Source organism: Vanessa cardui, chromosome 3 (genome assembly GCF_905220365.1).
Source record: "Vanessa cardui chromosome 3, ilVanCard2.1, whole genome shotgun sequence".
NCBI classification, from domain to species: domain Eukaryota; kingdom Metazoa; phylum Arthropoda; class Insecta; order Lepidoptera; family Nymphalidae; genus Vanessa; species Vanessa cardui.
Window position 1 is genome coordinate 185,001 of NC_061125.1, and position 104,275 is coordinate 289,275.

At 41.9% G+C, this 104,275-nt stretch overlaps 9 protein-coding genes and 1 long non-coding RNA gene across 17 annotated transcripts; 6 read left to right on the plus strand and 4 right to left on the minus strand.

Annotated features, from left to right (window-relative positions):
- Nucleotides 1-4,531: 4,531 nt before the first annotated feature.
- LOC124543927 (glutamate receptor ionotropic, kainate 2-like) lies at nt 4,532-13,527 on the plus strand. Its single transcript, XM_047122255.1, has 17 exons — nt 4,532-4,731; nt 4,899-5,047; nt 5,140-5,295; nt 5,470-5,624; nt 5,794-5,990; nt 6,072-6,184; nt 6,290-6,451; nt 6,586-6,804; nt 6,884-7,093; nt 7,387-7,548; nt 7,710-7,909; nt 11,415-11,616; nt 11,911-11,996; nt 12,076-12,157; nt 12,242-12,290; nt 12,443-12,558; nt 12,671-13,527. The coding sequence occupies exons 1-17, from the start codon at nt 4,650-4,652 to the stop codon at nt 13,112-13,114; spliced, it is 2,784 nt and encodes a 927-aa protein (XP_046978211.1). The 5' UTR covers nt 4,532-4,649; the 3' UTR covers nt 13,115-13,527.
- Nucleotides 13,528-14,296: 769 nt separating this feature from the next.
- Nucleotides 14,297-21,637, plus strand: LOC124543919 (major facilitator superfamily domain-containing protein 6-A). Its single transcript, XM_047122246.1, has 9 exons — nt 14,297-14,411; nt 15,524-16,216; nt 16,519-16,711; nt 16,932-17,099; nt 17,752-17,901; nt 18,079-18,192; nt 18,292-18,484; nt 19,412-19,728; nt 19,840-21,637. Exons 1-9 carry the CDS (start codon nt 14,329-14,331, stop codon nt 19,927-19,929), a joined length of 2,001 nt encoding a protein of 666 aa, XP_046978202.1. The 5' UTR covers nt 14,297-14,328; the 3' UTR covers nt 19,930-21,637.
- Nucleotides 21,638-30,820: 9,183 nt separating this feature from the next.
- On the plus strand, nt 30,821-36,457 carry LOC124543338. Of its 2 annotated transcripts, none has more exons than XM_047121548.1 (5): nt 30,821-31,256; nt 31,736-31,945; nt 35,244-35,444; nt 35,534-35,722; nt 36,189-36,457. In XM_047121548.1, exons 1-5 carry the CDS (start codon nt 31,197-31,199, stop codon nt 36,192-36,194), a joined length of 666 nt encoding a protein of 221 aa, XP_046977504.1. In that variant the 5' UTR covers nt 30,821-31,196; the 3' UTR covers nt 36,195-36,457. The 2 variants fall into 2 exon arrangements, with proteins under 2 accessions (XP_046977504.1, XP_046977497.1); XM_047121541.1 differs by having other exon boundaries at nt 35,534-35,709.
- Nucleotides 34,165-35,203, minus strand: LOC124543355. The gene is made up of 2 exons (XR_006967453.1): nt 34,669-35,203; nt 34,165-34,328 (listed from the first exon to the last, which is right to left on the minus strand). It is a non-coding gene; the product is annotated as an uncharacterized LOC124543355 (long non-coding RNA).
- A 2,504-nt stretch (nt 36,458-38,961) lies between the features above and the next one.
- On the minus strand, nt 38,962-60,721 carry LOC124543318 (translation initiation factor IF-2-like). Of its 4 annotated transcripts, none has more exons than XM_047121504.1 (6): nt 60,495-60,721; nt 40,630-40,827; nt 39,999-40,202; nt 39,562-39,633; nt 39,090-39,296; nt 38,962-39,019 (listed from the first exon to the last, which is right to left on the minus strand). In XM_047121504.1, the coding sequence occupies exons 1-5, from the start codon at nt 60,558-60,560 to the stop codon at nt 39,093-39,095; spliced, it is 744 nt and encodes a 247-aa protein (XP_046977460.1). In that variant the 5' UTR covers nt 60,561-60,721; the 3' UTR covers nt 38,962-39,019; nt 39,090-39,092. The 4 variants fall into 4 exon arrangements, with proteins under 4 accessions (XP_046977460.1, XP_046977468.1, XP_046977476.1 ...); XM_047121512.1 differs by lacking the exon at nt 60,495-60,721 and adding an exon at nt 54,687-54,836; XM_047121520.1 differs by lacking the exons at nt 38,962-39,019; nt 60,495-60,721 and adding an exon at nt 54,687-54,836 and having other exon boundaries at nt 39,026-39,296.
- A 7,883-nt stretch (nt 60,722-68,604) lies between these two features.
- On the minus strand, nt 68,605-72,353 carry LOC124543527 (tetraspanin-11-like). The gene is made up of 5 exons (XM_047121752.1): nt 72,107-72,353; nt 70,556-70,700; nt 70,358-70,476; nt 70,164-70,253; nt 68,605-70,100 (listed from the first exon to the last, which is right to left on the minus strand). The coding sequence occupies exons 1-5, from the start codon at nt 72,170-72,172 to the stop codon at nt 69,744-69,746; spliced, it is 777 nt and encodes a 258-aa protein (XP_046977708.1). The 5' UTR covers nt 72,173-72,353; the 3' UTR covers nt 68,605-69,743.
- A 194-nt stretch (nt 72,354-72,547) lies between these two features.
- Nucleotides 72,548-83,439, plus strand: LOC124543526 (condensin-2 complex subunit H2-like). Its single transcript, XM_047121751.1, has 10 exons — nt 72,548-72,759; nt 72,944-73,064; nt 73,514-73,710; nt 74,558-74,837; nt 75,134-75,437; nt 75,865-75,996; nt 76,087-76,128; nt 76,244-76,419; nt 76,543-76,761; nt 81,768-83,439. Exons 1-10 carry the CDS (start codon nt 72,677-72,679, stop codon nt 81,897-81,899), a joined length of 1,686 nt encoding a protein of 561 aa, XP_046977707.1. The 5' UTR covers nt 72,548-72,676; the 3' UTR covers nt 81,900-83,439.
- A 2,520-nt stretch (nt 83,440-85,959) lies between these two features.
- LOC124543734 (lysosomal aspartic protease) lies at nt 85,960-89,541 on the plus strand. Its single transcript, XM_047122013.1, has 10 exons — nt 85,960-86,195; nt 86,266-86,351; nt 86,420-86,546; nt 87,326-87,449; nt 87,745-87,863; nt 88,016-88,125; nt 88,207-88,293; nt 88,364-88,520; nt 88,601-88,807; nt 89,013-89,541. The coding sequence occupies exons 2-10, from the start codon at nt 86,290-86,292 to the stop codon at nt 89,172-89,174; spliced, it is 1,155 nt and encodes a 384-aa protein (XP_046977969.1). The 5' UTR covers nt 85,960-86,195; nt 86,266-86,289; the 3' UTR covers nt 89,175-89,541.
- LOC124543733 (PHD and RING finger domain-containing protein 1) lies at nt 89,376-97,342 on the minus strand. Of its 4 annotated transcripts, none has more exons than XM_047122011.1 (10): nt 97,223-97,342; nt 96,902-97,137; nt 96,346-96,819; nt 96,113-96,208; nt 95,536-95,982; nt 95,170-95,466; nt 90,826-95,095; nt 90,484-90,578; nt 89,887-90,033; nt 89,376-89,811 (listed from the first exon to the last, which is right to left on the minus strand). In XM_047122011.1, the coding sequence occupies exons 2-10, from the start codon at nt 97,034-97,036 to the stop codon at nt 89,707-89,709; spliced, it is 6,066 nt and encodes a 2,021-aa protein (XP_046977967.1). In that variant the 5' UTR covers nt 97,037-97,137; nt 97,223-97,342; the 3' UTR covers nt 89,376-89,706. The 4 variants fall into 4 exon arrangements, with proteins under 4 accessions (XP_046977967.1, XP_046977965.1, XP_046977968.1 ...); XM_047122009.1 differs by having other exon boundaries at nt 97,210-97,320; XM_047122012.1 differs by having other exon boundaries at nt 89,887-90,015; nt 96,902-97,302.
- A 734-nt stretch (nt 97,343-98,076) lies between these two features.
- On the plus strand, nt 98,077-101,323 carry LOC124543784 (zinc finger C4H2 domain-containing protein). The gene is made up of 5 exons (XM_047122090.1): nt 98,077-98,255; nt 98,646-98,817; nt 99,767-99,945; nt 100,023-100,163; nt 100,424-101,323. Exons 1-5 carry the CDS (start codon nt 98,197-98,199, stop codon nt 100,548-100,550), a joined length of 678 nt encoding a protein of 225 aa, XP_046978046.1. The 5' UTR covers nt 98,077-98,196; the 3' UTR covers nt 100,551-101,323.
- Nucleotides 101,324-104,275: the final 2,952 nt, after the last annotated feature.

A 104,275-nucleotide genomic window follows, 5' to 3' on the forward strand; every position in this document is an offset into this window, starting at 1 on the left:
CCTGCCTGCCTGCCTGCCTGCCTGCCTGCCTGCCTGCCTGCCTGCCTGCCTGCCTGCCTGCCTGCCTGCCTGCCTGCCTGCCTGCCTGCCTGCCTGCCTGCCTGCCTGCCTGCCTGCCTGCCTGCCTGCCTGCCTGCCTGCCTGCCTGCCTGCCTGCCTGCCTGCCTGCCTGCCTGCCTGCCTGCCTGCCTGCCTGCCTGCCTGCCTGCCTGCCTGCCTGCCTGCCTGCCTGCCTGCCTGCCTGCCTGCCTGCCTGCCTGCCTGCCTGCCTGCCTGCCTGCCTGCCTGCCTGCCTGCCTTTTAAGTTGGTAATTCTATTTCAAAAGGCTTATTTAAAATTAAATTACGTGTAATTATCACACTAAACCACTCTTTATTGGATATTTCTTAAGTTAAAAATTTAAATGGGTTTAATTTTATGATTAATTCTTTTTCTTTATTTTATTTGAATGAATATTGTGAATGAGATATATTTTTTTTTATATTTATCGTGATCGTGGTACCCGATTGTATATTAATATTTCACATTCACACATCTCAAGTTCAAGTACAGAACCGACTACGAAAACAATTAGAGTACGGTTATCAATCGAGTACTATTACAAGCGGAACACGAATATTTAAAAAAAACATAAATCTCTTCTTATAAAAGTAGCAAAGCCAAACGATAGTGCGATTTATCTTTCCTAAAGCGCCATCTATCGGCGAAAAGTATAAACTAATAAAAACAAATAAAATTAACATTCGTACTAATTATTTTATTTGAATGAATATTGTGAATGAGATATATTTTTTTTTATATTTATCGGTTTACTGCGGTTTACTGAATGACTTTTCTTAGATATTATATATTAATGTAACTATTTCAGAGATTCGTCTTAGCTCACTCATTACTCGATTTTCGACTCGTAGCCGGATTAGGACTATAAGAAAGGGTGAGTTTTATTATCGTTCCTTATTAGCATCTTAAATCCCATTCATATAAATCATTCAAAATTGTCTAAGCAAGGCTTATGATATTAATTTAAACGTAAATGAACTATTTCTGACTATAATACAGCGTCGCAACGAGCAGTTGCAGTTGAAAAGTACCAAGGTCGGAGCGTCTGCTGGCAGTGGGGGAAGGGGAGTCCCCGGGCCAAGATCGACTAATATCGGCTTGCTGCAAGTCCTTAAGAGATTTTTTTTTTTTAATCATATTACATTATATTTGTATTTGTGCTCTCACTTTAATTGAATCTGTTATATTTTATAATAATTTACATATGTTATATGTTCCCTTCTTTGATATGAAAACCGGTGTACTCGTACACATTACTCGACCACGGAGGTCGTCGTACTTTGCTTTAGTAGATATATATTCTGATTATTAAAGTATATATTCTGTGTAAGATATTTCAGAAAAATATGATTTCTTAATTTAACACTATGAGTGTTAGAATTTAATTCTGTTTGTCTGTTGGTTTGCTGCCGCTAATTTTGAAAATGACTTTACCACCGTTGATGCGATTTAACTACTGTAGATTACTGATATTGACTTTCAAAAACAATATTGAATTGATTACTTTAATAAATAACTCATGATTACCCAATACAAGATGATATTAAAAATAAAGTAGTTGAATTAATATTTATTGATTTTTACTATGGATATATAAAAATAACAATAATTGTGCTCTCTTGACATATTTTGTAATTAAACTGGTTTGAAATAGTGTCTACTGTGTTTCTTTTCTTTTAATAAAGTTATAATGGAATAGGCATTTGTCTTCCATCTAACCTGATGGAAAGTGTAGATAAAGACGAAGATGGTACACGCCCATCCAAAAGAAACCTGTTCACTCTTTAACTTAAAGGCTCCAGAGTTAAGAATCGGAAAAAATAGACGCAGACAGGTCGTTCTAAATCTTGGCGACACTTACCAAAAACGACCTGTCTGAACGATCCACTAGTCTGGAATAACACTCACTCACTCTGGCGTCGAAATAAAACAACCAATGATATGGATCGTGGTACCCGATTGTATATTAATATTTCACATTCACATTTCACACATCTCAAGTACAGAACCGACTACGAAAACAATTAGAGTACGGATATCAATCGAGTACTATTACAAGCGGAACACGAATATTTATAAAAAACATAAATCTCTTCTTATAAAAGTAGCAAAGCCAAACGATAGTGCGATTTATCTTTCCTAAAGCGCCATCTATCGGCGAAAAGTATAAACTAATAAAAACAAATAAAATTAACATTCGTACTAATTATTTACGATATCAAACAATAGCGTGATTCGGTATATACTCAGCGCCATCTATCGGAGAATAGTACAAATCAACAATTATAAAATAAATCAAAGTTTATATCTACTAGCCATACCAACCAAACCATAGTGCGATCTAAATGACACACAGCGCCATCTAGCGACAAACAGTGTAACAATTATACACTGTCAAACCGTTTAGTTCGACTTTTGGGTATGTCAGCAATGTATGGGTGAAACATTTGGTCGTGTATGGGTGAAATGTTTTCTCATGTAAGCGACTTTTTGTCCTTTTTAAGAATATAATGTATAACCTAAACCTATATATTATTGTTTGGTGGCCCTAGTATATTCACGATTTTATATAAGTTTTCTATTTGTTAACAAGCGTAATTTAAAAAAAAATAATCTACGTACATATTTGCATATCATTTTATATTTCCATTATTTATTATTAATTCCTAGCGGAATCACAGGGTAAAAAATAAATAAATAAACAAACATTGTGCACTTTAGTACGCCAAATGTACAAAATGTAAATGCTAATGTACTGATCAATGGGCAATCGATGGATCTAATTGATTCAGATGAGTTTCTTGGTTACTGTTGATGTCAATGCATGCAATGGGTCCGTATAAACGGTTTGACGAGTAGACTGAGTTCTGCAGCATTTGCGGTAAAAAAATAGCTTATTTACCGATGCTGATACGGCGAATAAGTCTTTCTAAGTAAAGTCATTCAATAATAGCGAAGACTCCTACTCCCCAGTCTTCTTCGGCGAAGCGAGTCAGCAGCACTGTTCTCTCGTTGCCGTTACGCAGCATTTCTTTGACACAACGTTTTCACAGAACGAGACCATTTGCTTCCAGCAACTCTCGCCGTCGGTTATAGCATTTATCAGGCTAAAGGTTGGAGTACGTTAGACATCTAAATTCTGCGATTTTTATAGAACATTTACCAAAAATGTAATCTAATGTCAGGATAAAGAACTATTCGAGGATATCCATCATGTACGCAGAAATTTTTGGTACGCATAAATCCAAGCGGCCAATATGATAAAGTTTTAATGCTTTGGGATTCGAGAAGAGCGTTGCAACATTTGTTCGATGCGATGAAACGAGCTCATAGCGACAGAATACGGACTGTATACATCTCATGGATGACGCATGCCACATCTCATGGATGGAGATTATAATCGTACTCGACGTACTCCCCTCGCTGCCCCGCTTGCCACGTGACGTGAGGACACGTGAACCACACAGTAACCATGGCAACCCGCTTCGGAGACACCTGCGTGCGCCGGACACGACGCCGACGTCGGGACTTGAACGCAGCAGGAATACGGATGTATAAGATGGGGCGTTATAATATTAATCGCAATTAATTCGTTTTATGTTAGTCATACTATTATACAAGGTAGCCTTATGAGGACTAAGTAGTCATCCTATAAACTCGGTCGGTAGGTCATTAAAACGAAAATAAAATTATAAAATAAACAATAGTTATTTATAATTAATGTCTACATTTTCGTTTGTTTAAGTTATTATATGTGCGCAGAAATCAGTATTGATTATGATGATAGGTGAAACATATTACATTCAATTAACTAAACTAAAAAGTATTATTAAGACATTAAGTTTAACAACATTAAAAGGCAGACGTTAACCTTTAAGACAATGTTTGAGAGGGATCAACTGCAACCTTTCGAAGTCGTGGTCATGATCGAATTATTTAGCTACAAACGACTTACACGAAAAATTCTATCAATAAGCCTCTTTTCTATTCTAACATTTGTGTATTCGCTTATTGTTCTGGAATGAATTTTACATAATTTGATTGTCTCGTTGGTTGTCGGGCGAAACGCGTTACAAGTTACCGCCAGCTCGCCCATTTGTTGCTTTGTATTTCTAAAATAACAGCACGCGGAGCATTGGAGCTGTGACCGCGCCCGCCGGTGACCATGACGCGACCCGCTTCCAGAATAGCTCGCGTCGCGCGGGCGGCGGGGCGGGCGGCGTGTCGCCGGTCGCCGCTCGCCAGGGATGCGCTAAAAATTTAGATTCGAAATTCCGATTCAGATTTAATGTCTGTATACTATAACTATGTTTCGTAAAAAGTATTTAGATAAATCTTTAATACCCGATACAGGTTATGTTCTTTCATAACAGCATTATCGGAAACAGATTGTCCGTTGCCCACCATAAGTTCTATAAGGACACTTTAGGTCTATTTCCTTCTGTTTCTTTTATCGATATAATAATTGATTGTCAAAACAATACTCTCACCTCTCTACCGAGGCAGTCTCGCGGCGACCACGCGCGCCCGACGCGACGCGCCGCTCGTCAGTCTGGCCCTGCGCGTGCGCCGTGCGTCGTGCGCAGTTATGTGTTCGAGCGACCACTACGTTTGCGTCGTGTTGTTATTGTTATTTTTACGGACTTACGATGCGCAGACACTTCAAATAGGCAAGAATGCTTCCAATTTTATTCCCAAAAACTTGTGTCGTCTCCTCAATAAAAATACTAAATAAAATAACATTTATTTCATAAAGGTTATTTTAGATATGTATTATGTGTGCGCCACTTCGGTCACATTTAGAAAATTATTATATTTGCATAATGGACGTGGTCAGGCGTGGTGGAGTCTCGGCCCGAAATCGCAGTGAAGCTGGTAGCGGCCGTCAACGCTGTGCTGCGCGACCACGACGGCACGCTGCTCGAGGTGCCCGCACCCGTCGAGCCGCAGGAGCCCCTCGCTGAGCCCGGACAAATATGTTTACAAGTAAGAGAACGACTCCCTAACAAGCCTGATAACTGCCGTTTCGTATGAGTTGTTGTTGTTGTAGTTTGCCAACCACATGAGTTGACTTGTAGGCCGGTCAAGGCGCAACCGCTGTCGTCGGCGGCAGCGCGGGCGCAGACGCGGCGGCGCGCGCCGGGCTCGGCCTGCTCCTCGCTGAACCAGCCCCCGAGAACCGACACTTGTCGTCTGCTCTCGAACTATACCCGCACTTCGATGTTCTCGCCCGGGTAATATTAAATTGATATTGTTTCCATTTATTGAAAACAAAAATATGCCTAAATGGAACTGAAGTAATTACGACCTTCCGTCGACGAAATAATATGCCAAGATACGAGTAAGACTCCCCCGGGGTTCGATTGTTAAATATTTTTGTTTTGCACATGTGGTGTTGGGATAGCTAGGCGTGTGCGGCACTATGCGAGGCCAAGGACTGGCAAAATGCCGTGGTGCTGCACGAGGGGAGCGCACGCGTGGCGCCGCGCCTGGCGCCCGACACGGACGCGCTGGCGCTGCGGGCGCGCCAGCTGCCGCCGCCGCATGATGACAATGCGCTCAGGTTACACGATGTGTTTTATTTTATTTCAGTTTCCGAAAGTAAACAGTACATAATAATGCTAGGTAAAGAAAAAAGTAGTGGTAATTACAAATAGTAATTATTAAAAAGAAAAGTGTCGTCCAGAGAATTATCGATAGCGCAATAATGACACTGCAACTGTCGTTCGCAGAAATCTCCTGCTGGTTCTCAAGAAGTTGGGCGCCATTAACTTCATAGTGTGGTGTGACGCAGAGTGCAGCGTGCGCGTGCTGGACGCGGCGCAGCGCGTGGGGCTGCTGGCCGACCGGCACTCCTACGTCCTGGCCGCGCTCGACCTGCACACGCTGCCGCTCGCCGACTACAGCTACGGGGGCGCCAACATTACTGGTCCTCTACTGGGAAACGCCCCGCGTGCGCTGCTGTGTCGACACGTCTCAATCACTACATAAGCATATCTGGCGCTTACAGGTCTGCGTATCTTTAACGCGGAATCCAGTAAAGTTTTGAAAGCGATGGGCGCCTGGCGGGAAGAGTACGCTAAGCAACTTGGCGAAACCGGGAACGAGGAAGAAATTGCCAACGTATGTATTATTTTATAAGTAGCCTTTTGTCTTCTATACCTTTGAACTTGTTTCACTACATTTTTATCGAAGGCACATCAGCTATAATATTCAAACGTCTCGCAGATCGCGGACAACCCCCCGACCGCAGTCCTCCTGACGTACGATGCGGCGACAATCGTAGCCAAGGCGATGAAGTACCTCGACCTGCCGACGGACGAGCCCGGCTCCTGCGACCGCGGGGCGGCCTCCTTTCACGCCGACACGCTTCTAAATTATTTGCGTTCGGTAAGGAGCCGCCGAGCTCGCGCGGTCTTATCGGTCGATGAGCTCATAACTCTCGAAACGTTAAACCACGAGGACCACTCGCGTCGAATAACAAAAAGACATACATACATCCTATTAATCGAATGTTCATGCAGGAAAAGTGGGAGGGTGCGAGTGGGCCGCTGGTGTGGGAGGCGGGCGGCGAGCGGCACGAGGTGCTGCTGCAAGTGACAGAGCTGGAGCGCGGCGGGCGGCTGGCGCCCGTGGCGTCGTGGGCGCCGCACGCCGGCCTGGCGTGGCTGCCGCGCGCGCTGGCGCCCGCGCCGCCCGGCGGCCTCATGACCAACCGCACCTTCGCCATTCTCATCGCCGTGGTATAGAGCTATTCTAACAATAAGGTCGCTGTTTTAATATTTTTTAGAAACTATCATTTTTGTAATGTCGATATTTCAGAATAAGCCCTACATAATGAAGAAGCAGTCATCAGATCGTCTCTTCGGTAACGATCGATACGAGGGTTTCTGCATCGAACTCATCGACCGACTGTCGAAGCTGCTGCACTTCAACTACACGTTCGTGGAGCAGATGAACGGCGCGTACGGCGTCCGCAACAAGACCACGAACCAGTGGAACGGCATGATGCGGCGTCTAATGGATGATCCCGTACAGTAGTTTTGTATTTAGTGCAAAAAACTTTGCCATCAGCATCAAGTACTATAAGAATTACATTCTGTAGGCACTTACAAAATTACTTAAATGTTTATTTATTTATTTAATATGTGGGAAACAAACAGATATAAAATATAATCAAATTACATATCTAAAGATATCACATTATCCAGCGAAGTTTCCACCGATTGAAATTTATAAAAAGTAATCGTTTAGATCGATCAGCTCTAAGCTAAAGAATCCTGTGATTACTTTAAGTTAACTTGTATATCCTCAATACGTTACAGGATATACAGTTTGCGGTGACGGACCTCACAATAACGGCAGAGCGCGAAGAGGCGGTGGACTTCACCACGCCCTTTATGAACCTCGGGATCAGCATCCTGTTTCGAAAGCCGACGCAGCCAGAACCCGCGCTGCTGGCCTTTCTTTTGCCTTTCTCAAACGGGGTAGGTATATTATAATATAAAATCTGTATCCTTTATTAAACTTCGCAGAACGAAACTATATTAAAATCAAACAACATGAGAAATGAATATGATTAACAAACGAAATAAATATATATATATGACTGTTAAAATTATAAGCTTGAGTTTGACCGCAACCGTAGGTGTGGTTGTGTCTGGGGTTGGCGTACCTGGGCACGTCACTGGTGCTGTACGTGGTGGGGCGGCTGTGCCCCGACGAGTGGCAGAACCCCTACCCCTGCGTGGAGGAACCGCCGGCTCTCGAGAACCAGTTCACGCTCGCTAACGCACTCTGGTTCAATCTCGGCGCCGTGCTGCAACAGGGCTCGGAAATTGCACCAGTGTAAGTTTTGTATTTTATATCGCCTAAAAGCTTCACCAAAACCTACCTACTGCTCTTATATAATTATTGTTTACAGTTATTAATTTCGGGGTATTTAATATGTTTTTTATTTTTATTTTTTTATTTTGTATTCGTACATTTAGAATCTTCTATATATATAAAAATGAATTGCTGTGCGTTAGTCTCGCTAAAACTCGAGAACGGCTGAACCGATTTGGCTAATTTTGGTCTTGAATTATTTGTGGAAGTCCAGGGAAGGTTTAGAAGGTGAGTAAGTATGATAAAAATGCTAAGAATATAATAAAAACAACAAAATTGTTTTTCCTTAGAAATAGATTTATTAGAGGATTTTTTATGATTATCGATGTTAGACAATGAAACATAAATGTTTTAAAATTTATTTTGCATTATTTACATCATCGTTACATCAATTTTTCGAATTTATATATATAAAAATAAGTGGCATTTTCGATGTCACTTTATAACTCAAGAACGGGCTCACCTATCCAAACCAAATTTTCAGGGGTTGTTCGGACTATTTAGTAGATGGTTTATGTGAAGTTTGCACAAAATCGGTCGAGTGGTTCTCCATTTATCACATTTTTTGTAACAAATGAATTCAATAAATGACGGGTCATTTTGTTAATGGAGATTTTTTAGACGGGGAATTGTACTGTCAAAATAAAAATAAGTATTAATTAAAAATGAGTACACTGATCCACCAGTTTCAATAGGTAATACGAATAATTTCAATTTATTATTATAAAAAAAATACATTTAAACGTACAGTATGTGCATTTATTTTCATGTCTAAATATGCAGAAAAAGGTTAGTGCCATGAATTTTTATTTGTATCGATTGATGGTTCGTCCACTAGCACAAAATTATATCTCGAGATATGGTAAACTATATCATCAGTGCATCGTTGACATGCATGCCAAAATAGAAACTGACCGTCTTAATTTTAATTGTTAACAAAGCAAAATTAAGATCCGAAGAATATATTAACTGGCAAAATGCGATAGCGAATGATGCTAATGTAAATGACATCGGGCGATTGACTATATTGCCATCTTCGTTCATTAGTTGCCCACGGCATATGAACGAATATGCACAAGACGCAATTATTCTGTGGTCGACATAATCGTATAATGGTCGACTTGATCTGTTCATTACATTTACATGTAATCCGCAGTGGGATGATGTTAAAAACAATTTATTTGAAGAACAGTCGACTACTGATCGTCATGAAATAACAGAACGTGTTTTTCGGCAAAAATTGAAAGCACTTATAGATTTAACTGTAAAATTATGTATATTTGGAGAGGTGCCATATGTACTCCACTGAATAGCAAAAGAGGGGATTCCCTAATGCAAATGTATTAATTTGCCAGTTCCTTAAAATAACTCCGGATCAAATTGATAATGTTATTTCAGCTGAAACTCCAGATCAAACTCTTGATCCAGAGTTATTTCACGTTGTCCTTAAAAATATGAAACATGGTTCATGCGGTGAGCTACATATGAGTTCGTTACATCTATTTCTCGAATTTACTAATTTCTTCCAGTGGCAAAAAAAACGCAGATGTTAAACCATTACACGCAGTGAAAATGTGGTCCCATGTGGTCCTATTTTAATTTTATCCAATTCTGATGATGAATGAATATGGATACCATATGAAAACCACATAAGTCTTAAATTTGCATTATGCATGTGCGCGATAAATAGGTAAATAACTCAAAATCACGCAAGCAATTTTGATGATTCTTTTTTTATTAGAAAAGATATACTTCAAGGGTACTGTTATCTGTTAAGAGGTGAAAGTTTGGTTAGATTCTGAGCATGGGATCCAAAGTAACGAAACTCTTCAATTCTGAGGAACACGTTAGCGATACTCGGCAGAATCTTATATGGGTTACTTGGTCATATGAGTTAGTCATAGTGAGTTTTCGTAACGTGTTCAAGTAATACAAGTCAACAACAACAAGTCATAGTCGAATGTGATAATCAATGCAACTCCTAAACAGCTTACAGCGAGGGTGCGGTAGGTGGGTTATTGTCCTTAGTAAAATTTTAATGTGCTTACGTTCGTTGCTGAATTTCAACATGATTTGTGACCTTATGATGTACGACATACATTAGCTCTTTTGCAAAGTTTTTTTACTAAGGTCAATTAAATAAATAAATATGAGACAACATCACATGCATTAATCTGATCCCAATGTAAGTAGCTAAAGCACTGTGTTATGGAAAGTCAGAAGTAAATACGGTACCACAAACACCCAGATCCAAGACAACGTAGAAAACGAATGATAATCTACATCGACTCGGCCGGGAATCGAACCCGGGAAAGCGGAATGGCGTACCCATGAAAACCGGTGTAGACAGCACCCGACCACGGAGGTCGTCATATTTGGAGTCGGTGTCAGCTCTTGGCTGGCTTGGTTTTATACGATAATATACTGACTCGATAACAACAACAACAATAACAATAATTGTAATTACGTTAATATAATCGTAAATCGACTTTTGAGTACTCTAATGCTTTTCATTTTATTTTACTTAGGAGGACTCTGATAAATATTTTGAATACGCAATTATTTTTATTACTTTTTAGTGCATATTAGTTTGTTTTAAAATATTGTTTTATTTGAAGTCGGTTTTTCTTTTTGTTAAAATTTTAATTTATGTAAGTATCTAATCGTTGTAACGTGACTATTTATGAGCAATATAAATCAGACAATATTTTCAAAATATTATAAGCAACATCACCATAATAAAACTTGACCACCTATATTATTTATCTGTGTTGTATTTAGTAAAATTATATTGATTTGTATTGCAAATGAGTTTCAAATTAAAACTTATGGTATGGCCAGTTTACAATAAATGGTTTTGCAAACTTTATGTAAGGACTTAATTATAGCGACCTGGTAATTTATCACACAACCACATGATTCCTGTCGCTTTTAATGTAAGTATCAGTTATTTATTGTTACTGTTAGATCACCAGTGTCGCTGCGTGCAATGGTTTCTATGCTCATCACATTTGGACTATTTAAGTATTTCGATTGTGGCAGTACGAAGTTTGCCGGGTCAGCTAGTCCAGTAATAAAATTATGCAAACCCTGCGAAGATTTGCATAATTCATGAAATAAAAATAAAATAAATAATTCTCGAATCGATACGGTGAGTTTCGTCTGCAAAACACTGAATCGAGTGTCGAGTGTACATAAATTAAATATAACTAGTGACAATGGTAGGGGTTAAAGTGACAATAGTAGTGGTGACCGATGTTTACGCAGCAAATGTACGAGAAAGGAGATAGTCTGATATGGACACTTCTAAGGCCAACAGCTGCCCGCAAATCTCTGTCTCGTGAACAAGACATTCGTAGATACTGTAGAAATATCGAGCTCCACCGAACAAAAATAAAAATAACCATGTTAATTTAAAATCTTATATTTGTTTAGATTTTTAATGTTTATTATTAATGTTACTCAGCGCGTACGGTACACGTGCGGTGGCCAGTTGCTGGTGGATATTCGCACTCGTGATCACCAGCTCCTACACGGCCAACCTGGCCACGCTGCTGGCAACCAAGTCGTCCACGGAGCTGATCAAAAACGTGCGCGACCTCGCCGACAACGATCAGGGCATCACCTACGGGGCGAAGGCCGGCGGGTCAACTTATACGTTTTTCGAGGTTTTTGTACTATGATTGCAATCATGTGGTGTACCCACGTACACAGAGGGCAATAACTGTAAAAGTACTAAATTTGTATAAAATTTCTCAGCGGTGAAGGAAAACATCGTGAGGAAATCTGCATGTGACAAATTTCATAGAAATTCTGCCACATGTGTATCCCACCAACCAACAGCGTGGTGGAATATGTTCCAAAACCCTCTCCTCAAAAGGGAGAGGAGGCCTTTAACCCAGCACTGGAAATTTACAGGCTGTTGTTGTTGTTGTATAAAAAAACGTGACCACTTTTTTCAGCTTTCTGAAAACGAGCTCTACCAAAAAATGTTCCAGAAAATGAAGGAACAGGAAATGCCCAAGAGTAACGAGGCCGGCATTCAGAAGTAATACATGATTCATTAATACATTCTCGTTCAGCGTTTTGTACATAAATTGTTTATATTCGCTTTTTCTTATTTTCAGAGTTATGACCGAAAAATATGCATTCTTCGCCGAGTCTACCACAATCGAGTATACAGTGGAGCGCAACTGTGAAGTCACAAGCGTGAGTCACACTGTGTCTGAGCCGAGTGCGATTGCTAAGAATGATGTGTACGTTTAATATAAATACTTCTATCACAATGTCCAGGTGGGGGATCTTTTAGACAGTAAAGGTTACGGAATCGCCATGAAAAAAAGTAAGTACTTTTCGATAAACTATTGCTCGACAAATTGTTATAATATTACTAATGGGTGAGGAACGATAAAAATATTTTATAACAACTAACGTTGCGATCGTTATCAGCTTAGCACCCACCCGTCCCCGAATCACGTGAATATTGCATTATAGACTCAGAATACCGGCAGTCTCTGAACTTGGCGCTGCTGAACCTGCAAGAGGCGGGCGTCCTGCGCGAGATGAAGTATCGCTGGTGGAAGGAGATGCACGGCGGTGGCGCCTGCCAGGTACCGGCTCCGATAGATACGAGGATTCGAGTGCTTCGTTTCACTTCAGATTTTGTGAAGTACTTCACGTTGAGCTCCAATGATATATTAACGGAGCTGGTTTTTCGTGCAGCCGTCAAACGATTACGAAAGCGAGGAACTCTCCCTGGACAACTTCATGGGACTATTCCTCGTGCTGGTGGTGGGGTGCGCGCTGGGCGTGCTGGTGTCCTGCTGCGACCTGGCGTGCTCGGCGTGGCGGCACCCGCGCGACCCCGAGCGCTCGTTCCTCGGCAGCTTCTGGTCCGAGCTGCGCTTCGTGTTCCGCTTCGAGCAGTCGGTGAAGCCCGTGCGCGGCCCGCTCACGCCCGCGCCCAGCGCGCCCGCCTCGCCCGCCGCGCCCGCCTCGCCCGCCGCCTCCACGCCGTCGGCGCGCTCCGAGCGCACGGACGGCGCCGGCCCGGCGCGGCCGCGCACGGCGTCGCTGCGCTCGGGCCGCGCCAGCGCGCGCCGCTCGTCCATGCACGCGGCCAGCCTGCGCCTGGCGCGCCACGCCACCTCGCCCACGCCGCGCTGACGCGAACCTTACCGGACGTTTCGTTGACGTTCTGGAAATGTTATCATATGGCACTCGCTTCACGTACAGATAATATTTGAGGCGAGCTGTTTTAATTTGAAGCAGGAGTTCGACAGTACAGTAATGGCTTAGCGGTTAGCGTAGTAAATAAGTGTTATTGCTAAATTAAGTTTGTCATTGTTGTTTTATCGACTTTTATGTACTTTACTTTTTAAAAATAAAATAAATCAATTGTCTATGTTACCGCAACAGTCTCGTGAGTGTTTAAACCATCGTATAAATCGACGTTATCAACTTAATTTAGTTTAATAGTTCACAATTTCTATGTTAATGTTATATAATGTTAAAACCTTTTCGTAATAATAATTTATGTAAGTTCAAAGTCTGTGTGTGTATCATGTAATGCTAATACTATAAAGTAATGTTTAAAATATAGCTGTTTTTCTAATAATGATTCTGATATAAAAAAAATATTTTTACTACAACTGAGTTCTCCAGATACTGCATTACTATATGAATGTTAAGAACCTGTCCCATATCCGCGCTGGTGAAATATTTATATTAAGCTGCAAAAACGCAAAGTCAAGCCTGTACTCTGCAAATGCGGCTTACCTTACGGCCAGCGTCTTTTTTCGTTCGAATTAATTAAACATAATCTTATTTATAACGTACAACTTCGACGACTACTCTGTAGACATTCTGGAGATCTACAAACTCGGACTTAACGTCCTGTGCATCTATTAGAGTTTTGGCAGCTCTAGTGTTCATATGGACCGCCTGGAAACTACCAACTTAAATAATATGCGAGTTACATATTCAACGGAATTCTATAAAAAAGTTAGATGAATAATATAAATACGATTTATTTGATTTTATCACCAGCTCTGTTTGTTCAAATTGCATGTTACTATTATTGAATATTTATCAAGAAGGACCAAATCCCGCAAGTCCTGTCACTTTCGAGACTTGTAAGGCGATATAAGGTCTGAGGGTGCGAGTGATGGCTAGATCTATGTCACCGCTATGAAAAGGTCGATCGCAAAGAATGTTTCGAGTGTAGCCGAGGAGTCGGCGGTGACGTCATGGGCGGGGGAGGCTGCGCGCGGCGGCGCGGGCGGCAGGGCGCGTAGGCGCGGCCGTATCGACTCGGCGCGCGGCGGGCGGCGGCGAGCCAGCGGGCACGGCAGTCGGGCGCCCGCCGCCGCTCGCTCAGAATGGAGGCGCACCAACAGACCGCGCCGCCCGTCGCGCGCCCTCTCGTCAACCCCGATGAGTATGGTGAAGTCGACACCTCCAGGTGCGCGCACTCTTTCCGCACGTTCAGTTTTTAGTCCTCGAGCGTGTAAACCCTTTTCCCTTCGCCCTGTAATATCCTCTTCGCGTCACTCGTCCCGTTCCAATCGCAAGCCAAAACAATATTGCTTCAAGAAAATCTCTACATAACGGGCCACTACGCTTTGGAGCTATCGTTAATTATTCGTATTCTTAGACTTTTCAATGTTTTTCGCTGTTTTTTGACATTCGACCCCGAATAAATGTCTTTAATTTCCGTATACATTCCGAGTACCTACGTTGAGATACAAGCGATAGCTATACTACGTACTTACATATCTTATCGACATAATGTTTTATAATGGCGTTCATAAGGAACGTGACAAGGCCCACTCATTCACCCCATTTTATCTGAAACTTTTGAAGTTGTTAAATAGAATCATCTAACGGGAAGTACATGCCTACAGTTACACGTTAGTTTGGTATTTATTGATCTTAGCGTTACCGCGCTCGTCGCTAGAATATTGTTACAGGTGTGGCCTTGATAAAAAGTTTCGCCTTACCAAAATCTGACAAATCATTTAAAGTCCACACAGAGCCTAAATTATTAAAGGCATTCTTGTAATAATCCGAAATGGTAATTATTTTATATATGTCAAGGTCGATGACAAATTACAGTTAAATCTTTAGTAAAATTAAAATATTAGATTAGATTGTTCCCGTTCATTTGTTTCACTATGGTATTAGTTGCAGAGCTAGTTGTTTCTGAAACACATTGTACTGCTAGAGGTCAGATCGGTTACTTGAATGATAAGTATTTTGTGTAAAATTTAGTCATAAATGCCATTACTACATAAACAAATCTTAATATGTGTTTTTCTAACATTCTCTTCAATTAATTGCAAACAATAAGACGAAAAAGCGTTTTTACTGCATTTTAGAATTAATATTAAATACAAAAAGCGTACCCGTTAGAGTTTTCCCCAGCTGTAGGCAAATTATTGAAATAAGTCATATGGGATGCTATTGAAGCAGAAATAGCAGTCTGCAGCAGTGTCACTTGATCGCTTGTCAGCGTCTACCGCTGCGATCAAATAATGCACTCATGGCGTACTAAATAATCACACACCCTTTCAGGTACCCCGCGCCTAAAGAGGCAACCCACAAGGTCCGCGGCCGCAGCGACCTGCTCGAACTAATCTGCGGCGCGGGGACGGTCGACCCCGAGCTGCTGACGGTCAAGACGTTCTACTTCTTTTTCTACTCGGCCTTCGGCTCCCTCTTCCCACTGATGGGCGTCTACTTTAAGCAAATGGGCATGAACGCAGGGCAATGTGGCCTGCTGATCGGCACGAGACCTTTTGTAGAGTTTCTGTCGGCGCCGTTCTGGGGTGGCCTGGCGGATAGATGGCAGAAGGGAAGGACACTGTTGCTGGCGTCCCTCAGTGCATGGATAGTGTTCACGCTGCCCCTGAGTTGGGTGCAGCCGACGGCGGTGTCGTGCGTGCAGCCGGTTAACGACAGCGTGTATCGACTGGTGTCGCCGCGCTATGACGAAGACTGGCCTACATCCACGCGCCACTTCCGCTTGCCCTCAGCCGGCCGCGAGGGTTCGCCGCTATCGGTTTCTGATGCTGAAAACTATAACCCCGACACTAACTCCAACTGGGTCACACCGTTACATTCTTATATTGTATACAGCACGCCTGACATTCAGAAAACGTTTTTCCTGCTATTACTGCTCGTCGTCATTGGAGAATTCTTCAGCGCTCCGGCGATCACTTTGGCAGACTCTGCTGTTATAACGTTACTGGGAGAAGACGCCGACAGGTGAGATCCAATATCCAAACCTAACTGACGTGTCAATGTCACCTGATGAAGATGTAATTCTAGGATTTGATAATCTGAACTTTAAATTTTTAATAGGCCAAGCGACAATAACTGTAGAATCTTATTTAGAAACGAACAAGGGGTTGTTCGTTTCTAAAGGGGAGGATTTATAAACTTTTTTAAGTCGGGAAATAGGCGCTACTAGTTTTCATTTACTTCTCTATATATTGAAAACATACTAGGCTGGCTGTAAACATAAAAGTGTATTTTCATTAGACTGATAGACATCGCGCTCTGCACAGGTACGGACACCAACGGATGTTCGGCTCGCTGGGATGGGGCCTGGCGATGTTCTTTGTGGGTATCGCGTTGGACCACAGTACAGCTTTCAGCACGCATCCCTGTGGAGGTCCGCAGCGCTATGAGAAAAATTACACTATCTGCTTTGCTACGTTCTCGGTGCTGATGGGTGCTGCACTAATAACTGCTACCCAGGTTTACTATCTAACGTATACACTAACTAATGCTAACTCTAGCGCATTTGCTAACACAATATTAACTTTTATCATAACTTGTTTAGAAAGTATATTTTAACATTAACCTTATCATAACATTACAAAATCCGGCTACAACTGAAAAAGTTTAATTAGAGTTTTTGTAAAATACATGAATTAACCCCTCATACATGAATACAACATGAAGTTACGTGCACTAGATCAAGTTCAAGTACGAGACGATAAGCGTAGAGACTCCGCCGGCGCCCGCGCCCGCAGAGCCGACCCACGAAGAGCGCTTGCAAGAGCAACTGGCGGAACAGCTGCAGCTCCCCGGGCTCGACACGAGCGCTCCCCCGCCTCGACAACCGGCTCTGGAACATGCTAAGGTGAGCAGAGAGATACATTCCCGACTGACGCTTGTGAGAAAAGCCAACAACTTATTTCAACATTTGCTCTCAGGCTTTTGAGCTAATTAGTGGCGAAACACTTCTCGTTTTTACATTTGAATTAAAATTGCAATTGGAAAAAACTGTAACTAGGTCAAAAATTTAAATACATTTTATCGTCGGTCAACACAGATTGAGATTAGATTATCCATATTAAAAATGAAACTGGAACTGCGACTTCGACTACATTGCTACGACGAAGCAATCAATGACCAAATTGACCAGCGACACTACTCGATGAAATTGCAATCTCTAACAATACGTATATTTAATTTAATTTTGTATAAATTGTGACCTCGGCATCGTTTATTAACCAAATTAACCTGCCTTGACCATCAATAAATAAAACTTTTGCTATATACTTTTATAGAATCGATACAGAAAACACTCGAAATAAGCTTTTTGTTACCACCCAAAACCGGCGAGAGGCATGTCAATTAATTAGATACTTACAATAGCAGCAAATTATAATATTTTCTGCATGAAAATCAACGACTACTAACTCTGTAACGAATTGTTTTTCGAGTGTTTTCAATGATTTGCCTTTGCGATCGGAAACAGACTAGATATTGCACACTACGTATTGCCGCAGGTGTTCGCGCAGACCACTCGCGAGATGCCCGAGTGGGTGACGGTGCTGAAGCAGTTCCAGAACGTGAAGGCGGCCTCCTTCCTCCTCGTCGCCTGGTTCATGGGTTTCGGGATAGGCCTCATTTTTACTTTTCTTTTCTGGCATTTGCAGGTATTTACGCTAGCAATATAGTCTCACCACTTTAAAATGAAAATAGTCTTATATTATTGTGTACGTTCTATGAATATAGAATTTTTGAGTTTATTTATATTCAAAGAGATTTTAATTATAAAATGCAGTTCGTAGTTGTGTAATGGATGGCTCTCGTGACCGGCGCATTTTCCGCAGGACATTGGCGGCTCTCCCACGCTCTTCGGCGTCGCCTCCGTCATCAACCACATCTCCGAAATCTTTGCTTATTTCTTTAGCTTCAAACTCATTACGCAAATGGGACACGTTAAAGTAATTATATACAATTTGTAAAAGCGTAATTATTTCAATAGTAAGATCAATTTCTGTCGATATATTTTCTACTCGCGAATTGTTCAAACGTGCGTGTAGGTGCTGTGCCTGGGTCTGGCGGGCAACGTGGTCCGGTTCCTGTACATCTCGTGGCTCACGCTGCCGTGGTGGGTGCTGCCCTTCGAGTTCGTGCAGGGCGTGACGCACGCCGCCGTGTGGGCCGCGTGCTGCTCGTACATCGCCCACGGCGCCCCCCCCAACCTGCGCTCCTCCGCTCAAGGCGTATTGCAAGGTTGTGTCGTTAACGCAGACTTATCAGTGCGAATACATATTGCGATAAAACACACTGAATACCGAAACAGAGCATCATGTAACGCGATTAAAGCCTTCGATGAAGACTTCCTAAGACTAATCGTTAGTCTTTTTTCTCAAATGAAATAACTTTGTAATATATATATTTAAGTATATAAAAATGTACGTATCTTTAATCTACATATTACCGAAAACAATCCCTATCTATATTTATAAGACAATTTTTCAACTCAAAAGATACACTCTGACCATCGAAATGGGTCGTAAGCTAACTTTCACATCTCGCGTTTAGCAAGACGCACAATTATCACTTATTCTTGTTTAGTTACTATTCTCAATATACATAGGTATACTGATCAGAATTACAGTGCGCCCCGGACATTACATGCATCCTGCACTGACACAGCGTTCTGGCGCACTGTCAAATCTACTCGGAGACAATGAGATTTATGCAGAGACATATTCTTACTACTGAGTACTTTTTACTCATATGTTAACATACGAGTGCGCTGCTTGCACGTCGAGCATTATATACATTAACACTTACAATACATTTTGTTTGAGATGTATTTTTTTACTATTTTGAATAAACAAACATCAAACAGATCCGTTAGACCAACGGTCTTACGATACTTACTCATTAAAAAAAATACAGACGAATTGATAACCTCCTCCTTTTTGAAGTCGGTTGAAAATGACTTATTCTGCTCTGCCAATATGATACAATCTGAATAAGGTATTTTTAAACTACTTTTGTAAGTAGGACAAATGAAGTTTCAAATCTACGTTATTTTCAGAAATAGATTAAAATAATTTTCCTAGATACGCTTACATGTTGAATTCGGAAGTGAAGTCGATAGAGGCGCATTAAACACAAACGAATACCGAGCTAACCCCGGTCGCGCAGGGCTGCACCACGGGCTGGGGCGCGGCTGCGGCGCCGTGCTGGGCGGCATCGCGGTGGCCAAGTGGGGCACGACGCGCACGTTCGCGGGCTACGGCATCCTGTGCGGCGTCGCCCTGGCCGCCTTCGCCTTCGTGAACTTCCGCGGCGGCGACGCCGAGGCGCCGGGGGCCGGGGCCGCCATCGACGAGGAGGCGCGCGCGGTGGCCGAGGCGGGCGTGCTGGCGCCGCACGGCGTGCCCTCCAACCCGCTGCCCCGCGCGCTGTCCTCCACGCGCCTCGCCGACCTCGCGCATCACGACAACTACGGCGCTACACAGGTGCGGCTGGGACACATTCAAACGTCAATCTTATGTTGGAGAAGCATTCCCCGGATGTAACCGATGACTTGAGTTGTATCCTGTCCTCAATGTACGCCGCTTGTGTTGCAGAGCTACAGCGGCGCGGACAGCCTGAGCGTGCCGGGAGCGGCGCCCGCGCGGCCCGCCAACCCGTTCCTGTCGGAGCCCGCCTACAGATAGACACCTCGGCCCGACGCCCAGCTGTCGCCGCCTTCGGGCTCCACACAACAGTATTACTTTTCGCTACACGTGCTACCCTAGCGCACGCGCCGCCTACACCAGAGCAATCACTCGATCATATTCTGCCGGGTCACCCCGTGGCGCGGCGCCAGCCGACCGCTGCGTTGATGAATTTATCGTATAAGGCAGATATTAAGTAAAAACTGCACCGAATGGGACGCTTCCACGTCCCTGACATGCGTTGCGTTTGAGATACTTTAAAATTTAAATAGATTAAAATGACGTCTTATTTTAGAATTCGGAACTTCTACTGAAGCGAGAATATAAATTCTCTTTTTCTTTTAGGTAGGACCGATGTATCTTTTAAAATAAGTATGCACACATAGGCAGCTATATTTTAAAAACAAATTTATTTTGTTTAAATATTGAAATGCGTCTCTAAGCCGCCTGAGTGTGAGAATATTTCACATGTAGAGTGCATCGATGAAATTAAATCACAACGGAACAATGCCGTGTAGCTCTGCACACAGCGCGACCGTACGGTAGCAGCAATGCGCCGGTTATATGCAGCCGAGAGAGGCAAGCACACGTTTGTATGGATGCGACCTAATTATTAGTAGCACTAGTTTCCTACAGCACTCAGTTCTTAAATTTTGAGGGCTCTCGACGTATGGTGGCTTCAGTTTACAACGAATTATTTAGTGAACATGTCGCACGTAAACTCCGAGCTTCAGCTCAATGACAAACCGCGATTAAGACTTTATCACCACGATGACACTATCGGCTCCCCGCGAGGGTCGTAATGCGCCGAGGCATCCCCATGGGTGGCCCTTAGGACGTGTCGCCGCCAAACGTCGCGTCAGTCACGCTCCTGTAGATAGGTGTAAGATTTCGTGTTAGATATTAACGATTACCACCTATATGTCGATGTGATGTCTGTATTCTGACCGTAGTAGAAGTTAAACTTTATTTACAAAGTGGAATAACTCGCTTACTAAATGTATTTCTTGCTTCTTAGTGCGGCATTCGTTATTCAATGTTCACGCAGACCGCAGTCCCTCGGCGCGCCGACGCGATTACTATCTAATAGCTCAAACTCGCTGTTGTAACGTATAGTGCGTGCTATCGTTGTATCGTAAACTAGGTAATATATTTAAGATTATATAAAGAATACTCTATATTAATACGTTATAATATCAATTATTAAACCTACTGTTGACAACAAAGGGTTCCATCATTATGCAGCTATATCCTGGCCCAACCCTGCCCGTGTTGCGGGTCGCTCGCCGCAGCGCTGTAGCGCGAGGCCCTAGGCAGTCGGTTCATGTCGTTGTGTAAATGTACAAGTTTTGTAATCGAGTTCATATCATGGTGTGATGAGTTAGATGTACGCGTACGCTGCGTACGCTCGTAGCGGAGCCGGCGCCGCTCCGGCCCCGCCGCCGCCGCCGACGTCGACGGGCCGGCAGCGCCGCGCCGTTTCCTCTATATTTTTGTTGATAATGTAGACATTTAAATCGATAGACATATGACTATATGTATACATTTGTTGTAAAATTACTCTTAGCGACGTGAGCGCGGCACAGTTATATATTTTTGCACTGCGCGGGCGGCGCGGCGCGCTCGCCGCCGGCCGACAGGCGGCGCGGCGCTGCGCGGCTGCGACGATCTTCAATTTCAAATATATGATAATAAATGTTGAAATATTCATCTCGTATTTTATTGAAGCGCCATTCATACTCCTCTGTCTATCCCCACCCCGCTTCAACGTAAGCTAGTGCAAATAACATAAAACAGTTATGTTTTTCAATTTGCCATGTTTCAATGGCAACCTTTAGCTGTTTCCAGTGCTTCCCAGAACTCGATTCTTATAGCAACACTATCGAAGGTTCTGTTTCTTTTTATTTATAAAAAATTAGCGGGTCCGAATCCTGGGTCTAGGGAAAGTAGTAAGTAAAGGATTTTGAATCGTCAATGTTTAAACACTACCACCATTTTGAAAACCGGCATCCAGTGACAAGACATTTCTTGTAAATTTTTGTTCAATAAACTCGCAGATTTTAAAAGAAAAGGATTGCATCATCTGTAATCAGTACAATATATGTCGCAAGTCCTATTTAGAGAGTAACGTTAACCATATTAAGTAACAGTTTCGATGAATTTTATACATCAAAAATATGAGGAAATTCATATACAAATAGGAATGAAATTTGCAATCGTGAAAATTGCAAGCGGAGAATAAGAAGTTACAAAGTACTATTGCAGATCTTACTGGAAGACTAAGCCAAATGGAACAGCATTCAAGAGCTAACAACGTTGAAATACATAATATACCGGAACATAAATCGAAAAATCTAGTGACTATTGTGAAACAAATATCAAATACTACTGGCTGCAAATTGGATGAATCTGATATTCATCTCTGCACTAGAGTATCTAAACTAAATAAAACTAGCTCACGTCCACGCTCTGTTCTTGTTAAGTTTAGTTGCCCACGGGTTCGCGATGGTTTCCTCGCCTCTGCGCTTTCTTTTAATAGGAAATTTAAGGAAATAACTCAGAAATTAAACACGGGACATATTGGGATTGCTGGAGACAAAATACCGATTTATATAATGGAACATCTCTCACCGGCTTTGAAAGCCCTTCATGCAGCAACTCGTATAAAAGCCAAAGAAAAAAAATACAAATACGTATGGATAAAGAGCGGGCGTATCTTTGTGCGCAAGGATGATATATCTGAACATATATTTATAAAAAACGTGGAAACACTTGATCGTTTAAATTGATCTGTTCGCAATTAGATAGTCCGTCTTATTGCCTCGTCAAGTTTTGTGCTTTTTTTTTGTTCTATTTGTTACCTGCAATGTTCGTTCCTCTAAGTTTCTATTATCAAAATGTAAGAGGCCTTAGGTCATGCATTAAGGATATATATTTAAGGCTAAAGAATGTTTCATATGATGTAATAATTCTCACAGAAACGTGGTTAAACTCTACTATCAGCGATTCAGAGATATTCGATGCAGAATACATGGTATACCGAAGAGATCGTATAGGCTCTAAACTAGGTGGAGGAGTTTTGATAGCAGTCTCCAGGCCCGCCGCTAGCTGTTTTGTCGCCCGCGTGCAATACCTATTATGCCGCCCTTTTTTTCGCTGCAAAAACGCATACCACTATTCCTCCACATGAGGTCCCCACCTGGCGGGGTGTATACCTGCTAAAAAACCAACGTTAGCGACCCACTCTGTCTTTTTGGAGGATGTTACGAAATCTTTTGTGCATACTACCGTGACGTCCTAACGGTAGGCTCACCTCTGCGGAGTTCCACTTCCTAGGGAGTTCTCAGGGTACAGAAACCCTTAACCCCGGGACACTTATGGCGGGAGGAGAAGACATCCATAGCGAAGACCCCTTCTACTGGTCTTCTTCGGCGAAGCGGGTCAGCAGCACTGTTCCCACGGTCCCGTAAGATAAGAGCCTTGTTACAAGCATTAAGGGAGTCCTACCTACTTGGACGGAAAATACACCTATTTAGGTGTATTTTTTATTACTTGGACGGAAAATACACCTATTTAGGTGTATTTTCCGTTCAAGTACCAAGTCAGCAAACAAATCCCATACCATTGCATCAAGGTGTGAGACGAGGGGACGTTATTTCCCCCAAATTGTTTACTAATTCAATGGAGGATATGTTCAAGACGCTGAACTAGAAAGGACATGGCATCAACGCTTAAGATTTGCAGACGCTTGCTGATTCTTCTATGCGTATCGGCCTACGGATGAACTTGGATAAAACCAAGGTCATATTCAATGAACATGTTCTACCGGAACCGATTGCGATACACGGTACCGTCCTCGAAGTTGTTCAAAAATATATCTACCATGGGCAGACTTCGCGATTAGGTAGAAACAACCTTGAGGACGAGGTGAATAGAAGAATTCAGCTGGGTTGGGCAGCGTTTGGAAAATTACGTCGAATCTTTACATCGTCGATCCCACAGTGCCTTAAGACGAAAGTCTTCAATCAGTGCGTCCTACCCGGCATGACATACGGAGCAGAAACCTGGACACTCACGGCAAGGCTGGTCCACCAGTTTAAAGTCGCTCAGCGTGCTATGGCAAGGGCTATGCTCGGCGTTTCTCTGCGGGATCGCATCAGAAGAAATGAGGCGACCCGCCAGAGAACCAAAGTCATCGACATAGCCCACCGGATTAATAAGCTGAAGTGGCAGTGGGCGGGCCATATTTGTCGCAGAACCGATAACCGTTGGGGGAAACCTGTTCTAGAGTGGAGACCGCGCCTCGGCAAACGTAGTGTAGGACGTCCTCGGGCACGGTGGAGTGACGACTTACGCAAGACGGCTGGCAGGAGCTGGATGCGAGTAGCCCAAGAACGATCTCAGTGGCGTGCAATTGGAGAGGACTGGACATATCCAGCAGTGACCGGAAATGGGCTGGATTAGATTAGATTTATTTGTTTACAATAAATAAAAAATACAATGCCATAGAGCGCACGCAGGCAAGGTGTTTGGTTTAGGAGGTCCTCCTACGTTGGCATTGATGAGCTTTAAGCTGATTTGGACAAAACGTTGCACGAAGCTCCATCCAGGATGAGGCCCTGATCCTTCATACGTGTCTGCGCCTAAATTGCCGTCTCTTGGAGGGCGGTAGACGCTCCTCGAGGAGACCTCAGCAAGGACCGTGGATTAGGAGGCCCTCCGTTTAAGTTAGAGAAACCATCAAGACCAGCATCTCGATTCGATCCACCGTGAGACACTCGACTTTAGGGCCGCCATCTGAAAGGTTCGCCCCGTCACCGTGACAGAACACACCCATCCCGGGTGAGGTCGGTGCCCGCAGGAGCCAGTCAAACCAACTTCAAACGCCGGACAAGTCATCCATCGCCCCCTCCCAGAGGATCACCTGATCCTGGAGGTATGCCCCAACGGCCTTTTGAGATAGGAAGGCAACTCGTGATATCGAAATGGTCCTATGGTCTCGAAAGGAAGACGGCGAGCTTGAAGTCTAGCAAATATCTGCTGATGTTAAGTAAAAATATAAAGTATAAAACGCCAAAGTGTATAAATGTAAAATATAAAAAAGGCATGGGCCTATGAGCCCGTGGATGCCGTAAATTAAATTAAGAAAAAAAGAAAGGAAGACAATTGAAGTCGTTCGCCACGTCCAGTGATACCGTTAGGACTACGTTCCCTTGGACCACCGCCTCCATTGTCTGGGTCTTCAGGGTGTTTTAGGGCATCGATGGTTGAATGACCCACCCTTTTTCCCGGAAATAGCTTCCCGATCAGTCGCAGGAGATCTGGCGGTAGTTATTCCGTAACAGGAGCGCCGTATGTTCGGAGCTTCCCTCGCAAACCACGATAGAGGCGCCCCTTTGCTCTCTATTTACTTAACGCCTTTTCTAACTCTTTTTTCAACTGACGATGTGCAGCCCACAGGTGTACCTCTAAGTTTGCGTTGAGCACGTTGCGCCTGCGACAGCGAACGTATGCCCTCCGCGCCCGGTTTAACGGTGCCCGTAGCTCTGCTATTTCGAGCGACCACCAATATAACTTACGGCGTGATACGCTTCAAGCCACCCTACGACAACGCTCTACTACAAGTAACGGATACCTAATCTACCAATTGATAAGGAAGCTAAAGGGGATTCTCCTAACTTCGACAGTATTGTTTTTCATAGGATAACAGACGTCGGACTTTTAACTTTACTGAGTGCGATATTTTTCGATGCTTTGAATAATTTATTTTACTTAAGGATTTGTGTGAATTATAATTATGACTTGAATTAGGTACGTGATGTATTGCTCAATTTGCCGCCCCCTGGACGTGCCGCCCGCGTGCAGTGCACGCGTCGCACCCCCGCTTACGGCGGCCCTGGCAGTCTCTAAAAAAATTATTTCTTACAGACTGACTGACTGTAACAGTGAATGCGAGGATATTTGGGTTAAGATACAACTGAATGAATGTAAGCAAACTATAAAAAATTGTGGGGTTTACTTGCCGCCTCCATTATCACAAAATACATTAAAAAAAATTCTTGACAACAGTAATCGAGTAATAGATGAGCATGTCACGACATATACTTTAATCTGTGGTGATTTTAACTTGCCTTCTTTGACGTGGAGCACGGATTTAACCTGCATGTGTCTAGTTTCATTGAAATTCTGACACATGTGCATTCCACCAACCCGCACTGGAACAGCGTGGTGGAATATGTTCCAAGCCCTCTCCTTAATGAGAGAGGAGGCCATTAGCCCAGCAGTGGGAAATTTACAGGCTGTTACTTTACTAACGACAATAATAGAATTTTGGATTTGGTTTTATGTAATGCTAAAATAAGTGACTTAACTGAATCACAATCTGCTATTAGGAATGTGGACACCCATCATCCTCCTCTTGAATTTTACGTAAATGTCATATGTAAACAAAATCATGATGCATATGTCGACAAGTTGAATTACTACAAAGCGGATTACAATAAAATTATAAAAGAATTAGAAATGGTTTCATGGGCAGACGAGCTTTTAAAATATGATTGCGTAAATGATATGGTGGATAAATTTTATGCCATAGTAAATAAAATAATTCATACCCATGTACCCAAATGTAAAAAGTCTGGTACTAAGTATCCTGTATGGTACAACTCTCATTTAATACGTCTACTAGGAAAAAAATATAAATATCATATTAGATTTAAAAAATATAACAATCCACTTGATAGATTGGAATTCCAATATCTCCGTGATGACAGCGATAAACTTATAAAGTATTGTTACTCTAATTATATAACTACAATTGAATCGGCAATAGGTGAAAACCCTAAGTATTTTTGGACGCATTTCAAAAATAAGCGGAATAAAATGTCTAACTATACAGCACTTATGAAACTAGGAAATAAGCAATCAAGTGATAAAAAAGAAATATCTAATCTATTTGCAACCCACTTTGCCACAGTATTTGAGAAAAGATTATAATTATGATACAAGTCCTATTAATCCGTTAGGTGACATGCCAAACATTTGCATCTCACAAAAAAGTATCATCGCTAAAATAAAAAGACATGACAAAAAACAGGGAGCTGGGCCAGATAATATCCCACCCATCTTTTTGATTGCCTGTATGGATCCCATTTCTATCCCGCTGTATATTATTTTCAACACCTCGATAAAGAAGGGCAAATTTCCTGAAAAATGGAAAGAGGCAAGAATTGTACCTATATTCAAGGATGGTCAGAGGGAGGATGTTCGTAATTATCGTCCTATTTCAATTTTTTTCAACTATGTCTAAACTATTTGAATCACTTATTTATCCTTTCATCTTTGACCATATCAGGCACCTCTTGTCTGAACGACAACATGGATTTATTGCCAAAAGGTCCACAAATACTAATCTACTGTCATATGTAACAAATCTCATAAAGGCAGTGGATGATAACAAACAAGTAGATGTAATATATAGTGATTTTTCTAAAGCTTTTGACAAGGTTGATCATGATATACTTTTGGAAAAACTTAAAAGCTTTGGTATTACAGGTTTGTTTTTATCGTGTGGGTCTTATCTTCATGACAGGAAAGGATGTGTAGTGATTGACGGAAGCCACTCAGAATCTTTTAGTGCTACATCCGGGGTCCCTCAAGGATCAAACCTGGGTCCACTATTTTTTATTCTATTTGTAAATGACCTGGCTGACTTATTTACTTCATCAAACGCGTACATGTTCGCTGACGATCTTAAAATAGTAAAGGTTATTAAGAATGAATCGGATATGATTTTACTACAAGAGGACATCAATAGATTAATTAATTGGTGCAAATGTAATCGAATGTATTTGAATTCTTCCAAATGTATCCACGTTACTTTTACTAGAAAGAAACAACCAATGTTAACTTCTTACTATATTTCAGACCAAGTGATAAAAAGTTGTAATACAGTTCGTGATTTGGGAATATTTTTTGACAGCCAATTAAGATTTGATAAACATATAGATTCAGTCGTAACTATGGCATTTAAATCACTCGGTTTTGTCCTCCGTCAGTCCAGGGAATTTAAAAATTACACCTTAATAAAATTATTTAACTGTTTTGTAAGAAGTAGATTGGAATACTGTTGCCAGGTATGGAATCCCTCATATAAAGTGCATAGAGACAGGGTTGGAAGAGTTCAAAAGCGGTTTATTAAACACCTAGCATTCCGTTACAAGATCCCACAGGAATTTGAAACATACCACAAAAAACTTAAATATTTTGGAATGCAATCGCTCTATGCTCGTAGATCTATACTAGACCAAAAATTTTTATATAAATTATTTAACAATGATATTGACAGTCCACATTTATTACATGAACTATGTATAAATGTACCTCACGCGCCACCTAGGCACCAACGTGCATATTTTACATATTTTACAAGCATGTAAAACTAAATTAGGTAAGAACGCGCCGCTAGTTCGCATGTCGATTGCATATAATTTAAGTGCGACCCGTGAATCGGACTTAGACATAGGTCAAGATAGCCTGTCAGTGTTTGCCAAAAAATGTGAGAATTGTTACAGTACGTTATAATATTTGTAGTAAATTGTGTGTTTATCCTTAAGTTTTATTTTTATAATTATTACTATTAAAAATTTTATGTAAAGTCTTCAATATCTGTAATATAATGTCTGTCTAGTCTTAAGATATTTTTATAAAATACGAAGCATGTTAAAGCACGAATCTCCTATAATTGTGAGTGCATAGGTATAGGTTAAGTTTTGTGAATGTATTAGTGTAACTTTTTTGTGTACTAACGTTGGAGATCCTTATAAAATAAAATAAAAATAAAATAAAAATAAAATAAAAAATAAAATATATTTATATATATTAAACACAACAGAGGCTTTAAAACCGATCCTGTGGTTTGCGCCTTTTGATTTGCACTGTTAATAACAACTTTCAAAACTCCCATTAAGGTAGGAACAGTGGCGTAAATAGGGCGGTGCCACCGGTGCCCAGGCACAGGGCGTAGACTCTCGGGGGCGCATGAATAGACCGACTGGGCAGGACTATTGTTTTTTTCATTTTGCTCTTGTTAAGATTCCGCTGAGCCCCTTGAACTCGATTCCAACACAAAACGGACTTCTATGCTAGTATCAATTAAAACATACATCGCTCTCATTTTTTTGGCAGCGCCCGAGCGTTTATCGTTAATGGGCAACACATTTGCAGCAGTGAACCTACTGTTAAGTTTTAGTGAGTGTGACAGTAAAATAGGCAAAGGGTCTGCTTAAATAGGGCGCAGCTATAGAAGCTCGCACAGGGCGCAGAAAAGGCTATTTACGGCACTGGATAGATTGATTCCATAATATGAGTTTTTCTAGAAGTATGTCATGCCTAATGAAATTGAAATTTTTGATAAGTTATAATTCGCACGCGATGTAATAATTACACACGTATTGACGTAGTAGTTAACACCGAGCTCTTTTTAACGAGTACAGTTAATCTCGTTCTTTATGATGATGATGAGCGAACCTACTGTTAAGTTTTAGTGAGTGTGACAGTAAAATAGGCAAAGGGTCTGCTTAAATAGGGCGCAGCTATAGAAGCTCGCACAGGGCGCAGAAAAGGCTATTTACGGCACTGGGTAGATTGATTCCATAATATGAGTTTTTCTAGAAGTATGTCATGCCTAATGCAATTGAAATTTTTGATAAGTTATAATTCAGTCCAATAGCTCTTTGTGACTTCTCCCACGCATCATAAATGTGTTCAATAAATTCTACACCCGCATCAGTAGTCCAGCGACCTTCGCCTAGGCTGTTCGAGGACCAATAACTGTTACAGTTTGATTGGTTGTATGTGCGAGTAGTACACGCTTTGATCAGACTTGAAATAGTGGCGAGAGAAAGCCACAAAGAACTATTACTATAGTTGTATATTGCGGTTATTTTATTAGTATTACTGTCTTGTGGTATACATATAAGCAAAGGGTGACAATATTGAAAGAAATCTCAGATTTCGAGACTTTCTTCGAAATAGAATAACTGAAATTTTTAACATGGACAGTTTATAAATTAAATTCTGTTGTTGAGAAAATGTAACAGATTTTCTTCGTTTATTTACCTTAGGTACCTTTCGATCTAACCCGATCTTTATCAAATCGAATCAGATCAGATCTTTACCTGATCGGTTAGCGAGCATACGATGAGTTTTAAAACCACTTCTAGCGGATCGACTGGATGACCTCAAGAATCGGATCGCGAGGTTTGACCCTCGAACTGTAAACAACATAATTATTATATGACTGTGATCGGGTCATGCAACGTGAACTCTGATTAGTTACTCTCTATTATGTAAACACGTACAATATGCACGCGTACCATCGCCACACTTGCTAGTTTGCTTGAATCAGACGGTTCCTACAAATACGTTAAAAATAATATGTGGGTGAGTATCCCAATGGTCATCGACACACTCCTTTTGTCTATTTATATGGCTTTACATAAACGATTGAATCCAAATGAAAACGATCGACTGTCCCAACGATATGGGTGTGCGAAACATTATTTCAGTTTTGTTACAAAGCCGAGCATAAAAAGGAACAATTACGATATCACTAAGTAGAAAACTTCGTTTTCCTGCAGTAGTTCGTCGGTAGCGTCAAAACAAATATTTTCGTCAGCTAATGCGACTTCCACGTCTGTTAACCTTATGACAGCACGAGTTAATATTATAATTAATGTTTCTATTATCTCAATACCTACATGTCCTCCTGCAATAAAGATCACTTCGAGAGGGGACGGGGAGCGCTGCAGACATTACGATAAGCACAAAAACAAACAATGTTTATAGAGACGGAACTGTAATTGAGTTTCACCAACACACGTATCGTATGTACATGTATTGATTTATTGAGTTATAAAGTGATTTCCACAAAACGGGAATTAGTCATTGTGAGTAAATTTAATACGAAACAGAGACTCGTATCTCTGCGATAAGCGTAGATAGCCGCGAGCAGCTGATTTATTTTTTACGTTCACTGATAACCGTGATAAGGAGCTTACTCTTTCGAATTTACAGCAAATGTTTTAGCTGCCTCAGCTAGTTTTGAGCGAGTGGCGCGAAGTGACTCATATTTGTAGTGTGGACCAATTCTCTAATATTTTACTTTAAACTATTGCCCGACGGATGTGGTATTGTGTGTGAAGGAGCTGCCGGTCATGTCCCTCTAGTGCTCCCCTCGTGTGGTGCTGTACTGGCGTGGTGCCAACATGGGGTGTGTCGCGCGCGCCGTGCCCACCGCACTCCTACACATCAATCTCTTACTGATGGTGCGTTACATATAAATAATAGTCATAACATATTCCAAATTCAATTTGCTTTTGCAAAAACCTATCTAACCTTTCAATTATTTTTATCCTAGAAATCCAATAACTTTTCCAAGTCTTAATTCCAATTTTTGATTCAATATACTGTTTACAACAGAAATAAAAATAGTTCTTAAACTATAAGTAATTTCATATGTCGAGTCAATATAATATTTGTATGTTTTCATTGCAATAATTGATTGAGAACGCGACGAGTTTGGTCACGTGGTCACCGTAACGCACGCACGCCCGCTAACAGATAAGGCGATATGTTTGTTACTGCCAGCAGCAGGTAGTTCGCTGTAAACAACAATAGAGTCAAACTAAATATTTTAAATATCTGCGCTTTTATAATACTATTATACATTTGCATATGAACCTGAAAATGTTCAAATATGAGTTCGACGCTATAGTCATCAAACATCACAACTCCTACTCCACAGCTGTTCGCTGGTGCGATTCTATCAGCTGCAGCGCGCCTCAAGTGGGACCCCAGCGCTTACATCGCGGCGCGGGAGCTGTTCTCGCTGGAGTACCGCACGGCTGCCGTCATGCTGCCTCTCAGCGGATTTAGCATCATGCTGCTAGCGCATCTCGCGCTCACCGCATTGCGTTGCCGCCGACTGAGCCTGCGACGCGCGCTTCTTGTATTGGTCTCTATCCACTATGTTACATACACACAATTTACATAATACGTTTATAGTTCTGTACCCCTAGTACGAGTTTCAATACTTCTTGCGTTAATAACGTATCGTCTATTCGAAAACGTTTACGAAGTATTTGAATTCGATAGTATAAGTTTGACATTACTCGTTTGCGTTAAAACCATGATAGCCATCGAGCTACTCGAAAAAGACTACCACACAATTCATATTTCCGTCTCACTTACACGCGCTAAAAAGAGTGAAAGAAAATATTTTGTCATTTTTATTGTATTTGACATTTCTCGCAAAGTATTGTCTAATGTCTTTAAAAATTTAAAGGTTATATTATCGTATTTTACAATGTTTACATTACTGTAAGAAATAGAACGGTGAATGCTTTAATTTTTAAGTGTTATAATAGCAGTGAAAAGAGAAGAAATGACACTGAAACATTGTTTGAAAGATTAATTATATTATAAAATTCATCAAGAGGTACGTAAACATAAATTTGTTATTACATTAAATAAATAAAACGATACGTAATAATTGTAAGGACCGTAAGTTTATAATAAAGATTCTAAACGTTTAAAAAATATATAAACAGTGAATATTGTTATTAATATAGAGGAATTTGTGTTAAACTATAACTAACCTACAAATATTGTTAATTGAATTCTCCTTACAATTTTACGTTGATATACTTATACATATTTAGAGCATCTATTAATAAGTAAAATTAGTTTGCGAACACTTTTATTCTATACTTAAATTATTGTTTTTATTTCCAGTTTATAAAGTTTAATTTAAAATGAAGTGACTTTCATCTCAATTCAAAGTTATGCTTAAATTATTTTGTTATTTCGATATTATCCTAATTAAATACAAACTATTTCAATATACTACAATAATATGCATGTTTAATTGCTATTATGTATTATGGACCTTATTAATTATATTTCAATTAGGGTTCACTTAGATTTAAATAATTCTATGATCATGACTATCTTATATGTTTGTGAATGTATTAATAAAAAATATTGTTTGTGATTACAGTTATAAAGAAGAAATACAAGCCTAGATAATACAAATACATCTGTGCTGCATTTTCCAGTGTGATGCTACATCTATCACTCTTAACTCCAAGAATCATTGTTAAAATAAAGTTTAATATATAGAAAACAAATACCTAATAATTACTACTATAATTTGTGTTTTATTTTTCCTAAAATATAATTATGTATAAAACATATATAAAGGTTTTTATTTACATTAAACAACAAAGAGTTCATAGTTTTAATTGACTGTTTTAATATACCCCATAATTGAAAAAGTATAAGTAACAACATTTTATTTTATTAAGCAATGAGTGTTTTTGAAGTTGATTATTTATGAGAAAATCAAAACAATAGTTATTGATTTTCCAGTGTGATGCTACATCTATCACTCTTAACTCCAAGAATCATTGTGAAAATAAAGTTTAATATATAGAAAACAAATACCGTATAATTACTATCATAATTTGTTTTTATTTTTCCTAAAATATAATTGTATATATACTACATATATAAAGCTTTTTATTTACATTTAACAATAAAGAGTTCATAGTTTTAATATACCCCATAATTGAGAAAGTATAAATAACAACATTCTATTTTATTAAGCTATGAGTGTTTTTGAAGTTGATTATTTGAGAGAAATCAAAACAATAGTTATTGATTTTCCAGTGTGACATTACGTCTATCACTCTTAACTCCAAGAATCATTGTGAAAATAAAGTTTAATATATTGAAAACAAATACCTAACAATTACTTTCTCTTAATTTGTTTTATTTTTCCTAAAATATAATTATATGCACTACATATATAAAGTTTCTGATTTACATTAAACAATAAAGAGTTAATAGTTTTAATTATCTGTTTTATACTACTATTGTTATTTATATTTTTACTTTTTGAAAAAGGATTAATAACATTCTATGTTTTTAAGCAATGAGTGTTTTTGACGTTGATTATTTATGAGAATTCAAAACAATAGTTATAAGCATTTATTGAGTATAATAATAATGTATATATAATTTAATATAAACATATAAAATACAAACATAATAGTATTATAATGTACCTATAGATGTTTCTAATATAATAATGCATATTTTTAAATCATTCTCAATTCAATTTCATTTTACAACATCGTAGAAAATAATAGATATTCAATAAAGAGACAAATCCACTTTGCAGTATATTTATTGTTTGAATTAAATGAAAAGGAAATTATATAGAGATGTAGATAACTGTTCAATGCATGGTCACTTGTTTCTTGGATATTGTCTGCACCAAATCATCATTAATAATAGTATAGCTGCTCCAAATAAAGGATTGATTCACTCATAGCCTGAAAAATATATATATTTTTATTAATAATGATTACACTAAAGAATGACAGTTAATTATACTTTGCATGATCCCCATCATACCTTCAAAGCATTCTCAACTGCTACCAATATTGTTAGGAATAATAACAAAAATAAGTTAAGTATTTTTGATGTTTTTGAAATACTCATTTTAACAATATACATATTTCAATTATAACTTGTTTTACTATTTTGTTTAAGCGATTTTATGATATTATGATAATTGAACTATATTCTTTTACATTATTATCATTTATTTTCGATGTAATTAAATAATACATTAGCATGCCATTCAAAAATATATGTTATATTTAGACTCACCTTGCGTTTGTATCATATTTGTAAATAAGTTAATATTTATTACTCATTTCTTCTTCACATGTTAACGCAAAAAAATATTAACATTTTCTAAGGCAATTCTCAAGAAAATATGTTAGTTTAAAATACGGCTAATTAAAGATAAATTTCACCGCAGAATTCAGTTTTGTTGCTTTTTAATGTTCTAAAAGACTACCGTAACAGTTGTAGCTAGTTTTCAAGCATTATATTGCCTCACATGTTTAGTAATTAATTTTCAAAAATAGGTATCACTGACGCTCACCGAAATAAATTCAGTGAGTTCAAACTCGATAAGAAAGTAACGAAAACGTCAATTTACATGCGTAAATCTGTCAAAAGTGTTACTCGTACTACCAAAATGTCGAAAACCGCGCGTTATTTCGACTTCGAAGTCGATAACGTTAGTAATAAAAACTCGTACTGCCGATTTTAGTTCCTCTGCGTTTACGCTTGGGGCGCTGATAGGATTTGTATGAAAAGAAAACCGAAAGTAAATTACATGAAGTAAACTGTCAAACTCGTACTAAGGGTACTGTAATCATTTGTAATTCGTTCAGTACGCGACCGCAACGTTCTTGGTCGTCTGGTGCGAGGCGGTGTGGGGCAGCTGGGTGACGTACCGCGTCCTGCGCTGGTTGCGCGGCAAGCAGGCGGCCGAGCTGCGGCACGCGCTGCAGCTGAGCGACCACCTGCACCCGCTGTTGCAGCACCTGGCACACTATCACCCCCTGCCCGAGAAGGTCAACCAACTCATGGAGGTGGGTAGTCTTTCCCAGAGTTATAGTATCGATTACAAACACTATACGAAGTGAACTCAAGGAAAGTAATAACGAATCGACACGCGCAGGAGGCGGAGAGAGACCTGCCGAGCAACGTGTACGTGCTCGCGTGCGCCAGCGGCGTCATGGTGGCGCTGCAGGCCGTGTCCGCCGCGCTGGCGCTGCTGTCCGCCCGCGGCGCGCGGCGGCCCCGCGCTCGCGCTGCCGACGCGCACAGCACCGCCACTACCACCACCCCGCTGAGGTCCGCACGCGATGTAATAATTACACACGTATTGACGTAGTAGTTAACACCGAGCTCTTTTTCACGCCTAAAGTTAATATCGTTCTTTATGTTTTTCAAATATTCGAGTCAGTTCCTAACGAAAAAGTCGTAAAGATAGACCTTAGTAGCTCTGCTTTGTTGTGTAGTAAGGGTCGTCCATAAATAAAATATATTAATGAATTAAAAAAATCCCGTGATAATATATATATCAGTATAACACTATTCCACCTAAATACTCATTTAATCTCCTTCGGCTCTCCAAGAACGATAACTCCGCCGGCACCCAAAACGCCGGCCAGTTCACAAATGCTGCAGTGCACATTTACAGCTAGCGTTTTCCTACCTCGTTTAATTGCAACGAAAATCGTGATAGAACTTGGTCGTGCATGAGTCGGTGAAGCGCTTTCCTAAGTTCTTATTGCGAATTATTCGCATGAAACTAGAAGTGTATGTTGTAGTTGTAGGAGAAGCGACGGCGAGAAGGCTCCCCTGAGGGCGGTGTACAGGAACGGTCGCCTGGTGATGGTGTGAGAGTTCCCGGTGACGGGCGCGGTGCGGTGTTGGTGAACACTTCGGGTGGCGGGCGCTCCGCTAGCGACAGCAGCGCGGGCTCGATCTTTGAAGACTGAACATGACTGCGTGCAGTGTGAATTATAATATATTTCTTATAAGTTCTAAATTTATATTTATTGATAGTGAATTAAACTCATTTGAATACTTTTATGAACATGTGATCTTTTATTCAGAGCATTACTTATATTCGACTCCTATTTCCAATTGGATTCTGCGATTACTCGCGAAACAGGCTATTGGAGTATTAATTTCCTATAACTAACTACCTCTGACAGAGATGTATAGTAGATATATGACTCCAATATGTGGCCCTACCAACTAGATCTGTTGTATTTATTTTAACCAAGATAAATCATCAAAACCTTCAGCCAATGTTAAACACAGACACCTCAGTACAAAAAGCATACCGAATAACACAGCATACTTATGAATTACTCTAGAATCGAAGCTGCCATACAATTCTCTCTGTGCCTTGACAAGCAGCAAACACTGATTGCTGCTTACGAGAAGTCGAGAGGAATTATAGTAAAACTTCTTCCTTATTGTAGCGTGTGGAATTGTGGAATATTTTGTTGTAAAAAATTGCAGGGTTATATACGGCAATTTTAGTAATGTCAGCTGTTTTAACCACTGTCCCTGTGAGGAATATTGGAGGATACATACGGCTCGTTCAGTATTAAAATTACCATTAAATATTTTAACTTTTGACTCAAAATGTTTTGGAGGCGCAATTATTTTACTCTGGCGATTTACACAGTAAACACTGCCAGAAATTCCAAGATCAATTTTGTATCAACAAAATTCCCAAAAATCATTACTAAACACAAAAATAATGAATGGTTGAGTGAGCGATGTTTTCAATTTTGGAAGTTAAGAAAAAATTATTAGATGACTTAAACTACATAATTCATCATTCATCTGGTGGGCCATATTCACTCAAGCCTCGTTCGTTTCCTCCCTTAAGGCAGCGCACCGGCAAGCTCCCCGGTATTGCAGATGCCCATGGGCGGTGGTAATCGCTTTCCATCAGGTGAGCCTCCAGCTCGTTTGTCCCCTATAAATTAAAATAAAAAATAAAAAAAATCTCAAACCTATTGACCGTGTAACAAGTGGAGATGAAGCCACAAACTATCCAATCGAGTTTTTAAACTCCTTCGATGTGCCTGCCAGTTAAAGCTGCGCAACGGAACGCGTTTGGTGGTGAGGCAATCGATGAACAATGTGATTTATGCGACGACTGAAAGGAAAATTAGAAGGCGAGGAAGTTCTCATTACGAGGGTTCCGGTCCCTCTTGCATCGCCAAGATCAGTAACAAATCACAGAGCCAATCTTTGTGTGTGTTCTAAGTCTAGAAATTGCATATTCTTCCCATCATCCATTATATGTGACATGTTCATGGGTCAGCAGTCCTTCTGCGTTATTTGTTCTTGTGTCTGACAACAAAACAAAAATGTCGTCTATCACAAAGTGATTAGCATTCCGTCTAATAGTACACGTTTTACATGATAATACTTTTGGGATTAAGATAAGCAAAAACTATAAACTATTCTCTAAAATCGAAATGTTTGAGCTGATTGATTTCGCAGCTGTTTAGTCCCCCATAAAATGACCTAAGAAAGGAAAATAATAACAGCGGATTGTATAAAAATATCACTTTATTGCTTGATAGTCTTAAGGCTTAACGAGAAGGTGACGTCACGGCCTTCCCCCTTATTGTCTAGCAGCGGCGGCGCTCCCGCGGCGCGGCCGCTCTTAACCTATTTGGCACGTCGGGCGCCCGTAGCGTGGCGTGCCTGCTGCCGGCATCACAGAAACAATGGAATTGACGTGTTTGTGCTGAGGCCGACCCGCCCGCATCACGTCTCTCGATAATATCGCTACGAGGTAAGAAAACTAATCGAAGTATAAAAATAAATTAAAGTATACGTATAGTAAGATACGCCCGTATCGTCGGCATCGTTGAACACTGAGCTCGGCAAGCGCGGCTCCCGCGCTGTGATATGGTACGACTTACTCTAATCGATACAACCTACATATATATCTTATCTCGAATAACAATTATCTAAACATTAAACAATATGGCAGTCTGTTAGTCTAGTAATACAATGTACGTCGCGAGTGCCGCTCGCCATCGGTACACTCGATGTATAACATTGTCTTAAGTATTAACGTATGATTACAGCTCCGTCTGCGGCACCGAAACTCGCAGACGCTACCCAAAACATTTTTATAATGTCTAATAAAAGTGCACTTCGAATGAACAACAGAATTTGACGACATATTTTATAAATCGCTCTGGTATAAAGTATTTTACAAATAGTAACTCTAAAAAATAACAAGAGATTAGCGTCACCTCGCACTAATAAGATTCTCATGATTCAGTAATATGACAGACCGCACACCATTACTTCGCAACATCGACCCATCGCCGACGGTGCGGACCAACGCACCTCGTCGGCCGATCGGATGCTAGCAAGTAATACAACTCTATTAAATATCTCAATGTTCATAAATTCGTTTCGTTCGCGGCTACAGCTCAGCGCGCAGGATGAGCAGGGCGGAGGGCGCGGAGGGCGCGGGGGGCGCGGGGCGCGCGCGGCGCGACGCCGCGAACTGCGCGTGCACGGCGGCCCAGCGCGCGTCGCGCGACGCGGGCGCGGGCGCGGGGCGGGGCGGGGCGCGCGGCGCGGGGCGGGGCGCCGCCGGCGTCTCGTCCTGCGGGGGTCGGGGTGAGCGTTACGGGCACGCGACTCGCGCTGACTTCGCGCTGCGGGGCGAGGCGTACCTGCTAGAAAATCTTATCGAGTATGGTGTACATGCGGAGGTTGGCCTTCTTGCGCCAGCCGGGCGGCGCGTCGCGCGCGTCGCTGTCGCTGTCGTCGTCGCAGGCGCGCTTGTCGCAGTCGCAGTCGCAGGCGCAGGGCTCCGGCGCCGCGCGGGGCTCCGCCTCGGGCCGCCGCGCCAGCCGCCGCGCCATCACGAACGCTGCTATCTGGGGAGTCGTGTAAGTCGACATTAAAATGAATTTCTCTGATCCATGCAGTTGCGTGAACATACGCAGCCGGTCGGACCGCAAGCCAGTAAAGAAGTAGCAAATTACTTGTAGATCGAGTTTTGGGAAGAAAAATTCTTCAAAAAAAGAAAGAAAGGAAAGATTCGGAGAAGATGAGTTGATTACTTATATAGATCGATCGCTACCAGGAATTGGAATCAAAATCTTATCGAGTACGTTACTCATCATTAAGTGTCGATAATACCTGCAGTATGATGCCGATGACAGCGAACACGGCGATCACGAAGGCGTTGTTGGGCGCTTCCCGCTCCACCTCCTGCGCGTACAAAGTGATTGTTTACCAGTCGATGAGACCGCGGTAAGCTGTGGCAGGTCGTCGTATCCAATTACATTTTATTATCTATGGGCGCACATTCCAACAGATGTCGATAAAGAAGCCCGTCTCGCATTGTTCGGGCCAATTTAGTCAATTGTGGCATTCAGGAGATGTCACGAGATCGAACCGTTCAATAAGAAGTAATAAAGAGCCGCCTACGTCGTCATCGACGCGTGATTATTGATTAAGACTAACCCATATATATCTGTACGTACGTAACTCGTATGTATACGAGTGAGAACAACAACAGTTGAATTGAATGATCTTTTGAAGGGGAAACAAACACAAAAATAGGACAGGCAGACCTCGATCATGTCGTAGAGCGGGCGCGCCACGTCGCGGTAGCGCTCGACGGCGAGCAGCGCGGGCTTGAGGTCGTGCAGCAGGTCCACGCCGTGGCGCGCCAGCTCGGCCTCGGGCGCGCTGCGCCACCACGCCGCCAGCGACGTGGCCATCCACGCGCCGTACGCCACCTCGCTCACGGCCAGGCACGCCACGCCCACCGCGTACTGCAAGCGTCAAGCGACACTGACTCACTACCGCCGTTCACGGAACTACGCTAATGTTCCTCTTTACATTTCAATATAAATATACTTTATTCATCAGGTATAACCACTTTCGAATCGTCATTTTACAGAACCACCTTAATAATTAATTACCGCCTTCATGCTTTTCTGATTGACCTAAAGGTTGACTGGCAGAGAATGCCTTCAGGCAGTCCGCCTTTTGTACCATATACTCTGTGAATAAAGTATTTAAAAAAGAATCCAACCAGAACTAGATAAAGCAACTACCGGTTCGGAATATATATCGTACCGAGGAAAACCAGCAAAGAAATTCATTAGATACTCCTATTCAACATTTGAAGTACATAATGTCGTTAAATATAAGTAAATGATATACATTCGGCCGCTGTCAGAAGCGGGGTGCACTTACGACGTGCAGGCAGGTGCGCGCGGAGCGGTGCGCGGCGGCGGCGGCGACGTAGACGAGCGCGGCGAGCCACAGGCCGGCCGCCAGCACGTAGGCCGCCGACACGCGGTACTGCGTCGCGCACAGGAAGCGGAACCACGTGTAGGTGCTGGGGTCCCACGCCAGCCGCGCCGCCGTCGCCAGCAGCGCGCCGCTGTACATCTGCAACACCAGCCACACTCCGTAAACATATGTATACAAACATATGCGTCAAATAAATCAATAATTAATGTCATCGAAATGTTAAATAAAATAACCAATTAACATTTCATAAATATTTGTTTTGTAATAAAACCAGTGGTAATCAAATTCATTCTGATCAACTTTCCCTAAAATCATGCTCACTTTTTTTATGAAAACGTGATTCAAGTACACAAACGTTATAAGAATGTCCTCAAGCGAGGCCAACGATGACGCTGGCCTCTCTTTTTGCTCTAAAATCATGATTACGCTTTAAAAATCACAATGACAAATCACTTCAAGTGTTTACCGAAACAGATCAGTAGCAAGCAGGAGGCATTCGCGATAAATGGCGAGCTGCCCGCGACCTCGGCTGCCGTGACCGCAGCGCGGCGGGCGCGTCGAGCTAAGCCGACAGCCCAAGAATGCCTAAATGCAAGTCATCGAGAGAACACGTCATTCCCTAACCTGAGGTTAGCGGCCGTGAACGGCGCCGGCTCATTACTCCACCTACAACACATCGGTTGTTCTATTCCGTCGAGTTCTATTGAATGTATTATACTACACAATATCTGCTCTCTTCGTGTCGCAAAAAGTGTCTCTCAGATGATTAGGTATATGAGCAATTTATGTGATGCGGTATTGGCCGATAAGCATGTCTGTAGACTCGTTCATTGAGCAACAAAGATCTTCTGGTTGACACGTATTAACCGCAGGAAACAGCTGAGTCAGATGAGGTCATTCGTCGAAGGCGCGGTTGCATGTGTGCCGGGGCGTCGGGGGCGAGGCGCTCGCTTGCAACACATGCCGGTGCTGATTATAAATAATTACCTAATACGCTTCTATTGTAATCAATATTACCACTGATTGCTGTGTCAATGGGTCATTGTTTACGTTTTTTGTGCAGTTCGGGCCCATTAGGAGTCGTTTCCCATCGCGGCCGGCAGACGGACCGACTGCTCGACATTCAACTTTTGTAGCGACGTTGATCCATTCAGTTATTTTTTTCATCAAGGCAGTCAAGAATTCCGCTACATAATGATTTTCTTTTCACTACAAACTTTTTATTTACCACTAAGGTGCTTTATCATACTATCGTGTGTTATAAAATAAAGTCAGGCGTTCATTTCTACAGTATCTGATCGACTTGGCGCGCTACATAGCAATGGCAAGCATATAAGCAGTTGCTCCTTAAACTGAGATGTCATTTCTACTTATAGCTTCTTTGGACCTGTCCTTCTGCCTGTGACGCTTACACACCTGCACCACTCAAACGCATGTAATGAAATATCATATTCAGCAAGTTTGAACTATTTTTTTACAAATAAATAAGGCGAGCCGCGGGCAAAAACTAAAATATAAATTAATACGAGTATATTAATTAGTGACGGTATTTACAAAACCAGATGTGGCGCTCCCGTATCGTTAACACCGCTGAGCCTCAGCAACGGTGTTATCGACAGAAGAGATGTTATTAGCATTGCATACTGGCTAATCTTGTCCGCCACGGCTATTCTAATTATACAAAAACAGTACCACCCCGAATAACGTCGTCTCATTGGAACCAGGTGATCGCTAATGACCGGACGTCAGGAACACAGCATTAGTATATTCAGAGTATTGTCGTTGCGCGGTTTACAGTTGAAACATTTAAAGTCGAAAGAATCCTATGCTGTTTAAGACCCCTTGTTAATGCTCCCAACGCTCTCAGATGGACTGATCATTGATATGCTACAAACATTCTTACTACCGTTCCTTGTAGTAATCACCATCATCATAATCCGTGCCGATGTCATAATATCCATCGCCCATTGAGTTCGATTGAGTTATAATTGCATTTTATTTACACAATACGTAACAGATAGTATGCTAAATTGATTTAAGATACTTCTATCTACGCAAAAATATAAATAGTAGTCATTTAAGAAACCATTAAACTATGGTGAGCATATTATGTCATATGCATTTTTAGAAATAACTTGTTGAGGATTTTTTTTTATAATTAATTTATTCAGAATTTTAAACGGACCTCCTGATTATAAATGGACAGCACCGCCTCAGAAACAACAGGTTCTTTGTCAACGCTCCACCAACCTTGCGGACTGAAGGGATACAAGGGTCGAACCCTTGTGCTCGTATTTACGTTCATTCCCCTTCAAACTGGAACACAGCACAACGCTGCTAAAGTATTGCTATTCGGCAGTAGAATGTATGCTGAGTGTGACGCGAAACGGATGCACGAAGCCCTACCACCATGTATTACAAGTACCAGCGAGGCTTTTGCTATAATATTCGTTCGAGCCCGCCCAAGGCCGCCGCTGAATAGCACGTCACTGGGTATATCAATGATTTAAATAATAATAGAAACCAAAACAAAACTTATGTTAATGAAGACTATTATCTGCAGTATTTTTCTGTTACTTTCAATGTCAATATATAATTGTATTTGTATTATACACATATATACATTTGTAATATCTCTTGGCGCGACACAGGTATCCTTTAGCAGGCGGTCCTTCTTTCGACTTCTTGCAGCACAAATGATAAAGTGCATAATCATGTACTGTATCAATTTTGATATCAATACAAAAACAACCAACCAATCAAGAATGGTTAAACATTGTTTAGTAAACTATTCCTGGCAGTTAAGTCATATATTTATACTGCAACCAAGATCATCTCATCAATTATACTGCAATGAAGAGTCCAAGTGATGCTTTATTTTCAAGATTCATAATTTTGTTTCAAAAGTCCACCAAAAGTACGGCTCCCGCCATTGTGCGGTCCCGATGTTTCACCTAAGATGACATAATCGCGATATCGAAGTATTTCTTTATTACACGCACATTACATTAATGTAAATATGTCCAGCGTGCCGACACTCTGTATAATTATGTTCCGTTTACTGAATGCTATTGACGTTAGTTCTTGCGCTTAAAACGCGATGACCGGTTTCTGGATCTCGTTTCGTCTATCGACGGCGGAAAGCGGCTTCGGATATAAGAACGGCTGATTTTTTATGTCTTAGTAATCACTCTCTAGAGAATGAAACACTTTGAAGTAAATTATACCTCGTAAATAGATATACTACAGGCTAAAGTCATACATAATCAACCACTAGACTAAAACTGCGAGATTATTATATACATATATTGAGTTTAATATCACGGTTAAGTAAGTGTCGGCGCCGTGGTATCCAACAGCTTTGAATAGACATACTCTCGTTTAAAGGTGCTGGCTCTAGAATTGTAATAGCATATTGCCAAGAAATAAACGAAGGACCAAGTTTGTTAGAGCAACATTAATCTTACAAAATCTGACTTATATGTACAGTGGGTGGCCTGACGTATAGTATAATCGCAGGCGAATAAGACCCAATCGTCACAAATTAGTTAAGTAGCCCCGCGGCCGGCAGGGCACAGGACGTCGGCGGACGAGCGCAGATGCTGCAGCTTAAGGAGCGCCGGTCGCTGACCCGCGCCGCGACACACGCGCTACGTGTTTACTACGAGCACAATAAAATTACTGTTTATTTGCTGAACGTACATCATAATACAACGTCACAAGTATTTATAGCATAACAAATTATGTTACTACATAAAAGCACGTCTTAATAAAATGTGATAATTTACTTAAGCTTATTTCTACAACATTAATGTTTAATTAAACGTTAATAAGAAATGATAAGACAATCCACCACCGGGTGGCTTCAGTCGGTGGTGACTCGGAATTTACATAACAATAAAAATATGTAAAAATAATAAATAAATTATTATTTTTATATAAAATAATAAATAAATTATTATTTTTACATATTTTTAATGTCATCGTTGTTGCTTATTACTTTACTGAATGACAAATCTGTGGTACGTTTTATAGAATGCGATGCATTGATTTTGCAACGGAACCATAACGACTGCTGTGTGTATTGGAATAGAGTACATTCCAACTTGTTTGCAGTCATACAGACATCGCTAGCGCTAGCGGTAGGTATTAGTCGCCTTCTTTTCGCGAGGCGATATATAATGAATCACGGCAACGTGTCGGCTGTGATGACGGCCGCGTAATAAAATTAGTTGTAAATGATATCGTGATTTAGTTGTAAACGTTTTCCTATTAGCTGATTGTCGAAGCCGCCCAAGTGAAGAATCCCCAAAAGATTACACCGTATCACTGTTTGTGTAGAAATAGAGCGATTAATTAAATATTTCGTTACGAGTTAAACGGATTCGAGGAGCGTTTCAATTTGTCAACTGACCGTTTTAATGGCTTAAGTATCGAGCTAGCTTCGCCGCCCGTATTTACGTATTTTTTTTACAAAAGCCGATCTCTAAGGGAAATATTTAATCGATCGAATTGGAGATGGCACGTCTCTCAGCGCGAGGCGGGCGCGGCGCCAGGGCACAGTGAGCTCTGGGCCCGGGCCGCAAGGTGCAAGAGAGATCGCAGCCGATGCTGCGGAGACGTCGGCGCGCCATTGCCCCACTTCGCTCATTGTTGACACTGCACGGCCAAGGATAGGCGACGGCAACAGTGCAGCCCGCTAACAGAAACAAGAAGAAAGGGCTTCGGCAAAAAAATATCTCACAATTTCGATTCACTCCTTGTGATTACCGTGTAATAGTGAAATATCATTCTTATTTGTCAAGTTCAAAGTTAACTAAAATGATATTATTTTCGAACAAGTATACAACATTATAAAAAAAATAATGAATTGCTTTGAAAGTAGTCACATGCACAGCTGTTTACATTCCTTCACTTCATGTATTAGTATTACAGTCTAGAATCCGAATTCGTAACTAAGCCGTGCACGTCACGAAACCTCCTAAGATGACGATTACACGATACACAAGCCGCTCGTAGTCGCTCGGGTCTAACACAACAAACCGTTTACCGTGCCCACATTCCAGTCGCGGCGAGCAGCTGGCTACAGTCGCCTTATAATATCTTCGTTCGTTATTTGTATGTCCGTATCACTTTGTACATAACATATGAATTGTTTTTCTTAATTACAAAACTAGATGTACCCTACACAAACATATGCATAATAAAAACTATTGTATGTACACTACTGGAATTCCTAGAATCATTAAAAAAACATTGTAATATGCGTGATGCGCGGAGTTGACAAGAAACTAAAAAGAAACAAAAAATAAAACTCGTTTCATGTTTTCAATTAGCGACTTCCTCTCATTGAACAGTTGGGCTAATATTTGTTATTCAAATACACTCGCCCGAGGCCCGAGGACGGTGAGCGGCGAGTGTCGAGATCCGAGAAACTAACTTTACGTGATGTCTTAGGGCTACGAATTACACGAGCGATGAGCTTTTTTAATTTTGCACAATTTATTATAATTTATGCTCGGATATTTTTTATATATAGCTACTATGCGGTTCGGTTTCTGTTCGTCATTCATGAGACGCGTGAAGGCTTCCAAGGAGCACATTGCTTGCATGCCGGGCATCAGGTTAACTCGATAAAATATACAGTTCTGTTTTATAAATTCCGTAACGAAACCGAGCGTGATGTTTGCAAAAGTAGACCATTTTCCAAATCAATAACCTTTCCCACTTGTTGCACCGCTGCTGCTGAGGCGTACCTACTTTGAGGTATGAACATTCCGCCCACGTACGTACCCGCGGCCTGCAAACCCTTGCTTGTATTGTACAGTTTAGGTGTCTTGCTCAGGGTTAGGAGGTACATCACCGCCGCTCACCCGTTTAGTGACAGGCCCGTGGGCGACACATTACCGAAATAAGGAATGCTTAATAAATTTACTCATTAAGCAATGTTTACATTAGTGCATATAAAAACATATATTCCTATTACGACTGAATACATACAAACATTATTATAATGCTTAGCACCCAATCTACAAAGCAAAGTTTATCGGCACGTAATTGTTTGTGTTATTATCACGTTAACACTCAGACGCAGCACACTTTCATTATCGTTGATACCTCATCACCAAGTGTCGTGCATTGTTTACGCACATATTATATAAACATGGTTTGTGTTTGTATTTCTGTTCGTACAGCAATGTCCCGAATAAACAAAACAGTCACAAGATCACAAACTTGTCCCTCTTTAGCTCTTTGAATAGTCACTTTACACTTCTTAGTCCTTATTTCCTGCGCCATGTTTTTAACAGGTAAGAATACTCACTGTTGCGTCACAATATATTTACCACAATATTATGTAGGTACCTATACTTATATGTATATTTACAATAATACCGATCACTTTAATAGCATCAGTGATCATTATTGTAGGTATATACAATTTGTACACAATAATAAATCAATAACTATAACAGTGTTATTTTTAATTTGTCCAATTCATCAATTTCAATCATTTGTAAAAATATTCATTAACAAAAAAGTATATTATTCACAAGAATAAATCTATAATAAAAAAAACTTGAAGCTATACTTGTTGACTTTCAGGCAGGCTTTTCACAACTTACTTTGTATTTTAAATGTTGGAAAAGAATAACTACTGAGTTTAATGCGAGTACTTCTCGGTAGAATCTATATTCCAAACCGGTGGTAGCTTCACTTAATATAGTTTCGTAAAGTGTGACTCGAAAGAGCTTGTAAAACTTGAATGTATATTTTGATTTTGTGTATTTTGGAATGTCGATTCTCCCAAGACGCGACAAGGAATTCCAGGAGCGACTCATTTCCGACAATCAATGTCTCAATGACACGAGTTAATTAAATTAATTATTATTTATCCTGCATGGACGTCAATCGATGTTTTGTTCTGCGGCTATTTATATCGAGTCATACGCGCTATTTATCGTCATTATTTTATTTGAGCAAAAGTTGCACAAAGTAAGTTGACTTATGTATATGTCGGATCGACAGCGACATCAGTACGATCGTCAGACATCATAGGGGCGTATTACTAGGGTGATCGAGCAAAGAGGAAACCACGAATACAGGAATACGTTTACTCTACGTTTAAAGTACTTATACACTTAGTAGGAATTCAGTATCACACTGTATCACACTTGGCAACGAAGCGAATGACAGTTCCTAGGATGGAGGTACTGATCTTCACGAGAGCGGAATCGTAAGTGAGTCGTCTCTGAGCGCCTCCACCGGGTAGGCTCCGTCGTAGCACGAAGTTAGTCGCGTCGTGACGTCACGATAGTGCTGCCGCCTCGCGGGATTCGTGCCGCGCTTCGTTACGCTAAGGAATTCATGACCGTCTCCGACACGGCCATCCTGCTTTACACACGTCCCCGTGTGTTATTCTGAAATAATGAAATCGTAGCACAGTATACACCGTTCGGCCACCTCTGACACTAAACATTACAACTAACTTAGCATTGTAATGAAACTAAAATAAACTTCCTGGCTTATGTAACAATTTTGATTTATTATCATTTAAGTTTCAAAAGAAAACAGAAAAAAACAAATCATCTAATGAAATTACAATTAAGACAACTAGAAATGCTAGAGCAGCTAAGTACCGCTTGTGTCACTATCCACAATCATTAAATCATTAAAATTTACTAGACTTAATCTGAATTCACTATACATGAATCTCGAACAATGAATCTTATTCGTGGCCTGTGGCTTTTCCATAAGCCCCTCTAACACATCCTGTGTTCTTTCTCTTGCATTCTACCAATGCCGACTCTCCCAGAGTCTATGGTCTCTACAAGACCCGACCTCCGCCAGAGCCACCCGCGCACCGCGTATCCACGGACTACTTAAAGCAGATACCGATTTCTAACGGACTACGGCTACGAAATGGCTACTGGTACGGTCCGACCAGCCGAACTAAGATGCACCATCATTACCGTCATCACTCAATTCAATTTCTTCAACTTCCAGTGGTACTTGGCCCTCGGGCATTCGACCTAATCTATCATGCGCGTACTTGTAAGTACGTTTACAGTTTAGTGCTCATAATTTATGGCGTATCCCATCTAACACGTCAACAACTTTAAGTGGCCCTTCAAATTTTGGGTCTTATTTATTTTGGTTGAATTCTTTGTTTTGAAGTAACACAAAGCCATCAACAGAAAACTTATTCAACCTCGCCTTGTACTGTCAAACCGTTTTTTGTCATACTGAGCCGCACTTGAAATCGATAGAGCTGCGTTTTCTCTGACTCGTTCGATATCTACGTCCTTATTTCCGTCATAAATCTTTAAATTAAGAGGGCGTGCGACTTTACCGATAAGTAATTCGAGTGGACTAGCTTTTCGTCACCCTATTGACTGTACCATTTAACGCAAGCTTTACGTCGCTTAATGCATCCTGCCACGACTTATCGCTCGATTCAACCGCGATAAGCTTCGGTTTTTTTTTTACATGCGAATTTCAATTGCCTTTACTTCAAAACCTAGGAACTGTACACGCGTCTTTAAAAATGAACATTATTTTGAAGTTAAGTGAGAAACCTGCTTTAGATAAAACCTCCAATACCGTTTTTAATCTCTCTAAGCCCTATTCTCCAGTTTCCGAAATAATCAAAGTGTCATTAACATACACTACAATGTAGCTTTAGCTTAAATCATCCAACGCAATCATCAAAGCACACTGAAAAACTGAAATAGCGTTACAAAGATCAAAAGGCATAGCTAAGAATTCATACTGCCCATTAGGCGTTACAAACGTGGTTCGTGCAATTGATTCTTTATTTACCGGTATTAAATGGAAACCACTAGCGCAATTTAATTTTGTGAAGATATTTGCACCGGTAAGTCGCGAAATCTGATCAGAAATTAACGGTAACGGGTACCTATCCGGGACGGTATTTTTGATCAGCTCACGGTTAGCTCTATTAGCGGGGCTTGCAAAGGGTGAATTACTCGGTCGTATAATTTTGGCATCTAAAAACTTATTTACTCGTTCTTGCATTACTTTTCGTTTCTCCGGTAAACAGCGATACGGTCGTCTTTGAACAGTTTTATTCGGATCTATTAAGCAAATTTCTAGCTCATAAGTGTTAACGCATGTAGTAGGAAAATGTCGACAAGTTATTATTTACGTTCGTTTGAAATGTCAGTATTTATCTCGTCAAAGTTATTTGTACAGGTCGGGGCATGTTTTGTAGCACACGAATTAATAACGTTACTTTGTGCCAGAGTAAGCTCAATCGTTCTTATGTTAACCACAAAACCCGAAAACAAAATCTCGCGACCTATCATAAAAATATACGCTACGCAAATACTCATTAGACAAGGCATGAAATAAGATTTCTGTCGGATACTCGTTAATCACTATACTACACAACATTCGTACAGTGCTCTTAACAACGTAACAACATTGTTTAAACGTTTATTTCACAAATTCTTAGCACAACTTTCTTGTACTAACGAGCACTCGGCTCCTGAATCAAAGTGAAAAATGATTGACTGACCGTTATGCGTTAGTAATCCTGAAGGAGTCTTGACCATGCACATGTCGACTCAGCGTTCAGCTCGGGGCACGGCGCTTGACGTGGCGGAGGCAGCAGTAGGGGCGACGCTCCCGCAGCGCGTAGCGATGTGTCCCGGTTGTCCGCACTTGAAGCAGATGAGGACTCCTTTCGGTGTTGACTGCTGCATCGAACGGGCCTGTGTATTCACTGGCTGAGGGTGCTTCTTAACTTCCTTCCCTCTGTAGCGACAATCGACTTGCTTGTGTCCGAGTTTCCCGCATTCGTAGCATTTGAGCGGTAACGTTGACATACGGGCTCGCTTCGCAGTGTCCGCCGCGTTGTTTACGTCTTGTGACACTTTGCGTTTCAAATATGAGTACGCTTGTAATTCTTTCTGTAGGTTATGGCGTGTAGAAATCTCGGTAGTGAACGCAAGTCGCTGTAATCTAGTATCGATTTGAGCCAAATGAGCTAGCACAACCGATACCGCAATTTGTTCAGTACTTGCATTCTTCCAACGATTCATCAATGACGACAGTACTCGGCTAGCATAGGCGGCGTAGCTTTCTCCCTCGTTAGGCTTGCTGGTGTTCAACTGCATGAGGATAGCTGGGATGGTCTCCGTCGGAACAAACCTCGCTGAAAAAAGCTCTTTGAGTTGAGGCCATGTGATTCCGGAGTAGGTAACTTGTGACAGCCAAGTCGACGCAGTTCCTTTTAAAGCTTTGCTGAGCGCGACTATTAATTGAGATCCTTCGAGTGGGTTGTCCGAAAGGCACAGGTCTGCGGTTGCACACCACGATTGAGGGTCCGCTTCTGGCTTGTCAGGATTGAACTCGGGCAGAGTCACGTTATTGCTGGATCGCGGCGTATTCAGTGCTTGTATTAGCGCGTGCATTTGCTCATTTTGCATGTCGAGCATCTTCTGCCATTGACTTGTTTGAATATTATTTTCACTTGGTTTCTCATTTACTCGATTGAATCCCACTTCTGATGTCGGATCGACAGCGACATCAGTACGATCGTCAGACATCATAGGGGCGTATTACTAGGGTGATCGAGCAAAGAGGAAACCACGAATACAGGAATACGTTTACTCTACGTTTAAAGTACTTATACACTTAGTAGGAATTCAGTATCACACTGTATCACACTTGGCAACGAAGCGAATGACAGTTCCTAGGATGGAGGTACTGATCTTCACGAGAGCGGAATCGTAAGTGAGTCGTCTCTGAGCGCCTCCACCGGGTAGGCTCCGTCGTAGCACGAAGTTAGTCGCGTCGTGACGTCACGATAGTGCTGCCGCCTCGCGGGATTCGTGCCGCGCTTCGTTACGCTAAGGAATTCATGACCGTCTCCGACATATATATAAATATTGGACAACATCACATACAAATCTCTAGATCCCAATGTAAGTAGTTAAAGCTAGTGTTATGGAAAATCTGAAATAATGTCGGTACCACAAACACCCAAATCCAAAACAACAAAAGAAAACTAGTAAATTTTCAACAACGACTCGGCCGGGAATCGAACGCGGAGTGGCGCGTGGCGTACCCATGAAAACCGGTGTACAGACTACTCGACCACGGAGGTCGTCAAACTTTGCGGAGGCGGAGACTTGGTGTTAGAAGTGTTTCCTACTCTGAGCCCGCACATAATGTTTGTTGAGAAGTTTGAGTTTTTCTTGAAAAAAGTCTATGAAAAAATCAGTATAATCTGGCAATGTAATAACGATTACAGAAATCGATGTTCTAATGAAGGAGAGCCGCGTGAGGAAACCGGCATGTGTCAGGTGATATGTTTCCCAACTTTAACAGACGCTAACGTTGAATGAAAACAGTTTCTTCACTTCACGCCAAATTGATACAGCATTAGAGTAAGACTGTTATGGGACATCAGTAGTCGCCCGTGGCTTCGCTCGCGTTTTAGCTGATGCTCATTAGGTGTCAGCTATAGAAAAGCCTGTGTGCTTTCCGTGATCCAGATTGCTGCATACCAAACATCAAAGTCCAATCATTGGTCAGTTTCACATTTATAATATTAGAATACATTTCAACAATGAAATATCCCACCACTATACGATCGGAATCAATATCAGTAGTATCATTTGTTAAAACGAAACGATTGCTAATCTTTACATAAGCAAGTGATAAATAGCATTTTTTGTAGCCCCACATTGACCCAACGGGTTAAACCGGACTGACGTCCGTGTATAGATTTGAAGGGCGGCGGGGCGGGGGGTAAAGGGGGGCAACGAGAGATTGTCTCGAGATTTTCAACCATCGTTCAATTTGGTCGATTGACGGCCCGTATTTACATCTGTTGTGTGTATACATAGCAACTTGAAAGCATTCCACTGCCGGACAAAGGCTCCTGTACTCTGGAGAAGTAGTTTTAGAGTTTATTCCGCCACGCTAAACCGGCGCGTGTCGGTGTTGTGAGATACTCTTTAGGTAGACATGTGAAATGCAGATGTGTCCCGAGCCCGCCGACTGCGAGATGAGTGTTACGATACACATCAAGAGGATGAAAACCAAATACAGCTCCTTATTTTCCATTGACAGCCATACTCCACGTTTACATTGTAGTTCACAGCAGTAATTTCTTTAAATAAGGTTTAATTATAACGATTTCGTCGTATTTTCCTGTCTTACGAGAACTGTCATAACAAAAGCATTATTTACAATATACATTGTTTTATCGCGAATGACGCCAGACTGCAATATTAATAGAAAAACCTTCGGCCAATAACACGAATTACGGAACATTTGCGCTGTGGTATTCCCCGCTTGTTTCTCAAACTTGCTCATTTTTGGTATAAATGAAAGCTTTATAGGTTTCATTTCATAGTGAATTGCATTATATTCTAGGAATACTTAATGTAAAAAAATTATATTATTATGTCGGAATGTAAAACCAGATACGGACAATGCACGCTCGTAACAAAGACCGGAGCGGTGCGAACCCGTCGCCGCGTTATTACACATTACTCATAATATTTATCTGCATTACGTTATCTTTGAACAGGTATTTATTGGAATTTCTATTATTTTACGATCACTGCAAAGTACAAGGCGATGCCACGTGAGGCGTGGGAGGATCAAACTAATAATTTCGCTTAATGAAGGAACAAAGCCATGTATCCTAAACCGTATTTTTTAAAGTTTATAAAGTACATTGTATGTACAAACTAACTTTGCCACGCGGTTTCTGCCACGTTCAATTTGCCCTTCACATGTTGTATGCTATATCGGAATAGCCGCGATAGTTCAGTAGTTAGAGCACATACATTTGATCCGTTGATTGCGGTTCGAAGTTCAGACTGTAATTTTCAATATGTTTCATTCAATTCAGCATGCTACATTCAATGTCGTATGCGGTCTGCGTTTAGTTCCCAAGTGTTCTCAAACTAAAATATTTTATAAATCGGACGTGAAGTTTTTAATGAACAGCGCGATTAATCATACATTTCTTTTATAACATAAATATAGGTAAAGAGATTACTTTTAGTTTTAAACATTTTCATAACGAAATAAAAATAAATTTGTGAAGTTTGCCAGCAACGTTTAATTATGAACGACGAGAAGGTTAATGCGAATATAAATCCAGCTAAAATCTGCAAGCACCCTCCACTCTCGCAATGCTCTTTCGCTACCACTCGTTACCTTCCGACCGCATACCATTTGATATCGTACACTAAGACTTTGCAATTGTGCTTAATTACGCGCTCCATTCGCTTGGCTGATGTTATTACAGCTAATTATATTATCATGATTAATATATTGAAATCATATCCCAGACGTGGCTCCGGTCTCCGTTACAGTTTCCTTGCATGTGTGCACGGATTCCTACGCACACCTTGACACACTTGCGTGTAGACACGCAGCCTAGAGGGTCGCAGGTACTCCGTGCACGGGGTAGGCGCGACTCTCGTGTCTCCCCCTCAGGGTTCCTCAGTAGGAGTAGTAGTCTCGGTAACCCGGGAGCTGCGTCCACTTCAGCCGCACAAAGTGGGTCAGCCGTTGACACGCGATGTTACGGCATTGAAATATTAATGACTTCATGTTTTACGTGCTACATATTTTTCTTTTAATTGTTCTGCTAACAAATTGTATTGAATATGAATGAATCATCATTCATTTTCTGTTCATGATTTTCGTTTCGTTTTAAAATAAAGAGCGCATTCGGCGGAAGTTTAATCGGAGCTAATGAGCGCGGTTGGAACACTCGTCGCGTTAACTTTCCTGATCAACGCGCTCCGAACTCTTAACACTTGCGAGTAACGAGCACGTTCCACAACGTTTTGTTTTAAAACAAAATCTATGGGCGAGCATGTAACACGCCCTGTGATTGTAATCATCACATGCAGTAACAATATAACTAACAACAATATTAACGACAAAACAAACATAGCGATGCGATGAATAATATAAATGACTTACAAACCACGTGTCCTCACCTAGATAATCAGGCATTCGCTCGGTTTAGCTAACTAAGCATAACAAGGATACAATATAATAGATATTGTTCGCGAAGTTACCCGATCGCGCTATCAAGTAACGCGATATCCTCGCCGCGCGCCGTATACTCAAATATCTGCACGAACAGAAATATATCGAGAGCTCGCCGAGTCGATTGACGTGTAAATCAATCGCTGATATAACGTTGGAACGTTCCTGGCTCTCAGAACTGTATTCGTGTCCGAGGCAGATTTAATAATTAGGTTCTTCGCTGGCACTTTGTTCTTAACTCAGTTTCGCATTAATAAAATAAATCGAGAACAATGGAGCGGCGGGGCTGCGGTTCTGCAAAGATAAAAGCGGTTTTTATCTTAAGAGGCTTTGCTCAACATTAAAGCTCTCTCAACCTCTTTCAGTCGCAAAACTATTTTTTAGCCCTCGTGGAACGTGATCATTTGTTTTATCATTAAATGCACACCAGGCTCGCTTACGAACGTGGCTCGGTGACTTACAATCTGCATCAACGACTAGCAGCGGATGTGTTCGCACTTCGCGCTTGTTACTCGACATTTACATCGAAAACCCATCGCGAGCGAACCTTGAGGCAGTTCTGACATTTCAAAGGAGTAGCGAGCAAGTCTGATGGGCCGTTAAAGAGGTATCGATGTTACGCTCGCCTCTCGCCAGTCGACGGTAGTCGTGTTACATTTTGTAATCTTCGTAAGGTGGATGAGAAGCGAAAGATAAGAACACACGTGCGTTCGAACACTAATCGACAATAATAATAATTGATATGTAGATAAAATAATTTTGGTATGTTACTATTTTTTTAAAAGGTTCAAACAATGATAGGCCAAAAATCTGAATCTGGAAGTAATAGAGCTCCCGGAGAACCGTTCTTATAGAAAGCAAAGACGGTAAATGAATACCAAAATTATACAAACGGGCGTCGTCCGTTCAAGATGCGCATCACAATGAACGGCTTTCTCGGTATTTTGTTAGTTATGCCAACGTCCCGATAAAGGCACAACTAGCGACTTGTCGTCGGGGTCACTACCAAGGACAAATGTTATAGGTCACGCTGTCTTCTTATTGTGTGCTGCGAAGGTTTTATATCGCGATGAAGTTTTTGTTTATGATGCGTACAAGTGGTTTACAATTACATTAAGTTGCACTTATGGAATGAGAAAAACGTAACACGACACCGGTTTTGATTTGAAGCTCGCGTATATTGAATTTGTGCGCTGAGCTATCGCCTATCAGTTTTTTTTTTTTTTTTTTTTTTATGGAATAGGTGGCAAACGAGCAGGAGGCTCACCTGATGGAAAGTGACTACCACCGCCCATGGACATCTGCAACACCAGGGGGCTTGCAGGTGCGTTGCCGGCCTTTGAGAAAGGAGTAGGCTCTTTTCTTGAAGGTTCCCATGTCGTATCGGTTCGGAAAAACCGCCGGCGACAGCTGGTTCCACAGAGTGGTTGTGCGAGGCAGAAAATGTCTAAGAAATCGCGCTGTTGTGGATTTTCGGACATCAAGATGGTGCGGGTGAAACTTAGAATTTTGACGAGATGTCCGAAGGTGAAATTCAGCAGCCGGGATTAATCCGAACAATTCCTCGGAACATTCCCCGTGAAAAATTCGGTAGAAGATGCAGAGTGATCCAACATCTCTACGCAAAGCCAAAGGATCAAGGAGATCGGAAAGGGCTTGATCGTCGATAATTCGAGCCGCTCTACGTTGGATGCGGTCAAATGGAAGGAGCTGGTACTGGGGAGCACCCGCCCAGAGGTGAGAGCAGTACTCCATGTGAGGCCGAATTTGCGCCTTGTAAAGTTTTAGGCGATGGGCCGACGTGAAGTACTGTCTCGCCTTGCTGAGCACACCGAGCTTCTTTGAAGCCAATTTGGCTTTGCCTTCCAATTGACCGCGGAACTGAACGAGGCTCGAAATATCAACGCCAAGTATTCCGATACTACCTGTAGCGGCTATCGGGATGTTCTCAAATCGTGGAGATACGACAAATGGTGTTTTTTTAGCGGTTAACGCGCAAACTTGCGTCTTTTTGGGGTTGAAATGGACTAAATTTAGCCGGCCCCAGTTCGAGACTTCGTTTAACGAAGACTCGATTTCAGACACAAGTTTGTTCCGGTTTTCTTCGACGTTTTCCCGAGAAATATTAGCGCGGCCGGTGTATAAGGTGTCAACGGTACTGTCGTCTGCATAGCAATGAATGTTCCCGATTTGCAACAAATCATTGATATGCAGAAGAAACAGAGTGGGTGATAGGACGCAGCCTTGTGGAACACCAGCATTGACGAATTTTAAGTCAGAGCATGCACCGTCGACAACGACCTTGATGCTCCGATCTGCCAAAAAGCTGGTAATCCAATTGCATAATTTCCCGGGAAGCCCATAAGAAGGAAGCTTCGAAAGAAGCGCTTTGTGCCATACGCGATCGAAGGCCTTCGCTATGTCCAAGCTGGCTGCTAATGCCTCCCCCTTGCTCTCAACTGCTTCAGCCCACCTGTGAGTAAGGTAAACTAGAAGATCACCGGCTGAGCGACCCCGACGGAAACCATACTGGCGGTCACTAATCAGCTGATTCTCCTCTAGGTACCGCAGGAGCTGGCAGTTAATAAGGGACTCCATTATCTTGGAGAGCAAGGAGGTGATGGCTATAGGCCTATAATTGGACGGATCTGAGCGGTTGCCTTTTTTAGGGATCGGATGCACCAAAGCAGTCTTCCAGGAGTTCGGGACGACGCCTAATGCGTAGGATTGCCGGAAAAGACGCGTTAAGACCGGTGCCAACTCGGGAGCACATGTCCGTAGCACGATTGGAGGGATGCCATCGGGTCCACTCGACTTGTGAATGTCCAAGGAAAGAAGTGCTTTCCGAACTGCACTTTGCCGAAATTTAACCTCCGGCATCGTCGTATCACATCGCGGGATTGATGGAGGTGACTTTCCTTGGTCATCCAGAGTCGAGTTCGACGCGAAGAGAGACCCTAAAAGATCGGCCTTCTCCTTCGCGGTATGGGCCAATGACTCACCGTCCCTGTGCAAAGACGGAAAAGAAGGCTGACAGAAATTCCCTAGGACAGCCTTAGCGAGAGACCAGAACGCACGTGTTCCTGATGGGAAGCGCACCAGTCTCTCGCCAATTCTGCCAATGTACTTCGACTTCGCCTCAGCTATCACGTTTTTGAAGGACCTGGAGGCAGAGTTATATTCCTTTCTGAATGTGCTGGTGTTTGTATCACGAGACGCCGATGCGTTAGCCCAGTCTTGGTAGCGTTCCCATTTTCGGCGTGAAGCCGTCTTACAGAGGCGACCAAACCAGGGCTGGGACTTGCCACCAATGGGCACCGCAGAATATGGAATGAAAAGTTCCATGCCCTGAAGCACCACATCGGCGACAGAGTCAGCAACAACGCTCGGATCATCCATCGAGAAACAAACTCGCCCCCATGGGTAAGATGCAAAGAAGGACCGCATCCCATCCCAATCTGCTGACTTGTAGTGCCACACGCGACGACAGCCCGCGAAACGAGGTCGTGAGTATCGTGTAACTGGCACTGTACTCCGGACGAGACAGTGGTCCGACGAGCCCAGAGGGGGATCGACGACAATCTTATAGCCGTCCGGATGCGAAGTCAGCAGAAGGTCCAACAGGGAAGGTGTATGATCCTCCACGTCCGGTATTCGCGTTGGCGAGGTGACCAGTTGTGTCAAATCGTAAGCCAAAGCGAAGTCGAGAACAGATCTACCCGCATGATCAGTGGTGCGTGATCCAAGCCACTCTGTATGATGAGCATTGAAATCGCCCAGAATAATGATCTCTGCGGATGGAGTCTGCTGCAGCACGGAATCTGTAGCCAATTGGACGTGCTCAACCAGTCGGTCGGTTTCGGCATTACCGCTATGGGACCTATAAAGGCACGCGTAGATTCGCGGATGGTCGTCGCAGTCTACGCGCAGCCAGATAATTGATAGGTCCTGCCCTTCAAGGCTGCCGAGGCGTCGAGAGCAGATATCATCTCTGACGTAAACGCACACCCCAGCTCGTGGCACAAAAGTATGCTCCAATTTGTACCCGGGGTAAGAGAGAAAAGACGTATCGGCAGGAGAAGATATCTGGGTCTCGGTAAGAAAGAGCAAGGCCGGCTTCGCCGTCTCAAGGTGAAAGTGAACGGCATTCAAGTTGGAGTTGAGTCCCCTTATGTTGCAGAAGTCCACAGCGAGTGTGGTAGGGGTTGCCTTATGATGCCTGCTCCGCTTGCCCCGAACAGTGGCGAGCGCAAAATTGCCCCCCCCAGAATTCGGAGGGCAGCCTGGGCATCCCTGCTCAGGCGGTGTACGTCCTGAGCATGGATGCCCAGAGAGGGATTCTCCATCGCAGTCGCTGATGGTACCCTCCTGGGGTAATGTCACCAAATTCTGCACAACCATGTTTTGGGGGGAGAGGGATCGGGCCTCCGGAACTCTCACTTACCGGACGAAACGCGGTAGCATAGCTACCACTTCACGCCGATTTTAAGTGAGAGAGTGGTACTTCCCCGGGCGTGCCGGCCCATTCGACTGCAACCGAGAGGTATGCAGTGTGGCACTACCACTTTTAAAAAAAGTGTCGACCTCAGAGGTCAACTGACCTAGAAGCGCGGCGTTAAGTCAGCGGCTAGCTTCTAGCCGATTAGTTGCTCGCTGACATTTTAATGTTTATCGATATCTGACGACTGAAGACTTTTAAGAGATTTTGACGATAGACGATCCATTATGAATTATTAGTTTAATAAATATTAAACACTTATAAATCAACTGCTCATTTTAAAGTGTAATTAATTATATAATACACTCATTGTATATTCATATTGTTCATATCTTTATCGGACTACTCAACTGAGCATAAATACTTAAGATGAATAACATTTTGATGTGTCCGGAGTCAACATATCTATTTAATTTGTATTACCCTCACTCGTTGGCTGTCAAATAATAGTTAGCCACCGCTTGCAAAACAAAAACAACCTCAACCCTCAGACTTAGAGAACAGATTTAGACGACATTTTGGAATTGTACTGAATATAATTCTACATTTTAAACGTTTTCTCGATCCTGCTGTTAAGGCATATTAAACTATCGTATCGTGTCGGATCCATATCTGCCGCCTAGTATAGATAATTATGAATCATATTCAGTTGTTAGCGCTTATTAGCCTGCCTAAAACCACTCGATACAGGTCTATAAATATTAGTCATGCTCGAGGTTAAAAGTATTACATCAGAATACAAACTACAATCCTGTAGCAAATTATGCAAAATCAAACATTCAAAAATTGTAAGATATTTGGGTCACGAATTATGCACGTACAGAGAAGCTCGGCGGGTCGGCAGGGTGCGTGTATTGTGCTCCTATGTTTGTATCGCGACGCGAGTGCCTGAAGCAGGTAGCAAAGCGTCGCGTCGTCGTCGAACTTTAAAACTTGTGCATTGTTTTTATTAACACTACGACATGAATACCAGGGAAGGTAGGAAGTTACAAAAATATCATAACATATTATAGTCAGAAAATAATAGTTTAACTTCACCTTTAATAAAGCATTAAATTATAAATAATACTGATTGAAACCGAAAGCTTCGTACGTCAAATTCAATCAAATATTTTCGATAAAACAATGTTTAAATTTAGAAAAGCACTAAAACATTATGAAAACATAGTTGTATAGGAACCTGATACATGAATAACAAACCGTCTGTTACAAATCTGCAAGTTTTAATTCATGTTTAGTTAATTTTCAAAAAGCTTACCGCAAAGGCAATGTTGATGAAGATGAAGATTTTGTCGGCAGTGCAGAGTCCGCGGCCGCACCCCATGGTGTGCGTTCGTAGCGAGGCTGGCAGGTGCTGGTCACCGTCACCGAGTCACAGTCACGGGCGCACAGCACAACATCGGGAGCGACGACGAGCGACTACACGCGACACGTAAGTCTCGAAGCGCGCCTCGTAAGGCACTGGGGCGCGGCGGGCGGCGGCGGGCGGCGGCGGGCGCGGGTCGCTCGCGATGTGACGAGCGCCGAGCGCCGAGCGGAGCGCGTGGCCGGTCGGGAGCGCGCCCCGCGACCCACTCCGCACACCCTGCTCCCCGCCGCTCCACGCGCCCTGTTAGCGTAAGCCCGTCTAAACCGATCGGCGATCACTCTCCGCGCTATGACGGACACTCTGGTTCCTCCGTCCTCGTCTCGTATGGACTCAGAGGTCGGGATTAATCGTGAATTTTCGAAAGTTCCGAGTCAACCGAATGAAAAACCTAACTTTCTTTCACAGTTGTTGATCTGAACGGAGCACACAACTAAATATGGGGATAAGAATATCCCTCGGAATATTTATTTTGAATATATGTAATTGATTAATTAAATGTTGATAATATATTAATCTATATTCGTTATTGATATGATAAACACAAACAAACATTAACTTCAATATATGATAAAGTAAATTCGAAACATATTATGATATAGTAGCTAACCGGCCCAGCTTCTCAGGGGTGCAACGCTGACACTAAATCGTCGTAAAATATAAAACAAAGTCGCTTACCGCTGTCTGTCATTATGGAGGCTTATATCTTTAAATTACGCAACAGATTTTGATGCGGTTTTTTGTAATAGACGAAGTGATTCGAAACAAAGGTTTTTATGTATTTTACATGCACAATATAGTAGCGAAACACTGGTATAATTTTAGAGGTTTCCGCAGCGATGTCCTAAATAAACATATTTTTGTGCTTACATTGCAAACGCTGGCTGAAACCTATCAGATGGATCAAAATAATGTACTACAGTGTCATTGTAAACCTCAACAATTGTCAATGTTCCTCTGTTATATTATGCATGTGTTATGAATATAAACATTCCTCTTGAATCAATCTATCTATTAAAAAACTCTCATCAACATATATACGCAGGGACAGACAGACACCGGAAAGCGACTGTGCTTTATAGATATTAATTATTTGCTAACTCGAATAACTTTTCTTAGTTTGTTTTAGGGATTTTGGCCCTAAGTCAATATGTAAATCCCGACACGTGTCTCCAATCAAACTCAAATTATACAAGGCTACTAATAAATTGCTCCTCGAATCGGTTTGCTAACGCTCGTTTTTAGATTTCATGTAATTTGACGCTTAGCATTCACTCGTATCACTTTGAGCCGACCAGCGGACATGTTTATAAAAGCCTCGTAGCGCCTCGTTAGTCGTTATTAATGCGGGCTGTAGAGACTCATTAAATCTTTCCTCTTAGAATGTTTGACTAAACTTATGAATACTTTAACGTTAAAACTTGAATACTTTAAAGTCACAGGCTGAATAGGTATCTACTGGAACAGCGAATAGTTGCAATTTTTGCAACTATTTAATTTGTTTTATTTCTCTGACATAATATACAATATGTGAGAAATATTAGTTATTATATTTTAAACAATCTTTAAACAGCTAGTTAATTGTAATCTAAATCTAAATGTGTGGGTTATCGCGGATGAAACAAAGAAAGTGAATTGTTGTAACGAGGTAACTTTTACCAAATATAGTGTTAAAAATATCCCTTGAAGAGTAGGTAATATTTTTATTACAATCCTTGTAAAAATAGGTTATAATAATCAGTATTGTTATTATATAAATGAGAGAAAGAGACAGAAAGAAGGAGAGTAGAGATTCAAAGTGGTCCGGAGGGGCTGACGCTTTTTCGTTACGCAAGGATTTCTGCCAGTTCAATCAAGTTACACTATAACCACCGCAAATTGAATGTTTTAATTGATAGTCCTTATCGACGCCGAGACCATGTTGAGTTCCATTCAGCTTTTCACCACAGGTCTGATGTAGTTTGTTATCTTATTGACTTTGACAATTGATAGGTGACATTCGCTATATTCTCATTATTCCTGCAAAGACCCCACCGTAACGTAATATGAACGGAAATAATTTTACTACCTCTAAGTGATACATTCCCAACAGTAAGAAGTGTAGATAATATTAAAACAAAATTTGTATTATGATAAAGAATTGCTTCTGTTCATAGAATAAAAGCTTGAAATATATCGGCCGAAATCCGACTTCTACACTCACCAAATAAATGCTATCAGAATGAAGAACGTCAACTGAACACTCCAAGTGCTCGTCGACATCATAAGTTCGACAAGACAAGACATTCACGATTGACGCGATCGAATCGAAACATGTATGTTATTTCTCTACACTTTTGTTTTAACTACATACATACAAATTCATTGATTGATTATGGTATTTAGTGTATTGCTATCATACGTATTTGGTCTCTCTCCAGCTTCGATTGCGTCTTAAGGTATGTTCCCGAGTCGCAATCCAATCAACGTAGTGACAAAGCATTGTATATCAGTACGTAATCCTAGACCTAAACTATAAAGCCTTAACTATTTAATAAAATAAATAGTTATTACTAATTACGATATTAGGAGAATCAAAATTTTATAATATTCTGTACCTACTTGCATTAATTATACAAATATTAAACTACTACAATAAAATACAAGTAACTGCAAGACGGCCGCAGCAGTCGTCTTTACACGTCTGTTCCGCGTAGGTCGATATGTCACATCTATGCTTGGCTGTCCTATCCTCGGCTTGACCATCGCTTTTCGGCAAACTCAGAAATAGATGTTAATTTCGGCTTTTGTCTGTTCTATTTTTAGTCTAACCAACCGAACTTAAACTCAGTAGTAGTCTCCCAAAATTAAAATAACTTGTTTGACGACCTCCATGGTCGAGTGGTGTGTACACCGGTTTTCATGGGTACGCCACTCAGAGGTCCCGGGTTCGATTCCCGGCCGAGTCGATGTAAATTACCATTAGTTTGCTATGTTGTCTTGGATCTGGATGTTCGTGGTACCGTCGTTACTTCTGATTTCCATAACACAAGTGCTTCAGCTACTTTCATTGGGATCAGAGTAATGTATGTGGTGTTGTCTCATATGTATTTATTATTTAAAAAAAAAAAAAGGTAAGAAAAGTTATACCTCATGAACCACGTGTAGAAGATCGAAACAAAGCAGAATGGCAGCTTAGATTTGTTCTTCAACGCTCTTCGATGCCTCACCCATTCCTTAGACCGTTAGTACGTACGTGGACACCTACTTACTTAAGCCAATTAAACTTAACCAATAAACCCTTCAAGATAGACAGGATAGGTCGCCTAAGATTAGACCAATATTAATTAGTCAAAGAGAAAGAAACAAATTCGAGGAACGCCTAATTGTAATTTTGATCAAAGCTTCTTGAAAAATCTAAGGCTTAAAAATCCATACAGTAATATGGTACGGTCCAAATTATACTGAAAAGTTAACCGTAAACTTTGATTAGTAGATTTACACTGACATTGTAATTAAATTGACCCAATTAATAGTAGAATGAGTCGAGATGGCACAGTGGTTAGAACGCGTGCATCTTAACCGATGATTGCGGGTTCAAACCCATGCAAGCACCGCTGATTCATGTGCTTAATTTGTCTTTATAATTCATCTCGTGCTCAGCGGAGAAGGAAAACATTGTGAGGAAACCTGCATGTGACAAATTTCATAGAAATTCTGCCACATGTTTATTCCACCAACCCACATTGGAACAGCGTGGTGGAATATGTTATAAACCTTCTCCTCAAAGGGAGGAGAGGCCTTTAGTCCAGCAGTGGGAATTTACAGGCTGATGTTGTTGTTGTTGTAATAGTAGAATGGTATTATTCGAAAAATAAAAGAAAGTTTTACTCGTATCTCAGTCTATATGGTTAATCTAAATGAAATAAAAACAAATAACTTTAAGTTAATTTCATTCGGAGAAACATTCCTATCTTTTAAAAATAAAGAGTACCTATCACAAAACTAAAACTCTCACGAACCACTCCTTCTCGTGGTTATTATGCTTGAAAGATAAAGAAATGGATCAAATTACAAACAAAAATATCAACAGATCGCGTGTATTACGTAAGCGTTCGGAGTCCCTACAAACAATTCCGTAACAATTTTCGTCTGAATGTGACACCAATTACCGACATGTACACAGTCGACGGCATCTCGTCGATTGCCAAACTCGCGCTCTATTGATTGTAACTAATAAGGCATTTGGCGGCATTCGTTAATCGGTCAGAGGGCAGACGCGGCATCGCCTTCAATAACTTCCAATTGCTCGCTCTAGCGACGCTCTAGAGACGCAATTACAAGCCGAGCGAACGCCCGCTTCCTTTTACATAACCGATGCGACATCTTCTCGGCCTAACCGAGAAGTATTGCTAGCGAAAATAATTAAAGTTATTCTTATTACATGCTTATGTCACATGTCCGGACGGTTTGAAATGTAAATTTACACTTCATGATGTAATACACATAGAAGCGCGCATTCACCGCTAACATGTAGGTAACATCAATAACGAAAACGTTCGCGATAAATTCTTGAAAGCTTTTATACATTGAATATATGCCATAAATAATAAATTGCTTCTGGGGACAGTAACAGTTTGAAACAAGCAGTAATGCGAGTAATGGCTTTGAGACAAAGATACAACTCATGTTGTAAGTGGAGAGATAACGAGAAAGATAACCGTTTGTCAGGCTCGCTAATTAGAACGGCTAAGATAGTCTGTGTACATTAAACGTAATTATATACTTAATATCATGGATTAAAGGACCATAATATTAGTGGACTAGTAACTATTTATCTCTATGACTATTTCGTTATTCAAATCTCTTTATTCAACATAGAAGCGTTAACTACATTTATCGATTGACAAATTTTGAAAACGATCATTAGCACCTATTCGAGCCTACTGCAACTCTTTCAGCAAATGTCGCAGTATTCTGGTATAAGAAATTGAAGTTTTCGAAATCATGCCATTAATCATGTCCCACTGATCGATTTCGACCGCAGCGAGCACCGGACAGTATGTCTTAGAAGTGACTAGTGAAATGCGCACCTGTGCCCGATAATACGTCTTATAGCGTACAAGCGCGCAAAGATACACGCCACTCTCCATTCCAGCAGGAAGGCATTGGAATTGGAAGGAATATGCGACAGACGTTCGAAAGAGAAAGAGTTTCTTCAGGTGTCGACAATTCGTGAAGAAACCCTTTCTTCCAACTCGGGCTCTTTCTTTCAATTAAGAATTCTTCGACAGAAAATATCAATAACTTTCCGACGGAACTGCGGCCTTATCAAGAATAGATCAGCGAGGCAGCCGATCATCTCATTTAATAAAAGTTAATAAAAATTACACCAAAAACTGCACCCAGACAAAGCCGAGATGGTCCTGTGGTTAGAACGCGTGCAATATAACCATTGATTGGGGGTTCAAACCCCGGCCAGCACCACTGAATTTTGTGTGCTTAATTTGTGTTTATAATTTATCGTGAGGAGATAAAAGAGAGCCTTAGCCCAGTAGTGGGAAATTTGCAGGCTGCAAATACACATGGCCAGTACTTGATTTTTTAATTTTCGCTTGATATGCTACTGCGCACAGAGTACAGAGTCGAGATGGCCCAGTGGTAAGAACGCGTGCATATTAACCGATGATTGCGGGTTAAAACCCAGGCAAGCACCGCTGATTCATGTGCTCAATTTGTCTTTATAATTCATCTCGTGCTCAGCGGTGAAGGAAAACATCGCGAGGAAACCTGCATGTGACAAATTTCATAGAAATTCGGCCACATGTTTATTCCACCAACCCACATTGGAACAGCGTGGTGGAATATGTTATAAACCTTCTCCTCAAAGGGAGGAGAGGCCTTTAGTCCAGCAGTGGGAATTTACAGGCTGATGTTGTTGTATGCTACTGCGCAGCTCGAACACGTTTTTGCAGCACAGATACAAAACTGTATATTGCCTATGTAAAGGTAAATTTTGGTACCATTCCTGGTTAGTGTAAATAATATATGAAATTATTTTACGACTTCAATAAGTAAATTTTTTATGCTTTTGAACTTAGAATATAACAATTAACTATTTCGAATGTATAACAAGTGTTACGAGAGTAACCTTAGCCTTCAATACGGTGTTATGACATTTGATTCGATATCATAATTTATATCACATTATTATTGCATATTTGCATATTATTAAAATAGCAGGGGCTATTTAATTTACTTTATTATATACAATTATTATTGTAATTAATCAATAATATGTAAAACTGTAATTAATATTATTTTATATGGCATAGCATTTAATACTAGCATGTAACACAATTTCTTATTTTAAATATGATTGAGCTCTCATTATAAAACAATGGACGATAGCGGGGCATTCTAACAAAGATAGAAAGATTGGCGCATCATTGTAAAACGATAATATTATTTTGGCCATCCCGAACTACTGAAATTACACAGGGTATTTATCTATTTTCAGCCAATCAGCTCAACACGGTCGGGCAGACCGCTTCGCTCGCTAGTGATCTAATACCAAATAGGTATCTCTTTGTGTGATAGTAGCTTTATTAGTTGTCGCAGAGCCTTGCGCTTAGGCAACCCGAGAGATAAAGACGATACACAACGAGATAGATTCGAATCGCATTTCGTCCGCGTAAGCTTTTTGTGATGTTGTGTTGCGTCAGCGCGCGGCAAATGTGTATTTGATGCGTCGGCGCGCCAGTGTCGCTGCGACTTTGACGCAACACGATTCGCGCATTATGATGCAAATTCCACGAGGAAGTTGCGACCGCGCGGCGCTCTGTTAACACATTTCCTCGAGTTTTTGTTCAATTTATTAATAACAAATAATAAAGCATTATTAACCGCCCCCCTATGATGATGCATTTTTTATTCCCACTACGGCTAAAGCGAATGTTAAAAATCTAACGTCAGCCGGTATCCAGAAGTCTTCTCAAAAACTGTTTCATACGGGACCTAATTGCTAAGCTGCATATAATGGAGCGACAAAATAATAGGCTTTTCAGTTAGTCAATACATTTATTAGTGTTCAAAATACTCTGTGACGAGTGGCCACGTTACACCGCACGCATACGGCGCCGCGGCCCGTACGGAACCAAACGGGCGCTCCGGTGCAGTTGTCTTCGAGGACTCAGACACTACAGCAGTGAAGCCATTACATTTAATTCTATACTCGTGAGGCGCTACGTGTCGCAAACATCGCAGTGCAATATTGTTATACAAAAAAAAACTTAAAATTAAATTAAATAACATCCGAATAGAAAACCTCGCACCGATCGATTCCCTTGGTAGACCTCTGTGTTACACCAGGTCGGGTGATGCTGCGTGCGATATGTAGACACAATCCGCCGCCCTCTCCTGCGCAGTACTATCGACCGTTTCGATCGGTGCGCACGCTATACGACTATTTAAAGGTAATCTATAAAATACATGTATATATCTTTGATAGAAACACGAGGCAGGAGGCTCGTATCGGCCGGCGCTTCCCAGCCTCAAGTATATTGATATAAATCTTAAAAACAACTTTACAAATAAGTTACTATATTATGCGTTAAAACAAGAAGTAAAAATTTGTACTCAGGGGCGGCCGCCGACGACCGAACCGACTACTGGCACGCTCGCACTCACTCCAATTGGCGTTGGCGAGTGTCGTGTCGTGTCGTGTCGTGTCGCGTCGCGTCGTGTCGTGTCATATCATGTCGTCGTCCGTCGTCGGCGGCCGGTAGAAAGTATAATTACAAATAAATCAGTCATAACTTAAAGTCTACTGCGGGTGGTACATATTGGCAGTGAGTATTACATGGTGCAGTCTTTTGCTCGCGCCTCGAGGTCCGGCCCGCCCCGGCCCCGAGGGCCCTCGCGCCGCGCCTGCGGGCCCTCGCCTGTAACTGCCGCTGAGCCGGAGGCAGCGGGTTGCTTCGTCATATTAACCCGCGCGCGCCAGCCGTGTGCTGTCTTATCACCCGAGACTTACCACTGAGCAATGCGACTGCCGTATTTATTACAAGATTGCGTTTTAAATAAGTAACAAGAGCGTTAATAAACGCCAGCAGGTATACGAGAATAAAAAGCTCAGTCTGCCGGGAGGGCTAACTCAGCGGCGCAGTTACAGCACGCGCTGCGTCGCAGCGACAGCACTACAGCTACACGTGGACACGCTACGAGCAACCGGCCCGCCGAGAGCGCCGCACTCCTGGCGCTCTCGGGGGGCCGGTGGCGACTCCCTCCTAAAGCTAATCACTAACACCAAACGAAACATTCAATAAACAAACACGTCGACCCCACCCGACATACGAAGTGTAAGCAGATACGAATGAAAACCCTCCCCGTAAATATATGGTCGATGACATTCCTTCCAAATGTTACCCACGGGGCTGCCGGCGTGCCGACCTGCTTCAATGAGTACCAGTCGCATCGCCTGCGATACTCAGTTTTTTTATAAAATTCATATGTACTCCTCCTCCTGTACATTCATGTCGACCCTGTTTACACTTCGCAGAGGTAGGATCACGCATACAAGAGCTTACAATACGCACACAATACATTAATTTATAATTCAGAACAGTTGCACTTCAGTGACAAATAAATACAAGCCTAAACCGACTGAAACCCGACTGCAGTATGGCGGACACGAGGCCGGGCGGCCGTCGCGTCGGTGAGAATCAAAGTGAGATGTGTCTTTTATCAATACTCCTCAGTCTTGTTTGTGAATTAATATAAAAATAGGAACGAGTAAAGTAAATGCAATAAACGATACAACAATCTTATCGAATAGCTCGAGTGACGGTCGGGCCGGTCGAGTGTTCTGTGGTGGGACTGCGACCGCCCGTCATATGACTAGGTACATAACGCGACAAAATACTGACGTCTATAATCTATATTTGTACATTCTACTTCCTCTCACACGATGTCACGCGGTAAATTATATACTTCGGAATCATTTACAGACAGGTAGTGATGCTCTCGAATACTAGTATCGACTTAGAAAACTTGTAGACTCTAGCATAAAGTTGTCAGACAGCGACAAAAATGATCAGATTCCTTTTGGTCCTTCGAGCCGGATTGAATCGACACGAGCAGTCGCACGCGCGTCGCGGGCGCCTAGGCCTTGTAGCGCGGCGGCGGGCGCGCGCGCAGGCACAGCGCCAGCGCCAGCAGCAGCGCCGCGCCGTGCGCGCCCAGCAGCGCCGCGCCCGCTAGCAGCGGGCCGCGCGCCGCGCGCTCCAGCGCCGCCAGCACGCGCGCCGCGCACGCCGCGCGGTGCAGGCCCGCCGCGCCGCGCGCCGTGGCCGGCACCACGCGCGCCGCCTCGCACGCCGCGCCGGCGCGCGCGCAGCACGACGCGGGCACGGTGTACGTGGCGGCCGGCGCGCGCACGCTCAGGTCCAGCGCGCCCTGCGCCTGCGCCCAGCCCGCCTGCTGCCAGTCCAGCGCGCTCTCGGCGCCGCAGCACTGCAGCTGTGGGGAGAGCCGGGGTCAGCGCCGCGCGGGGTCGCCGGGCGGCGCGGGGCGGGCACTCACCCCGTGCTGGATCGCGTCGAGCATCTGCGTGCGCGCCGGCAGCACGCCGTAGTCGTGCAGCAGCGTGTAGCGCAGTCGGTCGCGCAGCGCCTGCGTGTTCCGAGACGCTTTACACGAGTCGACGGTTAGGTACAAAACTAAATTTATCATTGCATCTCGATGCGATGGTATGACCCGCAGGTTGGAGTTCCGACCTGCTTGAGTTGCGGTGCGTGCGCGGCGCCCCACCACGCCGCCGCCCCCTCCGCCACGGCACTCAGCGCCAGCAGCGCGAACGCGCCCGCGAGCAGGGACGCCGAGCCGCGGACGGCGCCTGCGACACGGAAACCGTGATGAGAGCCCGAGTGACCTCGTTGATTAGTTTAAGAATAAATATACAATTCAGGCCCTACCCGCCAGAGCGGCCACGGCGCCCAGCGTCAGGACGGTGGCCCACACGGCGAGCGCGCACAGGCCGGCGCGGCCGGCGCTGGTCTCGGAGGCGCGCCCGTCCCACAGCGCCCAGCCGGCGAAGGCGCACACGCCCACGCCCACGATCTGACACGAAAATTTGACTTATTTAACAATTTTCATAAAGCCTTTGCCAATTATTTTCAATTTAGGTACACACACACTTCATCGAATACTTATTTATTTTTAAGGTACTTCAACACAATTTCATCTTAAACCCACATTTCACACACAATACATGATTTACACTACGATAAGAGTTTTTAAACATTCCTTACATTGCCAATTTGCCATCAGGCATCAACCTCTGAAATGTTATGCCTGTTGTGCCTTTATATAAACTGGCTCACTGACCCTTCAAACTGAAGAACACAACTGAGTGTAATAACATTAAAGCAGAACATCTGATAAACGAATGCTGAGCCTGGTTGCCTGGTTTATTGCAGGTCAGTAACAAGGCAGTATAGTAGGCTATTCTAGAGCTGACTTCACGCTCACAAGTCAGTACAATGCAACTGCCTTTGTATAGATGAATTTGGGCAGTCTCTGTCAGTTTTTTTGTAATGTCCACATACCATTTTGTAGTTTACTGACCGTCTTACATCGGACTTACTCTCTGATCCAGTCTACATGTAACCAATCACTGCGTCCGAAATACCCAGTCTCTGCATGCATTACTACTCAGATATACTTATACTACAAAGTTTGTATGATTTTAGAAGTGTTAACAAATTATATTTTTACACCATTTTATTAAAATCAGTCAATCAACCAAATTTTTCCAAGTATGTTGAGGATATTCATGTATATGATAAACACAGTTCAATGTTCTAGTAAGCTGTATTAAGGTGGGGTTTGTTTACATATAGAGTCTGCTTGCAGCATCTGTTTTATACAACTAACTAAAGCTTGCTACTAGAAAATTGTTTGGACTTCATTGTATACTTTAAAGTTAAGTGTTAGTTCTCCAACATAAATAGTTCTGCAAATGGATGAGGTCAACTAATAATTCAAAACAAAACAGTTGTTGGTTCATTGTAATATAGTAATAATTAAGATTGATGAATGGTATAATACACTTTTTAATTGCACAAGAACTTAGTTCTGTCCACCCAGCAATACAATTAAAGAAGAGAAATTTAGAAAATTAGAATTCATATTTTACTGAATAAATATTGAGCAACATAAGAATAAACATGTCAGTAGTATAATAGATACAACTGACTAAATATACCACCTTTCTATATAAATATTGTCCAAGCAGGAAGTAAGTAATAACAATAGTAAATGGTACATATGTTCAATTATAGGAAATCGTTTTTATATACCTCTATCGTCATAAAAAAGTATCAATCTGCAAATTGAAACGCTTAAAATAGAAACTCCAAAAAACGTAACACAACACATTTCTTATATGACTGTCATTGACTTTTGATATGATATTTTTATAGAAACATAAAAAAGATAGTTGAAATTTTAAAATGAATACTTACAAGAAATAAAATGTTGAATATTATCAACAAACACTTCATCAACGAGTAGCAACGAGACATACCCATGTTTACCTAAGTTCTAATTTAATGCAAACGTAAGATACAGATCACATGAATATTTTAAACGGGTTCGCTAATATTTCTTGAGATATATGTTTTCTTCATTTAATTTACACTGTTTTTAGTGATCAATAGCTTTTTATTTATAATTTATATTTTGTAAACACAATACTCCTCCCATTCCCATTCAAATGTCACAGATTAATGAAATTCTCATAAAATATACTTTATCTATGAACTTTTAAATAGTAACATTTATATTTTAATTGTATTTATTACATTGCAAAATTTTAAGATATTACATTATTTATAAGAAGAAGAACTCAATTTTAATATTAAAATAAAGTTTATTAATGCTTAAAAAGTGTTTTTGCAGTAGTTGTTCATAGACAAGACATGCGAAGCAAATTTATGTGGATACAGATAATTAAGGAGAACGAGTCGCGAACGCGAACAAACTCTTGACAGCGAATATAGGAATATGGATTGTTTCCCCGAAAACATAAATAAATGGCCACCGTTTTTATTACGTTTTTCCTAATCACACAACTTTATGTTTGTAAGATGGACGCCGACTGCAGGGAAAGACGAAGGTACATAATATCACACAAACATATTAACAAAAATGTCCTAGAAATGTTTAATTTCGCAATATATTTTCGCAAATCAAAATAGCGCCAATGACAGAAAGTTTCGCGCCACAGCTATAAGTCGGCGCTTATGTTGTGCTCGCGACGCCTCTCAGTTATGTTATCAATGGAAACACATTGTTTTCAGGAATATATCTCAACGAAGAAATCGGTGGAGCATGAATTCACAAAGACTGGAAGAAATTGTGGCGGAGCTGATGAAACCCATCAGCGACGTCCGCCGAAGTTTCGACACGGACCTCAGCGCGGTGAGTCCCGCTCCCGGCTAAAGGCCGTCCCGCCACTTTTGCCTGTTTGACAGAATACCTTTCAATACCTACAATAATACAAAACATGTTGTTTTGCCTACAATTTAAAACGCTATAATTTCGTTGAGTTATCTTATTTACACATTTCTATAAGAAGGCATGTTTATTATATGTGACTAAACAAAAGCAAACATGCTTCATTGTGAACAAAATGTCAGAGACGAAAAGCATTGCTACCATTATAAGAATTTATAAAAAAACCTTTATTTCTTGTTATATAAAGTACCAAAATCATATACTTATTCTATCCATTGTCAAAATGTAACCTTATTTATCTTATTAATAATATTTATCTTATTAGAAAAAGGTATCTAAATAGTTCGAAAGGGCAAAATATATTTTTTGTCCTTTACAACATTCTAAGCATTTTATCTGGTATCTTGTTGTAGTTGTTGGAGGAGTACCTGACGGAGGCGGGCCTCCACGCTTTGGATGCAGAAGAGAGAGAGGTGGAGAATGCCACCATTCCCAACTTTGCGGAGCTAGCATTGTTGCTGCAGCAGTCTGCTTGCATCTACAGTAGGAAGGTTGACTTCCTTTACCAACATGTACTAAGTGTCAGCGAATCATTACATAATAGTACTCAGTAAGTTTAGTTTATGCTTTTTTATCATCATTGTAACTATTTTCAATGAAAATCAGATATTTGATTGCCAAATTGCTTTTCACTTTTTGAAGTTAGAATAATTTTAATTTCCAAAAGAAAAAATATCATAACAAAGATGTGTTTGCTTGTGACCTTCAACACCCCGCACACAGGCTAATATTATCAGTTTAATTAGTCCAAAATAAATATATATTTTACCTCCACACTAGAACTGCAAGGTCAAATTCATTTTATCTGTAGCACTACTCAGGTGACTTCAATTCAAATAAAGAATTATAGAAAGATGCAAAAAATTGTGTTGTTTTCTTGCACTATGCAATAGTTATTTAGTATTTTTTACAATTTTTATTATTTTGAGTTCTATTCAGATTAATATTGCATCAAATATGACCTACACATATTGCTATAAAATTCTAGCTGGCTTTCTTGGGATTCTGTAACGACATGCGCTTGTATAAATAAGTATTATTATAGTATAAAGTGAGTGTATACAAGTATACATATTTGGAGCAACTAACGAAGCTCCAAAGGGGCCAGAATGAGGGGAATTTACTAAGATAACTGATATATTTTTATTATTTCGTTGACTAAATGAAAACTATGCCACTAATTATTGCATATCAGAAATGAAGCTCTGAAGCTAAATTTTAAGATACACATATAATTTTAATTTATTTGAAGAGTTCAAAACTACATAGACACTTTGTAGTCGCTGTCGTCATTCACCGGTAACTATACTATGAAGCGCGGCCACCCGAGCCGGGTCCCCCGTATCGCATCGCAATAACATAGCGTCGGAGTGATCACTCTGAAACGAACACCACAGAGAAGCGAGCGCCGGCGCCGGCGCGGACGAGCCGCAGACGCCGTCGAGCGCGCGGCGGCGGCGGCGCGCGTCGGCGGCGGGCGAGTTCGCGCGCGTGCCGCTGGAGGCCAGCTCGGCGGCGCGGCGCGAGGCGGCGGCGCCGCGCCCGCCGCCCACGCTGCCGCGCATGTACGTGGAGCTGGAGCCGCGCGTGCTGGCCGCCTGCGACGTGCCGCTGCGGGACTACGCCGGCGAGCCCATCGGCCTGCTCGGAGACTTCCACGTCACTTGGCGGCTGCAGGTTCGCACTGTCTATTGTAACGTAGCTATGCTGTGTGTGTATGTTCCCATCTGGAGCGAGGCCCATACCCTAGGTTGCATGATTGGTGCTGCTCTGGCAATATAGCAAAACTACTTATTTTATTTTAAAAATAGAGAAACTAAAGATGTTATTTAATTTTAAAAATCTTAAAAAAATATCAAGTGAACTTTTTACAGTAATTATACTCTAAAAAATTTCTCCAAACTACTAAAAAATGTATATGTTTAATGAGTATAAAGAGACACTTTTTCGTGACTGTCAGTATTTATCATCAGGATGGACTCCTGGTTGAAGAGTTAGCGGGCGGAGGCGTGAGTGACTCGTCGCTGAGAGCCCTGCCTCTCACGGAGCTGCAGGCGGCTATAGAGGCGGCGGCCCCGCCCTCGCCACCTCCGTGCTTCTCGCCCCCTAGCTCGCCGGCGCCGCCGCCCAGCAGCTCGTCCCCGATACCGCCCAGCTCCACGCCGGTGCTCCTCCCTGCGCCCACTACCCCTCCGCCAGAGAAGAGGGAGAGAAAGAGAAGAAACGACGGCAATGTCGAAGACATGAATGGTACCGTTAAACTACTAATGAACAAAAGTAAGTTTCTGTTAGCAGTACTTTATTAATCTTTGAAAATTGTAAATGGGCATGCTCTTCTATATACATATGTTACTTATTCAAGAACTCAAATAAGCCAGAATTATAAATAGTAACTGAACCCTACTGGACACTAAGATGGACCATCCTTATATCACCAACATGTGTCTCTTGTGCCTGCAGTTAGATTGGTTCACTTGCCCTTAAAAAATAACAATACCGGGTGTTGCTCTTTGATGACAGAACATTAAACTTGTGATTGCCTCCTACCCGTAGGGCACAAAGGTCTACCACCAACCACTTTCGTTTGTTCAGTTGCTTTCATCTCAAACATATATCTAGACAGCGGGATATTATTTTATTTCACATTAATTTCTAGTAGCATCAATAATCATGTTACAAATGAAAAAAAATAACACTATGGCAGGACTGCGGCGCAGATTTCAACGCGTGGAGGAGTTCAGCATCCCGGAGGAGTGGGTCGGGCGCGTGGTGCGCGCGCGCAAGGCCGCCGTGCTGCTCGCGCGCCGCGCGCTGCCCGCCGAGCGCGCCGCCCCGGGTGAGCCCCCCGACGCCTCTCCGCGCCTCTCCGCTCATTCGTTAAGCGTTACCCGTTGCGGCTTCTAAAACAGCTAATATTTATTTCCAGATTTCCGCGGGTTCGATATCTCCGACTCGGTGGACGTCGGAGGTGAGCGAGCTGAATATTGGACTGTGATGAGCTTCGATCTCTCTCATCGAGAATGCGGTCGATTGTAACGAATTCGAAGTAAAGATTACATGGCGGTCCGCATCTTCTCTCGCAGGCTTCGTCGGGTGGAGCACGTCGGAGGCGGTGCAGGCTGCGCTGGCGGCGGAGGCGGCGGCCGCGCGGCGCCCGGACGACAGCGACGACGACGGGTTCTTCGAGCAGAGCTCGCTCGGCGACTCCGACACGTCGCGCAACGACGACTGCGGCGCGCCCGCTGCCACGGCGCTCGCGGTACAGAGCATACATTATTATAAACTATGTAAAATTACTATTACAAAACAACTCGAAACATGATTACTTAAAAAAAAAACCTAGCGTGTTTCGTTCGCCTCGATCATCGATCTCGTGCCGCAGGCGCTGCCCGGCTCGGCGGAGTGGTCGTCGTGGCGCGAGCGCGTGGTGGCGCGCGCGGCGGCGACGGAGGCGCGCGGCGTGGACGTGCAGCGCTCGGCCGCCGCGCTGCTGCAGGCGGCGCAGGCGCTGCCGCCCTGCAGCCCCTTCGCAGCGCTGCTCGCGCGGACGGCCGATGACGCGGGAGACGTGTCCAAGCTTTTCCTCGCCACGCTGTTCCTGGTGCGCTATACCCGCTCTCCTGTGTTATCTCGTCCTGCGTTACTTTTATTATTTAGCCATAGTTGAAGGTGCCACAGAGTCAGCTCTGTGTCCTTTATATATTTTAATAATAATAATTTAATAACATTGGGATCAGAGTAATGTATGTGATGTTGTCTCATATTTATTATTATTATTATATTGTTATTTTACTTTTCTCTCTTATGAGGTAACTGAATCCTACACACGCGGGCCGTAGCCAAACGTTAGTAGGAGCTAAGTAATAGTATAAGCAGCTGAGATGGATGAAGTCGTAAGGAACTTGCGAGTGAGGCGGCAGGTGTTAAGGATTACTGCCTTTTGGAGTAAATCATTAGTGTGATGAGGAATGTGTAATATATCAAGGCTACGTTGTAGGCTTTTGGGTACGACCCCAGTTGATGAGATGACTATGGGAACGATATGGATGGTGTCCGCACGCCACTGACGCTTCAGTTCTATTGCTAAATCTTGATATTTACTGAGCTTTTCCGAAATTGTCGATTGTATGTTGTGAGTGTTAGGGATAGCTATGTCAATAAGGTAAACAGTTTTGTTAGTTTTGTCGTGTAGTGTGATATCGGGTCTATTGAAATGTATTGTTTTATCTGTGATTATGGTTCTATCCCAGTATATCCTGTACCTGCTATTTTCTAGTATGGTGTCGGGTTTGTATTTATAGTATGGTATCTTCTTATTTATAAAATTATGTTTGTGTGCAAGATGTTGGTGTATAATGGCGCTTACTTGGTCGTGTCGGTGTTTATAATCAGTTTGCGCAAGGGCTCGGCAGGCAGAAGTTATGTGTTGAATGGTTTCAGGATTAGAATGACAGTGTCGGCATGTATCTGATTGAAGATTAGGGGCGCGTATTATATGCTTCTGGTAGTTCCGGGTGTCAATAACTTGATCCTGGATCGCTAACATAAAAGCCTCCGTTTCAGGAAACAGTTCACCACGCTTCAGCCAAGCGTTTGACGCTGCTTTGTCAACATATGGTTGCTGTAAATCGTGGCGGTGTCTTCCATGAAGGGATTTCTGTCTCCATAGAGCGGTTTTTTCGTTCATGTCAATAATCCGTTCGTTTTTTTGCGGGTGTCGGTCATTAAGGTTTAGTGGGGTAAGGCGTTTGTCTGCAAGCGTTACTGTTTCATGTAGTGGAGAATATTCTGAGCGTTGATGGAAGTAGTGTCTCAAGGATGTAATTTGTTTGTTATGCAGATTGACTATATCTATTAAGCCTCGTCCGCCTTCACCTCTGGGAAGAGTCATTCTTTGAACACAAGATCTAGGGTGATGTTTTCGGTGGGCAGTTAGAGTAGTATTAACGATACGTTGGAGGTTTTGGAGCTCACATTGGGACCAGTTAATTATACCGAAAGAATATGTAAGTACCGGGATTGCGTAACTATTGATTGCTTTAAATAAGTTATGGGAGTTGAGTTGAGATCGGAAAAGGATATTAAGACGATGTTTAAATTTAGTTTTAAGGCTATTTTTTGTTTCTTTTTGGTCAATTTTCCGAGCTTGTTGAAAGCCTAAGTATTTATAAGTAGATTCTTCATCTAAAGGTTCAATAATATTTCCTGACTCTAAAATGTAGCTGTTTGAGACGATTTTTCCATTTTTGACAGAAAATGTCTTACATTTATCTATCCCAAATTTCATGTGTATGTCGCTTGAGAAAGTTTGTGTAATGTCTGCAAGGCGATGTAGTGATTGTATTGTGTCGCTGTATAACTTAATATCATCCATGTACATAAGGTGTGTGAGCGTGGTGTCTTTGTGTGGAGTGTTTATAATGTAGCCGAGATTGGATTTGTGGAGCATATGGGAGAGAGGGTTTAACGCAAGACAAAACCATAGTGGGCTAAGGGCGTCACCTTGGAAGATTCCTCGTCGTATTAAGATGTCAAGTGTTTCTGTATTAGAATGTCCCGTGATTTTAAGGGTGGTTTTCCAGTTCTGCATTGAGTTTTTAAGGAAATAAATAAGTTGTGGGTGAATTTTATAGTGTTGTAATACGTAAAGAAGCCAGCTATGTGGTATGGAGTCAAAAGCTTTCCTGTAGTCTATATACATGGTGTTAATATTTTTTTTCTTAGAAGTAGCATGTTTCATCGTAACTGAGTCTATTATTAGCTGTTCTTTGCACCCTTGTCTACCTTTTCGGCATCCTTTTTGTTCTTCGGTAAGAATATTGTTAGCGGCAATGTGTTCGTGTAGAAGTTCAGTAATACATCCTGTAAGTATTTTGTAAATGGTTTGCAGACAAGTAATAGGACGATATTTAGCAGGATTTTGATGGTCGTTATCTTTTGGTATCATAAAGGTAAGGCCCTGTGTAACAAAGTGAGGCATTGTATTTGGTGTTTGAATAAATTTGTTGATATGTTTGTGTAGTAGTAAATGGACTGATGTGAACTTTTTATACCAATAATTGTGTATATGGTCGCTGCCAGGTGATTTCCAATTGTGCGCCTTATTGAGTACTCGCATAAACACTTCTAAAGGTATATGTTCAAAATTCATAGGTTCTATAGAATTAGTTACTTCGTAATCTGTATCTAGCCATGCAGCGTCCGTATTGTGACATACTGGTTCACTCCATATGCCAGACCAGAATGTATGTATTGCATTGGTTGGTGGTTGTGCTATGTCTTGCGTATTTGTACTAGTGTTGCGTTGTGTGGCGGATGACAAGATTCTGTAAAACTTTTTCTCATTATTAGCGAACTGTGTGTTTTGTGATTTTCTAAGAGTGCAATTTAAATATCTTTTCAGTCTACTAGATGCGGCATTTAATTTTTGTTTGAGGGTGTCAAGAAATTGTTCGTTGCTTGAGTTAGGTTCTTCATGTTGAGAGTGTATTTTGTATTTATTTTTTATCGCTTCTACTAGTAAGGTAAGCCTATTTGTCTTATTGCCGTTAATATATTCCGTGAGTCTTCCGATGTCTCTTCTGAGATCCTGTATCTTTTTCTGTAACCTTTTCTGCCATGCGGGTACTCTTTTCTGGACTTGGGAGGATTAGATGGTGATGTCCTTAATATTAGTTCCATTGCAGGTAGCCGCTGTGTAGGCAGCACAGTAAATAAGGGTATGAGTGGTTATAAAATCTTGTTCATCTGAAATATGTTGAGGCAGTATTTTGGTGTTAATGATATTTACAATTTGGGCTAGTTTTCTTGAGCTGTTTTGTTTTGGTATGTAGGGACGGCTAATTGGGTTGGTGTTTTGAAATTTTTCTAATGTGGTGTTGTATTGATTTTTGATTTTTTCCGCATCTAGATAATAAGTGGTTTGTTCCTGATCAGTTACTGTAGGTATGTCTGTTATTGGAACATGTGTTTGTAGTGATATATGTGGGTGGTTGTTATTTTCTGCGGGTGCCATATTTTCTGGTATAGTCAAATGTTGTAAACTATTTTCAAGATGGCTACGACGCAAACGAAGATCGTTTGATATTTCTTCACGGATTTCTTTAAGTTTTTGATCACTAATCATTTTGTTATTTAAAATAACTCGGAGCTGATCTGATATTCGCTGTTCACTTACTTCTGATAATTCTGGGTGTTCTGTGATTACCGCTTGATGAAGGGGTTGACGGTAAGCTGATCTATTTTCTTCTAATTCTGTAATTTTGTAGTAGTTTCTTATAATAGTTTCATTATACTCGGTAGTCCATCTTCTTCTCTGTCTTATACCTTGGGGGTTGTTGTGTATTTGCATGCTTAAATGAGTTTGTGCGTGAGTTCTATTTTGGTTATTGGTTTGTTGTAGGTACTCTGTTACTTCTTCTTTTATTTGTTCTAATATTTCTTGGGGAAGTAATTTATTTCTGACTATAGCTCGGCATTGGTCACCTAGTCTCTGTCTAGATGCCTGCATATGAGGAAATTTTAGTGAGAATTCTTGGTGTAGGTGAGCAAGGTATATTTTACTTGTGTTTAATTTTGTGGCAATGAGGTACGTGCGCCAGATGAATTTATTCATATCTTCTGACCATCTTTTACGCGCACGGTTTGTGTCTATGGCGGGTGCAGGTTCAATGGCTTGTGCCTCCTGCACAACATCCATAGACATAGGTGAAATTGTGTTTGATCTTGATGAAACCTGGAATGAAAGTGGCGATGAAGTGGGTGATTCATATGAACTGAAGGGTGAAGGTGAAACTGAAATAATTTCGTTAAGCATATCAGAGTCCTTTTCATGTTTTCCTTGGGTCATATGCTGAGGGCGAGTCGAAGGGGTATTTGTTTCGTCGCCCAAGGGGTCGGCTGTAGCTTCTACGTTGTAAGTCCGCCTGCTCAACTCACAGCGACCGGCTGTATCACTTTTACTGATGAGTGCCCGCCTGCTCAGCTCCTCATCACCGATGGTTCGCATGCTGTAGCATCCAGCATCGGCTCCAGATGCGCCCCGGCGAACCCCGGGAAGCGGCCGTAAATTGTATATTCTTTTACTCATCTCCATTTGGGTTTTGGGTTTGGGACCGTTAGTTGTGAAGGGAAAGGCCAAGATGTTAATGGCTATTAAAATTTACGTATCTCCTGTTTCGTTTATTATCAGGGTATATTTGGTCTAGTTCTTAGTGACCATTCATGCCTCCACTTAAGCCCCCCCACCACGGCAAGGTGGTCCCCTGGGGGGGTTATTATTATTATTATTATTATATATTATTGAGAGCTGAGATGGCCCAGTGGTTAGAACGCGTGCATCTTAACCGATGATTGCGGGTTCAAACCCAGGCAAGCACCACTATATATATGTGCTTAATTGTGTTTATAATTCATCTCATGCTCGGCGGTGAAGGAAAACATCGTGAGGAAACCTGCATGTGTCTAATTTCATCGAAATTCTGCCACATGTGCATTCCAAAAACCCTCTTCTTAATGGAAGAGGAGGCCTTATCTCAGCAGTGGGAAATTTACAGGCTGTTACTTTACTTTTTTTATATTATTATATATTTGATGGAATCGTTTCAGGCGAACGCGGGCAACGTGCAGATAGTTCAGGGGCCGGCCTTGACGTTGAACACGTTCTCGGTGCGGCTCGTGTCGACGGACGAGCGCCTGTACCGCACCGCGGCCGCGGCCGACGAGCAGTTCCTACGGTAAAGGCAGCCGGAGACTTCATACCGTGTGATCATGATCCATGAACTGTAATTTGATGAAGGTACTCTTAATTGGTGCTGGTTTTGTAGACAAAGATTTATTGTGCGCTATGGAATTCTCTAGTAATAAACGGTGCGCTATGCGAGTTAACATATCAATGAACTAAAGAAGCTAAGCTGGCTGTGAGCGCAGTGGATGTTGTTTAAACAAAAGATATAGAGGTATAATATATAGAGTGTAAATAATTAAACCAGTGTCAATATTGTATGGACAGCACAGTGTCATTGACCAACACCTGTGGACGTGTTTGTAGACTGTGTGTAGCATTTGTTGTGTTCCATCTCAGAATCTAAATCTTTACGCTTATTGAGATGAAATCATTATGTGTGTATTATATTTTATGCTTTACACAGTTATGTAAATTTCTTTACTGTGTGAATGCAAATAACACTTTTGTGTTCAGGTGTATGTTTACATCAATTGAATCTTAATTTTATGTAATAATTTTAAATTTTAATATATTTCAAATTGTATTGTTATCAATCATGTCATACTTCTATTGCAGCTGTGTGTATAATGTATATAAAGTAAATAGTATATTGGCGTATCGCATCATACTCCTGTGTGTTGTAACTGTTGCTAATGTTGTACATTTGAATTTATTCAATAACTTATCTTTGTAAAATCTGTCTAATATTCAAAATATACAATCACCTTTACATATTTTTCCAAATATGAATGCCATCTCAGACTCTCATACGAAGATATGGGGGTGACAATGTATACCTAAACATTATAAATGTACATTACTCAGAATATGGCACCACCAACAAACCCCTCGCAGCTGGTAACAACAAATTCCAAAAACATTAATGATCGCTGAGTGTAGTGTTAAGCTGTTAGTATTATCGCAGTGTGGGCGGCGGCAGGGTACTCCTATGGCCCTAAGTGGGTTGACGGCTCCTTCAGTGCACTCTTGTTTTATTTATTAAATGAATGATCTTTAAACTTCTTTACCTAATCTTGAGAGTATTTACTATATCGTAACTTAAATATTTTATAAATAATACCGTCCCTTTTGACAATTATTAGAATAAGGTAAATTTATTTTTTTAAATATAAAAAAATCTTATATTTGCGGGCTTAAATGACTTCTAACAATAACTATTAATAGTATAATAAGGACTAAATTTATTAAATTGTAACACACTAATATCTTTCTGAACAAATGTTGTTTTCAAAATGTATTATGTAATTCATTATTTACACATATATTATGACATTAACAGTGTTGTGATGCTGTTGATTCGTAAGATCTGAATTAAAGTACATAGAAATTGTGCCTTCGATATTTCGGACACGGAGTGCACTGAATAATGTAATTTGTAAAATAAATTATGTAAATTGTAAGGACGGCTATGAGCTGATTGCGAGCACAATGAATGTAAATAAAGCAAGGACAGACTCGTGGGAGTGGCCAAAATATAAATAATATTGTTATTTTGTTTATAAAAATTAACTACAATCTAAAAGCGTTGTTTTAATTTCCCGTAAAATAAAAAACTATTTAAAGCATCGTTACGCTTATACATATTCCAGGAACATATATTTTCTTAACAACACATTCCAGAGATAAGAGAAGACTATTTGCTCGTTTATGTGTTGTTTACAAAGATTCCTTGCAGTTTTTTCATGGTTGGGGAACAGCGTTCAATTTACACTAAAATAAGAAAGTGCATTTTAAAAAAAAAAATTTGTTAGATATCGGTATACAGTAGTGTTTCTAGATCTAGGATTTCTTATATAAATTATATTAAAAAGACTAATAACACAGCTGTGCTGTGCAGTGCAGAGGCGCGAATAGTAATTAAATAGTTGAAGAAAAACGTCGAAGCCAGCATTTGGAATGGCAAATTCCGATGTGAAAATGTGTTGCTGCCACGTATACCTATTATTCCCACATACGTGCCAATTGAAATCGGGTTCAATTTCCAAGATTGGCATTCGCTGAAAATAATAACTATAAGAATACATATGTATGCCTTTCAGAAATTTGTTAGAATAAAAATATAAACAGACAAAACGATAAAAAAGACATGTTATTTTGCTATATGTATCGACTATACATACATTTTGTAAAAAGACAGACACTCCAATTTTATTATATGTATATAAATATGCCCATTAAGGGGGATTGGTCTGGGTTTTTGTGCCATATTAGACAGCCGTTTGGGCTCGCAGGTTATCGATGCATCCGGTCACTTGTCCTGGAGGTCAGCGGGATCCGAAGAAACGGTGCTCCGCTAGCAGCCCGTGGTTTGTAGGGGGCCCAACTATTGTTCTAGCCTCACGTGAAAGGTTGCCCCGCCGGCCACGCATAATCCGTTGGCGACCGGATGGAGAGGACCCGATGGCGACTTCCGGGGGGTTCGGGCGTCCCCGCGCTCTCCATACAAGTTCCCATCGGTGTATTTGTTTCTTGTGGGCTGCTTGGTTCCTGGTGTGGTACTTTTTCCCAACTTCTTTCCCCTTCCTCATTCACTCTAACCTCTCCCTTAAAGTGCATTTCTCTAATATCCGAGGATTGCACTCAAATCTGAATGATGTCCATCACCATCTCGAGACTGAACTACTGCACTATCCGGGGTACACGCTGGAGGCCCAATTTTGTGCCCATGCAGGCGTGTGCGTATACATCAGGGACGTGATCTGCAGTTAGCGTCTTCGTTACTTGGTGGTTCCTAACCTTTCTGTTTTATGGGTTCTTGTGAATACTGGTCTTGATCAAATAGTTTACGCCAGTGTCTACTGTTCGCATAGCGGAGGCCAGGAGACGTCAAGGCTGTTGAATTATATCTATGTGAAGCTGCAGATTCGGTCCATCGACGCTTTCCATTCGCGCAGTTTGTGTTTCTTGGCGACTTCAATGCACACCATGAAGAGTGGCTGTACCCGTATAGAGACATTGACCACGCTGGAAGAGAGGTCTATAAATTTGCAATATCTTATGGCCTCTCCCAGCTCGTCCACGAACCCACTCGTATTCCAGATATCGTGGGCCACACTGAGTATTGCCTGGACCTTCTGCTGACAACCGATCCCGACAGATATTCGGTTTCCGTTTCACCACCACTCGGGACATCGGATCATTGTGTGGTAAAATCTGTGTCACACTACTCGCCTCTTGACACCAGCCCCAAAGGCACTAGGCGAGTGTGGAGATACAAGTTGGCGGTACTTCAGCTCTGAACAGCTGCTTAATCTTAACACTGCACAAGTTTGATCATGCATGGAGTACTGCAATCATCTCTTGGACGGTGCAGCCAAATATCATTCATTGTTGGAAAAAATTACAGACAGATAATTATGATGAATAAATATTTCTATTAATTTTATGCATTTTTTTGTGAAAAATCTTTACCCTTCCTAAGGGCCCCCTAACAAATTTTTATACGGGACCCCGCTAAGGCACGCTACGCTTCTGTTGTTGACATACCCAAAAGTTGAACTAAACGATTTGTCAGCTCGTTTTTGGTAAGAGTCGTTAAGATTTGGAACGACCTGCCTGCGTCTATTTTTCCTGATAAGTTAAACTCCGGAGCCTTTAAGAGTAGAGTGAACAGGTTTCTTTTGGATGGGCGTGTACCACCTCTTTATCTACAATTTCCATCAGGTGAGATGGAAGACGAACGCCTATACCATATATATATTACATGAACGAGCACGCTTAGGGAGATCAGGAGAATAAATTAATGCGGGACATACGTACTATGAAAAATTTTTGTACGGACGCATAAACCGGTCAGTGAGTGTGATATACCTAACGCTTTGGCTAAAAACTAGCGCGATAAAATCCTTGTATTATTAATATGAACTTGGGCAGCTGTTGTCATAGTCCTTCTATTTCGAATATATTATATTAGTTTCCTAGATTTATCTACTAAGAAATCTAATACATAATAATAGGAGACGCGGCTGTCAAATGAAATACGTGTGCCTAGCCCAACAAAAATAAATTAAATATACAAACAGGGCTACCAGAATATAATAAATGTTTTGGTCTCATTTATCCAATAAGTTGGCTCTACTGGCAGCCCTGAAAATAGTAGCTGACACTGACATATTAACAAAGCAATTTTAAAAATGACAATGAATATTATTCCATTTATTGACATCTAAGTATATAATAGTAGTGTTTTACCGGTAATTTGATTAATTCGTTTTAATAAGGAGTGGGTACGGCACGTATTTTTCGCACATAGCTAGTCGTGTAGGAACATAGTTGGAGATTCAACAGCAGTACGTAAATTGTCCCCAGATCAACAATATTACTCAGGATGTAATATACTGATTACAATTTATATTACAGAGTCTGGGGTGACTTGCAGTAACAATGAGTAAATTATTATACTTATTCCTGGCCCTAGCCGCGACATGTTCGGCAGAGTTTTTAAGGTAGTCAGTTTTTTTATTAGTGTTTATTATATTTACGATCAAAAATGGTATCTGAATTTTTTTTATAGGGTTCCTTTGTATCGCATGCAGACTGTCCGCAAACATTTCCATGAAGTGGGTACTGAGCTGCACATGGCTCGCATTAAATATGCAGCCACGGGACCGGCGCCTGAACCACTATCTAACTACTTAGATGTATGTACTTTTTATTCTTATACTTCATAGTTTATTTCCTTGTGTATTTTTTTTTCTTTGATTTTATAAGCAGATTGAGAAAATGTGTGCCATAAGTTTACTATTTTTTAAATTAAACAAAACTGCACTGAGATTGTTTTGGTACCAATTCAACAACTGTATTTTCTTTTGTTGTCTGGAAATGATAAGTTCTGCAGACGCCATCTTAGTGTTTTGCTTTGGAGATATATTATCTATTTATTTAATAGACATTCTGTTTATGTATCCCATGTTGTTTGTTTGCACACAAATGATAACCTCGTTGACTTTATCTACATGTGTCACTGATTGCACTCGACAGGCTCTGGCCCTGGCATACCTTTCAAATAAACTTTTTATAGCTTAATTATCTTTAAAATATTTAAAATTTACTTGTAACCTTTCGTTGGTAATAACCATTTATATATATAAACTTAACAATTTACATAAATAATTTAATAAACATACCATACTTTGATAAGACAATGTTTTGTTTTATCATGGTAATAATTTTTTGTTGATAGCAAACATTAATAAAGTACATTTAATAAATTTGTAAAGTTTGGTCTCAAATTTAAAAAATATAAAATAAGAAGACAAACACAGAATAACTTGTATATAATAAATGTCCTAATTTTATGACTGAAAAAGACTTAAAAATGTTTTAAATAATAGATATTTTGTTTCTATAAACCCCTTCACACCTCCATTTGAGGTCATTTACAACTATATATTTATACAGATTGTGATATTTTACTCAGGCACAATATTACGGGCCAATCTCGATCGGCAATCCACCTCAGACATTCAAGGTGGTATTTGATACGGGCTCCTCCAACCTGTGGGTGCCTTCCAAGAAATGCCACTACACCAATATTGCTTGCTGTTAGTATTGCTCCAATTTATTATAATAAAATTAATTACTATGATAAGATTTGCTTAGATATTACTAATATTATTATTTTTGCCTTGGAACAAATGGATATAATGTAACTCAAATTTGCTGTTCGCATGAAATAGAACTGTATTAATTCTAATTAGATCTTAAATTGGTTTTGTATATTAGTAATTTTTGGTCTAATTAAATTAAAATAAAAAAAAGCTGTTTACTGCCCATTATACACTATTGAGAGATTTACAGACATTATCTACCATGGGGTGATTTTCTTAATTGTTCCAGTGCTGCACAATAAGTACGACAGTAGCAAGTCCAAGTCCTATCGTAAGAACGGCACAGACTTTGCCATCCACTACGGCTCCGGCAGCCTCTCGGGCTTCCTTTCCACCGATGATGTGACCGTGAGTTATTTCGACAAAAAAAGTGGTGGTCGAGCAAATAAACTGTTTATTTGCTCGACCACCTCCACAACTGTTAATAGATATTACAGCTGTAATCAAAATAGAGCATCAATTTGAAACTTCGGTAAATCTCTTGTTCTATATTCGTCCAGGTGGGCGGGCTGACGGTACGCGCGCAGACCTTCGCGGAAGCTATGTCCGAGCCCGGCCTCGCCTTCGTGGCCGCAAAGTTCGACGGCATCCTCGGCATGGCCTTCGCCAGGTACCAAACGCGGCCCAGTTCTAACAATCGCGTCAATCTTGCCTTGTATAATTTGAATGTCTGGCCGTCCTCGTATTACAGCATCGCTGTCGACGGCGTGACGCCCGTCTTCGACAACATGGTGGCGCAGGGCCTCGTGCAGCCGATCTTCTCCTTCTACCTGAACAGGCGAGTGCGCCCCCGAGACCGGCCGAGTGAGTACCGGGTGTGAGCGCGTAGTGACGCCCCCTCTGCGCAGGGACCCGAGCGCGGCGCAGGGCGGCGAGATCATCCTCGGGGGCTCCGACCCCGCGCACTACAGCGGGGACTTCACGCGCGTGCCGCTGTCGCGCGACACGTACTGGCAGTTCCGCATGGACCGCGTGCTGCTCAACGGGACCGCGTTCTGCGCCGACGTGAGTGCCCCCCCCCCTCCCCCGCAGCGCCGCCGGGCCGCGCCAGCTGCTGACGGCTCCTGACCGGCTCCTGACCGCAGGGCTGCGAGGCGATCGCGGACACGGGCACGTCGCTGATCGGCGGGCCGGTGGAGGAGATGTCGGCGCTCAACCGCGCGCTGGGCGCCACGCCCGTGGCCTTCGGCCAGTTCGCCGTGGACTGCTCGCTGGTGCCGCGCCTGCCGCCCGTCGCCTTCTCCATCGCCGGCCGCAGCTTCGAGCTGGACGGCGCCGACTACGTGCTCAAGGTATTAGCCGACAACCTCGCCAGATGCTTTTATTTCATTTTTCATGTCATTGTCTCCGAAAGCAATTTTGTATGAACTTTTCTCCCCAAGACGTATAATGCAGCCGGCATTGAAGTATGGGACTTCCCGATCCCTCATCGGAGAGTCATAAGTCCGCCCCCTCTCGTTTTAAAGAGAAGGTCAAGTGGAGCGCTCCATGTTTCAGGTGTCGCAGTTCGGTAAGACGATCTGCCTGTCGGGCTTCATGGGGCTGGACATCCCCCCGCCCAACGGGCCGCTGTGGATCCTCGGGGACGTGTTCATCGGCAAGTACTACACCGAGTTCGACGCGAAGAACAAGCAGATCGGCTTTGCGCCGGCCGTGTAACGCGTCTCCGGCGTGACACGATATGTTCACGATTAGACTTATTATTGTATTTGTTAAATAAATGATTTTTTGTTATTTAGGATCGACATCTGCTTGAGATCGATTCGGTATACTTACTTAGGTTCAGCTACACAGTGCAATAATATTGTTAATTGTAGGTCGAAGATAGACTTATAGATGTTTATAAAAAAAAGGTGTATATTTTGTATTCAGATTGGAACTTTAATTCTTCTAAGTCATACAAAAATCTTCTACATGTAACGTTCAAAAGACACTAGCTCTCTGAGTCGACGCTAACTATAATTAAGTCAGTGTTACCCGATGTCGTTTCGCTCTTATACTTTCAATACATACTTTGCAAAATCGATTGTTCGTTTCATTTTCCGATCCGAGATTAAACTAAATAAGTCTTCCATCGTGATTTAAATCTATATTATTTTATTCATTTAAATAAAACGTTTAAGTAAAATACATTGTCCGTACATAAATTATAATTACAATAATCTGATAGAACATCCGCTACGCTACGCGACTACGCCATTCCGAGTTTGTGTTTTTTCCTGAACTTCTTCACGTAAGCTTCCACGAGGGCTTGGATCTTCGTCGGGTTGATCTCGCCCGACTTGTTGTGGCAGATCTGTAGAAACAAAACACGTTAGAGGGCGGGCGGGCAGGTGCGCGTGCGTGCGCGGGCGTGCGCGTGCGTGCGTACCTTGGGCACGGCGCGGCGCAGGATGTCCTTGTACTCCTCCTTGGTGACGCGCTTCTTGTTGTAGTGCGGCTTCAGCACGAGCTTCACCTCCTCCACGACGCGCTCCTGGCGGTTCAGCTTCTTCAGGAACTGCGCACGCACGGACATCTACATCAATCGAGTCTCTAGATACTTGCATTTAGCATTCTCCGTGTAACGATTTCTAGTTAATATTTAATTGGTTAGTTAAGTTACTCTAATAAAATGGTTACTCTTACTTATTGGGAGCGAACTTGAAATAATGCCTAATTTTGAAGTGATTTAAAGCAATACAGCATTAATCGTTAGTCGAAAAAGCACCTTAAATACATAGTGTATTTGATACAAATCAATATGATACTATCATCAATATGGTGATGTATATGATGAATGAATATTTTGCATGTAAATACATTTATGGTTTCCTGCGATTGGCAAAGTAACGAGACAAATTACGTTTCCAGCGTAGCAACTGTTGCCATCAAATGTTTGCTTGGATCGATAAACTAAGTAATTGCTGCTACGTTACACCGTTTAAACAACGCTCGCGATACCGACGGAACGTGTGACGTCACTCACTTTACTCTTGACTTGCATCTCGACGGCGGAGCTCGGCAAGTCGTCCAGAATTTTCAGGTTCTCCTCATCTATTTTGACGCCCACCTGCGTCTTGCCTGAAATGCAAAATCAAAATTAAAATATAGTTTATTCAAATAGGCTTTTATATGAGAACTTTTGAATCGTCATTTAACTTAACTTAATATTAATATTTAATATTAATGCTACCACCGGTTCGGAAAGTAGATTTTATCAAGGAGAGCCGGGCAAGAAAATCACTAGTTTATTCTTCAGGCGGATCGGTTGGTGGCACGTTCGAGGGGAAGGCGGGGGCGGGGGCGGAAGTATGTGGAAAGGGCGTACCTTTCTTGCGGTCGAGGCGCACCGGCACCTTGGAGGCGGCGCGGACGCGGCGCGGCGGCGGCTCGAACAGCTCGCCGAAGTCGCTGGAGCCCGGCGAGTAGGGCGACGCGCCCCCCTCCGACGGCGGCCGCGGCAGCCGCAGCGCCTGCATGGGCTTCACCGGGTTGGACTTGATCGGCGACGGCTTGCCCGGGAACAGCTTGGGCGGCACGCGCGTGGGCGACGGCAGCACGATGCGCGGCGCGGGCGCCGGCGGCGGCTCGGCCAGCGCGTCCGCCGGCTCGGGCGACGCGTCGCGCGTGGACTGCAGCAGCGCCATCACCTTCTCCACGGGCGTGAGCGGGCGCCGGTCCAGCACCTCGTCGGCCGACAGGTTGCTGCGCTGCGCCGCCTCCAGCGTGATGAGCGCGCGCGGCGGCGACGGCGGCGCGGGCTCGGGCGCGGGCGACGCCGACGCCGGCGACGCCGACGCCGAGCGCGTGGGCTCGAACGGGTCGTACGCGTCCGGCGACTGCCGCTCCGAGCCCGCCGCCTCGGCCTGCTCGTCGGGCCGCTCGGCCGGCTCCGGCGCGGCGGGCTCCGCCACGGTCGGCTCCGGGGGAGTCTTGGGGCCGAGCGCCGGCGGCGCGGGCTCCGGGGCCGGCTCGGGTGCGGGCGCCGGCGGGGCTCCAGTCTCGGCGCCCTCCCTCTCGCCGTGGTCGCTGTCACTGAGGACGATCACGTTCTTCGGCGAGGGCGTCAGTTCGCGGAAGGGCGATCGTTCGAGGTCGATGATGGCGACGGGCTTGGCGATTTCGACTTCCGGCGCGACGGCGGCTCGTCGGCGCCGCCTGCGGTCGCGGCGGGTCTCTCGTCGACGTCGCCGGTCGCCCTCCTCCCCGCGCTCCTGCTCCTTGAAGCTCACGCTGACGAGGATGTTGTCTCCAGAGGTGAACACCTCCTTCGAGGGCCCGGCGGCGTCGCGCACGCGGCGTCTCTGCCGGTCGGGGTCGCGGCGCCTCCGCTCGCGTCGCTCGGGCTCGTCGTCCGATCGCAGCGGCGGGCGCGAGTCGGGTTCCGGCTCCGGCGGCGGGGTTCGCGGCGAGGGCGGACGCGACATCGGCGAGGGGGGCTCCGGGTCGGCCTGGCGGCTCGCGCTGCGCCGCCGCTTGCGCTCCGGGGAGACTGCGGCGGGCGCCCGGCGGGCTGAGCGCGTGCGTTTCTTCTTCTTGTTGGCGCGGCGCGGCGGGCTCGCGCTGACCGAGCGGCGTCGGGCGACTCGCGAGCCGGAACGGCGACGCTTCCGGCGCGGGGGGCTTCTGCGCCGCGGGGAGGCGCGCGGGGTGCCCGAGCGGCGCCGCAGCGAGGACACGGAGCGGCGGGCGCGCGCCAGCGACGCCCTGGAGCGCGCCGGGGAGCGCCCGCGCGCGGGGCTCGAGCGCCGGGGGACGGACCTGCGGCCGGGCGGCGACCTCCTTCGGGACAGCGACCGTCGCGCCGGCGACGGTGATCTTCGTATTCTAGAAAGGGAGCGGCGACCCCTGGAGGCCGAGCGCCGGCTCTTGGAGAGCGAGCGGCGCGACGAGCGCCTGTGGCGGGAGGCGGTGCGCCGGCGGCGGGAGGGCGCGGGGGAGGGCGAGCGCGGGGGCGGCGACAGCGAGGGCGAGCGCCCGCGCGGCGACACGTCTCTGCCGAAGGGGTCCTTCTGCTTTCTCCTTTTCTCGGTGACGACGGTACGCACGTCGTAACGTTCGAGATCTTTTCTCTTCTCTTTCCGCCTGCGCTGCCGGCTCTCGTTGGCGTCGCCAGAGTCACGGCGTTCTCTTTCGCTTCTTTTCTCGTTTTTGTCTCTCTCCCTGTAATTTCTCTCCTTTCCGCTTTTACTGAGCTTTTTGAACGAAATTTCACTCTTTTTTCTGCTCTTGCTCTTTTCTTTGACGTCTTTCTTGGACTCTTTCTTCTTTTTCTTTTTCGCACTCTCGTCACGGAGTGATACCTTTTTTGCCTCTTTCTTTTTATCGGCTATCTCACCCTCCTCGTTCTCGAGGGGCGCCCTCGCGGGAGACGTTCGCGAAATCTCTGACGCAGCTCGTTCGTTCTCTGAAAACATTTCGTTGCCCTCGTCCTCGGATATCATTTCCGTGTCCAGGCCCTCGAGTCCTTTATCCTTTTCCGTTTCGAAGGAGGCGTCTTTGTTGGATTTATTCTCGTCGAGACACGGCGTGTAACTCCGCTCGTCCTCTGTTTCGCTTATCGATTCAGTCATCTTTTCCACATTATCATCGACTCTGGCAACGTCTAGATCAAGTTTTGGTGATTGTTCTGTGAATATAATTGGAACGTCGTCATCGCCGTCGGAGTGACCTTCTTCATCAGACTCCTCTTTGTTTTTTGGAGAGACTTCCCTTTTTTCTAATGATGACTTTGATCCTATATTTTCACATTTATTATCTTCATCTTTATCATCCACTGATTCTTTTACAATAAGTGGTTTCTCTGAAATATCCTTCTCAATGATATTGTTAATAAGTTGATTTGAAGATTTACTGGTTTCATTGGATTCCAGCGGTAGATCACACTTCTCGGGCGAAGGAGATTTCTTCTTTGGACTTTCGTCATATTTTTTCTGACTTGTAGTATTGCAATTTACATTTGTTTTCTCTTCGGGAATTTCTTTAGCTGCTTCCGATTTTTCGTTAGCGTCGACGTCCTGACTTGTATCTTCTTCATCGTACAAACTGACTTGCCTTTTAATTAACGACGATGTATTTAGTTTAATTTTTATAGGGTTACGTGTATTCGTCGTTATTGGACATCTCTTGGACACCTTTTCTTTATACTCTTCTTCAGATTTCTTCTTTTCATCCATATCATAATTGCTAACAAGTGGCTTTGTTGTAGTTTTGCTAACATCGGCTTTCTTTTCGTTATTTACTGCGTCGGGTACCGTTATAGGAGACGTCGACGGAGGCGTCTCATCGTCTTCTTGAACTAAGTCTTCCAAACTATCCTGGGGCTGCTCCTGCGGCACCTCATCAGTGATATTGCTGCTATTATTTGCTATGTGAACACTAGTGGCTGAATAAATCGAGAAATTGGGACAATCGCCATCCGAATCGTCATCGCTTCTGTCATGGGTCTCTGCATTTTGAGGTACAATTAAATTCCTATGCTCTTTGAGGACCTGTCTGACGGCTGTGTCTAATATATTGGGCGGCACGTTCATGGCGCTGGTGTCGATTCCAGCCAGAATACTCTGCACCGCTGGGGCTGCAGGTATTTCCGAGTCTTGCGACTCTATCGGTGCATCGTCACCGCTGTCATCGTCGTGCGTCGGTTCTGTGGGGTCATATTTTTCCGTATCAATGACGAGACCTGAATCGCTTTTTTCGTCTTCGGATTTTTCCACTTCTGAATTTTTCTGATAATTGAAAACTGGAGGCTCCATCATCGGCTGATACGCTTGAGGCTCGGGCAAGGGGTGGTATGCCTGCGGTTGAGTTTTCTCTTGGCGAGGCGTTTCAATTCCGGAAAACACTTCAGAATTTGTATTAGTCGGAGGTACCTGACCCATTCTCATATCAACGGGATTTTCGAATCCACCAAACGAATGACGAGACTGAGTAGGAGGCACATCTTGCCTTGGAGCGGGTGCCGAAGGGCCGCCGCCACCGTAAGGTTGCCAGGATGGTGCCAAGCTGAAACGACCCTGGCTCTGATCATTGGGTCTCTGATGGTTTGGAAAATTGCTGCCTCTATTATTGTCCATGGGCCCTGGCCTTCGAGACCTATCGAAGTAGGCGTCGTCCGTGTGTGAATACTGCTGCGGTCTTCTTGAAAAGTTATCATAATAGTCGGTGTCATCGCGACGCATGTTATTGTTTTGATAATTGTATGCGTTTCCTTGTCTATTTTGATAGTTCCCTCCATAATTGTTTTCGTAATTACCTCCTCTATTAAAATTATTAGAATTTTGTTCACGATGATAGTTACCCCTGTAACCGCCTCCCCACCCGCCGCCCCGGTTCTGGCCGGGGTATGAGGGTACATTCCGAACAGTTTCATTTGCTTTTGACAGATCCAGTTTCTCCTCATTCTTGGTAACAACATTCTTTTTTTCTTGATTTTCCTTATGTGATTGAATTTTGTAATCAACATTCCCATCTACAGAAATGGAAATTATAGATTTCTTTGAATGCAGCAAAGTTTGGCTTTCTAAAATGTTAGACAGAATGTCGGGAGCAGATGAAGCATGAGGCGGCGACGGGACCATTATCATTTTCCTTCTGGCCTAAAAATAAGAATGCGAAGAACATTAGTATCTCAAAGAATGATTTTTAAGATAATCAAATTCATGAAATTTACCTGTCTGTATGCACTCAGTATATTAGATGTTGACCTGGTGGCTACTGCAGTAGAGGCTTCTTCCGAGTTTGCATTTTCATCATCATCAGAGAAGTAATCTAGTTCATTTGGGTTTCCATACAGTCTCAGTGAAGGAATGCCAGCTCTTTGCCGTTGAACAGATAGATTACTCCTGGTAGCATTAGATGCTTGTAGCATATCTGGTCTCTGGTCAGTCTTCAGAGTAGCCAGTTTAGCTCGAACACTCGCACGGACATACGATCGTCTAGCAGCCGTTCGAGGCTGCCTTTTTTTTACCTGTAAAATTAAGTGTGTTAAAATTTTTAAGATTTTTCAACTTTAACATAATATATAAAGCAATTTTACCCTTCTCCTTTTCACTTTCTTTTTAACCCTTTTTGTTATTGGAAATTTTCCATTTTCTTGAACCTCATACTCAATAATAACAGTTTTAGTCCTTCTTCTTTTATATTTTCTACGTTTTGTTACAGCTTGACGTCTGTTAGTGGTTCGAGAACTTCTTTGTGAAATTGTTGAGCCTCTAGAAACTGCAGACAATTCATTTATATTGCTACTATTGCCACGACCACCACTTGAAGTAGACGGTTGATCAAGTCTGCCTGTATTCCTAGATGATCTCCTGACATTTCTTTGTTGCCTTAATAAAACAGATCGTGGTCCAAGAGGTAGATCTATATCGACAACTCCATCCAATAAATCTTCCACTTCAGAAAGATTGATGTCCTCTAGCAGATTACTCTCTCCATTTAGAGAAACATAGCAATTAGGGCAAAGCCACTGATCAGCAGGAACCTACAATAACATGTAGTGTTAAACAAAATAAGTAAAGTATAGTAAAATAATAAAATAAAATCTTAAATATAATAAAATCTTTATGAAATGGTATGAATTCATTAATAATCTTGCATCATCAAACAAATACCTCGGAGAGTGGAGGAGAGAGGCACTGCATGTGGTAGCCGAGGTCACAGCCATCACATAACAGCATAGTTTCTTCATCTTCAATGCTGCCACATATCTAATAAAAATAAAAAAATGACACAGTCTCTGCCGAATTCATTTACTACACAGAACATTCAACTTATTTTTAAATTACTCATAAAATAGAAAACAAAAGTTACTATTTTATAATACTTAAATTTATTAGTGACTAACCTCACACACAGTTGGGTCTTCAACTACTAAAGCCTCGACAGAAGGCCTTCGCTCTATGACCTTTACTGGTTCTTTTCGTAACACACGTCCACCAACACAAGCCTTGACAATAATGGAATTGAATGTCATTCTATCCACTGGACATGTGTTGACATTCTTCGACCATTCTGTGATACAGTCTAAGCAGAATATGTGCTCACAGCTTTCAGGTGTTCCTACTTCTTGTTCTTTAAAACGCAGGAGACATATTGAGCATTTATCTGAATTGCCCTCAGAACTGTCAGATGCAAAGCCTGATATCGGTTTGGATGCTGAAGTCGCAGGTCTGGAAGAATCCGCGTGCTCCGTCGACCAACCAGAACTGTCGCTTTCTGCTTCAGAGTCTCGAAGCTTAGGCAGTGTTCGCCTTCGTCTAGTCCCAGCGCGCACCACTGAACTTCCACTGCTATCACTTGCCTCTTCATCACTGAGTACCTGAAAATTGTCATGACTTTGTGGTAAAACTTGTGTCTGATATGGAAACGTACCTAAGGAATTAACTGCTATTCATATTTACTCTCAATCTCTTTCTACGTGTCCCCGCCACGCTGATGCTACCATCGCTTTCAGAGTCTGATGATGACAAGACCACCACTTTCTTGATTTTACGCTTCGGCCGCGGTGGAGAGTCATCGCTTCCTTCTTCACTCATCCTAAGACGTAAACAGCGCGTACGACTGGTGCCTCAATACACACGACACGAAGCGATCCGCAAAGGTGTAAATGACCTCTGCGTTTTAACTTTTACAACATCTGAGGAAAAACGTATGGGACTCATTCAGTTTTATACCATTATTGTTGTATGAAAACTATGCAAATACATACAAATATGGCATACGCTCTAATAAAAAGTATTTTTATTATTTTGACAGCAAGCCGCTCTCGAAAGTCTATCGGCCATTTTCATTCCAACAGATACTTAATTATTTCTAATATTTGTTCACAGGTAATAAACAAGATTACATGTTAGTAAAAATATATTTTGTTAATGTTAAGATTCTCTTGCTGTACACACACAACCACATAAAATACGAGTAAAATATTTGAAATCGAATCTTATCATAATAGCTTGATTTTTACGCACGTTTGAACTGCTGTAAGTAGATGTATTTATAATTACTTGTAGATACATAATATATAAACCACTTTTTTGTACAAGTTATCTATTTGAATGATCATTGTAGAATTAATCGTTTTACAAAATATTTAGATAAATATCAGAACATCCGTCATCCATAAGTATAGCGTAACCTCAGAAAACTAGCATATTGTTACCGGTTGAAGTTTGATATAAGATGAAAAAAATTACAATCTCGTCAGATGCACCATTTATTTTAAAAGGTACTTTATGGTTGGTTGGATTGAATAATTGAATGAATAAAATATAAAATGAAGTACAATAACAATAAAGGAATTAAATATAATTATATAAGTCGCTAGCATTAGGTCAAATGGACTGGTGCCTACTGCCGGTACTAAAGGAGAAGGGATTTTTTTTATCAATTATTTACGTTCGAGTCCGTCTATCAGTACCTACCGATAATATCGTAGGTGTTAAAAGTTTTATTAAATATAGAAAAAATAATAATTATGATGTGGTATTGTAGGGCAAAACGGCAATACAAATGATTTTATTTCAAGTTATGTTTGTAATAAAATATATTTATAATCTGTAAACACTGTTCTCTGATTGTCTCAATAATCTGTTCTGCTGACTGCTATTTCAAGTGTGTGTTTTCAGTGTATAACGTTTTGTGTTTTTCATTTAATTTTCTCAGTGAAGAAAATTTTATACTTTTATGCGCCCAGAAAATGACCGCAGAGAACGAAAGGGAAATATATCACAAATTAGAAGCCATGAAAGAGATCAGGTGAGTTTAACTTCCTACTGAATATGATAGAATGCCTTTTGCACCTGTAGACACGATCAATAAACACTTGACACCCCTGTGTTTTCTTTTAATTCGCGGCTTAAATAACCAAATGTTATTTATTACTGGTAATTTTAAGTTAATATCTTATAATAAAAAATAAAAATAGAAAGCCATAAAATATAATAAATTTTCATAGGATGTTTGGGGCAGAATTTATCAGCAAAACATTCGATACAGTTTTATTGAGTTTTATTGGAAATATTAAATATTATATATGAATTGCAGTACCTCTATAGATGTTTCATTTGTATGTAACAATTCAATTAAATCTTATTATCCGGTATTGAAAATTGATTAATTATTAATAATAATATTTTGACATTACAGAAATAAGACAATTACTTTAGAGCGCTTAAAGCGGAGCATTTTAAATGAGGTGCGTAGTGGTGACCAGGAGGGGCGTTGTCTTGCTCAATACAAAAGAGAAATGGAGTTGCTGCAACAGGAGAAAATGAGCCACGTTGAAGAACTGAGGCAAATACATGCTGATATCAATGCTGTGAGTACCTTCCAGTTTAATTTTGACCATGTTTCGAATCAAATACTGATCACATATAGCTTCCTGCGCACACATTCTTGTAAGCTTAAGCTCCCCATTTCTGTATAAGCTATTACAATATACACATTGAAGGTAAGCATTAAATCACAGCAATATTAGTGTAGTATAACTGTAAAGCGAATGTACCGGTTAAAATAAGATGCTGTACAAAAATAGCACAGTAGTGTAAACACCAGATGTGGTTTGGTGATGTTTGTTTTGTTAGCTCGGAGAACAATTGTAACTCCTCGCATTGTTTATATTATCTGGGAGTCTCATCTCGCTGAGTGCAAACTACTCTAATATTTATCAATAAGTTTTAATATTGTTCTTGTGTTATTATTGCGCTTATTTAACAACATATATAGTAATATATATGTGTTTAAGTGACATCTGAATGATTTTAATGATTTGATGTATTGCTATAGTTATAATGGAATTGTATTGTTTAATCTGGGAATGTAATATGATCTCATAGTAAGCAAAAAATGAATCCAAGATGAACTTGTAAAATAATGAGTTTTATGGAGTAATATGAAAGATGAATTGAATAACTTAGACTTAGAATATAACTACAAAATTTTTGTGGATAAACAAGAACTTATTACCAATAACAACCACTAAAACCAATGCCAGCATCTGAAATCAGTCTCAGGGCCACTCTGCTGCACCTGTCTGCGTCTATCAACCTTTATGCAATGTAATAATTGATGAACTGACCTCATAGTTCATCTATCTATCTGGCTCACCTTTAAATTAATACTCACAATTCACAAAGTCACAAGTGAGAGATAATAAAATTATAAGATAATAATAAAACATAAAACTTTCAGTACTCAAGATGCACGGTAGGGATAAGGAATTGCGCCTTCTGAAATTCCACACGGATTGTATAAATGTTACTTTTCAGATGGAAACGGTCATAAAGCAGACAGAGGAGAGCATGTCTCGCAAGCTGTCCAACGCCTCCCGCCTGCACGAGGACTACCGGCCGCTGAAGACCGAGGTGGACCTGCTCCGGCGGCAGTGCCTCGGCCTGGACCGGCTGCCCGACCTGCACGAGGAGGAGGGCAGCCCCATCACGCCCGAGTGAGTCGCGCCGCCCCCCCCCTCCCACCGCGCACACCGCCCCGCGCCCCGCCCCCACTAACGGCGTGTGCTTGCAGCCGCTTCCCGCCGGCGGCGCCGCGCGCGGGCCCGGCGGGCGCGGCGGGCGCGTTCCTGGCGCCGGCGCCGCGCAAGCCGCCGCCGCCGCCGCCCGCGTTCAGGTCTGCTCTCGAACGAGATTTCCTTACCGTCTCGCTGAGGTTCGATCGTGTTTCTTATGTTGCGCCCACCATCCCCCCCCCCCGGATCCCGACCCCGAGTCCGCTCGCTACGTTTATTTTGTTTTTAATTTTTATTATTATTTTGAGTTTGAATTGACGTCAAACGATTTTGAAATTTTTATGAAGTAACTAAATTGTAAATGTCGATATGATATAATGAGTGACACGTGTTACGAGACGCGTCACTGGCTCTGTGCGCCCGCACGCCGAGCGGAGCCAAGGTGTATTGCCACTTGCAGGCAGCAGCCGCCGCCCATGAAGTCGTGCCTGTCGTGCCACCAGCAGATCCACCGCAACGCGCCCATCTGCCCGCTCTGCAAGGCCAAGAGTCGCTCGCGGAACCCCAAGAAGCCCAAGAAGAAATAGTACCCCCCCACCCCCCCGCCGGCGCTCCGCCCACGACCCACCGCGTGTTACTGCCGCCCGCTGTCGGGAGCAGGCCCGCTATCGTTTCGTCAGCTCACCCGTAGGCCGTGACCAGGGCTTTTGATACACCTTAATTTATTCTATAATTTTCTACATATAAATATACGCGACGATCGAAATGTTTAAATACATATAATAATGGATGTTGTCACGTTGAGTGATTGTACCTTAAGCTTAATGTTAGTAGATGGATCTTGATGGTTGTAAATAATAGTATTACGTATTTATAGGTCGGTGTTTCGTAGCGTGTAAGAGCGGGCTAGTGCCGAGGAGTTAGGACAGATTGTGCCAAATCGAGCTGTAAATATTGATTCAGGACGGAATGTTTATTGAAAACTTAGGGCTGTTCGCAAGAGGAAGCAAATGTTAAATGTGCCAACTAATTAACTACGAATCTTTTCGAAGTGATTACGAGAAAAATAATATTAGTAGTAATACAAGCACACTCGATGGACAAATATGATATATAAAAAAAAAAAACAGAAATAAATTTATTATTTGTGGGGATGATTTTTTAATCGATTAAACTTGTCCGGTGTTTAATGATCGTCCCATGATGTACTTCTGGAAGAACTGGAACAAGTTGTGGATGTGATGAAGTCTGACTGCCGGTCTTTGCAGTCTGACACAATAGTCGAGTTCTCTGTAAATAGCCGCACACTGTCACTGTGAATATCATTTGTTTTTACAATATACAATTTTCGTGTCAATGACTGGTTTATTATATTTGTAGTGTGTAGTTTTAGTCCCGAGATAACTATAATGAACTTAACTCAATTAATCAGTACTTAATTTATTATACATGTATATTCTATTTTATTTTTATTAGGACAACCAACAGTAGATACAATATCACATGAAAAATAAATAACATTTCAAAATTATCAAAGTAAAAGTTCTACTATTTACAGGTAGTCTCAACGTGCATATTATTGAAAATATAAATTAAACATTATTTAAACTAAAATTATATAATAGAAAATAAAAATATGTATTAAAATATACGACTAAAATTAAATTTGAAAAAAAAAGAACTATAGTAACATTAAGGTTCTTAAAAAACCTAATTTTAAAATTTTTATAATATAACGTACTAGCGGCCCCTATCGGCGTCTAACGGGTTGACATATTTTTTTTTAATATTTTTCCTTTTATTTCTGTTTTTATTTTCCTTTTTTCCGACATGTTTAACAATTGTCTTTCTATTTCAACTTATTTACACAAAAACCTTAAATACCTATTTGCCTAAACTTTCCTTATAAATCCTTCTGTCTATAAGTGATTATTACTGCACTCAACAGTTATGGAGTTTATCGCGAACAGACAGACGCAGCCGGGGTCTTTGATTCATAATCTGTAGTGATCATTTAAAAGTGATACTTATACAAACAAAACAAAATGTACTATAATATGCAAATAATAAGAAGAAGCTTTAACCAGTGATAAGGTATTCTACAAACAGCAATACTTTGTATTGTTGTGTTCCGGTTTGAAAGGTGAGTGAGCCAGTGTAACTACGGGCATAAGGGACATAAAGGATTAGGCACAAGATTGATGATGATGTAAGGAGTAGTTAATAGCTGGTAATAGCTGATATGAGTACGTCGTTATGAAGTAAATTGATATCTATTTATTTAATCCACGCCATATACTTAACACATTGATCTTTATTATTTATTAAAGTACTACTGACCCGCCCAGCTCGCACATATGCACGGGGTGCAATAGTGATAGTAAATATACAACAGAATGTCTCAAAACGTTCACAGCTTTTTGTCATTAGACGGCATAAACCGCTATGACCCTGCATTTTATACTCGTAATATCTTAAATATTAATTTAAATTACATGCTTTAGAGAACCAAACATATTATTACTCGTAAAAAGTAATACATAAAAAATGGTTATCATGGGTTATCCCTAAGAGATAGACATATCGGATTTTTTAAGGTGTCCGTAGTAGTTAGTACATTATGATCTATCTCGTAGGGATCAGTCAGCGCTGGCAATTAAAGCGCACAAAAAGTGTTTATTTACTTACGACATAACTTTAGAAACCTCTAAAACTATAAGCATTTCTCTACTTTATTATGCATGTATTACATATAAAACTTTCTCTAGAACCACTTTATTAAAAATCTATAGTGGAATTTCAAAGATCTAAGCAGACAGAGGGACAGAGACAGCGGAAAGCGACTTTGTTTTAAGCTGTAAAATGGTACGTTGGCGATAAAGATAATAGTATCTCCTATAGCGCCAGTGTGTTGTCTGTATCATAAAAAATCTATATAACATATTATTATGACCCGTATGTTTCCCGTCATATCCGGTATGTTTTGAGGGATCTCGAATGAATCACCAAAATAGTAGGTTATGCGAAATCAAATAAATTTACCAAATCTTTGTGATATGATTATAATATTAAAATCGGAATTGCGTACTAAAAACTGCCATTTTACTTAAATTGTAAATAAATAGGGCATACTTAACGTTTTCCTGTAAGTATGTGTTAGTACCTAACCGATACTTATCTCTACGCTTATCGACGTAAGTATAACGAGGTGTAAGAATTCTTAAAAATATGTAACATAAATACTCCATAGGCTGCGTCCGCTCCGAAATTAATCAGTCTTAATGTGAAAGCTACCTCTAAAACATTACAGTGATAAGCATTATCTACTTGTATCTACGTACTAAATGTTTGTCGGATCTAGGTCAAACGAGCGCGTCACGTGATTGACCTCCGGGTCACGGGCTGCGACGCAAACTGTTATCGCACACACTGTAATAACACATACGCGTCTAGTCTCTTTCTGCATACCTACATCACATAAATAAAAGAGAACAAAAACCAACTATATACCTTAATTATTTACTTTACGATGAAACAAGAAAATATTTCATTATTTAGTTAAAACAATGTTTAAAAATTAGCAAGTTGATTTAAAGTAAATAATGTCTTATTTAACTTTATAATTATGAACAACAAAATAATTAGTCATCGTATGAGTTGAACAATCGTATTTATTGTGTCGCAGTTCAAACTGCTTACAAAGTAAATATAAAAGTAGGTGACAAAGGTCAGTAGCCCCACAACCAGCATCGCTTGCTAGAGAATACTTATTAAAATTTATTTATTTAAATTATTTAACCCAATTATAAAAAGAAAGATTTTCTCAATTCAGTTGTATTTTTAGTTTGTTACAGTTTAATATTTTTGTTTATGCGGATTAGGTGGATGAAATGGGACCGATAGTAGGTCTATCGGTCCCATTTCAATTTGAATGAATTTACTGGTTGAATGCTTTTTATGGTCTCGATTTTATTTTCTACGCACCTTTTTAAGTTGTTTTTTTTTTTTTAAATATCCCGGCTATATTAGTAGGAAAAACAATGTTGTGGTCATTAAATAATAATTATTACGCAAGTGAAATACAAGTAAGTAACATGATTTGCACAAAGTATTTCCTACTGATTAAAGGCTCGATCAATGTGATTTGATTTGGTCCAGTCAACAATGCGTCGTGTTTTGCATTACAGCGCTGCCGTTAATGATGATCTTCAGGTTTGTTTGATGCTTCTGAATCTGATGACGAAATTAGACCTAAAATTGAGAAAATCCATAAGGGTCTGACTTTTCGGTCAGCACACCAAAATGGGTTGTA

Excerpts from the sequence above, each read along its gene's own strand:
- LOC124543927 (XM_047122255.1), top strand. The coding sequence starts at position 4,650 with ATGTGTTCGAGCGACCACTACGTTTGCGTCGTGTTGTTATTGTTATTT. Across the intron at positions 5,048-5,139 it reads CCGGACAAATATGTTTACAA|GCCGGTCAAGGCGCAACCGC; the intron begins GTAAGAGAACGA and ends GTTGACTTGTAG. Across the intron at positions 6,805-6,883 it reads TCGCCATTCTCATCGCCGTG|AATAAGCCCTACATAATGAA; the intron begins GTATAGAGCTAT and ends TCGATATTTCAG.
- LOC124543919 (XM_047122246.1), top strand. The coding sequence starts at position 14,329 with ATGGAGGCGCACCAACAGACCGCGCCGCCCGTCGCGCGCCCTCTCGTC. Across the intron at positions 17,902-18,078 it reads TTCTTTTCTGGCATTTGCAG|GACATTGGCGGCTCTCCCAC; the intron begins GTATTTACGCTA and ends CATTTTCCGCAG. Across the intron at positions 19,729-19,839 it reads ACAACTACGGCGCTACACAG|AGCTACAGCGGCGCGGACAG; the intron begins GTGCGGCTGGGA and ends CTTGTGTTGCAG.
- LOC124543338 (XM_047121541.1), top strand. The coding sequence starts at position 31,197 with ATGGGGTGTGTCGCGCGCGCCGTGCCCACCGCACTCCTACACATCAAT. Across the intron at positions 31,257-31,735 it reads ACATCAATCTCTTACTGATG|CTGTTCGCTGGTGCGATTCT; the intron begins GTGCGTTACATA and ends CCTACTCCACAG. Across the intron at positions 35,445-35,533 it reads AGGTCAACCAACTCATGGAG|GAGGCGGAGAGAGACCTGCC; the intron begins GTGGGTAGTCTT and ends CGACACGCGCAG.
- LOC124543318 (XM_047121504.1), bottom strand. The coding sequence starts at position 60,560 with ATGGGGTGCGGCCGCGGACTCTGCACTGCCGACAAAATCTTCATCTTC. Across the intron at positions 40,203-40,629 it reads CGCGCACCTGCCTGCACGTC|TACGCGGTGGGCGTGGCGTG; the intron begins GTAAGTGCACCC and ends TGACGCTTGCAG. Across the intron at positions 39,297-39,561 it reads TCATCGGCATCATACTGCAG|ATAGCAGCGTTCGTGATGGC; the intron begins GTATTATCGACA and ends ACGACTCCCCAG.
- LOC124543527 (XM_047121752.1), bottom strand. The coding sequence starts at position 72,172 with ATGGGTATGTCTCGTTGCTACTCGTTGATGAAGTGTTTGTTGATAATA. Across the intron at positions 70,477-70,555 it reads CGCCGTGGCCGCTCTGGCGG|GCGCCGTCCGCGGCTCGGCG; the intron begins GTAGGGCCTGAA and ends TCCGTGTCGCAG. Across the intron at positions 70,254-70,357 it reads ACGCACCGCAACTCAAGCAG|GCGCTGCGCGACCGACTGCG; the intron begins GTCGGAACTCCA and ends CGGAACACGCAG.
- LOC124543526 (XM_047121751.1), top strand. The coding sequence starts at position 72,677 with ATGGCCACCGTTTTTATTACGTTTTTCCTAATCACACAACTTTATGTT. Across the intron at positions 72,760-72,943 it reads GACTGCAGGGAAAGACGAAG|GAATATATCTCAACGAAGAA; the intron begins GTACATAATATC and ends CATTGTTTTCAG. Across the intron at positions 76,420-76,542 it reads CCGCTGCCACGGCGCTCGCG|GCGCTGCCCGGCTCGGCGGA; the intron begins GTACAGAGCATA and ends CTCGTGCCGCAG.
- LOC124543734 (XM_047122013.1), top strand. The coding sequence starts at position 86,290 with ATGAGTAAATTATTATACTTATTCCTGGCCCTAGCCGCGACATGTTCG. Across the intron at positions 86,352-86,419 it reads TGTTCGGCAGAGTTTTTAAG|GGTTCCTTTGTATCGCATGC; the intron begins GTAGTCAGTTTT and ends TTTTTTTTATAG. Across the intron at positions 88,126-88,206 it reads CTCGGCATGGCCTTCGCCAG|CATCGCTGTCGACGGCGTGA; the intron begins GTACCAAACGCG and ends CTCGTATTACAG.
- LOC124543733 (XM_047122011.1), bottom strand. The coding sequence starts at position 97,036 with ATGAGTGAAGAAGGAAGCGATGACTCTCCACCGCGGCCGAAGCGTAAA. Across the intron at positions 96,209-96,345 it reads AAGACCCAACTGTGTGTGAG|ATATGTGGCAGCATTGAAGA; the intron begins GTTAGTCACTAA and ends TATTTTTATTAG. Across the intron at positions 90,034-90,483 it reads AGATGCAAGTCAAGAGTAAA|ATGTCCGTGCGTGCGCAGTT; the intron begins GTGAGTGACGTC and ends CGATTGATGTAG.
- LOC124543784 (XM_047122090.1), top strand. The coding sequence starts at position 98,197 with ATGACCGCAGAGAACGAAAGGGAAATATATCACAAATTAGAAGCCATG. Across the intron at positions 98,256-98,645 it reads GAAGCCATGAAAGAGATCAG|AAATAAGACAATTACTTTAG; the intron begins GTGAGTTTAACT and ends TTGACATTACAG. Across the intron at positions 98,818-99,766 it reads TACATGCTGATATCAATGCT|ATGGAAACGGTCATAAAGCA; the intron begins GTGAGTACCTTC and ends GTTACTTTTCAG.